This window comes from Urocitellus parryii, chromosome 10, assembly GCF_045843805.1.
Source record: "Urocitellus parryii isolate mUroPar1 chromosome 10, mUroPar1.hap1, whole genome shotgun sequence".
NCBI classification, from domain to species: domain Eukaryota; kingdom Metazoa; phylum Chordata; class Mammalia; order Rodentia; family Sciuridae; genus Urocitellus; species Urocitellus parryii.
The window spans coordinates 83,665,285-83,809,463 of NC_135540.1; the positions used below are offsets into that span (position 1 = coordinate 83,665,285).

Genomic DNA, 144,179 nt, shown 5'->3' on the forward strand with positions numbered 1-144,179 from the left:
AGGCAAAGGCCTGTAATATCATTATGGCCTTTGCTCCTTTCTCCTCTACCCTTAATTCCCTTGGCCATGCCCTCCTTCTTGTATCAGTTTTTCACTTAGGCTGACTTTGCTCGTGGTAGCAAGGTGGCAGAACTAAATTCTTTCTCATTTACATTGGGGGAAAAAGGGCTTCCCTTCCAACCATAAAGCCAAATTATTAAGCTTTGCCCTGACTGGACTTTCCCTCTCTGAAGAAAAATTACTGTGGTCTTAGAGGTCACATACCACAGTAATTTTAGGCCTCGGAAATAAGCCCATGGCTGACTCAATAACATACTGAGGGCTACACTAATGAGAAATCACCTGTAGAGATAGGGGAAAAAATTGATCCCATTCAGCCACATAGCTTCTATCTAAAGTAAGATAATAAAATGGATATTGTAGAACCAATCACAATATATTCTATTACCAAATACCAGACCCAAGCTGAACAACAAGGTAGGCTAGCTGGGCAGTTTGCACAGGGTGCCAAACTATAGGGAGATTTCCCTGGAAATTCACCTAGAAGAAGAATATTTAGAGAGCTATCCCTTGTGAGAATCATGTTCCTTAAGCCTTGCATAATTCCAGACTAATTTTCACACAAGAATAAATGGAAACTAGAGATAAATTCTCATAGCACATGCATCACCTGTCATTATTGCCTATTTTTACTTTAATGTTTGCTTTATAGTTTCTCAGGTTTATTTTTAGCATTTCATAGCATGAAGTACTATACATATACAGTTTCCTCCAAAATTCATAGCTCAATGTGTTCAGGTGTTAGCATGTCTGACTTCTATTCCAAAGATACTAATTTTCAGGTCCATTTTCTTGTCTGAATCATTGGACCAAATGAATGCTTAGATGGCATTACTATTGAATACTAAAAATATTTTAAATCACAATAACAATGAATGTTACATTAAAAACAAACATCTGGAAATTCTATAATCCCAGCAGCTTGGGAGGCTGAGGCAGAAGGATCGTGAGTTCAAAGCCTGCCTCAGCAAAAGCAAGGCACTAAGCAACTCAGTGAGACCCTATCTCTAAATAAAATACACAATGAGGCTAGGGATATGGCCCAGTGGTCTAGTGCCCCTGAGTTCAATCCCCAGGATCAAAAAAAAAAAATGTCTTCTCATAGCCAACATATTTGGTGTCTTGGATCACATCCCCTTAGCCCATTTCTGATCTGCAGTGATAGTCACAGTGTTACATTATACAGAATATATATATTTAATCTCTGCTGCTAGTTCCTGGCACAAAGATCCTAAAACCCTTGTAACTTTCCAAACAATAGGAGTGCTAGTTATATATTTTGTTCTATTCTACTGTTTGGTCTTTGACCATAATTACTGACACTAAACTCTAATCCCTTGGAATTTCCTGGGTGACAGGTATGTCTTTTATTCGAGCAAGATGATTCTTGGTGGGCTGATGGATAGGGGCAGTCACCAGAACATACTTAGAATCTTGGAACTTTGAGCCTCACCTCTCATCCCCTAAGAAGGGGAGAAAGGCTGGAGATTGTTAATAACTGATCATGCCTGTATGATAAAACCTCCACAAAAATCCTAAACTATAGGGCCCGGAGAGCTTCAGGGTTGGTGAACATGTGTGGCACTGGGAGGTGGTGCACCCAGACAGGGCATTGAAACTCTGTGCCCCTTCCTAGTACCTTGCTTTATACATCTCTTCAAACTATCTGGCTGTTTCTGAGGGAGATATAGAAAGGCTTAGGCAGCCAGGACGAGATGTTAAGTGAGGAGGTTGGGGTCAGGGCCAGAACAAAGGAGCCTGGAGAGGGTCTTCTGATGAGGTCAACTTCCTGGCTAACGAAAGCACTCATAGACTCAAGTGGGGGACCCAATCAGGCAGACACTTCATGCTCCTAAGCAGGAGATCAATAGAAAAACTAGAACATGGACAGATGGGGACACCAATCAATAATAGTGAAGAGGGCTTGGACAGGGGAGCAGATAGGAAAGGAGGAAATTCCAAAGACCATTTAAAAAAAAAAAGGCCAAAATCCCACCGGACTCTCAGTTCTGGGGCCCTGTCTCTTCAGAGAAGTCTGGCTTTGTCACTCTGTCGCAGTAAACCTGCCGCTTGCTTGCTACCTCTATATCCTGTTCTTCAATTCTTTGTTGAATGGATATAAAAAACCCAACATCCCGAGACAGTAAAATTTCTAATTTATTCTTAGGAAACCAGTAATCCAGTAAGTACTCTGTTTTTCTGAATTCTGTGGGCCAGTTGAACAAGTGATGGATCTAGGAGGAGATTGTGGAATTTCCGATTTACAACCAGTTGGTCGGATACATAGGTGACAATCTGGACTTGTGATTGACATCTAAAGTGGAGAAAGTCTTGTGGGACTGAGTCCTCAACCTGAGGGATCTAATGCTACCTTTGTTTAGAGTTAGAACTGACTTGAATTATAGAATACCCAAGTGGTGTCTGCAGAGCATGGGAGAATTGCTTGGAGTGGGAAAACCCCCTACGTGTGTCTGGTGTCAGAAGTGAGGTATTGAGAGGTGAGAGGAAAAGCAATGATATTTTTCACTTCAAACAGTGCAATCTGTCTTCCCATTTTCTGTCTCAGATTCCTCTTTGAAATATGAAGCTACAGGTACCTAATTGGCCTAAAGGCAAAGAAAGTCAGGAAATTTAGTAGACAATAAATATTTGTTGCATGAGTGAATGTTAGAGTATAATTGCCATTCGACAGCCTTGTCAGTACATGAACATCAGGGTTCTTGCTATGCACTAAGGGGCATATATATTTGGAACTTGAATTACTTGGGATATAACAGTGTTGCCCAGTAGAACTTTCCACACTGATGAAAAAGTTCTCTATCAGTTCTGTCCAATACAATAGCCACTGCTTAGATACTTGAAATATGACTGATATAAGTAAACAACTAGATTTTTAAATTTTAATTTAGTTAATTTGTACTTTAAAGAGCCAGATGTGTCTGATAATTACTATATTGGACAGCATAGGATAAGAAATGGCAAATGCTTCCACAAAAGTCCTCTTGCTCCTTGCCACATTAAGCTAAAAAAGTGTTTATTTAGTAATGGTATGCAGGTGCACAAAATTATCAGCCTACCTGGGAAACACATATTGGCCTAGAGCAGCCCAATGCTGGTGCCATACAAGGATTTTATTTTGACTCAGAGACAAGACCTAGACAAGACCTAAAACAGGCAGGTGGAACCAAGCATTTGTTCCTTATGTGATTATATTGGTGTCTGTTTATGATGAGCTCTGAGCAGGCTTCACTACTGAATTTCTCAGCCTTGGCTTAGACAGAGGATGTGATTAGAAATGCATGTGACAGTTTAAATCCAGCCCTTTCAGATTCATTTACATTTAAATAAGAAAAAAATGCTGCTTTAAAATAACCATTCATGTCCAGGAAAACATCTTTAAGTCCTTTATTATTTGAAAAGATCCTTTTTACTAAGAAGAAAAAGGAATATGCATCTTGTGTGGTTGTCAGCCTTCAGGTTGCAAAGACTGAAGCTCTGGTTTCAAAGGAGTTTCTAAACTTGGTGACCCCTGCTTCCCATCACTAATAATAAAAAATGCTTTGTGTGCACACACCTTGCTCTGTGTGGTTTAGCAAATAGGTCACAGGCAGGCATCAGGTGCTCAAAGGTTCTATCCTGAGCTATCTCACTGATTCAGACTCTGACCTCAGGAAAATTGGTGTAGATTTAGAACCAAGGGCTCCTGAGTGTACAATCAGACTGTGTGCATGCTACCGACTTTGCTTTCCTTCTCGAAATTCTCATATCAGCACTTCTGACTTGGCGTTCATGAAGCAGGTTGGAGTATAGCCATATATCATCTTGACCAGCTCCTGAGGCTTCCCAGGGACCACTTTCTGATATTACTTCCCAAGAGATACATCATTTCTCTTCTCTTCCCATCCTCCCTTGCTTTCCCCATACTTTTCCATAATGATTGCTTATCATGTACAGATTTAACCAGACAGATTTAATACCAGGGTAACTGTGGTATCATTTCAGATCTTGAGAGTGCAAATAATTGCAGTCATGGAAGTCTGAAATACACAGTCTCATTCATGAACCTGCTTGAAGCAGCTGAACACACTGGTGACACTCTTTGTTTGAAGGAGAGGATATGATCCCTGCACAACTGCAAATGCCCCAAGGGCACAATGATACTTTATGTGCCAGACCCAAATCCTCAGTTTCACCGCATTCCTTACAGTCCCTCCAGGTTGCATCTGCTTATGAAAGTTTCCTCTCCTGGGCCCCTTTCTGGATGAAATCTACTATAGGTTTCCAGGTTTGTTATTGGGACTCATTTGGGTCCTAGGGAACTTAAAAATGAAAAGGTCAGTGTGGCTGACAGCAACAAGGAAATTCTGTTATACTTGTGCAATCCAAAATTCACACAGGAGTCAAGAACAAAATGGTTCTTATAGCCAGTTTCCAAGGGCACATTTTTTAAATTTAGATTTTATAACTCTGGCTTTCACTCTGTGTGAATGAGTTGCTACTGGAGGGTTTTGGAAGAAGAATGACAAATTAGACTTAACTTCCAAAGTCATTCTAGCTGCTGGGTTTGGGTCTCTGAGTATTATTCACCCCTATATTTCTCATTGCTGTTTCTGGCAGTAAACTTTATTTTTGCTCTGCCTGCTGGGTCCACTTCCTCTCCTCACGTCCCACCACAAGCTCTGCTCCTCCATCTTTGTCTCCATATCCTACCTTAGGCAGGAAGGCAGCTATACCTGCTGACATAAGCATCTCTCCCTTCTTGGCCTGTCTGCTGCAGTGAACACACGTGGCTGACTCCTAATCAACATCAACAGTACATTATTATCTGAAATCAAAGTTGGACTCTGTATTTGTTTGACTTAGTAGGGAATTTTCAAAATTTTCTCAGAGATTCTCTGGCCAGGGTGACCCCAATCTGTGAGTATTTCTCTCACACTGGTATACCTTGACCTCTGCTGAGCTTGTCAAACTTGCTTCTCAAATTTATATTCTCTCTTGACAGATAAGGATGCACCCACAACTCTCTGTATGTAAAAACCACCTTTTGATTTTCACTTAGGGAAAAATAGCTGAAATAATGAATTATTAAAAATTACTCTTTTAATAAAATTATAGAAAACCTAGAAAATACAGGTAGGCTTAAATAGAAAAAATACTTGTAAACATGTATATCCACCAATGAAATGGAAACACATTTTCCAAAATACTATCTATCTATCTACACACGTATGTATTCTGTTTTTTTCACTTCCTATATAAAATGAAACATTTTCCCATCTTGTTAAATAAGTGATTTTTAGTGGCAACATAGGATTCCACTATGTGGTTATATCATTATTTAATCAATCTTCTACTTAAGTATTTTGACTGCTCACAGGTTTTTGATCTTGTAACCATGTTACAACAAATCCTGTAAAACAAAGCGTAAATACATAGATCTGAATAAATTTCTGATAATTTCATTCTATTAAATTCCCATAAGTGGACTTACTGGGTCAAAGGGTAAAAATATATTTAAGACATGTTGAGACTCTAAATAAAAGTTCAAATCCCAGGAGGAGCAAAAAGAGTCAGGAGAGGATTGATCAGTTCCCCTCATGATCCCCTGATCAGGGGCAGGAAGGGAAGTTGAGATAGGTTCTAGAAGCCCTTGGGTAAATAAGGCCTTTAATCATTTCAACTGATTTCTAAAGACATGCACCTGCCAGAACATATTAATCAGCGTTGATGAAGCAGCTTCAGCTATTAGGGGCAGCAGATGGATAAACACACCTGGACTCACACTGTTGCTGGCTTCAAGTTCTCCTTTAGAATGAGCAATGGGCTTCAGGCAAAAATGTAATTGTCTTTCATCCTTCTTGTTCTCTCAGTCCGTATTGTGAGACACCAATTGACCTTTGCTCTGACTCCTAATCACATTGTAAGATTATACTATACCAAAGAACAGCTATTCAATGGAAATGAGAAATCTGTAAAGCATTTATATTATATAGATCCAGGGATGGGTGGGAGTAGCAGATTGCTCAGGTATTTGCAACATCAGCAAAACAAGGGGAACAGGATTTTATGCAGGCATATCAGAGCAGAGAAGCAGAGGGTGATTTTTTTTCCTGGAAGTTTATATGACAATCACCTTATGAGCAATTATTCTCTTACTACCATATATTGATCTTCATAATACACCTGTGATGTAAATCAAAAATACTTGCTCTTTTCCAGATAGGGCAAAGCACACAAACAGATTCTTTTCATTTGTCTCAAATCAACTATGTGTGCAAGGTTCATTTCCTTCAACTTTTATTTGATTGCCTCCTATAAGCTAGACATTGTGTTTTGTTGATTTGCAAAGGTGATAAAAACATGATCTCTTGACCTTAAGGAAGGCAAAATCTTTTCACGGAAGCAAAGTTCTGCTAATGTGTCCAAATGTGTTTAGAGAGTAATAAAAGCAGCAATATGTTAAGAAGGAAGTAAACTAAACAAAGCCTTGAAATCAGCATTTGTGTAAACAAAAACACCAGATAGACTAGGAGGAATCTGATATCTGAAAAAATGATACGAATGAGGATTGAATGCACAAATCCACTCTTACTACTGAACTCTAGCGATCAGATGCATTTACACCCAAATCAAAGCTTGTAAAGTTGACTACTCTTTAGATCCTCTTCCAAAGCAATAATTACTCTTCATAAAAGCTCACAGTAAACACCAATTTCCATGTAATTAAAATCAGTGCCTTTGTTTGCATAATAGGAGAATGAATGCCACATCATACATGATACTGGTCCAAGAAGGATTCAAATGAACAGATCTGTTTACAATTATAAATGCCTTAGGGAAATAATCAACCCTAGGTAATGTAGTGATAGACTAAAGAGTTTGTGGATTATTTAGACAATTTTCTTCCTCTCCTTTTAATTCCCCATGCTGCTTGGGGCTTCCCCAACGGCTATTTACTACTTTCATCTGGGCCTATAAAGAGGCAGAAAGGCAGAAGTCCAACATCAGTTTTGCAACTCTATAATGGTTCTGATGAAAGAGTTTGTTAGGAGACAATATTAAAGAATATATAATTGTATAATTTTAGAAAAATATCAGAGAATTTTAATGGTCATGATAGCTCCAGGCCTTCTGACCTGGAGAATGGAAATTTAGCTGTTGCTATCATTAAATATGCATAAGTTATTTTCCAAATTTTTAGAATGTCTAATCACTACTTAAATGTAACCTACTTGTATTATATTTTTGTGAGGAATCCAGACAGTTCAGGGCCCATGCTTAAACTTAACTGAATGAGTGTCACTGTAACAAAATATTTTTATGTAATAACATTCTCTCTACTGGAAAACAGCTGAAGCAAATCCACTGATGAGAAATAAATGGAGAAACAAAGCGGTATGGTATTTCCAGAGCTAGAAACACTACCTCCTTTAAAGCCCTCGGTCATTCTGATTTTGTTTCTATTTATCAGGAATGAGTGTTGAAGAACGAATCATGTTAGTTCAATAGATGCCTGCAGGATCAATAGGCGCTTTTGCACCGTACTTTTACTTGATGTCTATTGTCAGAGAGGCTGGCTTACACAGCAGAACCATGGCCAGAGTAGCATTCCTGCCATTGAGAAGCAGTCTGCTCTGGCTGGATTATATATCTTACATTAGAGATCAGTTTTTATTCATCTTCATCTCTGATGCTATCTCTGGTGGAAGAAACAAGGCTCAGCAATTTGGGATTCCCTAGCCATCTGAATTGGCTGTCACTGTGGTGGTATGAGAGTTTCATATGTAAGCAGATGCTTGACTCCTTCGAGAGATTGGTTCTTACAGTGCTTGATCAAAGAGTGAGTTACTATGTCCACACACTGATTGCCAGAACTTAATGTACCATGACTCCATTCACATATCCCATGGAGCCATTCACTTCATGCTGGCTGACTGTCCATCCAAGAAAACAAAATCCCTGCCTCAGCATTGCCTTGTAAAGTAAAACCTGGAGTGTGGGCTCCCACTTCCCCCTTCACTCATTTTGCAATCTTAGTAAAAAGGAAGGGAATGTATTTCCCTTTCCCCTAAACTGTCGAACTCTGATTTTATAGTAAACCTACCATGTTGTCATATAATTCCAAATGTCTCAAACACACAAAGAAAAACCACTGCAAAAATCTTGGGGGTTGGGGAAGAAAAGAGACTTCCAGAGAAGTCCTTATAGCAAACCTTCATGTTCACCTCTTCCCATTTCTCTTCTCCCTTACCTTTTCCAGCCTCCCTTGCAGCATGGTGAGGCTCAGTACTGGCCAATGAGACCTAGAGGGGATTTGGGGAAAGCTTTCAATTTCCTCATAAAAGGAACAGACATGGCTGGCATATTTTTCTTTTCTTCTTGTCTTGCACTTGAGTGTGATGCCTAAAGCTACAGAAGTATCTTGTGAGTACACATAAGCTAACATTAAATAATGATTGCGTGGAAAATACCTGGATTTGTTGATGACATCCTGAGTCCCTGCACCAGCCATGGATTCTCTTTGGTTTATAAAGAGAAAAAACAAACCAGTTTGCTTAAGTCACTATGAGTTGTTTTTTTTTTAACCTGCATCCAAAAGCATACCTAATTGCTACAGTGCTGAAATTAATGGCTTGCTAATAAATCAGACAAGTCCATATTAAAGTCTTATAGCTAATCCTAATAGTAATAATTCTAGTAGGGGGCTACAGGATGTATCTCAGTGGCAGAGTGCTTGCCTAGCATCTGTGAGGCCCTGGGTTGAATCTCCAGCACTAAAAATTTACAGTGTCAATAATAATAATTTTAGTATGTTTATTTGGGTGCTTTAGTTTTCCTATCAGTGAGCATTCTAATACACCAGTCTCTTAGTCTTTCATTTGCACTGTGTTAATAGCATCTACCTTGATTCCATGAGTGCTGGCAACCATGGAGTATGAGTGTTCTCAACTCCATGACCCCCATCTCAACATAAGCAGCTTCCACCCTGTGACTCCTGTGAAACAAGCTCATCTCCCATCTTCAATCCTGCTCCATCTGGGCTATTGAGAAATTCTGATAAAAATAACCCAACTGTGTAGTGGAGCCACTGAATATGTAGAGCACCTGTGTGAGGTATCCGAGCTCACTCACTAGCTGCCCTTTCAATACTGCTCAGCAGTTCTTCTAGTTCTTCTTGATCCTTTTTTTCCTGATTTCTATATCTACTCTTTCAAATCCTCATTATTCTCAAGCTCCCATCATCTCTTTACATTTTACAGAGAAAACAAAGGTTTTCCAGAGGGAGGTCCCCTCTTGTTCAATTCATTATAGGAGGAGACCCTGCTAGACAGAGCTACCTATATGCGTGTGTTCTGGCTCCCAGCCTTTCCTTAGCACAGCTGCTCTCTATCTTCCATCTCTTCTTCTTTGTTGAATCTTCTAGACAGACTATAAATATGCTTAATTATCTTAATAAGAGAATATAAGATGAAAGAAAAGAACCTCGCTTCACCCCACCTCTCACCACATGCCTCTTCTTCCTCCCAACGTCAGTTTCCTGGGAAGTACATCCCATGGTAGACATTCTCCCTGACTAGACTTTCCCAGCATTCCTCTGCTCCAAAGTTTTCCAGTTTGGGGTTTCAGCCCATTTCAATGCTTGCAGGGAGCCAATCCTATGTATTCCCAAATGCAGGCTCATCCTCCTTGTGAAAGTAATGGGTTCAGATAACCCAGTTTAGTTGCAATTGAAATTTCCGTGGCCACAGTTCAGCAATTGGATCAAGATAACTTTTGGTTTTCATTCTTTTAAAAAAATGTCCAAAAGGCCATCCACACACCCTCTCCCTTTCTGGATCTTGTGGTATGGTGAGGTGAAGTCTGAAAAGGAAACCAGTGAAACAACACTATGGAAGGCAGAATTATGAGATGAAAACAAACATTTTAAATAACACTGTTCAGCATAACTCCTGTCCTCTGAATCTTCTAGTTATGTGAACCAATGAACTCCTTTTTATTGAATTCAGTTTTCTGTTAATGGAAATCAAACAAACTAATAAACAAAAATCTTCCATTATAATATCTTGTCTATGGTACCTCATATTTTTTTCTGCTTCCCTCTCTCCCTGTGTCAAGCTTTATTGGCCTTCTGCTTAATTTTACCATATGGCAATTAGCGCAAGTTTCTTGGACTTTAATTTCTTTTCTATTGAATATGTTGATTACAACGCCATTAGAATGCTAGCTGTGGACTGGAGATGTAGCTCAGTGGTAGAGCGTTTGCAAAGCATGTGTGAGGCCCTGAGTTCCATCCCAGACCTGCAAAGAAAAGAATGCTTGTTGTAATATGAAAATTGAATCACCTCAGTCCTCTGCTTAGAATGCTTCAAGCATCCCCATTGTACACGAAATAATATTTAATCCCCTAATTCATAGTCCCAGTCTGGCTCTTGTTTGCATGTCTAGACATTCTCACCACTCTTTCTGTCCCATCTCTCCCAAAATACAAATATAGGGACATACTACATTCTCACAATTTTGAATTACATGTATGTAGCTTCTGTTTTAGTGACTCCACATCTGCTGTTCCCTTTATCTGGAATCAAGTACTCATTTCCACTAAGTGAATCCATATTCATCCTACCCCAAATTTCTTCTATGCAGCTTACTACAATTTCTCCCCATTGTCCACACGTAACTATTTCCATACAAAACCAAGTTCTTCGAAGGCAAAGACTGTTTAATTTGCCTTAATAACCTTTTGCTTAGCAGTGTCTGACATGATAGGTCCTGATGTTGTTTGAATGAATAAATAAATGAGTGAGATGTGAAGACTGAAATTTTACTAGATTATTTTTGGATCTTCTATGTGATAGTTAATCCTTAATATGTTGATTAAAGCCCTTCAGAAGTCTTCTCCCTAGATCTTAGTCCTGTGAGAAATTTCATAACTACCACAGATAATTGGTTTTGACTGACTGGAATGCTTTTCAGCGACTCCACTTTTTTCCCAGGATTATTCCTTGACCAGAGAGGAAGATATGAAATCTACGTTTGTTTCCACACACACATTTTTTTTGGGGGGGGCAGGGGATGGGAGGGGTCGCTCCCAAGAATTAAACTCTTGAGCAGATACACTTTGAGAAGTGTTTTTTTTTTTTTTGTGGTATTAATCCAATAGTTTGGTAGGACAAAAGTCAAGTAGAATTGCATCAAATGTATATGATTACTTGGGCAGATTTAAAAGAGATTACTTAGTCATTTCTGTCAAGTAGTTGTATTTTTCATACCCAGCATGCCCTAATGCAAGCCTAAGCATATTTTCGGCCACTTCAATTCTTTCTAGAATTTGAGGTGATTAGATAAAAATAAAGGACTGATTTTCTGTAAATAATTTACTAGTGATGGTAAAGAGTTCCTGGAAGTTCATAACAAAGAAAAATTCTAAAGTTTAAATACAAGGTAACTGAGGGTCTAATAAAAAATCATCTCTTGGAAACAAAGTTTAAAAGACAAAGACAATTTTTCAAGGCATTTATTAAAATTGAGAAAAGGCACAAATTAGGTGGGTTTCCATTATAAATTGCTTATTCAGTTGAAAAAATATGCAAACTACTATAATTTACTTAGAGTTCCTTTGGTATGTTGACTCAAAAAATAAGTTGGGTAATAACACAACCTGTAAGAGGCAGCAGATGGCATAATAATTTCCCTTACTTAGCAACTAATATGTTATCCACCGTGGGCACTGTCAAGATTTCCATACTAATGTACAGTCTTAGAACATTTAGCAATAGGAAGCCCCAACTCCTACAGTCAAGGGCCTGGGTATAAGTGTCAGGTGTTACATAAATAGCAGCAGGCCATATTTAAACAAAAAGAGTTCAGACTTAGTTTTAAATTTTCTTTAGATTTAAGATACTTTGAAATGCCGTGGCTTTTAAAACCCAAGTTATGCCATCATTTTGTATTTATGCCATCTATTTTACAAAAGATGTTGAATCTTTTTTTGTTGAAACTGGATCTTATTTTTTTCTCAAAAACTTCTGGCATGATAGAGGGGAGGGAGGAAAACATAATGGGAAAAGCACTGGACATGAACTATTTGGTTCTTAGGCTCACTAGCTGGGTGACCTTCAGTAAATACTTAACTTCACATAGTCTCTATTAGCAAATTAATAAAAACATCAGTCTCACTCATGTCACAGTGTTGTCATGAAGACCAAAACAAACAAGTTTCACTAGAATACTAGTTATATGAAAGTCAAGATTTTTATCTTTTATGGTTCACTGATGTATCCTTAATACCTAAAGGACTGCCTAGAACATACTGATCTCTTGACAAATGCTATCAAAATGTTTTGAATATTATAAAGATGCAGTTTACTATATTTAAGGCATCATTATTATTCTCTAAGCCAAGGAAGGCAGCCAAGACTGAAAGAGTGAGATGATTTGCTCAAGTAATTTAGTAAATCGGAATGAGGTTAAAACTGAATTTGGAGGCAGGTCTCTTGATATTTTATTTGGTCATTCAACAAATTTTTGAGGTTAAATACTATATGCCAAGTGTAGTGCCAGGTGCTGGATACATGGGGGTAAAAATATATACATGGGAGTTGGACATGAGACTTAGACATTAAATAAATGAACACAGGAGTGAATACACACAAATAAACTGTAAAAGTGCTATAAAGTTAGAAGAATATCTGATGAGAAAACAACAGGTGAAGGTACCCTAGTTTACACCTGGACTAAAGGTTTAAGTTAAAATTAATCTTTAAAAAGCCAGTTCACTCTTTTGTTGTGATGTGTATTTTTAGAGAACATTCATTCCTTGTTTATATATATATATATATATATATATCATTATTTCCATCATCAAACTATGAAAACAACAAAGTTATCTAGAATTAATCATCAAAGACACATCTATTATAATTAAAATTTGGAAAAACAATAACAGCACTAGTCACTCATCCTTGCCATTACAGTTCTCACAACTAGAAGCTCAATGATTATTGACCTTTATATTAATATTAATATTTTATAAAAATAAATTAGATTATGAATAAATTAGATTATTTATGCATATAAATTATTTCTATTAATTATTATTGACCTTTATATTATGACCTGTGCCTTAAGTTTCAAAATATGCCTTTAAAAATATATATGATGGAAGGCAAGATGGCAGAGTAGAGGGTACTTTCCAAGTTGCTCTGTAGCACGAGACCAGGAAAGCAGACAAACAGCTTCTCTTTGAGGTCAATGAAAAAAAGAAATACTACTGAGATTTAACAGTGGACTCTCAGAACAGCCTGTGGACAAGTCGGAGAGGGGTCTAAGAAAGCCTGCATTCCACGTGGCACCGTGGCATGTCTTGAAGCAGACAATGGTGATCAGGAACATTGACAAGTGAATCCAGAAGGTGAGTTGCACTTTGTTTTCACGTTAGAGGGACACTGCACATCTCCTGGTGGCCTACAGAGAGCTGAGACAGCTGCCGTCTTTTCTGGTTGAGCAGCCCTTGAGTGTGTGTAGAAATCCAGGCACCAGACCTGTGTAATTCCAGCTGGGTTGGAAAACTTGACCTGGCAGAAGTCCTCCATGTGACCCAAAGTGTGACTAGAAAACCAGGTGAAATTCAGGCATGGAAAGTGTTACACCCAGGGAATTAAAGGCACTCAGACCTGAGAGATCCTGGGTACCTCTCCCAGGATCTCTTGCTGTTCACAGGACCAGTTGGGGACTGGGGGCAGGGATAGGTGTCACAAAGGACTGGCTCCTCCTTGCCTGAGCAGAACTTAGGGGAGATTCCAACCATACAGATGCCCAGTGTGAATCAGAAGCTGGATTCTGGAGGTGTACTGATTTAAAAGCCTCATCAAACATCATGCCACAAAAACACCAGGAGTTTAATTAGACCAAAACCCTGCCTCTAGGAGCTCCACATCTGGGAACTCCTTTCATAGAACTCTGTAGCCACCCCTCTATGAGAGGAGGAGGCAACACCCTCCAATCCACCCCACTTCATACTGCTGGGAAGGGGCAAAACTGACTAGTTCCACAAAAGGAGAAAGGAATTGACAGCCTCCAACTACTACTCTGGTGTGCAATACATACTTCAAGAATAAATGGAAAAAAAAGAATGGGACAGATTTCCCAATTTCTCTTCAGTTGATTCATCACTGATGTGGAAGAACACAATTGATTTATGGGTGTTAATTTTATATCCTGCTACTTTTCTGAATTCATTTATGAGTTCTAGAAGCTTTCAGGTCATTTTTTGGATCTTCTAGATATAGAATCATGTCACCAGCAAATAGGGATAGTTTGAGTTCTTCTTTTCCTATTCATATCGCATTATTTTCTTTCTTCTGCTAGTTGCTCTGGCTAGTCTCATGGACTATGTTTAAAAGAAGTGGTGAAAGAGGGCATCCTTGTCTTGTTTCAGGTTTTAAAGGGAATGCTTTCAATTTTTTCTCCATTTAGAAGGATGTTGTCCTTGATTTGGCGTATATAGCTTTTACAATATTGAAGAATGTTCCTACTATCCCTAGTTTTTCTAGTGTTTTGAGCATGAAGAGATGCTGTATTTTGTCAAACGCTTTTTCTGCATCTATTGACATATCTTGTGATTCTTTAAGTCTGTTCATGTGATGAATCATGTTTATCAGTTTCTGAATGTTGAACCAAACTGGCATCCCTGGGATGAACCCTACTTGATCATGGTGCACTATCTTTTAATATGTTTTTGTATGCCATTTGCCGGTATTTTATTGGGAATTATTGCATCAATGTTCCATCTGGTATATTGGTCTGAAATTTTCTTTCCTTGATGTATCTTTGTCTAGTTTTGGTATCTGAGTGATACTAGATTCATAGAGTTTGGGAGTGTTCTCTCCTTGTCTATTTCATGGAATAATTTGAGGAGGAATGTTGTTAGTTATTCTTGGAAGGTCTGATAGAACTTGACTAAAATTCTGTCTGATCCTGGGCTTTTCTTTGTTGGTTGGCTTTTGATAGAGTCTTCAATTTTATTACAAGAAATTTATCTGTCTAAATTTTCAATGTTTTCCTGATTCATTTTGGATAAGTCATATGTCTCTAGAAATTTGTTGATGTCCTCAAGATTTTCTATTTTATTAGAATAAAAAATTTCAAAATAGGTTCTGATTATCATCTGTATTTCAGTGGTGTCTGTTGTGATATTTCCTTTGCAATCATGAGAGAAGTGTGTTAATGCCACCTAGTATTATTGTGTTGTGGTCTATTTGATTCTCAAAACTGAGAAGGGTTTGTTGGATGTACATAGATGCTCCATTGTTCAGGGCATAAATTTTTAGGATTATTATATCTTATTGATGTATAATTCCCTTATGCAGTATGAAATGTCCTTCTTTCTCCCCTCAAATTAACTTGGCTTAAAGCCCACATTATCTGGTATGAGAATAGAAATCCCTGCTTGTTTACAAGCTCCATGTGAATGATATTTTTCCCCATTCTTATAAGTTTAGCCTGTGGATGTCTTTGCTATGAGGTGCATCTCTTGGAAACAGCATACAGTTGTGTCTTATTTTTTAATCTAATCTACCAGTCTGTCTTTCAAATAATGAATTTAGGCCAGGTATTTTTATGTTATAGTTGAGAAATCATTTTTATTACCAGTCATTTTGATTTATGTCTGGTTTTTATTTCTAATTAGTTTGAATTAATTTCTCCTTTGATTGACTATTCTTCTAGTGTAGTTCCTCCCTTTGCTGGTTTTCACTCTTATTTTTCATGAAATATTTATTGAGTATGTTTTAGACAGTGCAGGCTTTCTAATTGTGAATTCTATTAGCTTGATTTTCATGTAAAGTTTTTAGTTCATTATCAATTCTGAAGCTTAATTTTGATGGGTATAGTATTCTTGGCTGACATCCATTTTCTTTCAGAGCTTTTAGCTTTGAGGGTCTGGCTTGAGAAATCAACTGAGATCTGGATTGGTTTCCCTCTGAAAGTAACCTCATCATTTTTCTCTGGCAGCCTTTAAAACTCTACCCTTATTCTGTATGTTAGGCATTTTCATAATAATGTACCTTGGTGCATTCTGTTGTGATTTTGTATATTTGGGGTCCTGTAAGCCTCCTGTATTTGATTTTCCATTTTATTCTTTAGGTTTGGGGAATTTTCTGATATTATTTCATTGAAAAGATTGTGCATTCCTTTGGTTTGTATCTCTGAGCCTTCATCTATCCCAATAAATTTTAAATTTGTTCTCTTCATGTTATCCCATATTTCTTGCAAATTCTGTTTGTGGTCTCTTAACAGCTTTTCTCCATAATGAACTTTATTTTCAGGATTATATAGTCTGTCTTTATTGCCTGAAATGCTGTATTCCAAGTGGTCTAGTTTGTTGGTGATGCTTTCCATTGTACTTTTTTTTATATCTTTATTTTATTTATTTATATTTATGTGGTGTTGAGCATCAAACCAGTGTCTCATAAATGTTAGGCAAGTGCTCTACCACTGAGCTACAACTGCAGCCCTTCCTTTGGATTTTTAATTGGGTTTATTGATTCCTTTATTTCAAGAATTTCTGCTTGATTTCTCTTCATAATCTCTCTTTATTAAAGTGATCTTTCACTTCCTGTATTTTTGCTCTGATTACACTTCTTACATCATTCTTTACATTGCATATCAGTTTAACTATTTACATTCTGAAAGTTTCCAGTAACCCACCATTTGGGGGGAGACAAATAATAACAAAAAAACAGTTCAAACAATATAAGCATTAAATAAAAATTCTTGCCTACAATGTTAGTTGTCACAATAAATAGAAATTATATGATCAGCTATTACTTACAATAAAAATAGTCTTTTCAAAGAATGGTGCTGAACCAGAAGGATGAAGTTGGACCTGTATCTCACACATGCAAATAATTAACTAAAAATGGATCAAAGACCAAAATGTAGGAGCTTAAAACTAAAGCATGCTTAGAAAAAAACACAGGTGTTAGTTTTCACTGCTTTAGATTAAGCAAGGTTTTCTTAGATAAAACACCCCCCAAAAAAAGAAAAATCAGATATCACCAAATGTAAAAATGTAGGACTGGGAATATACTCAGTGGTAGAGTACTTGCCTAGCATATGCAAGGCCCTATGTTTAATTCTCAGCAGTGCAATTTAATTTTAAAAAAAGAAAAAGTAAAAAACTAAAAATTTTTGTGCTTCAAAAGACACCATCAAGAGTGAAAAAGCATAGGGTGGTATCTCAAAGGTAGAGTGCTTGCCTAGCATGTCTGATGCCATGGGCTTAATTCCCAGAAGCATTTTTTTAAAAAGTGAACATATTAATTCTTCCAACCCATAGACATGGGATATTTTCCCAGTTGTGTCTTCTTGGTTAAATTCATTCTTTAGTATTGTTTTTATGCTATTATAAATGGGATTGTTTTCTGATTTCTTTTACAGATAGTTCATTGTAAGCTCATTGTAATAAAAATGCTACTCATTTTTATATGTTGATTTTTCTACATGTCTTTAATAGAATTTTCTGTATATAAGATCATGTCATCTGTAAATAAAGACTATGTTACTTTGTGGGGGTACTGGGAATTAAACACAGAGATGCAATATTACTAAGTTACATACCCAGTCATTTTTGGCTTTTATTTTGAAACAAGGTCTCACCAAGTTGTTTAGGTTGCTACCTAAGTCTGGCCTTAGACTTGTAATCTTCCTGCCTCAGCCTTCATTCATTGAGATGATCAGACGATTTTTATCCTTCATTCTGTTAATGTTTGGTATCACATTAATTAATTTGTTTATCTTGAATCCTAGGGATAAGTCCTACTTGATCATTAAAAAAATTATATATGGAGTTTGGGGGGATAGCTCAGTGTTTGAGTGTTATCTAGCATGTGGCAGGCGCTAGATTCAGTTCTCAGCAACACATTCCACATATACACACACTCCACACAAATTGTATAGAATCATTTCAACATGCTATTGAATTTGATTTGCTGGTATTTCATTGAGGTATATGATACTTTTAATATGCTCTTCAATTCAGTTCACTAGTATTTTGTTGAGGATTTTTGCATCTTGTGTTTTGGGGGATATTATCTTGCAATTTTCTTACATTGTCTTTGCTGGCTTTGGTATTAGAGTAATGCTAATTTCATAAAGTGAATTTTGAATTGTTCCCTCATCTTTGATATTTTTGGAAGGACTTGAGAAAAATTGACATTCCTGAAATGTTTTGTAGAATTCAGTGATAAAGGTAGCAGGTACTAGGCTTTTCTATTTTGAGATTTTTTCCCCCCTGATTCAATCTATTTATTCCTTATTGGTTTATTCAGATTTCTATTTCTTCATTCAATCTTGGTAGGTTGTATGTCTCTAGGAATTTCACCATTTCTTATTATTCAATTTGTTGGCATATAATTGTTCATAGTAGTCTCTCATAATTCTTTGTATGCCTATGGCATCAATTGTAATGTTTCTTCTTTCACTTATAATTTTGTTCATTTGAGTCTTCTGTTTTTCCTCCTTAGGCTACTTAATGGCTTGTCAATTTTTGTCTATCAAAACCAATTCTAAGTTTCATTGATATTCTAGTTTTCTAGTTTCTACTTAAGTTTGCTCTCCTCTGAACTTTAATGTTTTCTTCTTTCTGCTAACTTTAGGTTCAGTCTTTTCCCCCCTAATTTCTAGAGCTATGTAGTTATGGTATTTATTTTACATCTTTTTTTTTCTTCAGGTAGGCATTTATTACTATAAACTTCCCTATTAGAAATATCTATATTACCCAATGTGATCTATATATTCAATGTGATCCCTGTGAAAATCTAAATAGCATTTTTCACAGAAAAAAATGTCCTCAAATTTTGTTTTGTTTTGTTTTAGTAACCATGTATGGCTGTTTATTTCATACACGGCTCTCTGTACAAAATATTTACACATATTCTTTACAGAATAAATAAGTCACCTGAAGGTAAATAGTTAATGCTTTTTCCTCAGTGGCTAGGGAGAATCCTGGTGTGAGCAAAGCTGCAGCGCACACTTTCTCCTTAGGCCACAGCACAGGCAAACATCACTTACTTCCTGGGATCCAGAGTTGTGGCCTTGGGTCGTCACAGCTCCTCCACCTCTTGCCATCGCTGTGTTTACAAATAGGCTTGCGTGCTGCAGCTAGAAGCCCAGAGCTGTTGCCATTTGTAAAGATGGCAAGAGGGAAAATGTCCTCAAATTAATATGCAATCACACACACACACACACACACACACCTCAAATAGCCAAGATAAAATGAGCCAAAAGAACAAAACTAAAGACATCATACTACCTAATTTAAAAATATATTAAAAAGCATAGTCATTAAAACAGCATGGTATGGTAAAAAACAAACAAACATGTAAGTCAATGAAATAGAGAGCCCAGAAATAAATCCTTGCACTTAAGGACACTTGATCTTTGACAAAAGTGCCAAGAACACATAATGCAAAAAGGACTGTATCTTCGATAAATGGTACTGGAAAAACTGAATATACACATGTAGTAGAGTGAAAGTGGATCTTTATTTCACACCATATGTAAGAATCAACTAAAAATAGATTAAAGACTTAAATGTAGGTCCTGAAACTGTAAAACTTCCAGAAGAAAAAACAAATGGGGAAAAGTATCCTGACACTGCTCTGGGCAATAATTTTTTTGAATAGGACCCAAAAGCATAGGCAATAAAAGTAAAAATAGCCAAAACAGGATTGCATTAAACTTAAAAAAAAAAAAAGCTGCCCAGCAAAAGAAGCAATCAATGTTTATAGCAGCATTATTCAACATAGTCAAATAAAAACAACCCAAATGTCCATCAGCTGATGAATGTACAAAAGGTGATATATCCATACAATGGAATATTATTCAACAAAGAAAATAAATGAAGTTCTGATACATGTTACAACATGAATGAACTTTGTAAGGATTATACTCCGTGAAATAGTCTACAAACTACCTGAATCTTTTGTGTAAAATGTCCAGAAGAGGCAAATTTACAGAAATAAGAAGTGGTTTAGTGGTTGTCTAGGGTTGGGGATGGGTCTATTGAGAAAAAAGAAAAGTGACTGGATAGGGTTTTTTTTTTTAAATGGGTTACAAGATTATTCTCAAATTCATTATGATGATAGTTGTACAATTCTGACTATACTAAAAACATTGACTATAAACTTCAAATGGGCAGATTTACAGTTATGATGTATAGCTGAATTTTTTTTTTGGTGTTTTACTTTGCATTTATTACTTATATCAATTCAATTCCAGAGATTAACACACATCCAGGAAAGAGTAAAAAGGTGTCATATCAGAGAGTGTGAAAAAGAAAATGACAGTGCTATTTTAAAATAACTATAGTTACAGGGAGAAATCTAAATACCCCCTCTAGCTTCACTTGCTCTTGGTTGATTTATCAGTTGTTGATTTTGAGGTCTCATGGCTGGACAATATATTGTTGGTCTCCTATTAGCTTTGCTGTAGATAACACCTCCAATGTGTGGGATATAATGATAATGGTCACCTAGGTTACTCTTCAGGAACCTGAAGTCCATTTTTGCTGAAAACACTGACTTTTTTCTATTCAGGCCTGCAGATGGATTTGGCATCTCTGTCTTGTATAGCTGAATTATATCTTTAACTACCATAAAGTTTTTGGCTAAACAGAAAATAAATAATAAATAAAAATCAGTAAATCAAAGCTGCTTTTAAAAAATTATTGATAAAGTAATAAATTTCTAGTGGGACTGGCCAAGAAAAGGAAGACATGAGTTACCAAAATAGAAATAAAATAGGAGCATCACCTTAGCTATTATAGATATTAAAAGGATAATAAAGGAATATTTTAGACATACTAATTCTAATCAGTTTGACAACATACAAAACAGATCAATTTCTTGATAGTCAAAAACTATAAAATAAAAACTGGTAAAAGAAGAAATATTTTTTTAAAATCTGAATGATTCTGTATCAATTAAATAAATTGAATTAGTACTTTAAAATATTCCCACAAATACATTCTACTTCCAGAGGTATCACTGGTGAGTTTTATCTAACATTTGAGTAAGATACAAAGGTTATCTTACAAAAGTTTAACAAAATAGAGGTAGTATTTCCCAACTTATTTTGAGGCTAATATTATACTGATACCAAGTAAAGCTATTACAAGAAAATTAAAGATCAATATATCTTTTGAACCTAACTTTAAAAGTTTCCAATAATATTATCAAATCAGAATTAGCAACATATAAAAATAATGCATCATGATCAAATGGAATTTATCCCAGAAACAAAATCTTGGTTTAACCTTTGAAAAATAAACAATATAGTTCTCCATGTTTAAAAACTACAGAAAAAAATCCCAAACCAACTGTTCCTATAAATAGATTTAGAAAAAACATTTTATAAAATTTAACACCTATTCAGGAAAAAAATTCTGATCATATTAAGATACAAAAGAATTTCCTCAACATTTGTCTCTCTGAGAGTCATTAAAGAAGACCCAAATAAATTGAGAGATATACTATCATGGATTAGAAAAATCAATATTGTTAAAGTATCAGTTCTCTTTAAATTCAAATATAGGTTCAAAGAAATCTCAACTAAAACTATTTTTTGTAAAAATTGACAAGCTGATTCTAAATGGTATTAAAGAGTACAAATAACCTAAAATAGCCAGAACAGATCATGAAAGGAAAGTTGAAGTGCGCTTATTATCTGATTTCAAGACTTACTATAAATTATGTAATCAGGATTGTTTGGTGTTAATATAAGCTTAGGAAAATAGGACAGTGGAACAAATTAATGAATTCAGAAATCAACCTACATATATATGTTCAAATGATTTTTTTAAACCAAGATCCAAAAATGGAGGAGTAGATGGTCTTTACAACAAATGATGCTGGGACCATTTGTATATAGTTTGATCATTAAACCACTGAAAAATTTTATATGAAATGCATCATAAACCTAAAGTAAACATTAAAAGTTATAAAAAATATAATAGATGAAAACATAGAAGAAAAATTTAGTAACTTTGGAGAGGGAAAACATATCCTAGATAACACAAAGCACTAAGTATGCAAGAAATATTTAAGCAGACTTTATGAAAATTATAAAATTCTGCTTATTGAAAGATTAAAAAATGAAAAGTAACAATTAGAAGAGAATATTTGTAACACACATCTTTGCCAACTGACTTCAAATCAGATTATATAAAAAGTACTCTTGCAATTAAAAAAAAAAACCCAAAATTTTTATGAGGGCAAAAGATTTAAATAGACATTTTACTAAAGGAAAGAAAAGAATAGCTAATTAGCAACCCTCCCCCCCAAAAGTTCAACATCATTAGCCACCAGAGAATTACCAATTAAAATCACAATGAGATGCCACTGTACACCACTGGAATTGCTAAAATTAAGCTAAAAATTCTAATTATTTCTGAGGATATGAAATCATTTCAACTTTCATGTTATTGGTGGGAGTGTAAAATGGTACAACCATTTTGTGGATCTATTTGGTTGTTTTCCTGTGAAATTAAACATATACTTACTACACAATTTAATGTCTAATTAAATAAAACAAAGGTACACCAAAAAAAAAAGCTTCTACATGAATATTCACAGAAGTCTTACTTACAATACCCCAAAATTGAATATAATGCAAGTTACCTGTGAACAGTTGAATGGGTAATACCTTTGGTATTCTATACAATGGAATCTTTCTGGTTTTTTAAAGATTTTTTTTTAGTTGTAGGTGGACATAATACCTTTATTTTATTTATCTTTTTATGTGATGCTGAGAATCAAACCCAGGGCCTAACACATGTTAGGTGAGCACTCTACTGCTGAACCACAATCCCAGCCCCACAATGGAATATTTCTTAATGACAAAGAAAAATATCCTGTTGATACACATAGCAACATGGATGAATTTCAAAAACATTAAACAAAAGAAGGAATGACACAGTATGATTTTGCTTTCTTCATTTACAGTGTTGAATTTTGCAGGCAGTTTCCTGCCAATAAATTTGATCCTTTTGAGGTAGCTTTTAAACTTTTTTGGTGGTGGTCTAGAGAAAATTTTGTTTAAAGCTCTTTTAGCCCTTTCTAAGGAATGACTGTGGGGTATCTACTGAATGCCCAGCATTTTTATTGAGGTCTTGCTACACTGATATGGAAACTCAAATGTCACTCAGCTGTATTTAAGCTTGGCAATTGTTCAATTTTACAGTTACCTGGTAAATGCTTTTTTTTTTCTTTTTGCATTTTTCATTGTGCATTATAGTTGTACATAATGATGGAATTCATTGTTGCATATTTGTACGTGCACATGATAAAATAACATAATTTGACAAATATCTTTCCCCCATATTACCACTGTGCCTTCCCCTCTTCTCTCCCCTTGATCTCTTTTCTCTACTCTTCTGATCTCACTTTGATTTTCATGAGATCCACTCCCACCACCTTTCTTTTCCTCTTTCCTCTCTAGCTTACACATGTGAGAGAGAGTATATGACTGTGAGTTTGGCTTACTTCATTTCACAAATGTTCTCAAGTTCCATTCATTTTCCTGCAAATGACATCATTTCATTTTTCTTTATGGCTAAATAAAACTGCTTTGTGTATACATACCACATTTTCTTTATTCATTCATCCATTGATGGACACATAGGCTGGTTCCATAGTTTGGCTATTGTGAATTGAATTGCTGTAAACATGGGTATGCATATATCACTATAGTTCACTGATTTTAGATCTTTTAAATAAATATAATAGAATAGGATAGATGGGTCATATGGTGGTTCCATTCTTAGTCTTTTGAGGAAACTTCATGCTGTTTTCCAAAGTGGTTGTAGTAATTTACAATCCCATGAACAGTGTCAAAGTATTCCTTTTTCTCCACATCCTCTCCAGCATTTTATTGTTTTGTTTTTTTTCTTGATGGCTGCCATTCTGACTGAAGTGAGATGAAATCTCAGTTACGTTGACTTATATTTCCCTAATTGCTAACAAAGTTGAACATATTTTCATATATTTGTTGGCCATTTGTATTTCTTTTGAGAAATGTCTGTTTAGTACATTTGCCCATTTATTCATTGAGATATTTGTTTTCCTAGAGTTAAATGCTTGAGTTATTTATATATTCTATATATTAATCCTGTCAGAAGAGTATCTAGCAAAGATTTTCTCCAATTCTGTAGATTTCTCTTCACATTGTTCCCTTTGTTGTGCAGAAACTTTTTAATTTGATGCCATCCCATTTATTAATTCTTGGCATTATTTCTGGAACTTTCAGTGTCCCATTGAAAAAGTCATTGGCTGTGCCTATATGTTGATGTGTTGATCCTGTTTTCTTCTAGTAGTTGCATAGTAGTTTCTGGTCAACTACTTAGATCTTTTATCCCTTTTGAGTTGACTTTTGTGCAGAGTAAGAAATAAAAGATCTAGTCTCATTTTTCTACATAGGATAACCAGTTTTCCCTGCACCATTTGTTAATGGTATGTTTTGGGCACCTTTATCAAGGATAAGATGACTGGTCCTTTTTCAATATTTCTATCTCCTTATTGACTTTTTCATTCATATCCTGTACTGACTTTGTTAATTTATTTGGTTGTTTTTTGTTTTCTTGGAATTTATTGATCACTTTTATATTCATCTTTTGAATTCTTTATCTGGTATTTCATTCACTTTAATATCCTTGGAGTCAGTTGCTGGCAAATTAGGGTCTTTAGGAGGCATTGTGTTATCTTATTTTTTTTCATATTTTTTGTATTCCTATGTTGGGATTTATGCATCTCTTGGGATAAATTCTCTTCCTTTCTTATGTGAGGGCCTTTTTAAGTAACAGCCTTCTCTTGCAAAGTGTCCTATAGTGATCTAAATTGAGAACCCTCATATGTGTGGTATCAATAACTTTTGTGTTAATTTTCTCTGTTTTTGCTGTAGCAGTGGATACTCATGAGTGGTAACTGAGAGCACCACCTTCCAGCCATTCCTTCTAGGGACTTAGACATTAGTTTGGGATTTTTTGTTTCTTCAGTTCTTTGTATTAAAGTATAGCTGAAGTTTGAGTGTGGTTGATTTGTATGTGGAGCAAAGTGAACTGTCTTTTGGTTGGATTTAGTTCAGCAGCAGAGCCTACCTACCCTGTGAACTTGTAGTGCCCCTGTCTATTCCCAGCTCTTCACAGAAAAGGGGGAAACAAACAATAGCAACAACTGAAGCAAATAATATACAACATTAAAATAAATACCCATGTCCAGTATGACAGCCACAATGCTAATTACTACAAAAACAGGAAAGGTGGAGATCAGCAGTTGCCCACAGTAAGATCAATAGCCATGAACTAGATAGGGCATTAAAGAAGACAGCAGGTGTCAACTAGGTCATTCACAGAACTAATAACTGCAACAACATGAATGACTGGGGCAGGAGTTATCTAAACCAAATAGTTCTAAAAGATGGTAAAAATACAATTCATTAAAAGAAAATAAGACAGGAAGTTAAAATAATTTAAGTTTCGAATGTTCAAAATGTGAACTGAGAGAATGTAAAAGAGAGGGTCTTTAGGGTGCATTGTGTTGGTTGTAAGAGAGAAAATGGTGGGGGAGTAGAAAGAACAAGAATTTGACTGTTAGTGAAGAAAAAAAGGAAAAAAAAAAGAAACAGAAAAACAAACCAAAGCCACTAACCCTCAAAAGACAAGGAAAAATGAGTATTATAAAATAGTCTCAAAAAAGAAACAAACACACACACACACACACCAATCAGCACAGAAAAAGAAAAAAAGATTCCTAATGAAAAATGAAAAAAAAAATCTCTCTATAGAGGTAGTCAAAACAGTTGAGGAGGTTGATGGTCACTGTGTCCAACTGTCCTTCCTTGGGTGATTGATGTGTGTGTGTGTGTGTGTGTGTGTGTGAGATTGTTAACCCCTGTTCTTTTTGTGTTGCTCACTAAGCTGCCAGCTGGAGTGGGCTAATATAGAAGGTGGATGAAATAGCTCTCAGCTTCCCTTCTGGGCAGTATAAGGTAGAACAGAATGGGATGTACTGTGGATCAGAGTTTTGTCAGACCAGATTGATGCACTACTCGAGTGGGGCTACTGCAGAGTTCTATGAGAGGAATTCCAGTTCTTTTCAGACCTTAGAGTTTTGTTCTGGAGAGATCGATTCTACCCGCCAGCCCTGAACCTGTTAAGATCATGCTTAATCTAGTATCTGTATCATCTTTCCTTCCCAGTCAAGTCACTTCCCCTAAATACTGTAACCTATAAAGCCATAGCAACCGTCTCAGAATTTTGCCTAGTCCAATATTTTTAAATGATAAGAAAATGAAAACAAAGGAAAAAATGTGAAACAAAACCAAAGCCAACTTCTCAATCTGAATAATTAAGTAATAAATAGACTTAAATTATAGCTTTCTAGTAATGAGTCACATTTTGGTCACTCTAATTTAGGGCCAACCAACAATGGTAATACTTGAGAAAATTATAAGACTCAGCAAATTACCTTCTACCTTAAAGTACAGAATGAAAAAGATTGATTGATTGATTGATTTAGAAAAAGATTTGTCAATACCAGGATTGAACCCAGGGTCACTCTACCACTGAGCTACATCCCCAACCCTTTTTGTTTTTAATTTTGAAAGAGGGTCTTGCTAAGCTGCTCAGGCTAGCCTCAAACTTGACATCCTCTAACCTCAGTCTCCTGAGTCCCTGGGATTACAGGTGTGTACCACAGGGCCCAGCTGAAAAAGTGTTTTTCACACTTCTAACCAACAGTGTGACTGTGGAGTATTGAAATGAGGGGGAAAAAATCTGACATTGTATGTTGCATTATATGTATTGAAATATAACCTTGAACTCCATAAATATGTATAATTATAGGTCAAATTTTTAAAGAACATTTTTTTTGAAAACCTTGAGACCATATAGAAACCTGTAGGAAGGTGTTTGTGACTCATACCATCTGTCAAGTGCCTGGTTGAAGATGGGGGATGATAGAGCATGAGCCATGAATTTGCAGTTTCCACTCTACATTAATAGCAGTAATACTTGAATTGCATAATGTACTAGAAATATAATTTTAAAAACTAATGGATCTCATTTCACCAAACATTGGGGTTTAGATATAAAGAAAGGGTAATTTTCAAAACCAGGTCCTATAGTCTGGGCATCCTGACCAACTTGACAAATAGCCCTTTATTCCCAGGATAATCCAAACAAAACAAAACTTGTCCTCCAAACAAGACATTAACTTGTTGGAATGAGAAAATAACTGTCTTCTTCTATCTCAAGTCTTTTTTTAAGAAAAAGTTATTCTGCGAGTCCCATAAAACTCTAGATCACTGTTACAGTTATGATATTGCCCCCCAAAAGTTCATGTGTGAGACAATGCAAAGAAGTTTGGAGGTAAAACAATTGATTTATGAGACTTTATGTTGGTTCAGAGATTAATCCCTGATAGGGATTAGCTGAGTGGTAACTGTAGACAGGTGGGGTGTGGTTGGAGTAGGTGATTCATTGAGGGTGTAGTTTTGGAGTTTGTATTTTGTACATAATGAGGAAAACTCTCTCTCATGGCTTCCTGGTGCCATGTCCTGAGCCATACTTTCCTCTGACACACCCTTCCACCATGATGTTCTACCTCACCTTGGACCCCAAAGAATGGAGTCAGCCATCTATGGACTGAGACCTCTGAAACTGTGAGACCCAAATAAACTTTTCCTCCTTTAATATTGTTTATGTCAGGTCTTTTGGTCACAGCGATAAGAAGACTAAAACAATAACCATATTACAACTTTAATCAATAGGGTGTGATATACTAAATGCTATCTCCCCCACTAAAGAGATTTAGAAATTCTCCAAACATTACTAGACAATGTCACATTCAGCAAAATCATGAAAATAAAAAAATTACAAGCCAATTATTGGTAAGGATATAGAATATAGAATTAGGATATAGAATATAAATTCATTAATCTGTATACTTACTATTAGTTCATATTTTAAAATTTGGGTTGTATGTTAATAAAATAATTCTTTACTGGGCAATATCAACATTAAATATAGCTGGTCTGGAGCTGTAGCTCAGTTGTAGAGCACTTGCCTTGCATGTATGAAGCACTGGGTTCAATCCTCAGCACAACATAAAAATAAAGAAATAAATAAAGATATTGTGTCCATCTACAACTAAAACAATATTAAAACAAACAAACAAACAAAAACAAAGTAGAGCTACACAATAGTTGGGCTCTCAAGTGTGTGCTCTGTGCTCTTAATCACATTATACTATTTCTAGTAATCTACCTTATAGAATTACCTGCTCATGCTCATAAACAAACACATAACAATTACATTAAGCAAAATGACATATTGGAAAAACCCTAAATGTCTGTCAACAGAGGACTGATAAAGCAGGGTGTGGCATTAATATTTTGAATTCAATACCCCATACTATTGACTTCACAGACTCATAGAAGTTATTTAATAAATATTCAAGGAATAGGTGGGTCAGAGTTTTGTTGACTCTCCTATCATTGTTTCTTATTTCTTTTTCTTTCTTTCTTTCTTTTTTTTTTTTTTTTGGCAGTGCTGGCGATTGAATCCAGGCCCTCACACATCTAAGACATGTGCTCTACCACTGAGCCACATCACCAGTTGTCTCCTATCTCCACTTCGTTTGGTAAAAATCATTTCAGTATTCCTCTGAGAAATATCTTCTACCCTACTACATGAATTTTTCTTGAGATTACATTTTCTGCCTTTTCCTGCCAACGACTGGGCATGTAAACTGAGCCGAGTGGACTCTCCTCTCTTAGAATTTAAATATCTTCAGGTTTGTTTGGATTTTGAGACAGGCTTTCTCATGTTATGTTGCCCAGGCTGGACCTGCATTTGCAATTCTCCTGCAAGGCTCCCAAGTAGCTAGGATTATAGGCATGTCACTATACCAGGCAGATTTCAATCTTGATAGGAGTGACATAAGGTCTGAAAAAATTCACCAAAACAGTTACTCTTTGAGGGGATATTCCACTGGTTTCTGCAAGTTAGATCTCTTGGGCTGCTGCGCTTCCTGCACTTTCTAAGGACCAGTTCATTGTTTGGCTTTCCTTGGAGTCTGTGATTCACTTCATATCCTTATAATACATTCCTTCTCTATTTAAATCAGTCAATTTCTGTTTATTGCAGCTAATGAACAATAACCCATTATGTTGTATATGATAACCGATTATATTGTATACGAATACTCAATAAAAAGTTCACTTATTACTTTGCAAGAGTTCACAGCATTTAAGTTTTGCTTTAGTTTGTGCCAGAATTTGCTTCCCTATAAGGTCTATATTAGTACTGTTTACCTCTGCTTCTGAGTCTTCATGGTATAAATGTACTTTATTCTCTAAATGGCACATACTTTAAACCTACTATCATTTTTCACACAGTAAAATAACTTGTTTTCTCAAGTAAATTACATATGACTATTAAATACCCCCACTAGAAAGGCTAAAAGACAATTTTAAGGGTTGACAGAGATGTGGAGAAACTGGAATACTCACACATTATGGGAGGGAATGTAAAATGATACAGCCACTTTGAACTGTGGCAGTTTATATAATTTACACATTTATTTAACAATTTTTTCATAAATTAAAAAATAAATATAATTACTTACTATAATGTCATCCTAGGCAATGATACTATTTTAGCTTTCATCATTGTGACCAAAAGACCTGACAAGAATATTTTTGGTTCATGGTTTCAGAGGTTCAGTCCAAGATCAGCTGACTCCAGAGCTCTTGGCCTCAGGTGAGGCAGAGCATTATAGTGGAAGGCCATGGCAGAGAAAAGCTGATCAGTTGATGACAGGAAACAGAGTGCCTTACTAACCAGGGACAAAATAAACTCAAAAGTCACATCCACAATGACCTACTTACTCTAACCACACTATACCTGCTTACAGTTACTGCCAGTACATCCATATCAGTGGATTAACTCACTAATTAGATTACAGCTCTCATAATCTAATCATTTCACCTCTGAACATTCTTGCATTGTCTCACATATGAGTTTTTGGCAAGACCTCATCTTACTCATATTAGATGCCAATTGAAATCATGGTCTTTATGTGCAGGTTATATTTTTTGTCTTAGTCAGTTGTTACCACTGTGAACAAAAGACCTGACAAGAACAATTTTAGAGGAGGAAAAGTTTACTTGAGGCTCACAGTTTCAGAGGCCTCAGTCCACAGAGAGCCAACTGCATTGCTCTGGGTCCAAGGTGAGGCAGAACATCATGGTGAAAGATGTGGAGGAAGAAAGCAACTAAGGGCATTGCACCAAGAGAAGCTCCCTTGACCAAAACCAAAATATATACCCAAAGGCATGCCCACAGGAACTCACCCTCTCCAGTTGTACCCTACCTGCCTACAATTAATCCAGTTAATCCTTTTCAGGCTTAATGTACTGATTAAGTTAAGACTTTGATAACTGAATCATTTCACCTCTGAACTTCCTTGCATTGTCTCACCCAAGTTTTGGTGGGGATATCTAATATCTAAACCATAACATTTTTCTACCAATACACTGAAGACGTACTTAACTATTTATTTATTATTTTGGTACTAGGGATTGAAATCCCACCCCAGTCCCTTTACTATTAATTTTAAATGTGAGTCACTTCTTATCTAAATTCATTTTTTATACCACCAATGGTATACATATTGCTCTTTGAGGAAACACTAGGTTGTTGTATTTAACCTATGATTTTATATAAATTAATTTTCATCAAAGCAACAACCAACTCAGGAAACAATTATACAAAGCTTTATGTAGCACAAAATGAGACACAAAGTGTTAAGACTTTTCACTGAGCAAATAGCTTTCTTTTCTTCTGTCAACCAAAAGTGACTGAGGAGCTAGAAATGTGGGAATCCTCCAGAGCCAAGATGTTTCCCTTTCTACTTTGCATCTAACCTGATCATAAACATGTAACTTTACCGGGAAAGGAGACCTCCACATAGGGAGAAGGAAAAAGAAAAATGCAACAAAAATGCTAAATTGTTGTTTTAGGGGATTATGGGTCATTGAATTCTTTCTTTAAATCTTTCATTATGTTCATGTCTCTATTCACCAATTTTTATGTAATGTGCTTCTATTTTTAAAAATAAACAATATAGTAAAATCTTTGTTCTTTTGAATACTATTAGATGAAGATACCCAAACATATCTTCTATTCCTTATAAAATGAATATCTAATTTTATATTGACTTAAAATTTTTACCAATTTCTCATTTTTTATTGATTACATACCTTTTGTTACTAATTATGTTAATATACACTCCAAGTTTAAAAGTGCTAGAAGTGGGTATATTGTCATTACATGAAAAAAATAATCCAAAGAAACTAAGGACTTAGCTTGGCATGATGGTATATACCTGTAGTCCCAGCTAGTTAGGAGGCTGGGGCAGGAGGTTCATTTGAGCCAAAGGTTGAGAACTGCCTGTGAAGTATAGCAAGACCCCATCTCAAAAATAAAAACAAAAATGAGGCTGGGGTTGTGGCTCAGTGGCAGAGTGCTTGCCTAGCATGTGTGAGGCACTGGGTTCGATTCTCAGCACTGCATATAAATAAATAAAATAAAGATCCATGAACAACTAAAAAATATATATATTTAAAAAAACATAACCCTCAATAGCCCAAGCAGAATAGAAAAAACAATGGATTTTTCAGGTAATTACAGCTTGACTACTTTTAGAACTTTATAGGTTAAGCAATATGTGACATTTGCTTTAATTACTATAGCAGGAATGAGGGGTGGTAGGTAACTGGAAGGAACTGATGAAAATAGAACAATAACAGAATGTTGTTAATTGCAGAATGTGGGTGATATGTAAATTGGCATTCATTATTTAATTATATTCTGTGTATTTGAAAAATTATTTAATAAAAACAAATTTTTAAAACTTCTAAATTTACATTATTAGAAACCTAAAACAACCTCTGTAACATGCCCAAAATAGTAAAACATGAAGAAAAAAGTTCACTCCGAAACAAAGCTCCCAAGTGGTCTATAAAAATTACTTTTGCTATTTTATTTGTAGAGTTAAGTGAAAAATCAAGAATTTATCAGTAAGTACACAAATATTTAAAAGTTGTATGAAAGGCAATTATCGCCATCTACTGGACACTACTTGCTATAAAAGTTAAGATTTGAAAAAAAAAAAACACTGAAATAAACCCATTCTACTCAAAGTATCTAGTTTTTAATAAGGTTTTAAATAATACCATCAAATTCATGTTCTGATATGTGCATATATTAGTAATGCTACCTAATAATGTCTTATTACATCACTTCAAACAGTGTAAAATGCCACCTGCTAAAAGATGTATTATAAAATTTTGGTTAGAAATCACATTGGTGCCACTATATGACATCTTTGTCTTACTTTAGGTCACAGAACTTGAGTTGTTTGTTCATAAGGTTAGAATTCAAGAATTTAAACTATTTTTTACAAATAAATAATATACCAGAAAGTTAGAAACTAATTCTAGTTCTTAAGCTCAGTGCATTATCCATTTTTTTTCAGCTCAGTTTTTAAAAACATTTATTATTATTTTATAATTTGGCTGTTAGCATATAATAGTAATTTTTAATCCTGTTAGTTCAGAATCACTTGCAGAACTTTTAAATAAACTGATGTTGGCTCCAAAGTAAGAGATGTTTTTATTTTATCCATGGTTAAAAGAAATATCAGTTTATACCAGCCTCAAAGTATAGTCCCTGAACCATCAGCAGCAGAAACAGCCAGTTAGAAAATAAAAATTTCAAGGTCCTCCCCATATTGCTGAAGCCTAGCAATTTATGTTTTGTAAACCCTTCAGGTGATTTGGATGCAAACTAAAAAGTACTTCCTATAAAAAACTTTTGTCTTTTTTTTAAAATATAGGCTTTAACTCATTGTGCCCTAAGAAGAAAATATTTAAAATGGATTTAGTTTATTGTTCTCTAAGAGTAATACTGTGCTTGCACGCCTGTAATCCCAGCTCTGGAGGCTAAGACAGGATTGGGGATTCAAAGCCAGACTCAACAACTGCGAGGCACTAAACAACTCAGTGAGACCCTGTCTCTAAGTAAAATACAAAAAATAGGGCTAAGGATGTAGCTCAGTGATTGAGTGCCCCTGAGTTCAATTCTTGGTCCCTCCCCCCGCCAAAAAAAACCAAGAGTAATATAGTGGAATTCTACTATTTTTCCAGAAGCATGCCACTATAAACTTTCAAAAGTTTCTAGTTAAGACAATTTCAACAAATGCTCTAATAGAAGAGTAGGGAATGTTCCTGTCTAAAGAAAGCTTTATTTTTATGGTTTATTTTGATTCACAAGGCACCTTTCTAAAGACATGAGACCTTTATCTACATCAGATCTTTTCACCCTAGAACGCCACTTCTAGAAATGAAGAGAAAAATAAATTATATTCTAATGCATGGCAAATAATGGATGGGGGACTCTGAAACCAGCTAAATGCTTACCAACTGGGGGAATGATTCCATAAATCAGAATATCAACAGGATGAAATGTTGCTCAATCACCAAAATGATACTTTTCATATGAGATTTTAAATAATATAGAGAAATGACTGTAATAGCCCAAGAGACTGGAAGCATATACTCCCTGCCCCCCCCCCGCCCCTATACGCATGCTCTCTCTCTCAATTGGAAACAAGGAAGTACTGAAATATTAATGCTGATTATCCCTGGGTAGTAGTATTATGAATTTTTTTTAAATTTACCAGTGTTTTAAGTTTTTCAATAATGAATATTCTCCATTAATCAGAAGAAAATCTTCAAAAAAAAATAGCAGAATTCTTGAGTTGGGGGTATAAACTCAGTGGTACAGTCCTTGACTATATGTATCATGCACAAAGCCCTAAATAAATAAAATAACACAGCTCCTACTTTATGATTTAGGATCTTTAATGATTAATCAAAGCTTTCAGAAGATGGTAATCAGAGCTAGGGATGTAGTTCAGGGGTAGAGTGCTTGCCTAGCATGCACAAGGCCCTGGGTTCGATGCCTAGTACTGACAAAAAATAGAGGGGGGGGGGTTAGAAGAAGAATTCCTTAGAATGAATACTTTCCACATTTTTTTCTTTAAAAAACAGTTAAGTTTGTTAGAGAATATCATGTGAAGTAAGCCAATCCCCCAAAATCAAATGTTTTCTCTGATAAGTGGATGCTAATCCATAATGGTGGGGCGGGGATAGGATGAGTGGAGAAACTCTGGATGGGGCAAAGGTGGGGAGAGGACATGGGGGTAGGAAAGATAGTGAAATGAGACAGACATCATTACCCTAGGTACATGTATGATTGCACAATGGTGTGATGCTACTTTAGGTACAACCAGAGAAGTCAATTTGTGTATAATGAATCGAAGAACATTCTGCTGTCATGTATAACTGATTAGAACAAATAAATGAATTAAAATTATAAAAAATGGTTATGTTTGTAATGTAGGTCATGACTTGGCCATTCTCTGCCTTGTGAGAACCAAGGATGTTACCATTCCCTCAGGTGGTTATGGCTCCAAAGGAAAGTTGTTGTAAGCTAGAAACTGCTGTTATATCTACCAATATGTAAATGTGATAAGAGTTTAAAAAGTAGGTTCAGAGAAAATATTTCCTTAATTTTGAAACTGTATAAATTTTCATTGTTAAAATTTACTTCTAAGTGCAATGTTCAAGAAATCATAAGACATCAAATGTAGAAATTATGCAGTTTTATAATTTTCTTTGTTGTTTCTTAATCCGTTGAAAAGAATTTCACAATTCAACACTTTTAGGCAGCTTCTTGGTTACTTTCCTTAGTTTCTACTTCTTTGGGCAGCAATGGATCAATCTTTAGTAGCAAACCTTCACTTGTTGAGCTACGAAGGAAGGCACGTACCACAAAGGGACCTAGAAACAAAGACAAGAATCAATTTTGATGTTTATTCTATGGATTCCTAAGGTGCGAATACAAATAAACAACAGGAAACCTTAAAGGACTCACATCATATTTTCACTTGAAAAGTACTAAGTTGGTGAGTAATATTTTAAATTCTAAGAAAGGAAAGACAGATTCATTTCTAGAGCAGAAGACAAAACTAGCTGTACTAGAGATTTATCCTTAAAACCACACACTCACTAATAATTTATTTCTTTCTTCCAGAAGATGATCACCTAGAATTTATTTTATTGCAAAGTCAACAGTGAAGGGAGCAGATGGTGATATTTACATTTGATGAAAATACTCTAAATATTTAAAACAGTCTGCATAGATGCTACCTTTTGTTACCAAACAGTTGGTAAAATTCTCTAAAAATTAAAAAGCTTTTCACAAGAACAATGTTAAGAGATTTCATTTTAAATGACACAAAATAAAAAATAAAATAACATCACTACTTCGATTTACTGTCTACCATTCCACTTCTGCTATAGTCTCAGAGGATGCTATACTGAAATCAAAGTTTCTGTGGAAGATAAAAATCCATAAATATACAATGACTAGGTACTATAGCCATAGAACAAATGAAGTGTTTAACTCCCAGAGAACATTAAAAAGAAAAAGAAAACAAAACAGCTTATGATTGTGCTTTAATTATTAATGTAGTTATAACACTAACCCTGACAAATTTCTGTCATGGTTAACCTATTAGTGAATAGTCAATTAACTAGCCAATTAACTATAATGGATCCTGGCTTAGCTTCAGCTATCCATGAATGAAGTCTGTCTGAGGAAGGAATCTGAATGAAGCAATGCAATGATAAAGGTGCCAGGCTAGCTGTGTTCTAGTTTCCACATCATGACCAAGTCAGTGATTCTCCATGAATCACCTATTTATAAGAAGTGACTTTCATAACATGACAAAAATTATCTTTCTTTTCTAAAATAAGTAAATAAGAAAGCCATGTACTAGTGTCAGAGACAAAGTCAATGATCTAGCTTCAAAATAACATTTCTTAAATGACTTTTGTTCCTATTTAATACCATTATAAGTTTAAGGCAATCTGTTTTCTTTCAAACTTTATTACATTTAATGATAGAAATAACATGGAAATGTGTAAATGTGTTTGTATAAGTGATAAAGAAGTCCCTCTCTAAAAACTATGACTCATTAATAAGGCAGTTAGGAATACTTTGAAGAAGTAAATTTTATTTATTTAATTCCTAGAACATGTATTTTCATATTAATCTACTTGTTTTCCTAATATTTTATATTTTTTAAAGTATCACAGTGCTACAGGGAAGTCCACCCTCAGCACACCACTTACCCAAATTCAGAGGTCTATGTTTACACACTTCATTAATAACTGCTTGCAGATTGGTAGCTATCTGGTCACTTGACATATCCAACTGAAAGAAAAATATGTGTATAATGTATTAATGATATGAATGTGAGAAGATGACACCATTTGAGTAACTGTATTAGTATTTATTCTGGATTAGTATTATTAGTATTTATTTCAAGTATTCACCTAATGCAATTATCCTTACCCCTGCCCCTCCTCCCCCGCAGTGATGCTGGGGATGCACCTCAGGAACATTCTATTACTGAGCTACATCCCCAGTCCTTTTTATTTTTTTATTTTGAGACAGGATCTCACTTAATTGCTGAGGCTGGCCTCATATTTGCAATCCTGTTGCCCCAGCCTCCCAAGTCACTGGAATTACAGGGTGCATGGTGCCCAGCTGCAATTAACTATTAAGAAACCCTATTTTGAAAGCAAAAACTTCCATACTTCTTTTGAAAAGCTACATTTTATATGTTATATATAAAGATTTAATTACCTTATAGAATGTATTATAGCAAAGTGTTTTAAAATTTTTCCATTTGAGGTTCCTTGATTTTCAAGTAATTTCTACAAAGCATATCTTGGATACATATACCATTCCCCATACACACCTCAAGGAATTAGTGTTATTTTCTTAAGGTCATTTGCTGATTTATTTACAAAAAAAAAATGTTTAGAAATTAATGCATTCATGAGTTCAAAATATAGCTACTTTATTACATGCATTAAGGAAATACATATAGAGATATTTTTAGGATGCTGAGCTAACATTCTAATTTTTAAAACACTCTAACCAGGCAATACCAATTATTTTGCCATTTAGCAAAACTACAATAATATATAATAAGTCCTATTCATAAAACTCCTAAACCCAACTTATATCCTTGAAAAGCCCATGCTTCAACAGAATTTTATTCAGCCATAAAGAAAAATGAAATTTATGCCCTTTGCAGGAAAATGGATGGAATTAGAGACCATTATGCTAAGTGAAATAAGTCAAACTCAGAAGGTCAGGTGATATGTTTTCTCTAGAAAGGAAAATCTCAAAAAGAAAAATCTCAAAAGGAGATTAGTAAAGGAAAGGGACCAAGGGGTAGGAGGCAAGAGGGAGGGGGAAGTGGAAGGAAGTATTACTGGGCAAATTATATTATTATATTGTGTGCATGTATGAATATGTAATAACAAATCCCATCAATATGTACAACTATAATGCACCAATAAAAATGTGGGAAAAAGTCCATGTTTATTAATCAAATTCAATGAATGTTATTTGTTTTAAATATACCAGTTAAACTCAATTATAGTACATTCAAATGTTAAGAGGATTTGGGTTGTGTGAAATGAATTATTTTCTAATATTTCATCAAAAACTTATAATAGCATAACGAACAAAAATCATACAGTGAAAGAGTTAAAGTTTAAGCAAGATTTCTATTTTCCCATGATTGTGAAACCATTATGAGAAACGTGCCATGTAAATATAAGGAGAACCCCTCCTGGAAAAAATTATTCTCTTATCGTCATTAAACAACATTTATTCAACACACACTTGGAATGACACAGTACCAAACCCTAAATCAAAGTTTAAACATTACTGAAGGAATTCTCACTTCATCCTAATCCATAAGTGAGAGTTCTGAGAGGAAAAAACTCAAATCACTAGTTAGTTTATCCTATAAGTCCACAGACCTTGCAGTCTTTAAATATAATGAAGCAATCATTCACTAGCAGAGAAGACATCTTCCACACTCTACATGAAAGAAAAGAAAAAGCTAAAGGAGTCCTCACCTCCTTTCAGTGTTCGTGATTCTCCACTATACCTCAAAGTGTCATTCTTCCTATTACCAACTAAAGAGACCATCATAGCTTAATAAGTTCCTTTATTTTTTGTTAAGACCTTAGCACCTACCTTAAATTTGGAAATAGACAGAAAAAGCAATTATGTTCAACATATCTTTTTTAACAGTTATGGTCTATACTGTTATACCATATATACTAAACTTCTCAAATTTTTTAAGTATACCTTTTACAGTCTTATATTGCCATTCCCATAGAAAGTCAAAATAACATATGCTATATAAATAAATACAAAACTATTAATTCTCCTGCAACTTTCATTATTAAGATTCCCTCAGTGACTTTAAGGGTTTTGGGAGGTTCTGGGGGACTGTACTGGGGACTGAACTCAGGCCTCCATAAGCTTTGATTCTGAACTATACCACTGGACCCTTATTTTAAGTTTTAAAAAATATAAAAATGTTTTAAAATATAGTTTACACTTTTCTCCAAATTTTATTAGCACCTCTGATCTTTAGTACTGTGCCCTCTACTGAATTTTAAAATATATTTATAAACATAATACTTCACTTCATTTTTGTTTTAAATATTGTGCAAAATTATGGAAAAGTTACATATTTTATGGGTATTACTATTGATTATTTAATTAGCTACTGATGGAAATCAGTAATGATAACTTACATACAAAAATAATATATATCCCTATACCAGTTTCATCAAAATTTACATGGGAGGGGCTGGGGCTAGGGTTCAGTGGCAGAGCACTTGCCTAGCATGTGCAAGACACTGAGTTCATTCCTTAGCACCATATACAAATACAATAAAGGCATTCTGTCCATCCACAACTACAAAAAAAATTTTTTTTAATTTACATGGGAAATTTATTTGAACTGACCATAACTCAGGAAAATCTGCAAAATTCTCAGCAATGATGAGCACTAAGCAACTCAGTGAGATCCTGTCTCTAAATACAAAATAGGGCTGGGGATGTGACTCAGTGGTCGAGTGCACCTGAGCTCAATCCCCAGTACCCACTCCCCACCCCCATAAATAGTCGTAATACTATTTATGTTTAGCTAAAGTGATCATCCACTGCAGGGCACAATCGTTATTTCTCATTCTGTAGCACAAATTTTTCAAAAGACTGTTTTTTTAGTGAATCCTACATTCTGCTTAGCATTCCTTAGAAAAGATTTTTTACCAAAAATGCAAGGGTTGAGATTCTGGATATAAGTGAACTCTGCCTCTATCTCATTGCTTTTAAACTCATTCTTCTCTTTCCATGCAACTCATAACCTTTACTTTCAAAAAATTTCTTATCATTCTAACTAAAAATTGGTCATTCTTTGTCCCTTTGAGATGCATATGTTATATTTCATCTCAGGGCAAAATTTAGTCATGAACATGTCCAAAGCAGTAATTTTTAAACTCTTTTAGGTCATCAAACCTTGCTCCAGAAGAATGCACATAAAAAATTTAGCCTATGCTTTTGATCTTTATGAATTCTCTGATTTAAAAGAAAAGTAGAGAGAAAAAGTCTTACCAGGAAAGTGTCTTAGTTAAAAGGGATCCCTGGGTCAGACTTTGAGAACCACCAATAAAGAGGTAAGTTTGTTCAACTATTTTGGAAGACTATAAACTACAGTGTAAAAAATAAAAATGATATTTAAATTCTACATAGGATAGAACTTTAAAAAAAGCAATATAAATGATTTTTTAACAATACATGTTCCTTCTAAAAAGAACAGTTTATGTCACTATAATATCCTGATAGTCTTTAGATGACTGATCATCTCTAACTGGAAAATGAAGAGACTACTGCTTTCGATAAGTACCTGTTTAACTACCTGACCTCCAAAATCCCTTCCAAATGCAATATTCTAAGTTACATTAAGTGTGGCCTAGCAGATGGTTTCTGCAGAAAGGCCAATACTCAACCTCTGTGACTTCCAACAATTTAAATCAAGAAAGAGAAGAAAATCCATGTTTCCTACAGAACATTAATTAAGTAGTAGTAATAATAATAATTGAGTATTGATAAATAATCATTATAATTACATATGAAATAATTATAATTGATTATAAAACTCTACTTATTGGGGTACTTACTCTGGGTCAAACTCTGTTCTACAGAAACTGCTTAGCTACAATTTCATATCTACATAGATATTTTTTCATCTCTTCCAAGAACTCTATGATATAGCTATTATCATATAGCACTTAAATGTTTCATCTATCTAAAAGCACATGTATGGTAAGAAGTTGGCCTATCAGCTATATTCGTGAACTCTTCAGGCAAGCAAACACTGATAAATTTCATTTCCATTACTTGCTAGCTTGTAACCCTGAACACAGCTACAATGTATTCTGATCCTTACAAAAAATGACTATTTGTCTGAAAAACACAAATGAGTTTGTTGGAAGCTAAGGGGAGGAAAAGAAACTATATTAGACACTGGAAGGAGAAGAACATTCAGATGAAAACTACGATTTTTCTTTCTGCCTAATGAATCCTTTACCACTTTCCTAATTTTTAGATGTTAACATCACATAATTCAGCACATTTATTTAGTTCCCACTCTTTGTCAAGCAACAATGCTGTAAAATAGAAACAAAAAGAAGGGAAGATTCAAACCCTACCCTCAGGAGCTTACTATCTAGTCACTAAAATATAACACAACAGGTGCTATTCCAAATGAATAAACACAGGGGCACAGAGGAAGAAGTGATTGGCTTTGACCAGGAGGGCTTTACAAAGAATATTTAAGCTGAATTCTAAAAGAGGAAGAATATTGAAGAACAAAGAAAAATTTCTAAGCAGAAAAACCAGTATAAGGTGACATGAGGTAACCATGATGTAACTCATTATATTTAGGGACAGCATTATTGAAGACTTCTGGACTTAAGTGCATGCACAAATGCCACTTACATAATACAGGTCATGCAGAACTGGAGAGCAACCACCCTATGTGAGAGAAGCAGTGGCTACTCAGGGCTAATAGACAATTGTGATGAAAGCTATGGGGCTGGTGTCATTATGGCTCCTGATTTTTCAAAAAACATGTCAAAATTTGGATTTCTATGTAATGTTCAGTTTTTAAATGTTCAGGTTTCAATAAAACAAAACAAAATCACTATGTGGGTCCAACAAAATAAGTCTGGGGGGCCAAATACAGCCTGCAAGCTATCAATATATATGTAACTCTGATCTTCAGGTTGCACCACTGAAAATAGCAGAAAATACTGAATTTGAACCTCAGAAAGTGACTTAAGACTAGATTGCAAAGGGTTCTAAATGAAAAGATCGTAGGATATAAGCTTCTCATCAGCAGTGAAAAGATATTAAATGTTTCCTAGCATGTAAATAGTACATTTAGTCCGTTAATGAAACAATTCTAGAGAAGGGGTGTAAAACAGGAGGGTTTTTTCCATAGGTCAGAGAGTAAATATTTTAGACTTTGCAGGCCCAATGAGCTCTGTTACAACTCTACTGTTATAGCACAAAAGAAGCTATAGACAATACATAAATAAATGAATACAGCTGTGTTCCAACAAAAGCTTTATTAAAACAAACAAACAAAAAAAAAAAACAGGTAGATAGCTGGATTTGGCCCACAGTCCATCCAGTTTGCTCATCTATAGGGTAGTGAATAAACTAAAGGTGTTGAAAGAAGTGAATGAGCAAAACCATAACTTTTTACTAGGGCAAAAAAGACTTTTGGTTTGTATTATTTCATTTAAAGAAAAGTTTTGTTTGATGCTGATAGACTTTTAGTTTATTACTATGCATCTACTATGCAGATGAGGAAAAATGTTTCATCAGTCTAAAAATTGCATTGCCATTTAAAAATAACAGTAGAAAAAATGCTTAGCTACAATTTCAACATCTGTTGTAAATTTAATGTGTGCATTTGAAACACGATTCTTTAGGATTGGTGACAGGCTATAAATCAAAAGCAAAAAAAGAAACAAAAGTACATTTAGTGTCCTATATTCTAAAAGAAGATATCAACATTAAGGCCATTAAAAAGGTCCTACTATAATTAACCCCCTTTCCAATTAGAAGCAGCAAACAACAGAGGTGGCAAGAATCCAAAGGGCTCATATGTAGAAGCTGGGGAAGGGGGAGAGCACCTGTAAGAAGGGGAGACTGGCTGGTGGAACACGTGCTAAATGAAGAACATTTAACCCATAAGAGATGGGCAGAAAAGTAAAAATAATCGTAACAGTGACCACAAATACAGACAGATAAGCAGATGCATTTGCATTGTTCCTCTTATTCTCTTTTCCTTTACTCCAGAGGAATTAGCCTCAAAAAAAGCACCTTAGTCAAGATGCCTTAGAACTGAGCATTCCAAGGTCTCAAGAGTAGAAGAAGGTTGAAAACCAAGTAAGTCCTCCCCACTCTGGGTAACATGAGCCATAAAAGCCTGGCTCCAAATAGGACAAGGGAAGACTTTGCTAATGAGATTAGTATTTTTGAACTGGATCAGCTGCACTTCAATTACCAACAATCACTGGAACTATATGAACTAAAAGGCCTGTGCCTAACAAATAAGGGAAATTGTACAAGACACAGTTGGAAGCAGAAAATGGAAAAATCTATTTCATGGTTTACTTCACTAAATTCAGACTTTTCAATAAACATTTATACCCAGAGACAAAATGCTTTTTCTGATAGGAGAGAGATGTGGATTTATAGTCATAGAAGTGATGTTTACAGTAATGAGATATTAGAATGCCCAAAAGGTATAAGGTTGACCAATTATGATTTATCCATACAGCCCAGTATAAAACAGCTATTAAAATGATACTTTTACAAGAATTCTAATAACATGAAAAAACATTTAAGATACAGTGTTAAAGGAAAAAGAATATATAAAACAATATGTAATAGCAATTACATAAACAAAAATTGCATGTACAGAAAAAGAGCAGCAATGAAAAGTACTGCAGCTTCACCATAATTTCAGAAATTCTCAATGACTTTTATATTCTTAATTATACTATTCAGAATTTTCCAAATATTTTATTATGTACACTTATTACTCAATTAAAACATTACTTTAAGTTTAGCATTCAAATTTATAAAACCAGGACTGAGGGTGTGGCTCAGTGGTAGACCATATTTGTCTAGCAGGCACAAAGCCTTAGATTCAATTCTCAGCACTGTCAAAAAAATTTTTTAAAGGAAAAGTATAAAACCAAGATACTATAAACTGCAAGGCATGCTTTATTTCTTCATAAAGAAACAAAGCAGGGTTGGGACTGCAGCTCAGTGACAGAGCGTTTGCTTCTCACATGTGGGGCACTGGGTTTTGATCCTCAGTAGCACATAAAAAATAAATAAAGACATTATATCCATCTACAACTAAAAAATTTTTAAAAAGAAAAAGAAACAAAGTAATAGGACTTACTCTCCCTGTTGGTACTGGGGAATAGACTCAAATCCCTACCTGACCACCACACTCATAACAAGCTTTATGTTATTACATGTTTTGATACTTTTTTTTTTTTTTTTTTTTGGTATGAAGGATTGAACCCAGGGCACTTAACCACTTAGCCACATCCCCAGCCCTTTTTATTTTTTTAAATTTTGAAACAGAGTCTTGCTAAGTTTGTTTAGAGCCTTGCTAAATTGCTAAGGCTGGCTTTGAACTTGCAATCCTCCTGCCTCATCTCCCAAGTCACTGTTATACTTTTTCCCTTTTGTTTATTGGAGCATTATAATTATATATAATAGGACTCATTTTGCCATATTCATACATATAAATAATCAACCTCATTCCCCAGTATATTCCTTACCCTCCCCTCTTCCCTCCCCAGTTCTGCTTGCTCTACTCCACTGATCTACCTTCTATTATTTTAGTTAGTGTAATAATTACACACACACACACACACACACACACACACACACAATTAATTGTGGTGTATTTATATATGGACATAGCATTATTTGGTAGATTTCATTCCTTAGTACTTCTCAATGCCATTCCTGCTACCTTCCCTATTGATCCCCTTCTTCTACTCTATTGGTCTTCCTTTAATTTTTGTGAGATACTTTTCATACTTTTATTTCCTCCCTACCTCCACTCTCTACACTCTCTACTTCCTTTGGCTCATGGTTTCAGAAGCTCATGGCCAACGCCAGAGCTCAGGGACCAAGGTGAGGCAGAATATCATGGTGGAAGAGCATGACAGAAGAAAGCAGCTAAAGACATGACAACCAGGAAGCAGAGAGAGAGCTCCACTTACCAGGGACAAAATATAAGCCTCAAAGTCATGGCCCCAATTACCTACTTCTTCCAGCCACACACTACCTGCCTACAGTTGCTGCTCAGTTAATCCATGTCAGTAGATTCATCTGCTAATTAGGTCACAACTCTCATAATCTATTCATTTCATCTTTGAACATCTTTTAAAAAAATTTTTTTTGGTTGTTGATAAACCATTTGTTTGTTTGTTTGTTTGTATGCAGTGCTGAGAATCAAACCCAATGCCTCACTTATGCTAGGCAAGCACTCTACCACTTAGCTACAACCCCAGCCCTGAACATCCTTGCACTATCTCACATGTGTGCTTTGAGGGACACCATGTATTCAAACCATAACAAATTAGGTTTACTAGTTTATGTATATTGAACTAGCCTTTGCATCCTTGGGATGAATACAACTTGACTGTGTGTATAATTTTAATATGTCTTTGAATGCAGATTGCTAATATTTTATTAAGCATTTTTGCATCTAATGTTTGTCACAGATATTGGTTGTAGTTTTCTTCTGATGTGTCTTTATCTGGTTTTGGTATCAGGGCAACACTGGCTTCATGGAATGAATTTGGGAGTGTTACCTTCCTTTCTATTTCATAGAATAATTTGAAGAGAACTGACATTTGTTCTTTAAAGATCTGATAGAATTTGGCTGATAATCTACTGGTCCTGGGCTTTTCTTTGTTCAAAGGCTTTTTATTATTATTTCAATCTCATTGCTTATTATTGGTTTCTTCAGGCATTTTCTCTTCTTGGTTCAATTTCAGTAGGTCATATGTGTTAAAAAATTTATCGAAACAACTGGTCAGCCCTTCTGATCCTACGGAGGTAAATGCCAACCGAGCCTTCATAGGTAGTGGCCACAGGTTTGAAACGGGGCTTGGGAGAGACAGTAAGGACCCACCCGTTGCATTGGTCACCCGGCAAACTAACTGTCGCCATTTGCAAGAGATACCACCATGGCAGAGAACTGACGTCACCAGACTGCGGCAGAGGAGATAACTTCATTGAAACCTGCGGCTACAGGTGTGTAATCCCCTAGCCTTCCATCTCCACACATCGGGGAAATCTTAAGGGCCCCTCCCAGCTCTCCCGTGAGCGCAATAGCCAGACGGAGGGAATCAGAAATGGCGCGGGACCCACGGCGCGGAACTCCCGGCTACCACTCCCACCAGTGCTGACAACTGAGGTCTCTTGCACCAGCTACCGGGGGCGTGGCTACCGGAGGGCAAGTAAAATTCGCTGAGGATTCTCAGCCCCAAGCTCTACAAACTTAGGGTCTGAGGGAATGGCAAACAGGGAGAGTGTGCCCAGTTGTTCATGAAAACAGGGCTCCCGGGAGCAGCAGACCTGGCGTGTAGCCAGTATTGTGGTGAGCGGCACCGGTGAGAGGGGCCTGGCTAGAGGAAAAGCGGGGAAGTGACTAGACACAAGAGGAGGCCCTAGGCACTCAGGATTGGAGACTCGCCCAGTCTGGGAGGAGGAGCTGCTGCACAGTGATTGATTCCCGTGTATTGACAGGAGAAGCTTGGCCTGGTGGGCACAGCTCCACCTATTGGAAGAGAAGTTAATCAAACTCTAAGACTGCATTTATTAGTTTTTTTTTTTCATTTTCATTTTTCTTTCTTGTTGCTTTTTAAATTTTTTTTTAAATTTTTAAAAATTTTTTTCTTCTAATTTTAATTTTTATTTTTTTATTATCATTTTTTTAAAAAATTTTTTCTTTTTTATTTCCTATTTTTTTCTCTTTTGTCTTTTCATTTCTTTTCAATTTTCTTATTCCCCCTTCCTTGAATTCTACCTGCCTACTCTCATTCTCTTTAGTGACTTCTTCCCTTCCCTTCTAATATCTTTCCTCCCAAGCATTAAATAAATTTATAAGAGTAAACAGTAACTCAGCAGTCAAACAGAACAAGAAGTAACATGAGCAGCATAAAAAAGCAAGGAAGAAAAGGAGTACAAACAATGAAGGACAGCCTAAATATTCAGGAGGACCTAGAGTCATCAGAAAAATGGTCATATAAAGAACTCATATAAAGATAGATGGAATGGAACCTCAAAGAGGATACGAGACAGCAAATCCAAACAGTAAAAGAACACCTTGAAAATGAATTACATAAACAGATAAAAGAAGAAGTTAAGCATCTTCATCAGGAGATAGAGATTATAAAAAAAATCAAACAATAATTCTAGAAATGAAGGAAACAATGAACCAAATTAAAAACTCATTTGAGAGTATCACTAACAGAGTGGAGCAAGTAGAAGCCAGAACGTCAGATAATGAAGACAAAATATATCATCTTGAAAAGAGTCTAGCCAACTCAGAAAGGCTGGTAAAAAAATCACGAGAAAAACATCCAAGAGATATAGGATAACATAAAAAAACCAAACTTATGAGTCATCGGGATAGAGGAAGGTACAGAGATTCAAACCAAGGGAATGAGTAACCTGCTGAATGAAATAATTACAGAAAACTTTCCAGAAATAAAAAAGGAAACGGATATACAAATTGTAGATGCATACAGGACACCGAGCACACAAAATCACAGTAGACCAACGCCAAGACACATTGTTATGAAAATATCCAATATAAGAACAAAGAGAAAATATTAAAAGCTACAAGAGAAAGGAGGCAGATTACATTCAGGGGAAAACCAATAAGGTTAACAACGGATTTTTCATCACAGACGCTAAAAGCAAGAAGGTCATGGAACAATGTATTTCAAACACTGAAAGACAATGGATGCCAACCAAGAATTCTGTATCCAGCAAAATTAAGCTTCAGGTATGACAACGAAATAAAAATCTTTCATGATAAACAAAAGTTAAAAGAATCTGCAGCCAGAAAACCAGCATTGCAAAGCATCTTGAGCAAAACACTACACGAGGAAGAAATGAAAAACAATAACCAAAACCATCAGTGGGAAGTGCCTCGGTAAAGACAGAGGGCGAGGGGAAAGATAATCATGGAGAAACAAACGAAATTAAAAAAAAAAAGGATAAATAATCAAACATGGCTGGAAGTACAAACCATATATCAATAGTAACTCTAAATGTTAAAAGCGACACAGGCTGGTATCATGGATTAAAAAAACAAATCCAACAATATGCTGCCTCCAGGAGACACATCTGATTGGAAAAGACATACACAGGCTGAAGGTGAAAGGATGGGAAAAAATATACCACGCACACGGTCCTCGTAAGCAAGCAGGGGTGGCCATCCTCATATAGAATAAAATCGACTTCAAGACTAAGTTAATCAAAAGGAATAAGGAAGGATATTATATACTGTTAAAAGGAACCATTCACCAACAAGACATAACAATTATCAATATTTATGCACCAAATAATGGTGCTGCGACATTCATAAAACAAATTCTCCTCAAGTTCAAGAATCAAAGAGAACACAACACAATAATTATGGGTGACTTCAACACACCTCTCTCACCATTGGACAGATCCTCCAAACAAAAGTTGAATAAAGAAACTACAGAACTCAATACCACAACCAATAACCTAGACTTAACTGACATATATAGAATATATCAACCATCATCAAATGGATATACTTTTTTCTCAGCAGCACATGGATCCTTCTCAAAAATAGACCATATATTATGCCATAGGGCAACCCTCAGTAAATATAAAGGGGTGGAGATAATACCATGCATTTTATCTGATCATAATGGAATGAAACTGGAAATCAATGATAAAAGAAGGAAGGAAAAATCCTACATCACATGGAAAATGAACAATATGTTACTGAATGATCAATGGGTTACAGAAGACATAAAGGAGGAAATAAAAAAATTCTTAGAGATAAATGAAAATACAACATATCGGAATCTATGGGACACAATGAAAGCAGTTTTAAGAGGGAAATTTATTGCCTGGAGGTCATTCCTCAAAAAAAGAAAAAACCAACAAATAAATGAGCTCACACGTCATCTCAAAGCCCTAGAAAAGGAAGCGCAAAACAACAGCAAATGTAGCAGAAGGCAAGAAATAATTAAAATCAGAGTGGAACTCAATGAAACTGAAACAAAAGAAACTATTGAAAAAATTAAGAAAACTAAAAATTGGTTCTTCGAAAAAATAAATAAGATCGACAGACCTTTAGCCATGCTAACGAAGAGAAGAAGAGAGAGAACTCAAATTACTAACATACGGGATGAAAAAGGCAATATCACAACAGATGCTACAGAAATACAGAAGACAATTAGAAATTATTTTGAAAACCTATATTCCAATAAAGTAGAAGATAGTGAAGACATTGATAAATTTCTTAGGTCATATGATTTGCCCAGACTGAGTCAGGAGGATACACACAATTTGAACAGACCAATATCAATGGATGAAATTGAAGAAGCAATCAAAAGACTACCAACCAAGAAAAGCCCAGGACCGGATGGGTATACAGTGGAGTTTTATAAAACCTTTAAAGAGGAATTAATACCAATACTTTTCAAGTTATTTCAGGAAATAGAAAAAGAGGGAGCTCTTCCAAATTCATTCTATGAGGCCAACATCACCCTGATTCTGAAACCAGACAAAGACACCTCAAAGAAAGAAAACTACAGACCAATATCTCTAATGAACCTAGATGCAAAAATCCTCAATAAAATTCTGGCAAATCGAATACAAAAACACATCAAAAAAATTGTGCACCATGATCAAGTAGGATTCATCCCTGGGATGCAAGGATGGTTCAATATACGGAAATCAATAAATGTTATTCACCACATCAATAGACTTAAATATAAGAACCATATGATCATCTCGATAGACGCAGAAAAAGCATTCAACAAAGTACATCATCCCTTTATGTTCAAAACATTAGAAAAACTAGGGATAACAGGAACTTACTTCGACATTGTAAAAGCTATCTATGCTAAGCCTCAGGCTAGCATCATTCTGAATGGAGAAAAATTGAAGGCATTCCCTCTAAAATCTGGAACAAGACAGGGATGCCCTCTATCACCACTTCTATTCAATATAGTTCTCGAAACACTGGCCAGAGCACTTAGACAGACAAAAGAAATTAAAGGCATAAAAATAGGAAAAGAAGAACTTAAATTATCACTATTTGCACACGACATGATTCTATAACTAGAAGACCCAAAAGGGTCTACAAAGAAACTACTAGAACTAATAAATGAATTCAGCAAAGTGGCAGGATATAAAATCAACATGCATAAATCAAAGGCATTTCTGTATATCAACGACAAAACTTCTGAAATGGAAATAAGGAAAACCACTCCATTCACAATATCCTCAAAAAAAAAAAAAAATACTTGGGAATCAACCTAACAAAAGAGGTGAAAGATTTATACAATGAGAGCAACTATGAACAGAGCAGGGAGGAAGAGCAGGAAGAAAAGATTAACATTAAACAGAGACATGAGATGGGAGGAAAGGGAGAGAAAAGGGAAACTGCATGGAAATGAAGGGAGACCCTCATTGCTATACTACATTACTTATAAGAGGTTGTGAGGGGAATGGGAAAATAAACAAGGAGAGAAATGAATTACAGTAGATGGGGTAGAGAGAGAAGATGTGAGGGAAGGGGAGGGGGGATAGTAGGGGATAGGAAAGGTAGCAGAATACAACAGTTACTAATAGGGCATTATGTAAAATTGTGGATGTGTAACCGATGTGATTCTGCAATCTGCATTTGGGGTAAAAATTGGGAGTTCATAACCCACTTCAATCTAATGTATGAAATACGATATGTCAAGAGCTTTGTAATGTTGTGAACAACCAATAAAAAAAATTATCAATATTTCCTATATTCTCCAATTTATTAGATTACAAGTTTTTAAAATGGACCTCTATTTTTCAGCAATGTCTGTGGTAATATCTTCTTTTTCTTCTCTAATTTTGATGATTTGTGTCTTTTCTCTCTTTTGGTTAGTTTGGCTAAGAGTTTATCAACCTTGTTGATCTTTTCAAAGAACCAACTCTTGTTGCATCAATCCTTTGTATTGCTTTTATTCTCTATTTTACTAATTTTGGCTCTTAATTATTTTCTATCTTCTACTGGTTTTATAATTTTTTCCCTTCTTTTCTAGGATCTTGAGATATAACATTTAATTGTTTATTTGGGATCTTCTTCCTTTTTAAAAATGTAGATATTTAATGCTATAAACTTTTCTCTTAGAGCCATCTTCATGGTGTGCCAGAAACCCTGGTACATTGTATCACTATTGTTTGATTCTAGGAATTAAATTTTTTTATCTCATTTACTCTATGATTCATTGTTCATTTAAAAGAATACTGCTAAATTTCCATGTGTTTATATGGTTTCTATTTTTTTTCTTGCTGTTGATTTCTAATTTAACTCCATTACGAAATGATAAAATGTACAGCATTCTATCAATTTTTTGTGTGTTTACTAAGACTTGTTTTATGACCTGAAATATGGATTATTTTGGAAAAGGTTCCATGAGTTACTGAGAAGAAAGTGACTTTAGTTGTTGTTGGATGAAATATTCTATAGATGTCTTGTTAAGTACATTTAATTTATAGCATTATTTAGGTCAGAAATGTCTGTTTGGATGACCTGTCTAATGATCAAAAGGGTGTGTTGAAAGTACCCAGTATTATTGCACTTCTGGAACTTGATATCAGTAAGAATTTGTTTTATATAAATACATGCAACAACATTTGGGACATAAAGTTTTTCTATCATATCTTTTTATTGGTTGTTCCCTTTTACCAGTATGTAGTGATTTTCTTATCTCTTGTGATTAATTGTTGCTTCAAATCTGCTTCATCAGACATCAGAGTAGCTACTCCTGCTTGTTTTTGGACAGCATTTGCACTGAATCTTTTTCCATATTTCTACTTTCAATTTGTGGATGTCATTTATAACATGAGTCTCTTGCAAACTGCATATAGTTGGGTCTTGTTTTTTAACCCACTCTGGCAGTTTGTCTTTTTTTTAATATCTATTTTTTAGTTGTAGTTGGACACAATACCTTTATTTCACTTATTTATTTTTATGTGGTGCTGAGGATCCAACCCAGGGTCTCACACATGCGAGGCGAGCGCTCTACCGCTGAGCCACAACCCCAGCCCCAGTTTGTCTTTTAATTGGAGAGCTGAACCCGTTTGCATTCAACATTATTATGGAGAAATGATTATTATTTCCTGCCATTTTGGATTGTTTCGTATGTTTATTCCAGTCTTAGTTTTCATTTACTTAACTGCTCATCATGAGAGATTCATCCAATTGAGAGCTTGGGGTTTGTTTTTGAGTTCCTCAATGCGTAAATACTTTTTGTAGTGCTGGCTTAGTGATCAAGAAATCCTTTAGTTTATCCTTATTGTGGAAAGTTTTTGTATCCTCTTTGATTCTGAATGATAACTTTGTTGGAACTAGCAATCTTGGTTGGCAATTGTTTCCTTTCAGAGCTTGGATTATCTCATTCCAAGCCTTCCTGGATTTTAAAAGGCTGGGCTAAGAAGTCAGAAGTAAATCTTATAGTTTACCTCTAAATGGGACCCGATATTTTTCTCTTGCAGCCTTTTAATATTCTATCCTTATTCTGTTAGGTATTTTTGATTATAATGTATCTTAGATACAGGTTTTTTTTTTTTTTTGTCTTTGTCTATTTGGGGAATCTATATGTGTCCTGTATGTGGATGTCCGTCTGATTCCTAAGGCTTGTGAATTTTTCTGCTATTATTTCACTGAAAAGGTTCTTAATGTGATCAGTCTGTATCTCCATGTCTTCTTCTACCTCACTGACTCTAAGTTTGGTTTTGAAATACTGTCACAGAGTTCTTGTATATTCTCATCATGGTCTTTTTTTTTTTTTTCTAACTGCATACTGAGTGTTCAAGTTCACATACCCTGTCTTCTAAGATTGAAGTTCTGTTTTCTATGTAATCTAATCCATTAGTGATGCTTTCAAGCAAATTTTTTACTTGATTTACTGTGTCTTTCATTTCCAAGAGTTCTGACACACATACATACGTAAAAGATAAAGAAAAAAGATTCTTAATGAAAAATAAAGGAATTGTTTCCACTGGGGTGGTCAAACCTGATGACAAGGATAGATGTTCACTGTCCATGCCATACTGCCCTCTGTTGCCTCTTGGATTATGTGACACTATAGAGATAGCAAGGGCTGGGGGGTTGTGAAACCTGTCCTCTTTGTGTTGCTCACCAAATTGGCTAGTTATAATATCTCTCAGTTTTCCTTCTCACCTGTATACAGTAGGACAGAATGGGAAGTACTAACAATTGGATTTTGTCCAGACAAAGTCAATGCTCTCCCAGGGCAGGGATGATACGGAGTTCTAAATGAGAAGCTCTAGTGGCTGGTATTTAGTTCCCATCATCTTTTGAAATTTTGTCAGGTGGTATCTGCTCCAGAGAGATTAAATTAACACAACTTCTAGCTAGGTAGATTAGCTGATCTCTGATGAGCATGCAGATCTTAAGAGCCTTCAAAAGAACTCTGCTTGTGGGATTGGGTAATTAACCCTGAATAGTTATTACACACTCCACTGTAGATGAATGTGGTCTTCCAGGATCAGACCCTGAGTGCAAATGTGCCCACCTGTCCAGCTTCTGGACCCTTCCCTGGATGATCTTGTAAACCACTAGACCAAAAGGGAAAGCAAGAAACATTTCTCACATATCCCTACACTGAATCCCTGGGAGCACAATCTTCTCAGTGCCTGCCCTTAACTGCACCACACTAGTAGCAATCTGGACCCCATGGCAGGCAATTGCTGGCACAGCCTGCTGATATTTTCTATGATCTCCTGTGTTCCCACAACAGAAAGCCCCAGCACTGCCACTTCAAGATGGCTACCTACCTCAGCTCTCCACTCAACAGCCAAGAAACACAGAGCCCTTTTCAAACATAAGCTCACTACACTCCACTGACTCAGTTAAGATCAGATTGCTAATGATCGGATTCAAACTAAAAAGCTTTTCTCAGCAAACAAAACAATCAATGAGTTGAAGAGAGAGTCTCCATTTGGGGAGCAAATTTTGCCACACGCATGTCAGATAGAGCACTAATCTCCAGGATATATAAAGAACTCAAAAAACTTAACACCAAAAAACCAAATAACCCAATCAGTAAATGGGCTAAGGAACTGAACAGACACTTCACAGAAGAAGATATACAAGCAATCAACAAATATATAAAAAAAAAAATGTTCAACATCTTTAGTAAATAGAGAAATGCAAATCAAAACTAAGATTTCATCTCACCCCAGTCAGAATGGCAGTTATCAAGAATTCAAGCAATAAGTGTTGGAGAAGATTCAGGGAAAAGGTACACTCATACATTACTGCTGGGACTGCAAATTGGTGCAACCACTTTGGAAAGCAGGGTGAAGATTCTTCAGAAAACTTGGAATGGAACCACCATTTGACCCAGCTATCCCACTCCTAGGTCTATACCCAAAGGTCTTAAAATCAGCTACATAGCTACACCAATATTTATAGCAGCTTAATTAATAATAGCTAAACTGTGGAACTAACCTAGATGCCCATCAACAGATGAATGGATAAAGAAACTGTGGTATATATACACAATGGAATATTACTCAGCATTAAAAGAGAATGAAATTATGTCATTTGCAGGTAAATGGATAGAGTTGGAGAATACCATGCTAAATAAGCAAAGTAAGCCAATCCCAAAAAACTAAAGCCTGAGTGTTTTCTCTGATTAATGGATGCTAATCTAACAGGGCAGGGGGAAGAGGTATGGGAAGAATGGAGGAACTTTGGATTGGGCAAAGGGGAGGGTGCGGACGGGTACTGAGGATAGGAAAGATGGTGGAATGAGACAGACATTACCCTAGGTACAAGTATGACTGCACGAATGGTGCGTCTCTATACCATATACAACCAGAGAATTGAAATGTTGCGCACTACATTTGTGTACGAAATGAAATGAATTGAAATGCATTCTGATATCATCTACAAATAAGTAGAACAAATTTTAAAAAAAGAATAAAAACAACAATAAGTGTTGGCAAGGATGTGGGGGGAAAGGTACACTCATACAGTACTGTGGGACTGCAAATTGATGCAACCAATCTCAAAAGAAGTATGGAGATTCCTTAGAAAAACTTGGAATGGAACCACCATTTGACCCAGCTATCCCACTCCTCCATCTATACCCAAAAGACTTAAAATCAGCATACTATAGTAACTCAGCCACATCAATGTTTACAGTAGCTCAATTCACAATAGCTAAACTGTGGAAGCAACCTAGATGCTCTTCAATAGATGAATGGATAAAGAAACTGTGGTGTATTTACATACAACGGAACATTACTTAGCATTAAAAGAGAATAAAATTATAGCATTTGCAGGTAAATGGATGGAGTTGGAGAATATCATGCTAAGCAAAGTAAGCCAATCCCAAAAAACCAAAGGCCAAATGTTCTCTCTGATAAGTGGATACTGATTCATAAGGGGAGTGTCATGGGAAAAATGGAAAATTTTTGATTGGGCAAGGAGGAGGGAGGGGAAAAGAGGAAGGATGGGGGTAGGAAAGATGGTGGAATGTGATAGACATTATTACATTAGATATATGTATGACTGCACATATGGTATAATGCTAATCGTGTACAGAGAAATGAAAAGTTGTACTGCAATTGTGTACAATGAATCAAAATACATTCTGCTGTCATATATACCTAATTAAAATAAATAGACAACGCAGAATTCTTAACACTTGGTGACAAACCTGAGAACATCTAGAGAGTTCTCAATGTTTCATGTTTCAAGATGTTGTGGTTGATTTTTCAAACTTTTCAAACCATTTCCATTCTGCTGATACTATAAACGGCTTTATTTATAATTCCTGTTTGTATACTATTTCATAATGTTTTTATATTATCTGTAAAAATATATATTTAAAATGCTAACAAATGTAAAGGAAAATAAAAATTATCCGAAAGCAAAAAAAAAAAAAAAAAAAATCCAGACTACTTCTCTGTTCCACAGACTCTCCTATACTAAATTTGTTTACTAATATTCTCTTTCTGTCTGTGTCACCCTTCCCTTCTGAGGTAAACTGTGTGATTTATATCTCCTCAAATCAGATAGGAAGGTTCTCCTCCCTCAAAGACATATACCTATATCCTCCTCCACAGTTGATGTGACTACAAGGAGATAAGTCTGTGACTAGAGGGCTTCTACTGGAACCATGCCCACTACCAGGTTTCAAGCTATGTTGAGACTAGGCTAGGTGACAATGGAAGGGGACAAAATGTTGTAGGGAACAGACGAGGCAGGGCACCAAAGATAGCAGGAAACAGTTTTATTTCGCTGCAGCCAGGTTCAGAGGGTACAGCTTTTGCAGTAATCAATTAATCCTCTGAACCCTGAGTTCAGGTTGTTTCAGAACTTTATACCCAGTGTGTAAGGGGACCGGCTCAGAAGTTCAGTCTGCAGAAGTTTACATAAAAGCAGCTTTTTCTTTCACTGTTCTGGGCAAGTTAACCCTTCAAGGACAACACCTGAGAAGTATTAGTAATAATTGAGTCTGTGCTAAATAGGTTTAAAAAGTTTTATGGCATAGTAAAAGAATAAATAAGATTACAGTTAAATGTTTAAACATCATTAGAAATCAACTTTTAAAAATCTATTTAAAATGTGTTTAATATAAACAATTGATTTTTAAGTTTCTTCTCCCATTTCTTTCCTCCCCCTGCCAGCTGTTACCATGGAGTCCAATTGGTATCTTCTCTTATCTTAGAAATGTAGATATATCTGTGAAGCTCCAGCTCAAGGTCAGAGGCCTTGTTAAAGGATTTTTTTTTTAATAATCACATTTTGCATTTGCAAACACACTTTTACAAACTACTATACTGTAGAAAAAGGGGCATCCAGCACCTGGATTGCTGATCTCTTCCAGGCCAAGTAGAAATAGAGCAACAGGAAAATAGGAAGTTTAACTACATTGAACTCTTTTGTAGAGACTCTGTTGCTGATAGTACTAAAATCAATTATGGTGAAGATTTCTGGAAAAGCTTAATTAAGGTTTTCAGTGGAGGAGGAGGGTGCCACTACAAAATGACAAACTCACTATCAGTTTGGTGATACTTCAGGTCTGGGTTTTGTCTCCAATTTAATATTATTTAATTTTCAGAGTCCTCAATGAATTGTTCTATACATTCTGTCCATGTTTTATAATTCCTTCATTTAGTTTAACAAAGGGGTATACTGTGATTATGCCATCTTACCTGATATAGGAACTTGCCAGACTTATGTGTTATGAATTTATATTTTAGGATTGGCAAACTCTTTCTGTAATGGGTTGGACAATAAATATATTAAGCTTTAAAGGTCCCCAATACGATTCTTTTCTTCTTCTTCTTCTTTTTTTAAATAAGGCCCTGTAATAGACCTCTCTAAGCTCACAGGCTATAAAAAACAAGCCATGGATCCATTATTTGCTTATATGTTTTTAAAATACAGTGTTTCCTTACAAGTATTTGGAAACTTATTGACACAGACAACTAGTGGTATGAGGGAGTTATCCCTTATTTAACTGAGAAATTAATACATTTAACAAAATCTATAATGGAGGAATAAGGATCCTTTTAGGTAGAATATTTTTTTCTTTTCGCTTTTGCTGATGGAGATTGAACCAAGGATCTCACTAATACTGGGAAAAGGCATACCACTGAGCTACTTCTCCAGACCTTAGAAGCAGTTTTGATAACTGCTTATGATAATGTCATTTGGAAAATGTTCAACTTTTTGTCTATATTTAATAATTTATAATAGGGCCTTACAAACATTATAGTGTGTCTACTATACATATTAATGAATGTTATAATTTGTTTAAATATAATACTAATGACACCCTGAGTTATCTTTCAGATCCATTAAACTTCACCTAGATTAAAAAAAAAAGAATTCAGTAAAAGCTATCACATTTATCACTAGTTTTATTTTTCTTTTTAAAATAAAGCTAATGAAAGAAAGCTATGTTTCCAGTATGTTAACAACTACTTATTAACAAATGTATTGCCAACAAAGGAGTTGGCAACCACTGGAAAACAAATTAGTGACACTTCTTTCACATGTTATGCTATATTTGTATTTTTCATCATTCTTTTAATCAATGATTACCACATTGTTGAGTTATTGCATGGATTAATAAGAAAAGCTGTTTCTCTCCAATGGTATGATTTTTCTTAGGCTATTTTTCATATATGAAAAGGGGGAGAGTCATACTATTAATCCCTCAAACTCTGGGGAAATTTCCATTTGATTTTGTGACACTATAGGTAAGAAAAGTGGAAAAGAAAATAACTATTTTTTATTCTAATATTCCTTCTGGTAAGAACACAGGCAAAAATCTATCCAAAGGATATAACCTAAAATACCATAAAGATGAGTCATTACAAGTAAGTCTCTCTCATGATAAAGCATCAAAGATGGTGCTGGAACATAGTGATTCAGGATAAATAATAATTTCTCCTCTTGGCCCCATATCCCTGGAGATCTAAGATCTATTACCAACCTACTGCCTTTATCTTACATTCTACAGTATATTTTCCTCTCTTTAATTCCCTTATTTATAACACAGCACACCAAATGTAAGGCAACAGAGTTAATGATTAACTGAAAGGAATAAAGGAAAAGAGGAGGAAGTCACATGAGTTAATGGGCTGCTGCCTATCTTTAGCTATTGTTTATATCTAATTGATTTAAATCATACTTCTTGCAAGCTACTATTTCAGATCATGGACTTAGTTGCTTCAAAATAAGCCTTCAAATTCTATGACCTCTACTATCCATGTCTTGTTGTTAGAACTCTAATACATTCACTTTTCCTGTTCTAACATGTTCACTAAAACTGAAGGCCCTGATTTCAACACAAGATTATACTATGTTTATATTCTCTTGCCCTGAACTTGTTTATTTTTGTTACAATATACTTCAGCTTTTATCAGCTGCCAAGCAGATAGTATTCTTGCTTCAAAACAACTATGAGGCAAGCAAAACACAGTGATACTCACCTATGAATAGACCATGTCTACAACTTTAAAAAGAAGACAGGGAAAAACAAAAACCAAAACCCATCAAAGACATTGCTTTAATTTTGAAGAGTTCAAAGCTCCAAATTCATTTGAAACACAGACAAGAAATGCTGGTTAAATCAGGTCTCGGCATGATTTGGTATAAATATACATTTGTGTTGTGCTACCCAATATTTTTTCCTTTTTAGAAAAACAAGTTTAGGTTTCACTTTCCAATAAATTATTGTTTACAAGTCCTCAATATCTGAATATCTGTATGACTGTAAAGAGCTTTTTTTCCCCAATGTTATGTATGATAACTTAAGGTCAAGGTTAGGCTATTACATAAATGCATTCACAATTTTAATCATATTAGATGATGTTTCTGTAATTCCTATTCCAATTGATTCGAGATTTTATGTTCTAATTACACATTAATAAATTAAAAATAGGGCTGGGGTTGTGGCTCAGTGGTAGAGCGCTCGCTTAGTATGTGTGAGGCCCTGGGTTTGATCCTCAGCACCATGTTAAAAAGAAATAAATAAAGGTATTGTGTCCAACTACAACTAAAAAAAAATACTTTAAAAAATAATTAAAAATAATATGGTAACATTTTAAAAAATAAAACAGTACAAGTAGAACAATTAGAGAAGATTAAGCTAAGTAAAGTTAGCCAATCCCAAAAAAACAAATGTTTTCTCCGATATAAGGGGGGTGACTCAAAGTGGGGTAGGGAGGGAGAGCATGGGTGGAAATTACCTCTAGATAGGAAATTGGGGTGGGAAGGAAAGGGAAGGGGAAGGGGAATAGCAAGGATAGTGGAAGGAGATGGTCATCATTATATAAAATACATGTATGAAGATGTGAATTTGGTGTCAACATACCTCATATACAGAGATATGATAAATTGTGGTATAAAGGTGTTTTAAGAATTGTTATACAAAAAAAAGGAGAGAGGCTCATGTATAATGGCATAATTTGGTGTGAACATACTCTATATACAGAGTTACGAAAAATTGTGCTGTGAATGGATAATTATGAATGTAATGCACTTCACTATTGTCATGTATATAAGAAATAAATAGATAATTAATTAACACCAAAAAATAAAAAATAATATTACACTCAGTTATAAGCATCCCTCTCCTCTTTACAGATTTATTGTTAAATATTTTCCTTAGTGAACCACTGTATTGAATTGAACTGATTGGGTTCCTTCTACAAATATTAGAATGCCTACTAAATGAAAAACAGTGTATGACTTTTCTAGGACAGCTGCAATAAATTACCCCAAACTTGGAAAAATTTAAAAAATTTTTAAAAATAAAAAAATAAAAATAATATGGTAGCATTTAAAAAAATAAAACAGAACAAGTAGAACAAGTGACATTCCTATTTTAAGTCTATTGTTTTTAAACCAAAACTACACTGAGATTTCATCCCACTCCAGTTAGAATGGCAGCCATCAGGAACGCAAGCAATAATAAGTGTTAGAGAGGATGTGGACAAAAAGAAACATTTGCACTGTTGGCAGGATAGTAAATTAGTATAACCACTATGAAAATCAGTATGGAGGTTCCTCAAAAGATGAGTAATGAAACCACCATATTACCCAGGTATACCACTTCTTAGAATATACCTTAAACAATTAAAGTCATCATACTATAGTGATACATGCATACTATGTTTACAGCAGCACAATCCACAATAGCCAAACTATGAAACCAGACTAGGTATCTGTCAATGTATTCATGGATAAAGAAAATGTGGTATATATACACAAGGGAGTTTTATTCACCCATAAAGAAAAATGAAATTATGTCATTTATAGGAAAATGAATGGAACTTGAGAACATTATGTTAAGTGAAGTAAGCCAAACTTAGAAAATCAAGGGTCCTATGTTTTCTTTTTATATGTGAAAGCTAGAGAGAGAAAAAGGGAAAGTGTGGGATGAGGAATATGGTGAAAATGAAAGGAAGGTCAGTAGAGTAGAGTAAAGGGACCAGAGGGAGGGAGGAGGAGAGGAAAAAGGGAAATACTGGGGAATGATATTTGCCAAATTGTATTCTCATATTGTGTGTACAAACAAGTGTGTAACAAGGAATCTCACCATTATGTACAACTAAAATGCACCAATAAAAATATGGAAAAAAATTTTAAAGTATGTTTTTTCTTCATAATACTTTATTCTCTGTTATTGACTTAACAATTTTATAGTATACTAGTAGGAACATGTTCTGTGATGTATGAAAATGAGAAAAGTAAGATTCTACTTGCTCACAAGAGAAATCAATGTTTCATAATAAACTTACTGATGTTGTTAACTGGAATTAGTAATAATTGAAAGTCTGTGCTAAATAGGTTTTAAAAGTTTTATGGCACAGAAAAAATAAAATAAATAAATTACAGTTAAATGTTTAAACATCATTAGAAATCAACTTTTAAAAATCTATTAAAAATTTGTTTAATGTAAACAATTGATTTTTAATTAAATGACATTATTAATGCAGGTAGCATCTACCAAGTTTTTTTTTTTTTTTCCCTCAGTACTAAGGATTGAACCCAGGGCACTTTACTACTGAGCTACATCCCTAGCACTTTGTATTTGTGAGCTAGGGTCTCATTAAAATATTTCTGAGGCTGGCCTTTAACTTGTAATCCTCCTGCCTCAGACTTCCAAGTCACTGGGATTATAGGTGAGCCACTACATTCAGCACCAAAGAAACATTTTTTATTAGATATCACTAATCAAGCCAGGCACAATGGCACATACCTGTAATCCCAGCAGCTAGGGAGGCTGAGGCAGGGATATTGTGAGTTCAAAGCCAGCCTCAGCAAAAGCGAGGCACTAAGCAACTCAGTGAGACCTATCTCTAAGTAAAATACTAACTGGGCTCAGTGGTTGAGTGCCCCTGAGTTCAATCCCTGGTACCAGAAAAAAAAAAAAAAAAAAAAAAGATATCTTTAATCAAAATTGATTAAATTACATTTAAAAACTACTCTGTGATATACAACTTCCACCAGTTCATACTAATTTTTCCATAAATTTAATACTATTTTTCATGTCCTTCTGAAATGGGGGTGATAAACAAAGGAGGAAAACAAGAGTATTAATGAGAAAAAAGAGAGAGGGAAGAAGAAAACAAAAAAGAAAAATTTGAAAAAGTTATTAAAAGAGAACTAAAAGGAGAAAGTCAGGGAAGGAAATAAAGGAAGCCTAAAAACAAGTATCAAAAAGAAACAAAATTTTTAATTATGTCACATAATTTCAGAGTCTAAGAAATGAACAACTATCACTTTAACCAGAGATAGAGTAAAGCTGGCACAAATGCCTTATATTATATCTCTACTAAATAAACCTCTTCTAATCTCCTGCTTAGAAGATGAAGCCTGGCTACCAGAGTCCTGGGAGCTAAGTCAAGGAACAGGGATACCGGAGGGAGATGAGAGGAGTTTCTCAGCATTTTAGAATACATATATTCATATAACCTCTCTATTCTCAATTCCTCAACTCCTTATGTCCCTCAGTCTAGAAATCCTGTTTTAATCTCCCAGTATCTGATGTCATGTACACACTATCCACATATTTATCCCATGAAGACAGGACTGCAGTATATCTTGGTAATGTTTATTTAACCACTACAAAGAATAGCGTCTGACTGTTCTTATTAGGCTCTCAATAAATAGTCACTGAATGCATGCGTAAGTCATGAATTCCTAATGAAAAATCTCACACCAAAGAAAAATGTATGAATGCATACACACAAATACTGCATACAATTTGAGGAAAATCACAAAATCTTGAAGTCCATTGTTAGCTCCATTGGAGTTTTCTGGGGTTAAGAACTTCTGCACAACTGACTTCTTATTAAAATAACAGCAAGTCAAAACTATTATTGATGAACCCAGCCTAATTCCATTTTAAGATAGGGAGCCATCTCATCACAAAGTTATGAAAAGTTAATTTCTGTTTTACTATAAATTACTGCAATTTATAAACTTGCTCGGAATTCCTGCCTGTGCCTTGAACTCACCTACACCTGGCTTTCCCTGACCAGATAACAACCCTCTTTAAAACCTTAGTAGTGCTGCATAAATCCTGGCTCCCCCTGACCAGACAACAACCCTCTCTGAAACCTCATTGGTGCCTCATAAATTCTGATGTTGGAATCTAAATTTACTCCCTACCTTTAAAAATCATGCCATGTAGATCATTAACCTACTATCTGCCTTTGTATTATGGCTGTCAAAATCCTGTTAATCTGTAAGTTCTCAAGAAAACCCCCTTTGCAACTTTTTGTGCTATAAAACCTCGTTCCTGGAGAGCTGGGGTGCTGATCTCTAGCCCATGTTAGGAGAGACAGCTGCTGATAGCTCTCTTTGTGTACACAAATACAAGCTTGCTTTAATTTGATTTAAAATTGAATTTGGTCTTTTCTTTGCGTCAGGGTTCAACATTATTAGGTAATGCTATCAAGGAATGTATTGCCAATAAAATACATGACTCACGTTCTATATCAAAGTATTTCTCCTCTGTGTGTTTAATACTGTTCTCAGAAAGTTTTCAGCATGTACTTCTTTGAGGATATTCTAACCTTACAAAACACAGAAAAATATTCTTCCTCATGGCTTTCATACCTGTTGCCATCTCTCCCAAGAATACTTTTCTCCCAAGCAGCTCCACAGTTTATTCTCTGACATCATTCAGCTTCTATTCAAAATGTCACCTCTCAGAGATGTTTTTCCTTACCAAACCTATCTGAAATAGCACCTCCCCATATACACATCTCCATCATTCTGTCCCTTTACCTAAATATATAAAATCATATTTGCATATTATCTATATTCCCAAACTAGAAAAGTAAGCCATTTGAGGACTAGGACTCTGGGTTTTCTCCAAGACAGTATATCATCACAGTTAAAAACAGTTTTGGCACTCAGTAAGCACTAGGATATGTTTTGAGTGTATTCTGTGGCAGAAAAGTAAGAAAGGAACAGAGTATTCAAGGAAGAATCAGTCCATGTAGGGCCACTAAAATTATTCTTTTGCCTTTACTAGCTTTAGTGTGATGCCAAGCTAAAATACTAAATAATAGGATGAATGAAAGGAAAAGAGTACTACAGAGGAAGTACAGGCAAAATAAATGGGGAAAAAGAAAGTTTGTTTTGGACATAACAAAAGCATATGCTATTTAGCAGAAGCCAGACTTTCTGTGTATGTATTTGAACTTTTAACTCAAAAATCTAAACCTCAGGGTGCTCCCACAGCCAGGAGCTTCATTCTCTGCTTAGCAATTTTACCATTTTAGAGATAAGAGCCTAACCAGGCTTTATGAAGCAACAGATTCCAAGAAAGTGTGTGATGTTTCATTTAACTTTCTGTCCTGAAATGTTATGAATACAGGTTAGCTTTTCTTTAGATTTTATTTTGAAACGTATTGTCAGCAGGCCCAGTAGATCATGCCTATAATCCCAGTGACTCAGGAGGCTGAATCAGGAGCATCACAAGTTCAAGGCCAGCCTCAGTAACACAGCAATACTCTGCCTCAAAAAATAAAAAGGACTGGGGATATGGTTCAGTGGTAAAGTACCTGCGTTCAATTTTCACACTAAAAAACAGAAAACTGATGTTGTCTATGGCCATACTACCCTGAATGTACCCAATCTCGTCTGAAAAGTGCTATGAAGACAAGAAGTCCTCAATGTTCTAAGATGAAATGAAGATAAAACATCAAGATTTCTGATTTTAACTTTTAGAAAACAGAAGTCATTTTACAAGCTTCACTTGTGTGTAAATGTATATTAGAAAAAGAATTTTCCTTGAAATGAAAGATTAAAACCAAAAAAGGGATTAGAAATAAAGCAGCCCCTTTATACACACGTTTTTTAAGGCCATATTTATCAAGTGTATAAAATTCCACCAAGTTCTTATGCTGATGGCCAAATACTTATAAAAAGGCCATATTGTTTTTAAAAATGATCTGAAACTAAGTAGATTTCATAGTACAGTGCACCTATCAAAAAAAGGCTTAGGAAAAAAAAAAAAGGCTTAGGGATGGGGTTGTGGCTCAGTTGTAGAGCACTTGCCTAGCATGTGTGAGGCACTGGGTTCAGTCCTTAGCACCACATAAAAATAAACAAAGGTCCATCAACAACAACAGCAAAAAAACATTTTTAAAATAGGTCTAGTGTACATTAATATGTACATGTTTTTATCTTTGACTTTCACCTTGACTTTCACTTTTTCAAACCCAAAGAATTTTCAGTTAGAATTGATTTAAAAATCAAAATCTAAAACCCATGAAAACTACATTAAGTATTTCTACGTGTGAGTTTCAACTCAATTGATTTCAGACATAAAAGTTACTTGTTACATGTGTCTGAATATATATAAATAGGCAGCAAGAGTCATATAATTTATTATGGTATTAAAAAAAGAAAATGTTAATTACCCTGATTTTATCATTATGCTATATATATACACACACATATTCAATTACAATACTGTGCCCCTTAATTATGTACAAATAGTATATATTTATTTATTTTTTTAAAACCTTTTTTTTAAGGGGGGGGAGAGAGAGAGAGAGAGAGAGAATTTTAATATTTATTTTTTTTAGTTTTTGGCTAACACAACATCTTTGTTTGTATGTGGTGCTGAGGATTGAACCCGGGCCGCACACATGCCAGGCGAGCGTGCTACCGCTTGAGCCACATCCCCAGCCCCAGTATATATTTAATAGTAATATTAAACAATAAATTTTTTAAAGAAAAACAAACCTATTATGGTATTAAATCCTATGAAAGGTTAAATATACCAAATAAACACATTCTAAATTTTCCCTTGATTGAAAAATCATAGTTCATGCCCTTTCCTACTAACAAATGTCTCCTACCACAAATCCTATATTTTATACTCTAGTAATTTTTTTTCTACTGGAAAGTGCTATTCCTGGAACTCTGCCCTCTCATCAAAAGAAATTGCAACTACAATGCTATCACATTTGTTTGCTTTTGAAATATGTGAGGTAATCAACATTAACAAAAAAAGAGAGGGAGAGAGTAAGGAAAAAAAAAACTTTAGTTTTTCACAAATATAAAAGTATTAAATGTGCCACTGTGAAATGAAAGCGTCAATATTAATAGAAAATCAGAACTATCTGAAACAAGTCAAGAAAACCAATCAACATTGCAAGTGGCCTTTAATTAAACTTTGGAGTGTACCGGAAGAGCAGACTGAAGGACAAATATCTTAAATCACACAAGGAATCTATCACTGAAAAAAAACAAAGAATATTCTAAGAGCCCTAATAGCAGATATAAAATGAATTTGCAGTATGTTATAAAATACTAACAGATACTTTTTGAAAATTACTCCAAAGTATCTATTTTGACAGGTTTACGCTTCAATATTTGCAGAGTTTAATTTTCTTACATAATGTCAAAATATAAATCTAGCTAAGCACTTCTATAATAAACAGTGAACAAGATTTTTAATTATTTCATTTTGTTAAACTACAGCAATTAATATTTCACTTGTATTATTTCACAAGGATTATTTGAAGAGTTCAGTGTAAATTGGTCAAATTTTGATTATTTAAATTGATACATCTTTTAGTAATTTCTAACTAATATCAGTTGGCATATTGTTTATTCATACATATGTACATCCATTCATTAACAGTTATTGATTGAGTACATATCTGCCAGGTATTCTTCTAGGATTTGGGTACACAGCAATAAACAAAATGAACAAATATTTTGGCCTTTTATTTTCTTATTCTTTTTGGTTTCCTGGTTCCTCCTCAGTTGTAATAAAACCTTAACTTTCCCTCTTTTAAGCAAAATTTTAGCTCAGTACATGGTCATTCAGCTGCATAGTATATAACATAGGTCATCAGCTAAGCCATGTGACTAAGGTCTGGATAAGGATGGGAACAAAGGTGGTGAAAGCAACATCTCACATGCTTGAAAAACAGCTGCATACTCTACTTACTCCTGCCCCCTGAATCATTCAGACATAATGGTCAGCATGCTTTAACCACAAAGAATAGAAAGGCTTGGAGATAACAAAAGAACAAAGGGAAGGAACCTTGATCCTTAAATAACTCTGCAGATCAAAAGCAGTCCTGAGCTGGCCATTTCAGACTCTGGAGAAAGTTAACTATCATGGTTAAGTCGCTGTTGTTTGGTTCCTTTAAAATAGCTGAATCAATATAGTTGTGTGGTAGCCCATTCTTCGTCTTGTATATTATTTTGAAATAAGAATAATGACCCGGGGCTGGGGTTGTGGCTCAGTGGTAGAGTGCTAGCCTAGCATGTGCAAGGCCCTGGGTTCGATCCTCAGCACCACATAAAAATAAATAAAGTAAAGGTATTGTGTCCAACTACAACTAAAAAATAAATATTAAAAAAAAAAAAAGAATAATGACCCTTAATTTACCTGGAGTATATTTTTAAAGTCCTCCAAGAAGCCATCCTTGGCCTACTCCATGCCATGATTACATTAATCATTGCTTTTCTGTAACTTCTATGTCTTACATATACATTTATATACTGCTAAACTTATCACACATGTAATTTACTTTTGTATCTATCTCCTCCACTAGGTGTGTCCTTCTTAAAAAGAAAAATGTCATGTCACCAGCAGTGTGCCTACTACAATCAGTACTCAATAATATTTGTTAAACTGAACTTATACATTAAGTTGTTCTTTGTTTCTTATTAGATTATAAATGAGCTAATAATAATTTTTCTTGTTCAGAAACAAAGTTCGTGAAAAGTCATTACATGAGAATAATTTTTTAAATACATAGGATACAATAAAAGTCTCTAATATTTCATGGGTCAGACAAAATCAGTCCCAAATATGAGTTAGGAAAGGTTTTATTTTCAGTAGTTAGCAAGGAATCTGCATTATTAATGTTTACAACACTTCAATGTAATCATCCTTCGGTGACCAAGATTCTTGTCAATTTCATTCAGCAGGTACTGGTAAACAGCACATATGATACAGGTAAGTTATACAAGGTACATAGTAAAGGGAACCAACAGGAGACCACCCCCCAAAAAAAGAGTGGTGGAGGATCAGAGTGAGCAGGGCTAAGAATGAGAATAGAAAAGGAATGAGAATAGCAGACAAGCCATTTGAGTAGCATATGCCTGTAATCCCAGCAGCTCTGGAGGCTGAGGCAGGAGGATTGCTGGTTCGAGACCAGCCTCAGAAACTTAGTGAGGCTCTAAGCAACTTAGCAAGATCCTGTCTCTAAAAAAAATAAAAAATAAAAAATAAAAAAATTAAAAATTAAAGGGCTGGGAACATGGCTCAGTGGTTAAGCATCCCTGGGTTCAATCCCTGGTACAAAAAAAAAAAAAAAAAAAAACACAACAGGTGGACAGATGAGACTCAGGATGTTCAGAAGAATAAAACAGATTACATAGCTATCTAAAATATGCAGGCATTAAAAAGAACATGGCATGGGCTGAGGCTACAGCTCAGTGGCAGAGAACTTGTCTTGTATGTGTGAGGCACTGGGTTCAATCCTCAGTACCACATAAAAATAAAATAAAGGCATGCTGTCCATCTGCAACTATGGGTTGGGGGAAGTGGGCATGGCAGCCCACATTAAAGCCCAGGAAGCCTGAGGAGAAAAAAGAAGAACATGGTATGGGTTGATTCCCTGAATTCCTCCCTCAGTAACCCTGCCAAAAAGGGAGAGAGAAAAAAAAAAAGGACATGGCAAGCAGATCTCTTCACATCTTCGAAGATATTCATGCTATATCTGTATTTTCGTCCACTGAAAAGAAGGTTACAGGGGCTGGGGCTGGAGCTCAGTGGCAGAGTGCTTGCCTGGCATGTGTGAGGTACTGGGTTCCATCCTTAGTACCACATACAAAAATAAGCAAATAAAATAAAGGCATGCTATCCACCTACAACCACAAAAAAAAAAAAAGAAAAGAAAAGAAAAGAAAGAAAAAGAATGTTAAGGAACTATATATGTGACATAAAAATTTGCACATAAATTAATTTTTAAGGGTATTTATGTTTTATGCCTTAATATTTCTATAAGGACTAACCAACTATTAATAGATGTTCCATAGGAAAACAACTGCAGGGAGAGACTTCAGTGTTTCCTTATATACTTTCATGAACTGTCTAAATTTAACCATGTACACATATTAATCTGAATTTTTTTAAATATCAAGAGAGTTATATGAGGGCTGGGGTTGTAGCTCAGTAGTAGAGCACTTGCCTGGCATATGTGAGGCACTGGGTTTGATCCTCAGTACACATATGTATAAAGAAAGAAAGAAAGGTCCATTGACAAGTAATAATTTTAAAAAGTTATATGAATAACTGAATTGATTATTATATTGTTTTCTATAGTATAAACATATTGATACTTTTAAAATTATTTACTATCTGAAATTATACTATTTAGATTATAAACATTGAGCAGATACCTGTGTCTCAACTTCACTTTCTGAGAACCCAGATTAGTTTAATTTCCATTTCATGCAAAGAGCCATTGGGGGAAAATGTAGGAGAAATACATTTTTATTCTTTGTAGCCCTTTTAGTTTTATACTTTAAGATCTTTTTTTTAAATATATCACTTAGCAACTTATTTTTATTTCCAGCCAATTATGATCCATGGCCAAGAGAGAAAGTAAATGTTGACATGATAGCAATATAACTGGTAAAAAACAAAATATTCCAATAATAACTTGTTCTTTCTTCGTCATGTTCAACATAGTGTTTAAATGATTTTCACTGATAAAGAGTATTTGATTTGAGAGCACACAGAAATAACCAATTTCATGAACTATGTACATTTCAGGTACAAATTGTAGGAAAAATTAAAAAAAACTAAATGAAACAAATTTATCTAACAAGTACTGCTGACAAATGTTACATACTAACCATCTAAAGGAGTACTTGCAGGTGGGGATGTACCTAAGTGGTACAGCACTTGCCTAGCATACACAAGGTTCTGGATTCAATCCCCAGACATTAGTAACTGAGTTCTAATCTCAGGTATTAGACACCCATTAGATACTAATCAAGAAAGATCATTCAACTGATTGTATTTATCACTTTGATACAGAAGAAAATGTAGCTTAAAGTACTCAAGATCAATTTCATAATACCCTGACACTAGAACTAGATCTTGAAGCAATGTGGCAGTAAGACCCCTTACACAATCATAACAAGAGACATCAAGATGACTTAGCTAGATACAGTACCTCCCACATAGGCAAACAGAAACACGAAACTAATCTTTTGTTCACTCAAAAAATCTTTCTATATTAGGGTTCATCAACCTTTTCTGTAATGAGACAGATGGTAAATATTTTAGGTTTTGCAGACCACATCTATTCTCTGTAGTATATTCTTGTTTTGTTTGCTTTGTTTTTGTGTGGTGCTGGAGATTGAACTCAGGGCCTTGTGCATGCAAGGCAAGCACTCTACCAACTAAGCTATATATATCCTAGCCCTCTTGTTTTGTTTTTTACAACCTTTTAAAATGATAAAGACCATTCTGACAGGTTGTACAAAAGCAGGCCATAGCCATGACTAAATCTGGCCCACAGGCTGTTGTTCATTGATATAGTTCTTTTATCCAAAATGAAGAGGACTTTTAATAAGCATGTGATATTGTCAGTGCCCTTATTGTACACTCACTCTTAATCAAATTCTCATAAACATAGGCTGCAAAACAAGACAAACAAAAACCTCACATCTTCAATATTCCCAATTGTACAATGAAAATAATATCACACATGAAAACCTCATTATTCTGCTTAAAAATCTTTTTTAAAAAATTTATTGCACCTCTGATAATTATAATAATAAAATTCATTGAACACTTGGTTTTGTATCAGATACCATAGTAAATAGTGTAATACTTTTTAAATAACTTATTGAGTTATTCTTGGCATACTGCACATTTTTAATAACTTTGCTAAGGCATAATTTGCATATTACTCATCAATTTCTAATGTACAATTCAATAATTTTTAGTAAGTTTATCAAGTTGTACAACCATCACCATTAATCAGTTTAATGTATCTTCATCACCCCAATATCATCCCTCATGCACATTTACTGTTAATGCCTATTTCCTCCCACTCCCTTCCCAAGGAACTACTAATCTTTCCTATGTTTTTCTTCCTCTAGATAGATCATATAAATGTTATCACATAAATGGTTTCTGTATCTGGCTTCTTTCCCTGAGTATAATATTATTAAGGTTCATTCATATTGTAGAATGGATCCATAGTTTGTTTTTCTATTATGAAGTAGTATTCCATTAGATGTGCTGCACTTTCTTAAAAGATGCAATTTACTAAGTTTTGACACATATACAATCATGATATCACCCACATAATAATCATTCATTTCCACAACTTACTGTGCCCCTTAATAATCCTGCTACCTGCCATTCTCTATCCACCTCTGTCCCCAAGGCAACCATGAGTCTGCTTTCTGTCACTATATAGAAGTTTGCATTTGCCATAATTTTATATAAATATAATCATACAGTATATATTTTTTTACCTCCTTTATTCAGCATAATTATTTTAAAATTCATCCATTTTATTGTATATATTGATCTTATTATTATTCCAAAAGAATATTTTTGTTTATGTATTCATCTATGATAGCTATTTAGAATGTTTCCAGTTTGGAATTTTTATAAACAAACCTGATATGGACTTTTGTTTCTAAGTCTTTGGACATGTTTTCAATTCTTGTAAATATCTAAAAGTGGGGGCTGGGGATGTGGCTCAAGTGATAGCATACTCGCCTGGCATGCGTGCGGCACGGGTTCGATCCTCAGCACCACATACAAACAAAGATGTTGTGTCCACCAAAAACTAAAAAAATAAATATTAAAATTCTCTCTCTCTCTTTCTCTCTCTCTCTTTCTCTCTCTCTCTCTCTTAAAAAAAATATCTAAAAGTGGAATGGCAAGATCATATAGTAGGATCAACTTTTAATTTAAGAGAAGGACAAATTATTCACCAAAGAGATTGCATCATTTAACATTCCCACAGTACATGAGTGATCTAGTCCCTCCACATCCTAAACAACATGGTCAGTTTTTTAAATTTTATTAATTCTAGTATATGTGTACTGACAGTTCTTTATGGTATTAATCTATGTTTTCCTAGTGACTAAAGATGTTGAGCATCAGTGCTGGGGTTGTGGCTCAATGGTAGAGCACCTGCCTAACATGTATAGGCATTGGGTTCAATCCTCAGCACTACATAAAAATAAATGAATAAAATAAAGGTACTGTGTCCATCTACAACTAAAAAATAATAATAATAAAAAAAGATGTTGAGCATCTTTTCATATGTTTGTGTTGTAGCTCCTTGGTGAAGTGTGTTCACATCTTTTGCCAAATTTTTTAAAAATTGGGTCTCTTTAATGGGTTTGATAAGTTTTTTAAATATATTCTGGATTCATCAGATATATTCTGCCAGTCTTTAATTTGTCCTCATTTTCATAATGCTATCTTTTAAAGATCAGATTTTTAATTTTTACAAAAGGGCAACTTACCAATTTCTTCTATGGATATTTTTGGTGTCACATCTAAGAAATAATTCCCAAACCAAATTTTTTCTTTTAGAAGTATGTTATTTGAGGCTTTATATTTAGATTTTTGATATATTTTGAGTTAATTATTATATAGGATTTGAAATGTGGTTCAAAGTTCATTCTATTTTATGTAGATATCTAACTGTTCTGGTACATTTTGTTGAAGACTGCTTTATGTGGTTTTCTCACTAAAAAATGCCTTTATACCTTGTTGATAATCAGTTATCCATATGTTTTTTGTCTTTTTGGGGGGAGGGGTCGTCTATTCAATTGACTGTTTTTTCTCTAAACATCAATACCACATTGTCTTAACTGTTGTACCTTTATAAATCATATATATCTCCAACTTCATTATTTTTCAAAGTTGCTTTGGCTATCTTAGATCCTTCACATTTCCATATAAGCTTTAGAATCAATTTCTATTTTTTTGAAAATAAGTTTTGAATGGGAATTTGAGAATTTAATGAGTCTATTGACTCCCTTGGGGATAACTAATATTTTACTAACATTCAGTCTACTAATTCATAAACAAAGAACATCTCACCTTTTATTGGTATCGTTAATTTCTTTCTACTATATTTGAAGTTTACAGTGCATTCATCTTTCACATCTCTTGTCATATTTATCCTCAAATTTTCATATTTTTATAGTATTACAAATGACATTCACTGTTTTTTGTTTCTAATTGTTACTACTGTACAGAAATGCAAATGATTTTTATACATGGAGCTTATATACTTCAACTATACTTAACTCATGTCTTTGTTCTTTTAGCTAAATCATATACTCTATAAATAATGGCAGTTTCACCTCTTCCTCTATTCTAGATGTCTCTCTGCCTGTTTTACTTACTCTGCCTAAAATCCTATATAAGGTTGAACAGAAGCATTAAGAACACATATCCTAATCTTGTTTCTAAACTTAGGAAGATAACAGCATTTAGTCTTTCACCAATAAATATAATGCCAGCTATTGGTTTTTCTTAGATATCTTTTATGAGGTTGAGGACACTTGACTTTTGGTGGTGGTGCAGGGGTGGGTGTTGTGCTAGGGACTAAACACAGGGTTTCATACAGGTTAAGCACATGTTCTACCACTGAGCAGTAGATCTAACCCAAAGGACACTAACTTCTATCCTCGGTTTGCTGAGATTACTTAATCAGCTTTGGATTCTGTCAAATGCTAGCTCTGTGTCTACTGAAATGATCTATGGCTTTTGTTTTATAATTTGTTAATAAAATGAATTATAATGATTATCGAATCATAAACCAACCTTGCATTCCTACAGTGAACGGTACTTGATTACCGCTATGATTTGAATATGATATGTCCTCTCCAAAACTCAAGTTGGAATTTGACTGTCATTGTGACAGTGCTGGGAGATGGGGCCTGTAAGAGGTAATGAAGTCATTAAGAGGGATTAATGCCTTTCTCATTGAAATGGATTCATTCTCCAGAGAGCAAGTCAATTCCTAGTGTTCTTGCCTCTTCAACACATGTCTCTTGTCCTTTCACTTTTCTGCCATGCTGTGGTGTAGCATGAGGTGCTCACCAGATACTGGCACCATGTTCTTGAACTCTCCAGCCTCCAGAATCATAAGCCAATGTAAACCTCTATTTTATATAAATCATCTAGTCTCAGGTATTTTTTTATGTGTGTGTTGGGGGTGCTGGGAATGGAACCCAGGGGCAATTTACCACTGGGTTACATCCCCAGCCCTTTTAATCTTTGACACAGAATCTCATTAAACTGTCCAGCTGGCCTTAAACTTGCTATCCTTCTGCCACAGCCCCCTGAGCCACTGGGATTACAGGTCTGTGACTGTAATCCTGGCTCAGTCTCAGGTATTCTACTACAGCAATAGAAAACATTCTAAGGTAGCCATGATAAATTATACTTTTTATATATCACTGGATTTTATTTATTAAACTCAGTTTTAAATCTTTACATCTATATTCATGAATGATGTTGCACTGTAGTTTTCCTTGGTTTTGGTATCAAGATAATGCTCATTGGTTTTGGCGCATAGGTAAATCAGGGCCTTCATCTTAGCCAGAAGAAGTAAGTGTGCTACATAGTTATTATGTTATTACCTCATCTAATCATTCCTAGCCTAGGTAGTATTTGTCATTACTATCACATTACATATGGCAGAAAAGAGGAAAATAATAAAGACTGACAGCAAGGAAGAATAGTTCTTTCTAAACTGGAACTAGGATTTTAATCATGACAGCATGAATCTAAAATCTATTCTCTTAATCTCCTACTATACTATAATACTAAACTTGTACTCAAGAAGATTCTCTTTAAACACGTAGATTAATTTCTTTTTTATTGAGAAAAAAACATTTAGTCTCCAAAAGATCCAAGTACTCTGATCTGGAGCTCATGTCTTACTCTCTATAGTATTTATTAAAAAAAAAAAAGTATAAAATGCCATGGTTTCTTACACTTTAAGTCAGGACCTATATAAACTATACTACTGAATATACTGAACTATTACTTAAGAAAGGATCTTATAAGGATATTCTATAGTCCCAAAAGACCAACCCAAACTATTATAATAGGTACTACCCTCTTACAGTTTTATCTGATGTTTAACCACATTGTGAAATATGAATTATCATAGATATTCTGCAGATGAGAAAATTTGAAAAGCAACATTAAGAAACTTGCTTAATATCCCTTAAATAGCATGGCAGATATTCAAACTCAGGTCTCTACAGCTCAAAAAAAGCTCCTTAAATACCATGTTTGTTTGTTTGTTTGTCAGATTCCAATATTTTCAACTCTAAGGAAAAAAAGAAGCACTGCCAAGGGCCTTTGGAAACAAAGAAATTTCATCATCAGATTCCAGCAGAGCTCAGGCCAAGTAAATTGGATCTGAGCTTTGATGATAATGTGGCAAGTAGACACTTTTCAACCTTTGACTGCTGTAAGCCTACTTTATTTCCTTTCTAAGGGAAGTTTTCCTACCATGAAACTAGCTGAGTGCTTTTTCTTTATTTCTGAATAGCTAAAGGTGGACATAGCTCAATTCACTTGGATCACTAGCTATTATATATGATGCAGAATTCCTCTTAAGAGTCAAATGGGAGGAAAAAGAGAAAGAATAGCAGCAATTCAAATTATTCTAGTCACAAAACAAGGTAGAATAGAGGAAAAAAAAAAAAACCTGAATGCTTAAGAATATTCAAGGTCCAGATCCTACCTATTCTGCCTCATTTTAGCAGTGAAACCTTGGAAAAGTTTCAGACTCTATGGGCTTCCAAGTTTTGATCTATAAAATAGGGATGATAATTTTACCTCTCACATACTTAAGAAGTAAAAGAGAGAATACACAAAATGTGTTTAGAATAGCACCTGACACTTGATAAGCACTTTTTAAAATTATTCTATCAGTATTATATTATTCCTATAATTATGGACAGAAAAAAATTACATGTTATTTAGAGATTGTTTGTATTTGCAAATAACTTGTTTCTAATGCCTGTATATTGAAAACATCATTCTGTAATTCTGACAGGTCAATATTAGTGTCCTAAAAATGACATTGGAAATTGATTTCTAGTATCTTCTATAAATAGGCAAACAACTTTGAAAACAAACAGAAATAACCATAAGAGCTGGGCGCAGTGGCACATGCCTGTAATCCCAAGCAGCTTGATAGGCTAAAGCAGGAGGATTCGCAAGTTCAAAGCCAGCCTCAGCAATAGTGAGGAGCTAAGCCAACTCAGTGAGACCCTGTCTCTAAATAAACTACAAAATATGACTGGGGGTGTGGCTCAGTGGTTGAGTATATCTGAGTTCAATCACTGGTACAAAAGAAAAGAAATAACCAGACATAAATTATTAAGATAAGGCAAATTATTCAGTTCCATTATGTAGTATTAATTACCCACTATGTGCTCAGCATTATATAATGTTCTATAGAATACACACAAGATCTAAACCCAACTCTCAATATGCTTAAATTATCAGGGAACAAAAATACATACTTAGAATAGATAAGGCAAAATATAAGCAAATTCTAGTGAATAACCAGTAACTCTGGATGGAAGAAGTCCTCAAATAAAAAATTCCATGTGTATATTTAATGCCATTCTTTTTTAAATTTTTTATTCTAATTTGTTATATATGACAGCAGAATGCATTCAATTCATATTACACATACAGAGTACAATTTTTCATATCTCTGGATATATACAACATATATGCTTAATATTAGTTTCAAAAGCAAATGCAAATGACTGGTATATTACAATAGTATAAATTATTAATAAATTAAACAAAAAAGGATTATTTAATGAATTTCCACCATAACTTACTGTGGCTATTTTGGTACTGAGAAAGTTCTCCCTTTCTTCATCTACGTGAATTTCATGTCCAGTTTTAAATAATTCAAGCATTTTAGGGATGTCACGGCCAATGGAATCTGGTTAGAAAAATAAAAAATCCCAAATTATCACTACATCTAAAACCATAGCAAAAATTACTGAATGTGATAACCATATATTCCATGTGAAGATACAGTAAATAAATTGTGGCAGACAGACTTTAGAGTGGCCCTTGTGGTCACAATTTCCTGTGCTCATGCTCTTGAGTGATTTCCTCCCACTGTGTGTGGATGAAGCCTGCAGCTTCCTTCTCAGGTTATAATGTCACTTACTAAAGAAAAGAACAAAATCAAGGTAAAAACTGATAATGTTCAAAGTATACAGAAGATTCAAAAAATAAACTATATAACCACTATGATTTAGTCATTATCATTTTAACTCAGAGTTAACACACAAAATGCATTTATATTTCAGTATACTGAAATACTAATATATGCATAAAAGTGTTTCTTTTTCTCTGCATCTTTTCCAGCCTTTATTATTATTTGTGTTCTTGATGAATGCTATTTTGACGGTTGTGAAATGAAAACTCAGTGTAGCTTTGATTTGAATTTCCCTAATTGCTAATGTTGCTGAACATTTTTTATGTATTTATTGGCCATTTATATTTTTTTCTTGAGAAGGATCTGTTTAATTCATTTACCCGTTTATGAATTGGGTTATTTGACTTCTTGGTTTAAAGTTTTTTGAGCTCTTTATACATTCTAGATATTAATCTTTTGTCACAAAAGTGCTAGCAAAGATTTTCTCCTGAAGCAGGAAATTTTATGGTAAGTTTTTAAACTAAGAAGGATTATCCAGGAAAGCAGGAAAAATGAACAGCGTAGAAGGAGAAACAGTGTCCTCTTATAGGTGAGTGAAAGTGGAATCCATTGCACAAATGACCAGAGGTGGCAGTTAGTAGAAGCATAGAGAATTCATTTGAAGTGACAGGAAGGAAGGCAGTGTTGTGGGTATATTCAAGTATCACTGAATGATTCTTGAGTTCTTGTACTAAGTACAAGCCTGGTTCCTATGAAAAAATAACTTTAAAAGCATAGGTGTATGTTAAATATGAAGACGTCTAAATAGACATAGTTTAACCATGTGTTTCTTTTTTGTATACCATTATTAACATCTTACTGTTTATTGTTAAACTATGTCATACTGTTTAGTACTCAGTTACATCAGAATGTAATGAATATCTTTTCAGTATTTGTTCCATCTCTGTGTCCCTTATCTCTCAATTAGATTGTAAGCTCCTTGTGGGTAGTTGCTTTTCTTCATGCTGAAGGGCTCTTGAACCATCCTGAACAACTTCTGAGATAATACTTGGGAGTAATGTATAGTGAAGGTATGTTTGCTCTTCATGTAATCAGATCCTCACATTTACTCATGAAGGGAACATTTGGCTTGAGGCACCATGGAAGTTTTGTCCCTCTCCTTCTCTCTTTTTAAAATTGCAGTGCTGGGGATTGAACCCAGTGGCACTCTACCACTGAGCTACATCCCCATCCCTTTTCAAATGTTATTTTAAGACAGTGTATTACTGAGTTGCTACCTTCAACTTGCTGTCCCTCTTGCCTCAGCCTCCCAAGTTACCATGTCCAGCATTGGGAAGTAGTGTGTCTTTAGTGGCACATTGCTCACTATATTTCTTACCCTTCAAATTTTTCACATTTTCTACACGTTTTAAATTATATTGTGTACATATACAAATATTTTTTTAAAAATTTTTTAATCTTTATTTATTTATTTATTTTTAGTTTTCGGCGGACACAACATCTTTGTATGTGGTGCTGAGGATCAAACCCGGGCCGCACGCATGCCAGGCAAGCATGCTACCGCTTGAGCCACATCCCCAATCCCCACATACAAATATTTTAACAACAAATCCCATCAATCTATATAACTATAAAGCACCAATTAAAAAATGTGAAAAAAAAGGAAAATTGCCCATTTCAATACAAAATAAACTAGCCTCCTATGACTTTATATTGCTTTCCAGTTACTATCTAATACTCTTCTTAAGTGCATTAAGGTCTCATAAAAGTTGTTCATGACCTTTTCTCCATTTCCTTTTATGCGTATTCTATCAGGTTATCCTTCCCAGCATTCCACCAAGAATAATATTGTGAAAGTCACCAATGACTTTCAAATGGGAAAATCCATTAGCCATTTCTCAGTGTTCATATGACTTGACCTATCAACAGCAGGTCACAGAATATCTTTCCTCTTTCTGTAACACCTTGATTTCTCTTCAAACACACATATTCACTAGCTGGCCCATTGCTTTTTATCAACTTAGCCACCTTCATTTAGCTGACTTCTTCCAACATTACTATCTCTGGGCTCAGTCACCTGACCTATTATTTTATACTTGCACACCCACCTACGTGATCTCATCCAGACATCTGGCTTTAAATACCAGTTAGTCATTCCTAATCACAAATTTACATCTCCAGCTACATCACTCATGATTTCCAACCACCTGTTTGATATCCCCATGTAGATGCAGACAGTTAATTAGTGAGGTATAAATATGACAAACATTTGCCAGAGAAATGAATAAATGACTTCATAATTTTGAGTTTAATATTATAGTGATAATGTATGGTAATTAAGTAGGAAAGAACAGGGTTTAAGAAATAAAGAATGTTTACTTTCATGGCACATATATTAAAACTGGAACAATACAGAAAAAGATTAGCATGGCCCTTGATCAAGGATAACAGGCAAATTTGTGAAGCATTCTGTATTTTGTGTTCTGTATTCTCCTAGAAAATGTTCTAGAATTTCTTGAACCTGGTTCAAAGTGAGTGCAACATCAACCCAAAGACAACCTTAAACTAGGCTTTAAGCCTTCAGTCTTTCTTCTAGTTAAGATCGTTGATAAACAAGACATGTCCAAAGTGAATAAGTTTGACAAATCAAAACTGAATAAAACTAATACTGAAGGGAAAACAAATATATGCTTCTCTCAAAGAAAACTATCCAGCAGGAGAAATAATGTTCCCAAACATTGGGGTTTCTTCCCAAGAGTAAATTTCAACACTGCCTGAGAGCCTTGGCTAATTTTTATAAACCTGTGTGTTTGTATAAATTTTAGGTACCTATGGCTTCTCATCTGTACTCCCTGGCTAAGAGGTCAAGAGTAGTCAATGTTCACTTAAATCTATATTTTAAACTTCCTATTTGTACATAAATTCCAGATGGTAGATGCTGTCATATAATCTCACCACTGATGACCTTTGTATGTGTGGTCCTTGCGCCCCCTACAGGGCAAGCCAATTATAACTTAGAAGAGGTGTTTTCCACTGCTTCTTCACCTTCCTGAAGGTGCATACCTTTACAGCTTCTCACAGTGTACCTTCATTTCTAATGTACCAATAAAATAATATTTTAAAAAGACAAAGTTCTAGAATTTCTTGGCTTTTCCCTTAAATTTGGTTTATTTTCCATTTTAGATTTTTTTGTCTGATATGAAGAAAGGGACATCTGGCATATAAGCACCATTCCTTGAAATTTTTATCATTTTTCCATATAATTTTGGCACTTTTGATGAAAAGAAGTTGACCAATGTTTGATCCACATTCATCTATCATTAATGCCATACAACGCTGTTCTGATTACAATAGTGCTATGCAGTGAAGTCTTTTGTTAAAGTTTTTTTTTAATTGTCAGTTGGCTTTCTGGCTGAGGTTACATTGAGTCTAGAAAAAGTTGGAAATAACTCCATTTTAACAATATTATGCCTTTAAATCTATAGCTATAGTGTATGTCTCCATTTACTCAGGTATTCTTCAAACTTTCAACAACTTTTAGCAGTTTTCTGTGACTAGCTCTTACACAACTTTTGCTCAACTTAGTCCTACATATTTTGTTTATCCTCATGTGAAACTGTTTTATAAATCTCATCTTGTCTGTTAGTAGTCTATAGAAATGAGGTCGATTGTTGTTGCTGGATCTTGGCATAATATACCTCTAAATGTACTTATTAGAAATCACAAGAATACCTTAAGATATCATCTGGAAATACAGATTTCTTCTTTTCCCAGTATATGCCCTTTACTTCACTAACCTCCAGTACAATGTTAAATGTAGGTGGTGAGAGCAAAGATCTTTGTCTTGATAGTTATTTCAGGTAGAAAGCCTTCCATCTTAAGAGTCTCACCATTAAGAATGTTGTTTTTGCATAGTTATGTTTTGTCAACTTGAGGAAATCCATTTCTATTTCTAGTATTTTCAGCATTCTTACCATAAACACATGTTGGAGCTGGGTATGGTGGCACACGCCTGTAATCCCAGCAACTCAGGAAGCTGAGACAGGAGGATCACAAATTCAAGTCAGCCTCAGCACCTTAGCAAGGCTCTAAGCAACTCAGCAAGACCCTGTCTCAAAAAATAAAAGGTCTGGGACATAGTTCAATCCCATAGTTCAATCCAACATACATACGTTTATTTATTTACTAGTACTTCTCTGCATCTAATCCTCTTTTATTCTATTAACACAGTATATTATACTGATGTTTGGATATAAAATCAATTTATTCCTAAAATAAATCTCCTTGGTTGAGATATATGAACCCTTATGTTTATATTGCTGGATTCAATTTGCTAATCCTTTGTTAAGGATTTTTGTTGTTGCTTCTATGCTCATGAGAAATAATGGTCAGCAGTTTTCTTATGAAGTCCTTGTCTGGCTTTGATATCAGGGTAGAGCTCAGCACATAAAATAAGTTGGTAAATGGTCTTTTTTCATTATTTTCTAAAAGGGGTTGTAAGCTGGTTACATTGGCACATGCCTGTCCCACTCCCATTCCCCCCACTGCCCACTTGGGGTCCTTCCCTGAGCTTGCTCCCTCCTTCCCTCCCTCCCTCTCTCCTCCTCTCCTCCCTTATTCCCTCCCTCTGTGCCCAACTGCTCAAAAATTTAAAAAAATAATGATAATAATAAAAAGAAAAATATTAAAATCTCCAACTGGACTTAATTACTATATTTCTCCTTTCAATATTGTCCAGTTGTGTTTCATATCTTCTAGGGCTCTTTTTAGATGAGTACGTCCTATTAATAATATAGAATATCCATCTTTTTCTCCAGTTAACATTCATCATCTAAAAGGTAAACCTTGTAATATAACCAATCCAATTCCCTAATACTAATTGTTTTCATGGTATATCTTTACCCATCATTTTACTTTCCCTTATTCGTGTGATTAAAAATAAAGTATATTTCCTATAAAAGCATGTAGTTGGATTGCTTTTACATCATCTTATAATCTCTGCCTTTTGAATGGAATGTAAAGTCCATTTCCAAATGACCTAATAATTATTGTTATGACTGGATTTTTTATTTTGGTATGTATTTTCTATTTGTCTCATCCTGTTTGTTCCTCTGTTCCTTCTTTATAGCAAGCAACCTTTTGTTTTAAATGAAAAAATTAATATATCATCTTTATTACTCTAACTTTCAGATGTTTTTCTTTGCTCTAGTGATCACAATGTGCACATGTATTTAGTATAAATTATTCTGTGTTAATAGCAGTAAATTTGTGCTTGCCAATTAATCCTCCCCTACCCACTTCACTTTGCAATATTATTGTCATACCCAAACCTGCTATACCTCCTGTATATCTCATTTTTTATTGATTTTTTAAAAAATAAACAACAGAATGCATTACAATTCTTATTACATATACACAGCACAATTCTTCATCTCTCTAGTTGTATATAAAGTATGTTGACACCAATTCGTGTCTTCATACATGTACTTTGAATAATGATGTCTATCACATTCCACCATCCTTGCTAATCCCCTGCCCCCTCCCTTTCTCTCTCACCCCTCTGCCCTATCTAGAATTCATCTATTCCTCCCATGCTCCCCCTCCCTACACCACTATGAGTCAGCCTCCTTATATCAGAGAAAACATTTGGCATTTGTTTTTTTGAAATTGGCTAACTTCACTTAGCATTATCTTCTCCAGCGCCATCCATTTACCAGCAAATGCCATGATTTTATTCTTTTTTTTGCTGAGTAAAATTCCATTGTGTATATATGCCACATTTTTTTATCTATTCATCTATTGAAGGGTATCTAGGTTGGCTCAACAGTTTAGCTATTGTGAATTGTGCTGCTATAAACATTGATGTGGCTGTGTCCCTGCAGTATGCTGTTCTTAAGTCTTTTGGGTATAGACCGAAGAGAGGGATAGCTGGGTCAAAAGGTGGTTCCATTCCCAGATTTCGAAGGAATCTCCATACTGCTTTCCATAATGACTGCACCAATTTGCAGTCCCACCAGCAATGTATGAGTGTGACTTTTCTCCCACATTCTCGTCAATGCTAATTGTTATTTGTCTTCATAATATCTACCATTCTGACTAGAGTGAGATATCTTAGAGTAGTTTTGATTTGCATTTTCAGTGAACATTTTTTTCATATATTTGTTGACTGACTGAGGTTCTGAGAAGTGTCTGTTTAGGTCCTTGGCCCATTTGTTGATTGGGTTATTTGGTGGGTTTTTTTGTTTGTTTGTTTGTGCTTAGCTTTTTGAGTTCTTTATATACCCTAGAGATTAGTGCTCTGATATGTGAGGGGTAAAAATTTGCTCCCAGGATGTAGGCTCTCTGTTCACCTCACAGATTGTTTCTTTTGCTGAGAAGAAACTTTTTAGTTTGAGTCCATCTCATTTATTGATTCTTGGTTTTAATTCTTGTGCCACAGGAGTCTTATTAAGGCAGTAGGGGCCTAATCCCACATGATAGAGATTAGGGCCTACTTTTTCTTCTATTAGACGCAGAATCTCTGGTTTAATTCCTAGGTCCTTGATCCACTTTGAGTTGAATTTTGTGCATGGTAAGAAATAGGGGTTTAAAATTTCATTTTGTTGCATATGGATTTCCAGTTTTCCCAGCACCATTTGTAGAAGTTGCCATCTTTTCTCCAATGCATGTTCTTGGCACCTTTGTCTAATATAAGATAACTGTAATTTTGTGGGTTAGTCTCTGTGTCCTCTATTCTGTACCATTGGTCTACCGTTCTGTTTTGGTGCCAATACCATGCTGTTTTTATTACATTGCTCTGTAATATAGTTTAAGGTCTGGTATAGTGATGCCACCAGGTTCACTCTTCCTGCTAAGGATTGCTTTAGCTATTCTAGGTCTTTCATTTTTCCAGATGAATTTCATGATTGCTTTTTCTATTTCTATGAGGAATGCCATTGGGATTTTGATCGGAATTGAATTAAAATATATATAGTGCTTTTGGTAGTACGGTCATTTTGATAATATTAATTCTCCCTATCCAAGAACAAGGTAGATCTTTCCATCTTATAAGGTCTTCTTTGATTTCTTTCTTTAGGGTTCTGTAATTTTCATTGTATAGATCTTTCACCTCTTTCGTTGATTCCCAAGTATCTTTTTTTCTTTTTTTGAGGTTATTGTAAATGGGGTAGTTTTCCTCATTTCCTTCTCAGAGGATTTGTCACTGATATACAGAAATGGCTTTGATTTATGGGTGTTGATTTTATATCCTGCTACTTTGCTGAATGCATTTACTAGTTCTAAAAGTTTTCTGGTGGAGCTTTTTGGGTACAGAATCTATAGGTATAGTCTTCTAGGTATAGAATCATATCATCAGCAAATAGTGCTAATTTAAGTTCTTCTTTTCCCTGTATATCTCTTTAAGATAATATTCACTGGGCTACTCAAGACAAAATTAGTAAATCATACTAGATTTCTTGCACTCCCTTATACCTTATATCTAGTCAATTACTCCTATTAAGTCTAGTTCCTCAATAAGCCACAAAAGCCTTTATTTTCCATCTTCATTGCCACTTCCAGATTCTTTTATAATCTTGTATCTAGGCTACTATAATACTCTCTTCACTGGTCTCTGTTCAAGTCTCACCATTCTCATTCAGCCATTTACACATTCCCTGAAATACTCATTCTAGTAAGAAAATTTTATCCTATTCTTTTGAGCAATGGTTTTCAATGGCTCCTACCTATACAGAAGATGAAATCTAATCTCCATGGAATGGCACACACAGCCCTCCATGACCTGGCTCGCTGCCTATCACTATCTAACCCCATTAAACACCACTATCTAATAATATTTTATGTACTAAATGATAGAAAGCTACTTATAATTTCCTGAACACAACTGGCTCTCTCATAATTTTGTGCATTAATAAAAGCCATTTCTTCTGCCTGGAATGTATTCCCTATGCATGTTAGGAAAGCAAATACCGACTCATACTTAACTTTTCAATTAAACTGTCATCTTGTTTATATGATTTGAATCTATAAAGTAGTTCCTCAGTCCTTTAAGTACTTTGTACATTTCTACTAACACATTTACTACCCTTTAGTGTAGTGGTTTGTTCTCATCTCTCCTCTTTCTCAATGTTTATGTTCTTAGGAAAGGTCTTTTTATTTTTCAATTCTGCATATTAAGTATAGTGCCTGGCACATAATAGGCACTCAATAATTATTCTCTTATTCAACAAATGACTTGTGAAGGCAGAACTGTTATATGAAGACATGAGAAAGATTAAATTCTCCTAAAGTAATTGCGGAGAATGAATAGGAACTTTAGAAATAGTAGGGAGTTAATAATAACAGTGGCTCACATATAGTATGTACTTTTTATATACCTAATTTGTGCTAAACTCTGCATACATTATCATAAAAATACTATGGAACAGATGTTATCATGAAACCCATTTTGTAGATGATTAACTGGAGGCACAAAAATATTTTAAGTTTGATCAAGGTCACAATAAGTGATACAGCCAAGACTAAGGGTGGTCTGTTAGCAATTATTTATTCTGTTTTTCAATACAACCAAATGTCAATCTGTCACTGCTCTAGGGCTTTGTTTTCCCTTGTTGCTATGTAATTGCTCTCCTCCTTTTCCACTTTCTTTTCATTTTTTAATTTTTTTTAGTTGCAGATGGAGACAATATCTTTATTTTATTTGTTTATTTTTATGTGGTGACAGGGATCGAACCCAGTGCCTCACGCATGATAGAGAAGCACTCTACCACTTAGCCACAATCGCAGCTCTCCTTCTCCACTTTATCTTGTATGTGCTTTTTAATTCTGTTTTTCTTCTTTTTCTTTCCTTTTCTCTTCCTCTAACTTTCTCTATTCAATTTTCACAATGAACATAATCTAAACTAGATCACCTGGTATTTTACTAGGGAAGACAAAGAAGGAATAGTTAGAAAGAAGATGAGTTAGGATTGTACATACAAAAGAGTTCCAAGAAACAAGAGAAAACAAAGGACTGACCTTTGAATGTAGAAGAAAAAAAAAGATGTGTGATTATAATTGAGAGAAATATTTTAAACTAACTGTTGAAGAGAAGGTTGTGAGATAGAATAACATTTGTTAAGGAAATGAAGACAAGCAATCACTGTAGACCATTTATTTTAAAAACTGGCATTAAATAACAAATGAAGACAAGCAATCACTGTAGACCATTTATTTTAAAAACTGGCATTAAACAACAGAAAGAACTAAGATCATAGCTAAAAAGGACAGCTAGATCAAATAAAGGTTGGAAGGGCAGTTATATTTTGGTTTTTGTTTGTTTAACTAGACAAATCTGGGCATGATTAAATACTAAAGTAAAACCAGTTGTCTACTGTCAAAAGTCAAATTGTTCTATGACATTAAGAACTTCATGTGTCATGTTTATAGATATCATGTCCAAGGTTTGGCACATAGTAGATGATTATTATAAATACACTTATTCAAAAAAAATTACAAATTTTTTTATAATAAACCCAGGTTTCGGTTGCAGTATTTAATCCTATATCTTCTACCAACTGAATGCTGCACTAAAATATTTGTATACGATCTCTATGTGCCAGGTACTATTCTAGGCTATGTGAACATAGTAACAAACAAACTTAAAATGCCCTTCCTCTAATGGGAAGAACTGAACACACACTATAAACTTAAAAGTAGGAGATGCAAAGAGTAATAGGCCCTATAAGCAATACAAAAGCATAATATTTACTGTTAATAGGAAGGAGCGAATAATATTGCATATAGAATGGTCATGGAAGACCTCTCTGTTTAGATGTTATCTGTATAAGAAAATAAGTCAGGCAAATAATCAAAGAACACTGTGGACAGATAAGATAATAAACCCAAAGATCTGAGAAAAAAAAAAAAGCACTTAGAGGGTAGTGAGGAAGAACAAGGTAAACCTTCAGATTGAAGTAAAAGGAAAGAGTAACAGAACCAAATGCAAGATATCCATACTTCACCTATAATTTTAACAGCACTTAATCATTTATGAATTCTTTCACACATAAATAATTTTTAAATTAATGCAAGGGAGAAAATTAGAAAAATTTCAAATTGATTACCCTGCAAAATTTTTTTTGTATTTTTTCCTTATATAAGCAAAAAATTCTATTTATTTCAATACTGTAAGCAATAATCTGAAATACAACATGTTATTCAATAAGTTAAAAGTACTTTGAATTTTTGATATTATTAACATTCATGAATCTCAATTATGATACAACTTCCTTATAGAAAGCAGTGTTCTACTCAATAGATGTAAATATTCTCTCTGAACAATTCTACTGGAATAGCCAGTGGACAAGACTCCAAGCAGGCACAGGTGACTAATTCTAAGAGCTGCATGTTAAGAAAAATACACATTAGTGTAATTCTAGTTTTCTAATTGTATCCCTTTCTTTCTTATCTGTCAATAACTTAGTATGGTTTAAAATAATTCACCTAAGTGGGATGTGTAACTCATTGACAGAGCACATGCTTAGCATGAGCAATGTCTTGGGTTCAATCCCAAGCACCAAATAAATTAATTAAATAATTCAGCTGTTTTCATATATGTCATAGTACCTACCACAGGTATACATAATGGACGACAGATTCCATTAAGTCAAGATATTTTTCATACTACTATTTTTTGTTTAGTAATGCTAAGTAAAAACAATAATAGAAATAAAATATTTTAGTATCAAAAAAATCTCTATACTACAGATAAAAGATTTTCAGAGGACATGGTTTGGGGAAAGCAAGGTAATTAGCAAAAGAAGCCAAATTTCTTTCAAGAAATTTTAAAAAATAAGTTTTAAATTTCGTTTTATGAAATAGAAATATTAAGAAAACATGGAGGGTGTAAACAAGGACAGGGTAGGGACGAAGAGCTTGAGAAGAATATTTACAGTAAACAGGGATGAGAGGTGGGAGGGAAAGGGAGTGAGAAGGGAAATTGCATGGAAATGGAAGGCGATCCTCAGGGTTATACAAAATGTCATATAAGAGGTAAGGAGGGGTAAGTCAAGAGAATACAAATGGAAGACATGATTTACAGTAGAAGGGGTAGAGAGAGAAAAGGGGAGGGGAGGGGAGGGGAGGGGAGGGGGGATAGTAGACAATAGGACAGACAGCAGAATACATCAGACACTAGAAAGGCAATATGTCAATCAATGGAAGGGTAACTGATGTGATACAGCAATTTGTATACGGGGTAAAAGCGGGAGTTCATAATCCACTTGAATCAAACCGTGTAATATGATGTATTAAGAACTATGTAATGTTATGAACGACCAATAAAAAAAAATAAATAAATAAATAAATAAAATTTAAACGTAAAAAATAAAAAAAAAAGAAAACATGGAAAATGTACATTTGAAAAATAGAGAATGTGCCTACAGTTATAAAAGCAATTAAAATAAAATGAATAAAATCTCAGCATTAAACATGCTATAAAATGTGCACTTTCAATGCAGACAAGATGGTTACACCCACTCCTATTAGAAAACTGAGACAAAATGGGAAACTAATGAGCTCAACTGCAAGGGATTTGTTTGTTTTTTAATTTCATTTACTTGCTCAAAACATAATTTCTATTTTACCCTAATGTCTTTTGTAGGATATAAGGGGAATCAAATGTTCCCAAATAAGAATCTGAATAAACTGTGAAAATATATAATACAAGCTTCATAGTTCTAATGCACATCTACTATATTCTGTCTTAATATTTTTGACAGGTTAATCATTTGTCTTCATGTTTAAAGAACACAAGTGTTTTGCTAGGCTGATAAATAGATCATGGGGGTAAAAAGAAGTGCTGGGGTAGAAGAAGATCTGTTTTTTGAAGATGCATTCTTAAGCAAATGTGGGGACACATACTTATGTACTTGACCATGATATGCGGAAGATGTGGTTCATTATGAAAGGAGAAATAAGTAAAACCCACTGATAAAAAATAAACATTTTAACAGGAAATTTGCTATTTGGAATAGGAAATAAGTTATCTTGGAAACCTTTCAGACAAAAAAAAATTTTAAAATAGCCCTAAACATTGTGCTACCATCAGCAATTTTTAAAATTCTCAAAACTAAATAGAATCCAAACAGGTTACAAAAGAATGGATAAAGTAGCAAAGGTGACAAAATTAATGTCTGTTTGAAAAACCAGTTCACCGAGCAAAGCAAGGAGCTAGATGAATAGATATATTCGGTATTCATTTTCAGTTTTAACTGGCTATATTTAGTACTATTTGTTTTGCTCTGTCTGGAGCTTGAATTTAATGAGAAACAAAAATATGAGTAAAATTTTCATCAAATTCAACTTCAGTTCTGTTTTAATTTTTAAATAATGTTCAATTTCAGGTCTTACTTAGGAAAAAATGTAAGTCTGATTCCATGACAACAAATAGTACTGTGATGAACATCAGTAATGAAAATGCCAAGCCCTAGTCCAATATCTAATATGGAAATGTGATTTAATGTAAGTTATGAAACATAAACATAACGACAGTACAACAAAAGAACTGGAGAGTCCACTGGAATTTGCTTAAGTTACAGATCATGATTAGTGACTAACATGTGTTAATGACTAACATGTATAAACAATTCTAGCTGGATTTTTTTTTAGCTTAACTAGAATTTAAATTTGAAGAGAAATTTATGAAAGCAATTTTAAAGGACTTCTATTTACACTACAAAATTTTATTAAAAATAATTCCGATCTACACAGATACCCAACACCACCTAAAACAAGTGAACTTGTTTTTTCTCTCTCTCCGTTTCAATTAATGATACCACTTATTAGAAGTTCCTAGACTTAAAATTTCAGCATCTTTTCCCCCAGCAATCTATTCATTGTTAACTATTCACAAAGTCCTAGTACTTCTGAGGTTTGTCCTCTTAGCTCCAGTCTCACTATGAAAACATTAGTTTAAATACCGCCTTTATTAGTTTCCTACAATCAGACCCAAACTGGTCTCCCTGTCTCTAGCTTCAATTCATCTTACCATCTTACCAATACATTTTACCAACTCTTGCCAGATTAAAGCTCTAAAGGACAGATCATGTCATTCTACACCTCAAAACTTCTAAGAGGTTCCTGCTTTAATAAAGAATAAAAGTCCAGGCTCATTAGTTTATCAATCAAAGTCCTGCTCAATATAGCATCAATCTATCTTTCCAACATCACTTCTCTTCTATTTTAATGTAGAGGTACTCTTCCCTATGGACAAAGAAAATTGTTATTTCTTGGACCTGGCCTATAATTTCTACTTCCCTGATTAATGAACTCCTTCTACTTAAAGTAATAATCCCAAACTTATCCAATTATTTAGGATACAGGGTACAGTTTAAATGTTACCTCCTTCACGATGCCTTCCCCATTCCCCATCTATATGTAAACTCCTTCAATGAACACCTACAGAACCTTGTAAATTCATCAAGTAATACCACTTTATAACATGGCTCTTTACAAAGAAACCTCTCTTACTAGATTTCTTACGGGAGAGAAAAACCATGAGGGGAAAATTCCGTAAGGTAAAATACCTGTAAAGTCATGCAGTCGTATATACACACAAATACATAAGCTAAATGCATAAATTAATGAGCATATATATTATATTAATAAAGAGGTATAAAAGTCAATAAAATAATATGATGACAACATACCTAGTGTAATATATTCCACTAATTTGGAGCTAAACTCTGATCTAAGTTTTAAGAACCAGTACTGCAAAGTAACTACATTCTCCTATTAGATTATCAATATTAATGTTGGGGGGATCAAATCTACAATTCTTATAACACAAAACTCAAACATCAGGACATGCTATTTGCTCTACATATATTATTAGCAACTTTGTTTTCTGACTGAACTAAATTGAGAAGAAACTTGTTGACAGCATTTTGAAATAACAAAAAATTATTCCTTACTTCTAGTAAGCTTAGGAAACTTTTTTTTCAGTTTCTTCCTTAATGGATTAAGCTCAGGCATTATTTCTGGAACAGCTACATAAAAGTCTACTTGAACTTCATCATCCAAAATCTGAAAATCAGGGGAAAAAATAATCTTAGATTATCTTTTGGAAAACAAGTAATTTTCATTTTGATACAGAAGAGACATTAAGCACAATTTTTTTCTTCAAATGCAAGGACCTTATGAATGCACTTACCAATTAAGAAAACAATCAGAAGCAAAACATTTTCTTTTAAATACAGACACATTCATTTTTAACAAAATATTTAATGGTTTTAATTTTTCCATGAAGTTGTGTTAGGTAAAAAGGCATTATAAGCTAGAATACAGCACTAACATGTATACAACTCATATAACTTGACAAAGTAGAATTCATGTCTGTTAGAATTGAAGAAATAAGCTTATATTTTTGCAATAGATCACATGTAAAATTAATAATCACTAGGTGCCAAACTAACTAGCAACCACTAGCTTTATAAATTTAGAGCATGGAGAGAGCTGAATCTATAATTATTTTCGCAAAGAACTGAACTAAAATTCTCCTTGTCACCAATACCTAAAAATAAAAGATGTGGGGGGGGGCAGTCAAAGACAAGTTCATGCACAGTTTATTATCCATACTCTATTTCCATTTTCAGAGCAGGGGATTAATATTCAATTTTTAAAAGATTTTTTTCATTGATTCAGGCAAGCACGTAAAGTAACTATTATACTACTACACTACTTAAAAATTTAATTGATTATAAAATGAAAGAACTCTTTAGAACAATACTGCCTGGGCAACAAGTATTTCAGCAATTTTTGTTTGTTTTCTGTTTTTGCATAAAATCCTACCAAAATATGCTACTCAAAGCCTTGGTTTAGGGTTATATGGAATCCAAAAAAATTGAACTTTATAATAAAAAAAAGCACTGATTCTTGAATTTTATCTTTCTGTTACCAATATTTCATTTTACAAATTCTTTACTCCTTAAATAATATACCATGTTCTCCTTTACAATAATAAATGAGTACTTCTCAAGTGTCATGAATTCTGCTAAATATATTACATGATTTAGTTCATCCGATCTTTACAACAACTCTACTAGGCAGGTACTACTATTGACCACGCATTCCAGATAAAGAAACTGACAGCTTAGGGAGGACAAGTTAGTCTCTGCACTCCTCAGAGTGAGAGCCAGAATTCAAACACAGATAATGTGATTTTAGAATCAGGGCTCTCAGCCTTGGAAATAGGAAAGCAGAGGCAATTTTGAAAATGTCAAAAGAATTGTATGTAAGTTTTCTACTTAAAGACTTTCCAAAATTAATTCTGTGTCACGTTCCTTTAAATTAAATTAAAGTTATGTTTGAAAGTTATGCCATAATTAACCTTAACCTTGAAATAATACAAATCTGTGGATGGAAATCATGCTCTTAGAGATAAGTAAAAACATGAAATTACTTTCAAAGTTCTCAGAACCAAGCATATTTGTGATATTACAAACAAAATTTAATAAAGTTCTTATCTAAGAAACAACTGAAAAATTAGTAATTTTATCATAGTTTACATTTTATAAGAGCTAAGTAATTATAGTACACTAATTCAGAAATATAGGAATGGGATTGGGGATGCAGCTCAATGGAAGAACACTTGCCTAGCATGCACAAGGCCCTAAGTTCAATCTCTAGAACCACAAAAAATAAATTAGTTAATTAAAATAAAAATACAGGAATGCATTTTTAAAATTGCAGCCATGATACTATTTACACAACTATGTAGAATTTACTTCATAATCTGAATACCTTCTAAAAATAACATGGACACTCTTTTTAAAAGAGACTATGGGGTAACTTGCAAGAATACAGTGATTAAGATTACTTATACAAATGGCACAGTCCCTTTCATAACAGATCCACCACTGAGGTTCCTAAAAAAAAAAAAATGCTTGTACCTGTAAGTCTTATGTATCAAATAACTTCAAAGTGTATTTGGTTTCCTTATTTGGGTTACTTTTTCAAATATGCTTCCTCTGCTGAACTTAACGTTATATAAAATACTTTCTGTTCCATTACCATTTCTTCTTTGATAAGTAACTTAACTTCTTACTTAAAGTTTGAGAATTGAAAGAGTGACTATGATAGCTCTACTAGATACCTTGTGTTTGCAGGAGAAAACAGATGAAAGGCAATATACAAATGTAATATGAATAGTTCTCTGACTTAAGAAACCAAGCTCCACTCTCAAACCCCAAGCCTTCACGATGTTTTTTTAAATAAACATACAAATTAAAATTGATAAGCTAAAAAGAATTGAGTACTAACCTTCAACTTGGTCTAGAATCTTTGTTAAAGTATATTCTCTTCCTAATTTCTTTTAGTTCTTCTCCTAAAACTCATTTTTAAGATTCCATAGAAAAATTTATAATCTCCCACAAATTTAGAATATTATTGGAGTGGGAAAAAAAATAAATTACCAGCACTGCCATACATTCCAAAGGATGAGCCCAGATAAAAGTTCCCCAGATGAAAATCTGGATACTGAACAAAAGATACATTTTTAAATCACTTTTTCCTATTCTGCCTCTCCCCCCTAAAAAAATCCATAATCTAAATGATTATCTTTAGAAGAGGAGCTTTTAGGGAACATTAAAGTATCATTAGTTTTTCAGAAATAGCTATGTGCCTATTTCCACCTTAAAAAAAAAAATGCTGTTCTTTTCAAAAAAAACACTCCACAGGCTCTGTTATTTTCTACAGGCAGCTACACAGTCATTTGTCAGCTATCATGGTGAGCCTCTGCCACTCAGAACTGAGTAGGGAGTAAAAGTTAAGAGGAACCAAAAGCACTATATTATAGAGGTCAGATACTATGCTTTTTGATCTATCAAGTGAATCACTCCCAGAAAGCACAACAGATATTTGATCTTCAGAAGATGAATAAAGCCAGGCACAGTGCATACCCATAATCCCAGCTACTCAGGAAGCTGATGCAGGAGGATCACAGATTCCAGGTCAGTCTGGTCAACTTAGCAAGACCCCATTTTGAAATAAAAAAGTGAGCCAAGAGTGGTGGCACACTCATGTAATCCCAGCAATTCGAGAGGCTGAGGCAGGAGGAATACAACTTCCAGGCCAGCCTCAGCAACTCAGTGAAATGAGGTTCTAAGCAACTTAGAGAGACCCTGTCTCAAAATAAAAAATAAAAAGGGTACTAGGGATGTAGCTCAGTGGTAAAGCACCCCTGGGTTAAATCCCTAATACCAAAAAAGAAACCCTGATGGACAAAAGGAAGAGAGGTGTATCCTGGACATGACAAGAAACCACAAAATAAATCAAATATAATCAACATCATTTTGTTTTTTCTTACCTTGATTTTGAGATTGAAAAAGGAAAGTTTTTCCCTGCTCTATAAAAATCCCTACTAACAATTTATCAAAAGATATGAGCCTGGTGATTATGTTCAACATGTAATAAATCAGTGGATGGCAAAGATAACAAAACAATCTTTATAACTACTGAACATGAAAACAACACTATACCTTCTGAATCAGACTAGTTCCTCCTGCAAACGCAGCTCCATTTTCTTCTGCTATTTCAATCTCTGATGCATTCTACCAAAACACAATAATGTGAACATCAATCTTTTTGAACAACTTTAATATATTTTTGAATATTCTGTCAGAAATAATCAGCATTCAAAATAAAAATCATGGTTTTATTTTGACATCAATTTTCAATTAAATGTAACAGTTTACGACATTCATTACATGTTTAATTTGTAGGTAAAGTGTTTCTTGACAGACATATGATGAAATACACCAAAATGACATATTAAAAACCAACTAAATGGTAGGTATCAGTTTTATCAATATATTACCTTTCAAAAATAAAAGGTTAAAATATATTTAGTTCTGCTAACTTATTAAACAGAAACATTTTATAAAACCAATATTAAGAGGGTAATTTTTTTCAACTTAAGGAAAAAAAAACTTACCAAGTGTCTGAAAATTTCAAAAGAAAAATAAATAGTATTAGTTATTTTTTTATAAAAAATGGTTTTATTGTTAAAATGTTTCAATCTCTTAGGTATCAAAAGTTCTGTGAAATTCCAAGAACTATATTCCCCACTTTTCTGGGAAGAAGTAAAGTATCTTCCTTGAGAGTAAGGCAGAGCAAATGAAAAATGCCTCAATTTTGAACTTTGTATAGAGAAGAATCAAAATATAAAACATACATAAACACAGTATAACAAATTAACAAATCCATTATTAGCAAAGAGATGTAGATGGATTACTACTTTTGTTATAAACATTTGCTATAAACTTGATTTCCTAACTTTCTAGATATTTTTAGAAGATGTGGTTTCTGAGGATATCTAGCACTAAGTGGTACTCTTGCTTTAAAATAATCCTCTTGTGTAAAGGAAGAAATTTAAGTAGTAAGAAGGAGTTACGCAGATAAATTGTACGGTACTCTTCAGTTTCTTGTGAAAAATATAATGTGATGGATTAGTAATGATGAGTGAAATTTTCTATTTGGCTCTATCTCAAATTAGTACCATAAATCCAAATAAGTCATCTGCTTTGAACTCTAAATGGGGAAAATAAGATGCTGATGAATACCAAAATTTTCTCTGTTTATTCAGTTATTCAAACCACTGATTAATTCGATTTCTAAAATAAACTAAATGATACAAATAGATTACAAGTTACTCACCCCAGTAAATACAGCAACTTTATTGATTTCTGATGCAAATGGGTATGGAAAACTAATAACACTGGCAAATGGCTCCACTTTTTTCTAAACATACAACAGGAAATACAATTATAAAAAGTTCATTTTTTTTCTATTATCTCTCACTTTCTATAAAAACCAGAACTGATATGTTTTTCATTCTTTGATTCTACCATATGTCATTAATACAGAACCATTCTTTTGATTACAAATTAAAGCTCAAGAAACTATATGTCCTTTTTATGAAAACATAATAAAAATCTAAATCTCTCTTCCCAGCTCCATACTCCCTTAGCATCTGCTTCTATCTCTTTATCGCTTACCACAGTCTCTCAAATATTAAGAGGTATATTTGTATATCTATAAGCCCCCAGCACCTAGTATGATGTTTACCATTTCATTGATATAAACAGATGTTTCCTAAATTGACTTAAAATTGTTTAAAAAAAACCTCTAATTTTCTGACACAGTCAAGAAAAATATGAACACAGTTATACAAAATGAACAACAGAAAATATCTAATTCATCTGCTTAGTAGGATACCCCTAATTGTCATACTTGCTCTAAACAATTAGGTAAAATAGATACTATTTTTTTAATATTTATTTTTTAGTTGTAGTTGGACATAATTTTTTATTTATGTTTATGTGGTGCTGAGGATTGAACCCAGGGCCTCACATGTGCTAGGCAAGCCCTCTACTGCTGAGCTACAACCCCAACCCCTAGATACTGTTTTGAAATAACCTGGACCACCATCATATTTTTTTTTTTTTTTGAAGGGAGCAGGGGGGATTAACCAGAAATCAAAAATAAACAATAGCATGCATCTGAGGCACTCTAATATGGGCAGAGATTCTACAGGGCCTCAGAATTAATCCACTCCATCATTTTGGCCAAGGGCATTTGTAGATCTAAGGCTCAGGTCTCTTAGGGAGACAAATGGAAATAAGTTCTAGGCCCTTCACAGTTCTGTTCAAGCCTTAAGGTTTGGAGGGGAAAAGGAGAAAGAAAAGACATTATTCTGCTAATAAAACTGAGTGAAAGATAACATTCTTTTGAGTAGAGACATCTTGAGGGGGGGGGATTTCTTTTCTGACAAAAATGATTTTTAAAATTTCCTTTTTTAAAAAATTTATTTATATGTATGGGTGGGTGTGTGTGTGTGTGTGTGTGTGTGCGCGCGCGTGTGTATGTGTATTGGGGATTAGACCCAGGGTTTCCACATGCTAAGCAAGTACTCTATCACCAAGCTACATCCCCAGCCCTATTTAATTATTTAGTTTTGCAACAGAGTGTCTCTAAGTTGCCCAGGCTGGTATTGAACTTGGGATCCTCCTGCTTCAACCTCCAGAATAGGAAGGATTACAGACATGTGCCACTGCACCTGGCTAAGAAGGCATAAATTCTTAAGCACATGTTATATCATTCATTTAACTTATTATTGATTTGCATTCCTTTGCCAAATCAATGTCATAACTGGTTTCAGTAGTAAAGCAATCATAACAGCATCCCCCGGGGAATACTGGCTTGTTGTGCACTCTATAAGAAAAAGAAAAGCTCTAGGATAATGATAGTACCTTTTTAATGTCATTCATTTCAAATGACTTCCATATACAAAATGAAGCTTGTGTCCTACAGGACATTGTTATGAACTTCTTTAATGGTTGACCAAGAAAAGTATCATCTGTACTACAAAACTTTTAAGATAAAGAACTAAGAGTAAGGCTGGGTGTGGTGGTGCATGCTCTAATCTTAGTGGCTGGGGAGGGGAGGCGGAGGCAGGAGGATCTCAGCTCAAAGCCAACCTCAGCAAAGGTGAGATGCTAAGCAACTTAGTGAGACCTTGTCTCTAATAAAATATAAAATAGAGCTAGGGATGTGGCTCAGTGGTCAAGTGCCCCTGAATTCAATCCCTGGTACCCCCCTCCAAAAAAGAACTAAGAGTAACATAACATACAAAATAAAAATTGTAACATGACTGGTATAAACTGTTTCTAATGAAAACTAAGAAATGAGATAAACCTTCATTCAAATCTTAACTCTACCCGTGCTCTATAACCTTGAACAAGATACTTCACTTTCTCTGTTTCCTCTTCTGACATCATTATAGGATTAAATGAGAAAATAAGTGCAAAACATTTAGTACTGTGAATGATACACAGAAAGTTTTCAGTAAATGTAATTAATAAGTACTAAGTCCTTTACATGTATTATCTCATTTAATCCTCAGTAGAACCAAACTAAATATTTTATCTCTCTTCATAAAGAGAGGGAAAAACTGAGACTTAAAGAGGTTAAACAATAAATCCAAAGCCAAAAAGAAAACAAGTCCAGGGTCAAAATATGGTGACGGAGGGCTGGGGCTGTAGCTCAATGACAGAGCACTTGCCTAGCATGTGTGAGGTACTGGGTTCAATCCTCAGCACCATATAAAAAAAAATTAAATAAAGGCACGATATCCATCTACAACTATAAAAATTTAAAAAATATATGGTGACAGCATAATATGGGTTGGTTTATACTGTAATTTGACCCCATTGCCTATACTCTTAAACATAATGCTGTGCTGCTTCCTCCTAGGTGCTTGCTTTCTTTTGCTGTGCAGGTTGTTAATTTGTATTACAAAATTTAAATCTTCTAATTTGGCCCAAAAAAGACATTTTAGAAAATAAAATAAAATATCATTTCTAAAATGTTAGATTTTTAAAGAGACGTTTATAAAATTTAGGGCTGTAACAGACCTCAATACTAACCTCAAGGTTTTCTCTCTTTTAGAGTTTTATAAACATAAGTTTTCTGAAGAAATCCAGAGTATGAACATAAAAAGCAGAGAGGCTCTGATTAAAGCATGAGTGAGGAGCTTGGTACCTAAGCCATGCAAACTTAGTCTCATCTAAGACTGTAAGGAACACATTTGAGCTAATCCAAAACCCTCATTTACAAAGAAGAAACATGATACCCAGATAGCTTAGGTTATTTTCCAAAGTTACAATGATATCTCAATTTTAACACTACTTTTGTTGAAATTTATACTAGTCATCCTTTAGGAGAACAGGAGATATATATATTTATCAACTCTCCACAGTGTCTTTAATTTTATGTTTTCAATATTTCATATTTCATCTTTCAGACCTGGAAAATTTTAAAATTAACATTTTTTATGACACACTATAGAAAGAGCATGAGATTTTCTAAAAATCATAGTGGGTACAAGAATTTTTAAAACTAAGAAACATCAATTCATATAGTCACTGTTCACAAATAAACATATTTTAATTGGGTCTACATACCTTTTTCCCCAATGCCATATCCAGTGTCAAATCAAGATAAACCCCTTGCTTTGGATGAGTAAAGTCCAAAATTTGAAATTTCTTAAGTAACTGAATAGCTTTCTCCACCTCATATATCTGCCTTGGGTATAAGCGTTTTAAATAGACATCATCTTCAGGTTCACCTTCCATGTAGGAATATGATTTTATTTTTTCTATCTCATCCTTTTTTTCATCTGTCGCTTTTTCTTTGGTATCTTTTTTTGTTTTCTTTGCAGGCCTTAAAAAAATTATCAAGATCAGTTATATTAATATTCTAGGAGGTTTTTTTGTTTGTTTGTATAGGGAATTGAACCCAGGGGTACTTTACCATTGAGTTATAGCCTTAGCCCTTTATATTTTTTATTTGAGACAGGGTCTTGCTAAGTTGCTGAGGACCTTGCTAAATTACTAAGCCTGGCCTTGAACACATGATCCTCCTTGCCTCTGCCTCCAGAACTACAAGGTTTACAGGTGAGCTTCACAATGCCTGGCCCTAGGAGATCTACAATCTACACAGGACAGAGAACACTAACAAAAGAAAGTTTATTTAATTCAAAAGCATAGATTGCTTTACAGTTTTTCAAACTGAACAAATATTAAGTGAACTTTTCTACTGTTTACAGTCAGTAAAACTTAAATAAAGCATTGATATTGTTTTCCAGAAATTTACAGAGGAATAGAGAAGACAGGCATGCAAATTGATAATTTCAATTTAATGTGAAAAGTACTATGAAAGTGTTATCAAGGTCTTAGGAAAACAAACAACCCATTGTAGGAGAGTATAAAAGAGTGCTAGAAGAGATGACCCCAGAGTCAATTATTGAGGAATAAGGAAGTTAGCCTGGATATACACCCCCAAAAAAGAAAACATGTTCACCCCAAAACTTGTACATAAATGTCCCTAGCAATGTTATTCATTAATAGCCAAAAGCAATAAACAACCCAAACATCCATCAACTGATGAACAGATACATAAAATGTTGTATAACCATATAATGCAATGTTAATCAGTAACAAAAAGGAATCAAAAAAAGGAATGAAGTATTAATACTCCCTACAATGTGACTTAACCTTAAAAACATTATGCATTTATCAAAAATGGGCATATCAATAGAGACTAAAAGTAGATTTAGTGATTATCCAGGCCTGAAAGAGGTTGAGGAAATGGAGAGTAACTCTTAATGGGGATGGAGTGTGTGTGAAGAATAATGAAAATGTTCCAAATAAAAGTGATCACAGCAGGGTGCATGGTGCATACTTGTAATCCCAGTAACTTGGGAGGCTAAGACAGGAGAATTACAAATTCAAGGCTAGCCTGGGCAACTTAGCAAGATAATTTTAAAAAGGCTGGAGATGTAGCTCAGAGGTCCAGTGCCACTAGATTCAACACCTAATACAGTTTAAAAAAAAAAAAAAAGTGATTAAGTGATTAAGTGATGGTTGTACAACTCCTTGAATATATTAAAACTACTGACATGTTACATTATATCTTAATATGACTGTTACTTTAAAAATAAGAGCCATGCAAAGAAACAACATAATAAAAAGCACTGGGCCATGAAATAAAATGATATACAAGAGGAGCTATTATAAGTTCTATATGACAAGAGCAATGGTTGTCAAACTTTTTCTACAAAGGAACAGGTAGTCAATGTTTCAGCTTTGTGAGTCATGTGGTATTCTGTCCCAATGACTCAACTCTGCTCTTGGGCAAAAGCAGCCATAGGCAATACACAAATGAAGAAAGCTATGGTCCAATAAAACTTTATTTCTAGACAATGAATTTGAATTTCATAGTTTTCATGTATCACAAATATCATTGTTTTGTATTTTAACCACTAAAAACTGTAAAAATCATTCTTAGCTTGTATGCTGAACAAAAATATGTGGTAGATCAGATCAGACCCACTAGTTTGCTCATGTTTGAATTAAAAGGGCAAAAGAGAAGGCAGAAAACACTATAAAATGACGTTGGAAAATCTACATCACAAGGGCCTCCTCTAAAAGCAAAGAGAAGCCAGTGAACAAGAGGCTGAATTTCAAGGTTGAAATAAGAGAAATGGATCCAAAAGAAGCAGAATTGGAGACAACTAGAAAGCTACTCTCTCCCTAACTTCTCAAGGAGACATGAGAGCCTGAACAAGAATTTCGGTGATGGTAAGGAAGCTGAAAAAGAGTGCAGAACAGAAAAATATTTACAAGGTAAATATTGAAGATAGAGGGCTGAGCCTGTGGCTCAGTGGTAGAGCACTTGCCAAGCATGTGTGAAGCCCTGGGTTCAATCCTCAGCACCACATAAAATAAAATAAAGATATTGTGTCTACCTACAACTAATAAATATATTTTTAAAAAAATATTGAAGATAGGAAAAGGAGAAAGACAAGATTAAAATACTTCTTAGGTTAAGTGATGAGACATAGAATACTATCATTAACTAAGACCAGAAACAAAGAAACAAAACAGGTTTCTAATAAAGCAAACAGTTACAGAGATAAGTGCAGTTGGGATATACAGAGTTTGAGAAAAGGCTAGATTTATCATTTGCCCTATTTTTTTAAAACCTCCCTCTCCATTCTAGCCTCTTTGCTAAGTGACTTTGCAGTACCTCCCACTAAAGGGGATAGAAACATATTTCCCACCACCTTGACTTAGCCCTGTGACTAGTTTTGACAGACAGAGTAAAGTAGAAGTGACAGTTTCTCTGTTCTCAGCTTTTCTCAGCCTAGGCCAGAAAAGGTTTCATGTTTTGACTAGGTTTGCTTTTCTGCCATTTTAATAAGAACATGCCTAGACTAGCCCACAGGTAGGAGGATGAGAGGCAGGTAGAACAGAGCTGCCCCACAGAGCCCCAGGCTAGGGTAGACAATTCTCAACTAACCTACAAACTCACAGATGCACAGCAAGCCCTGATTTCAGACACATTCATCTGACTCTAACCTGGGTCAGCTGACCCATACACAAGTGGGCACTGATAAATAATTGTGGGGAGGTTTGTTACATAGCAAAAGCTATCAAGGTACTTACCAAATACCTAAGAAAGAACATTCAACAAGTAATGGCAGGTAAGAGTTTAAAGGTAAGAACAAAACTGAGCATTAATTCAAACCATAAATTTTTAAATTAGTAAAACAGTATTCTAGAAAGATATGTGCATTCTATGGTAGGCAAATAATGCCCTCCCAAAGATATTGAAACATTTTTGACATTTTACCATCTTAAGACATTTTGTTTATTTTAAATAGGAGACATCATTCCTAAAACAAGCTTTCCAGTCTCCCTCCTCCTCTTGGCTTCACTTCTCCCTTTCTAAAATCAGGTAAAAATGTGGTTTCTCCAGTTTGAAGACATTAGGATTTTGTGGAGTACTTCCAAGATTCTAATTCTGAAAACTTGTAAATACATTATCTTACATGGCAAAAGGAACTTTGTAGATGTGACTATGGTTAAGAATCTCAAGATGGAGAGATTATCACTATCTATGTGGGCCCAATCTAATCGCATAGGTCCTTAGAAATGTGAACCTTTCCCCATATCCAGCTATGTAAGACAGAGGTGGGAAGACAATGACACTGGAGAAATCAAACATAAGTGGAATTCAACCTGAAACTGGTTTGAAGATGAAGAGGGTACAAACCAAGGAATGTGGGCAGCTTCCTGAAGCTGAGAATGGCAAAGAAATGGATTGGCCCCCACACCCTTAAGTAAAAAACCATCAACACCTTGATTTTTGCCCAGTGCAACCTATAGTATTTTAGGTCAGAATTCTGACCTAAAGAACCATAAAATGAAATTTTTAAAAAATTTATTTTAAGCCTCAAAGTTTATGGCAATAATAAAATGGGTATGGGTTCCTATAAAATTTATGTGAAAGATATGGATAGTAAATATTTTTTAAAAAGGTCTCAAAAACCAATCTAGCATAATTTTATTCTGACTTTTAGCACTTAATAAATCCTTATTACCACCTAATAAGAGTATCCTCCCAGCTAATGAGCAATTCAACAGAATAGCAGATAATGACAATCCTCATTTTAATGGGGTGCAGGTGTACTTTTGGACTGATGACAAGTCTAAGCAAGTGCCCAACTAGATGGATTTAACATGCCTCAATAGCCACCTTAGAAGTGCTCCATAAAATCCTGAAATCTTCCAAACTAGAGAAACCACATTTTTACCTTACATTCAGTAAGGAAGAAGTGAAGCAAATACAAGATAGGAGACTGGAAAGCCTGTTTTAGGAATAAAGTCTCCTATTTAAAAATAAATAAAATGTCCTACCTACAGTCTCCAAACTTACTTTATATAAACGCTGATTTCACTACTAAATTTTCAGTCGTAGTTGAAGCAGTGCATTTAATCTGCAATGAAATCTCCAGTGGCTGAATTATGACTTTCTAAATTAATAAATACTTACAGCCAAGCACAGTGGTGCACACCTGTAATTCCAGTGATGCAAGAGGATCACAAGTTCAAGACCAGACTAGGAAACATAGCAAAACCCTATCTCAAAATTAAAAATAAAAAGAGCTGGAGATGCAACTTAGTGGGAAGCATCCCTGAGTCAAATCCCCAGTACCACAAAAAATAAATACATAGATATTTACAAAAACCAAAAAAATCTGATATGCAATGAGACTAAACAGTTACAGAGCAATTTATTTTATAATTATAGCAATGTTTCAGAAAACATTTGAGGTGGTTCAGTAAAAAGTTTTAAGTTTCAAATGGAATATTGTTATTATATAAATAAAACAAAAATAGCATAACATCAATATAAAAGATCAAATAAATCAGAAAAACATATTTGCTCAGTGGTAGAGCATGTACTTTTATATATGAGGCCCTGGGTTCCATCCCTAACACAGGAAGAAAGCAGGGAGAGAAAAATGCATTATTCAAATATTTTAAAAACTTCAATTGAACAAACTCCTTCAATAATAGTTAATCTTACAGACCTACTGCCTATTTTCCACAGCCTCCCTCCCCCTGGCAAAAAATATTTATCCTAATTCATAAGAATTACATTCAGAAGAACTTTGTTGTTCAAGCAATTAGGTGAGGCACTATCAGAAACGTTTAAATACTGTGATTTTCATAATAAAATAAAACATACTGGAAAGGTTTGGGAGAAGGTAGAGAAAAACACCTGGCAGTCTAAATCTAAGAGAATAGAATTTAACTGCAGTTACCTGGGTAACTAAACCACACGGATTAAATGAGTAATAAGAGATTGTACTCAGCTAATAATTTTCTCCCTGCCTTATCTGTCCCCTAACTTCAAAAACATTAAAAGAAAAATAATTCCATGGTCAGACCCCATAAAAAAGGGGAAATTAAAAAAAAAAAAGACCCACTGCTATAATAAAGTTCACTTCAAGACTTTTGAACATCTATGACTCCAAGAGACTAATCCACGTCCTTCCAATGCTACAGAATACTTTGCACTGAGGAATTCTAGGGGCAGGTGGGTTGGTGTTGAATTATACAACCTCTATACAACGAAACTGAACCAAATGGAAAATGACTAGGGCATATTAATAAAATAAATTCACTAAACTCTCAGATGCTAGTTTATTCATTACCTTAAACCAAGCACATAAATTCTGTTTCTGCTTAAAATGTAAAAGCTGGAAAGAGCATTAATAATGAAGAAAAAAGTGCATAAAATCAAAACTTTCCTTGATCTCATCACAGAGCAGAACTGCAGACTTAAAATCCAACAGAGTCAAACCCACACTCATCCCCACCCTCACTCTGGTCTCTGCTGTGGCAGAGGAAAGGCAAGCAAGGAAGAAAAAAATTTAGGGCTAACATGACAATATAAACCCCCTAGGAGATACAGACACATAAGGGAGTTCACACTCAATTTGCAGGCCATTTTCCACACTTCCACCAGTGCTCCCAGGAAAGACTGAAGCAGGGCTGGAGACAGACAGACTCCCCAGAGCATAGAGGCAGGAAGAAAAGATTTAAGTAAATATCCATTGTCTAAAGAGAGAAAGAAAAAAACACAAGAATTTTCACCCTTGGAGGCAGGACAGGGAAGAATCCTGAGCCCAGTATCTATATCAATATAGCCAGGAATGACCAGGAAACAGCCCCTTAGGAGCTGCAACAGATAGAAGGCGTTGGGAAGAAGAACAATAATGCTGAAAAACCCTCTCTCCAAGATACAGCCTCAACAGGCATACTGAACACTAAGGCTAGGTTTGGACCACAGAGAATGCCTCCGGCCCACCATCAGCCTAGCAAGCACTGAGTAATAGGCAACAACAGTCTACTGCTAGGAGAGGAGCAAGAATATAGAGAGTAAGAGATGCACCTCCCCAGGGAAAGCATAAAACTGAGCATGGAACAGAACACTGAGAAAAACTCTCCAGCAACACAGCCCCCATCCAAAGCCCAAAGTAATAGTTGGTGGTAACCAGAGCAACTACAAGACCAAAATCTTGTCAATCCCTATCTAGATTGACTCAACACTCTTGGCAAATCAAAGGCATGACCATTTTTTGGCATAAAAACTATTTCTTCAGTCTCTATTATTCTATATAAGATATTTGAAATTCAATAAAATATTTTTGAGATACACAAAGCAATAAAAAAGAACCAGACTCAGATGACCCAGTGATCTTTTTTTTTTAAATCACAATCTGCAACTGGTAAGTAGGGAATAGATGCTGTACATACATGATAGATTGGGAAGATCAAAAATGACAGAAGAAGAAATAAACAAGCATGTACATTTCTACCCTGTCTCAGATCCTGACAAAAAAAAATAGCATTAAAAAACTATTTTTAGCATATTATTAAAGCCTGTACATTAAAACATAAAAGACTATAACTAAAATTTATGAACACTCTGATTCTCATCTAGCTACTGAGTAATAAGTAACTCATTAGCAAATAAGAAAAAATTAATCTGCTTATAAATTTTGAAGCTTTTTAAAATATGCATATTTCTTGTGTTATGTTTATTAGTTTGGTGAAAAGTGCTTTTACAATTATACTGGAGTAAAATTTGGGAAAGGCTGAAAGTGAAAAATTTCTATAAGACAAATACTTGAAGATAAAATATTCTCAAAATAATATCCCTAAAAACCAAATGCTCACAGAATGATAAACAGCCCAAAAGCAAAATGGGCAAAAAACATAAACTAGAAATACCCTCAAGAAATACAAATAAAAATTGATGATATCTAAGGTTGTTAGGAATGTTGAAAACTGGGCACTCTTCACTCACTGCTGTGTGGGAATGTAAACTGGTACAACAAGTACTCCTTCAACTCCTCAAAAACAATAGAATTTAGGCACTATTCACACTCAAAGAAAGTCTCCTATGTCTGCTAGCTCCCTATTCTTTCTATATTCAACCCATATTGGGCTGTATTTATATCCACTGTCTTGCCTCTGCACCACTGAAATACCTGTTTGCCAATTCCCCTGCAAAATTCTCTCTTTCAAAACCCACCTCAAACATTTCTTGCCTACTCTTCCCCAGGTAAAATTAATCAACCTTTTATGTGTAATCTCACAGCACTTGGGATTCCTCTAATATAAGAGTTAAAAACATTAAACTGAAGTTAGATCATAGATCTGTGCTAATTTATAATAACTCTGTGCTAAAGAGTTCCACTTATCAACAACAAAAATAATGGGACATGAATAGGAAATTCAAAGTAAAGAAAAATTAAATGCTCTTAAACATATGAAGAGATACACAACTTCATTAATAATAAAAGAAATATCAATTAAAACCATAACAACATTTATTATCTATCAAACTGACAATGAGCAAAAATATTTGACTATACTAAACATGGGAAAATAGGCATTCTAATAAAACTTACTGCTAAGGACATAAACTAGCAAAATATCTATGAAGACAATTACCTATCAAAATTATAAATGCGCATACCTTTGACCCATAATTCTATTTTGTATATTTTAAAGCTAATACTATAAATACTTTCATTATATTTGTTAAGATATATGATTGTACATGATTATTCACTTCAGGATCCTTTGCAGTGGCAAAAGATTAAAAAGATAAACATGTATCAGTATGGGAATAGTTATACAAATTATGGTACATTTGGATAATTAAAAATTTTACAGTTAAAATAACTGGATAGCTCCAAATGAAACTATTTCCAAGCTATATTTTTAAATGAAAGACGCAAAACTAAGATGTACTAAATATTTGTATAAATGTATAGTACACTACCACTTATACAAAAAGCAATATAATCACATTCAAAAAATAATATAGTCATATACTTATTAAAAAAGGGGATCATAACAACTGAATGGCTGAAGGACAGAGGTAGGATGACTGACCTACTTTTCACTACATAACCTTCATACTTTTTTAACTGCTTACCATGAATACATTACCTACTCAAAGAATTAACTATTTTGTTTTAAATAATTTAAACAACAAAAAGCAATTATTTATGTTGCTCTCAATTCATTATGAAATCTTTAAGGGCAAAGAACTGAACATGTGCCTCATCATCTTCATATCACAACATGATATCTTGCACATTGCCTAACATAGAAATGAGAAATGCTTATCAAAGTATGCTAAAGTGACTAGAGCCATAGCACATGCCTATAATCCCCACTACTTAGGAGGCTGAGGAAGAAGGATCACATGTTCAAAACCAGACCTGGCAACTTAGAGGTGCCCTGTCTCAGAAATAAAAAGTAAAAAGAACTAGGGAGGTAGCTTAGTAATAAAACACCCCTCAGTTCAATTCCTGGTACCACAAAAAGGATAAAGGGAGAGGAATAAAAGAGGGAGAGGGAAAGGGTTAGGGGAAAAGAGAGAGAGAAGGAGAGAAAAAAACAGAGAGACAGAGAAAGAAACTACTGTGGCAAAGATAACCAGATACTCAATTAATTTTAAAGAAACAAAAAACATATTAAACAACTGGGAATTTACAGAATGCTTACTATGTGTTAGAACACTATACAATGCACACTATACCTATTCATTTAATCTTCATTATAGCTCTATGAAGTGCAGATTTTATATAATGAAGGAATGGAAGCCCAACAAAGATCAAATAATGTGTCCAGGGCTATCTGGCTTGATTGTGCTAGGGGAAAGTCACTAAAACTTTCCAAATTTAGTTTTCATTTTGGGTATCCCATAATCTAAGGATTGTATTCTATCAAATTTTGTCAAAAAGTTTGTCAAAAAGCTTTTTTGTCAAAAATTTTGTAGATTGAACTCTATTTGCTTTTCAGAGGATACTCTCCAAAAATCACTGATTTCATTATTCCATACTAGCTATGAAGAGTAATAGCTCTGAAGTCAAACAATTTGGGCTGAACACCTTCCTCTAGCAAATTCAAGCCGGATAACCCTGGGCATATTATCTGATCTTTATTGGGCTTCCATTCCTTCATTTGTAAATGCTTATATAAAATCTGCACTTCATAGAGCTATTATGAAGATTAAATGAATAGGTATAGTGTGCATTGTATAGTGTTCTAACATAGTAAGCATTCTGTAAATTTTAATTATTGATAGTCTACATCTTCTTATAATTATCTCTGAGCCACTTCTTCTGCTTCAAAAATGGGTGACATTATACAGGGAGACATTCAGAAAAAAGCTAACTACAACTATCTGTTACTATCTGTTTCTACACTTCATTAATACCAGTGCTACTTGGAGAGAAAAACAATTAGTGCCATGCCCGTCAACCAGATGGTACAAGACTAAAGCCTGGAAGTTTAACCCAGACCTGCCTTTCAGTCCCTTACCTCAGCAGGGAACAAAGCAATAATGCCGTCAGGCTATCATACCATCATTCAATTTAACCAGTCAATGGCAGTATGAATGGAGCAAAGGACTAAATTCTAATTCCAATATAAAACCAGTTCTTGTTTTTGGAAATCACAAGTTGGGGGGAAAAAATTCATTCTTTGGGTTTCTACATGTTCAAATTCTACATTAAAAAAAAGGTATATTTATATTTTAATACATATATTACGGAAATCTGAAATCCCACTATAACATATAATACCAGTAATCCTATAACACCTGCTAATAAAAAGTTCCTAAGAAAAAATAATTTAAAGAACAGAAATAAAAACATATACACACAGAGTATACCTTAATTAAAATTCATTAACTGGAACAGTGGATTATGTTCTAAACAGCCATGAAAGCATATGGAAAAGGCTTTCTGGAACTAAATTTCTTGGGTTCAAGTCATTAGCACATATATTAACTCTGACCTTGAGCTAGTTACATAATCTATCAGTGCTTTGATTTTCTTCTCCATTAAAAAGCATAATAACACTAGCTTTCTCATAGGATTGCTGTGGGGATTAAATTAGTTACTGAATGTCAGTGTTCAATAAATGTTAAGTATTACTGTAATAAGTCTTATCTTTCATTCATTACTACAAGGTCAAAGAAGCAGAGATGATAAACTTTTACAACCGTATCCCCCTATGAATCTTTATGGAACTAAGCAAGTTTTTTTTTCTTTTTAATCAAACTTTTAAATAATAGTAAATGAAACAGTAATTACAAAAAATACTTACTTTGTAGCAGCAGCAGCAAAATGTCTGTTGGGCACTTGAATGTTTAAAGAACAAGGATAAAGAGACATCTGATAAACCATCTTGGAAAGATGACACCTCTGATGACATATCAAGACTTGAAAAGAAAAAACAAAAATATTAACATTAATCCAGTATATTAAAATTCTTTACATTATAAAGATTAGCTTTTCCAAATCATTCAATATTTTGTGATCTTTAACCATTCTACAAAAGTCTAACAATAGAAACCACATTTCTAGAAACTAGGTGAACACATTTTGAGGGGGTGGTACTGGGGATTGCCCACTGAGCTGCATCCCCGGCCCTATTTTGTATTTTATTTAGAGACAGGGTCTCACTGAGTTGCTTAGTCCCTTGCTTTTGCTGAGGGTGGCTTTGAACTCACGATCTTCCTGTCTCGGCCTCCCAGCTGCTGGGATTACAGGCATTCACCACCGTGCCTGGTTAACCACATTTTTTATTCAAACAATTTTGTTATTTATTTTTAACTTAATCTGCTTCAGGCTCAACAAAGTATGCAGGCTCTATTTTTAGGGAGCAAGTATTAAGTATCCCTGAATTTTTAAATAATTTACATTCATTCATTTCTTAATAGATAATGGATTCACAGAGTTGTCCTTCTGAAGATCAGAACAAAGTGGGTGACGTGCCCTAGCAGAGATCAATATTTGTAAAGTTATAGAAATTAAAACACTTTAGTATAGAAAGTGTATACATGAACTAGTATAGAAAGGCAAATTAATAAAGCAACAAATAGTTCAGCCATAGATACATGCATATATGGATACTTGAAATAAAATCGATGTTATTGCAAATCTCTGCACATTGAATTGAATCTAATAAGTTGTGCAGAGATAATGATTACCCATAAGGAAACAAGTATATTTAGATGCTACCACTAACACACACACACACACACACACACACACACACACACATCAAATCTAGATGGATAAAAGACTTACATAAATGCCAAAACTTAAAAAGACTTTAAAAATATAGAAAAATAACTTTATGAACTTTGGGGAAGAAATTATTTCACAAAAAAGCACTAAAATATGGCTGCATTAGTATGAAGAGCTTGTTTATTAAATATTCTTTTTAAAAAAGTGAAAAGATGGGCTGGGGTTGTGGCTCAATGGTAAAGCACTTGCTTAGCATGCATGAGGCACTGGGTTCTATCCCCAGCCCCACATAAAAAAAAAAAAAAAGAACTAAATAAACAAAATAAAGGTATTGTATCCATCTACAACTAAAACTATATTTTAAAAAAAAGTGAAAAGATAAGTCAGATATATTGGCAAATGCATAATTAACAAAAGATTAATATTTTAACAATAAAAGATAATTTAATAATATATGATCAACTGAATTGAGAAATGAACAAAACCAAGACTTCTAATTGAAAAGGAAACACAAATAATGCATAAATACATTAAAAATGCACAACCACATTAGTAACCAAGTAAATAAAAATTTAAAACCTAATAAATATCTTATATCAGTATTACTTAGTGGTGATCAGGAGGCCTGTTATAGTTTGCAACTAAATTAAAATTACACCAACATATAAAACATCACTAAGTAATTATTTAGTGTATTTGACAATATATTTTCCACAAAATTTTCTCAAAGGAGGAAGTGCTTTGATCTCATTGTGGACAGGTAAACAGTTTATGATCAGATAATAGATAATTTAAGTAGCACCATTTTACATACTCAGATTGACAAAGCTTTAACAAAAAGTCACTGACAATATCAAGCAGGGATAAATTTTAGACACTGAAGATGTGTAATTGGAATACCACTTTGGAAAACAATATAGCACGACCCAATGACACTGAGCATGCATATCCCAATGATGCAATAATTCTACTTCTAAGCATGTCCCTTGCACCTGTCTACCAAGAGACATGCACAAGGATGATCATATCATTATTTGTAATAACAAAACTACAAAAAAGAACTCAAGCAACTACAATAGGATGGATAAATACATTGTGGTATATTTCTATAATAGCCATAGAACTGTAAAAATAAATGAACCATGCTACATAGTTGAGTTTCACAAACATAATGTTGAGCCAAAAAAAGCAAGTGGCAGAACCACTATTCAGTAGGCACAATTTAATCCCCAGTCATGAAAAACAAAAATTAAAATTTCCAACAGAAACTGCTACAGATCTACCAAACTGCTACAGACTAAAACAAACCAAGTTACAAAAACAAAAACAAAAAAAAAAAAAACCACTATTTAAGTAGGACTACTATACCATGATGTCTGTATTTTCAATTCTTATTTTAAGAGTCTTTCTTTATTACCCACTTACCCTTAGCAGATAACCTCATAGACCTCAGAGCTTCCTCAACTACTTAAGAACTGAACCTGCATCTGTACTCATTCTCCAAAGTCTTGCCCACTCTTACCCATGTTGGTAACAAAATGGAAACTAATCGGCCTCCTTTGTTACCTTACTCTTTTAATTGATACTGAATGGTTACATTCCCCAGAAATGAGTGGTAAACTGCCTTCTCACTAAACTCTCATCTTTACTCTCTAGGAGATCTTATCCATCCTTCTAGTCTTTGCTTTCCTTTATAACCCCATTTCAACCAGGCCACCTGGATTACTACAAACTCCAAACTCTTCCATTATTCTACTTTTGGCCCTCTCTGTTTCTTTTCCACCTGTTGTTAGTAAAAAAGATCATTTTTTAAAGGACATCTGTCTCCATGTCCTTAAACCACTTGTATAGCTCAACCTGGCTCTTTGAACAGAGTAAATTCTTACCAACAGACTCTATGAGTTACTTCTAACCTATCAAACACTAAACTGCTACAGACTAAAAGAAACCAAGTTACAAAAACAAAAACAAAAAACCATTCCTTCATGCTTACCATGCTTTAAATCACTCACCTCCTTTCAGTTACCTGAACAGTTACTCTGTTCTTTACCTCCTTAGGATTTTCGTACAAAATCTTTCTTCCCTCTGTGACATTCTTTCCTACCACTTTCCCTTCACATGATGAATTTCACAGTAATCTAGTCATGTTTCAGATATTCCACTTAAACATTACTTCTTCAGAACAGTCTCCCTGAAGATTCAGAATAGATTAGGTCTCTCATATACACTTTTTTTTAAATGTTTTTTTAGTTGTCAATGGACCTTTATTTTATTTATGTATACGCAGAGCTGAGAATCAAACCTAGTGCCTCATACATGTTAGGCAAATGCTCTATCACTGAGCCACAACTCCTGCCCTACATTTCTATAGCATTTTGTACTTTTCTTTCTCAACACATAGGACATTTGTAATTAAAGAAATAATTGTTCCTTAATAGATGGTAAATACTATCAGTAGGAAGCAAACGTGTATAGCTTGTTCACCACTGTACCCCTAACCACCTAGCTTAGTGTTTGACAAATGGAGACTCAATAAACAGCTGCTAAATGAATGAACAAATTAAAGCAAAACCTGGATTCAAACTATTTTAAATATTACCTATTGCACCACACAAAGAGAACGCCTTGTGTGTGTGTACACACACATATGTGTTCAGAAAGTTTTGCCAGGAACAATAGCAAACACCTATAATCCCAGTTCCTCAGGAGACTGAGGCAGGAGAATCAAAAGTTCAATGCCAGCATGGGCAATTTAGGAAGACCCTGTGTGAAAATTAAAAAGTGAAAAAAAAAAAAAAAAAAGACTGGGGATGTAGCTAGGAGGTGGAACACCTGCCTAGCATGCACAAGGCCTAGGGTTCAATCTATAGTACCACAAAAAAATAAATAAATAAAAATTAAGTTTTATTGTAAAACAGCTAGTTCATTTATTAACATTATTGTCTGTGGCTTCTTTCGTGCTACAATGACAGAGATGACAGATGGCTTGTAAATCTAAAGTATTTACTATTCATCTCTTTACGGAAAATGTTTTCTGGTCCTGTTATTAAAAAAAAAAAAAAAATACCCTCTAGTACCAGAAGTAGGTAGAGACAATGGTTGGGTAGGGCATTAAGCAAGGCACCTCTCAGCAAGGTACGGAAATGCTCCTGCCAGAAATCCAGCCTAGAATATTTTATTTTGTCCAGGTGTTCTTCAATAGATGAATGTGGTGTGTATATATATATATATATATATATATATATATATATATATATATATACAAAATGGAGTTTTATTCAGCCATAAAGAAGAATGAAATTATGGCCAGTAAGTGGATAGAAATGGAAAGCATCATGCTAAGTGAAATGAGTCAGATTCAGAAAAAAATCAAGCATTCAATGTTTTCTCTCATATGCAAAAGCCAGAGCAAAGTATGGGGGAGTGGGAGGGATCATATATCATAAGCATAGAGAGAAAACAATGGATAAGAAGGAAACTGAAGGGGAGAGAAAAGGGATGGGAAAGAAGAGGAAATGTAAAATGAATTTAACAAAATTATGCTATGAGCAAGTATACATATACCACAGTGAATTCTACCTTTATGTATATCTACAAAGCACCAATTAAAAATAAACAAAAGAAAAACCTGTAAAGGAAAGGGAATAGGCAGGAGGAAGAGAAGGAAAGAGGAGGCACAAGGGACTGAAATGGAGCCAATTAAATCTCATACATGTATGATTAAGTAAAAATTAGCCCAACTATTATATATAACTATAATGTACTATTAAAAGCATAAAAAAAGAATACTGTGCTTTAGAATATTGTCCATAGACCAAAGAGCAACCAGAAATTACAGTATACCCTAATTCCCTCATAATTGTGCTTTTCAAAATGTCATATGATTGAATGTCAAACCTATCTGTGTGAAAATCCAGACTCTATTAACTGCAGCATTATTATGGTGGATAACTTGTATTAGGAATGAGTTTTCAGTCTTAAAGATGGGTATTTGTAAAAATTGCATAATTCTTTGGTCACGTCTTTGTACCACACTCCGTTGCATTTCTGTGCATTTGCTTAAGTACTGTCCAGTTCATCAGGCAGTTTGAGTGAGGGTGTTTTAAAATACAATTGTTTGAAGGCTATGCACAAACAGGAACTGCAGGCAGAGAAAGCAGATTTTTAGAAGAAAAAACAAGTTTTGCTACATGAACCTAGATGCAAGGTATATATCAAAGCTGTTCTCACTTGAAGGGGGGACATTTTTTCTTGATGATCCAGGATTCATTCATTCACTTGCTCAACAATAAATGTACCAACAAAATATGTGGTAACACTACCTTAAGCATTTAGGATACATTCATAAACAAAACACAAAAATCCTATTCTCAAAGTGCTTATGTTCTATTGGGAGGGAATACCAATAAATATAATATGGGGGAGGAGGGAATGAAGGATAAGACATCAAATGTACCAACAAAATATGTGCTAACACTGCCTTAAGCATTTAAGATACATTCATAAACAAAACACAAAAATCCTATTCTCAAAGTGCTTATGTTCTACTGGGAAAGAATACCAATAAATATAATATGGGGGATGGAGGGACTGCAGGATAAGATATCAAGTCAGAAGGAAAGTGGTTTGCAACTTTAAGTGGTTAAGATTGGCCTTATTTAAAAAGGTGATATTGAGCAAAGATTTGAAAGAAGAAAGTGAACAGCACTAATACCTAGAAACATGTTCCAGGTCAACCATCCCAAGGCAGAAATTCTCGGTGTGTTTATGGAACCAGGAGGAAACTGTAACCATAAGATTAAGTGTAGAGAGGTTAATTAGAGAAGAAGTCAGAGAAGTTAAGCTGGGGATTAGGGGAAGAGGCAGGCACTAGATGATGTGGAAAACTATAGGCTAGTGCTATTTAACAGAATTTGAGCCACATGTAATTTTAGTTTTTTCTAATAACCACAATAAAAAAAGAATAAAAACAGTGATATTAACAAATATATTTTGCTATAGCTAACCTCCCATAATATTATCATTTCATTATCAGTATTTAAAAATTAAGATATTTTACACTTTTTGTACTAAGCCTCCAAAACCTAATGAATATTTCTGCATGTTCTCACTTACATTCAGAAACTAGAAAAAGTTAATCTCACACAAGTAGAGAGAAGAATAGGGGTTAAAAGAGGCTGGGAAGAAGAGGGAAATGGAAAGAAGATGATAAATATGATCAAGGACATAGTTGGGCAGAAGGAATCATTTCAAATATTCTATAAAACAACATGGCAATTATAGTTGGCAACAATTAACTGTATACCTCAAAATAACAAGTATAGGTGCAACCACTCTGGAAAGTAGTATAGAGATTTCTTAGAAAACTTGGAATGGAACCACCATTTGAACCAGCTATCCCACTCCTGGGTCTATACCCAAAGGACTTAAAGTCAACATACTAAACATCAATGTTTACAGCAGCTCAATTTAAAATAGCTAAACTGAGAGCAACCTAGATGCCCTTCAATGGATGAATGAATAAAGAAACTGTGTTATATATACACAATGGAACATTACTCGGAGAATAAAATTATGGCATTTGCAGGTAAATGGATGAAGTCATGCTAAGCGAAGTAAGCCAATCCCAAAAAAACAAAGGCCAAATGTTCCTCTGATAAGCAGATGCTGATCCATGATGGGGGAGGGCATGGGAAAAATGGAGGAACTTTGATTGGGCAAAGGGGAGGGAGAGGCAAAGAAGGGGTAGGCGGACGGGAAAGATAGTAGAATGTGATGGACATTATTACCCTAGGTTCATGTATGGCTGCACATACAGTTCAACATTACATTGTGTACAATCAGAGAAATGAAAAGTTGTTCTGCAATTGTGTACAATGAATCAAAATGCATTCTGCTGTCATATATACCTAATTAAAATAAATTTTTAAAAAGATTAATAGCATCAGGCAGTGATATTTTTGTTTTAAGTAAACAAGAAATCAAGACACAGAGTTAAAAGGAAATTAAGATACACAGTTTATTTCATGTATTAAATTATTGATAGGTACTCGTCTAGAATTCAAACCTCTTGACTGAGAAAAAAACAATTTTATTGGTCCTTTTTTTTTTTTGTACTATACTTGAATTTATTCCAAGAAATGAGACTGGGGAGAGAAAGAGGAATCAGTCAACTAATATAAGAAGGAATGACAGGTGAAATAGAAAAAAAAAATTAAGAGAAAGGTATCCAGGAAGCTAAGAGAAGAAAATGTGGCAAGAAGAGAATAATAACCTTCGGTTCTCCTTTTGATTTCTTTGGTTTTGTCTAATGTAATGTGATTGCTGTCATACAGGGAAGATAACGCCACCAATCTCCTTTCAGTAATAATATACATTTTGGTTTGCTTACTTAGTAGTGGTCTGAGTCTACTGTGATCTCTTGCTACCCATGCTATCCCTAACTTTTGAACAACTATTCCAAGTAAAGGATGCTCATGATGACACAGCTTTCTTGTAAGAAGCTCAAAGAGAAAACTGTAATGCTGTGTTTCAAAAAGCAGAGAGCAGGGCTGGGAGGTGTGGCTCAGTGGTACTGCCCTTATCTAGCGCTGGTGAGGTCCTGGGTTCAGTCGCCAGGACTGCAGAAAATCACTGGTTTAGGAGTGCAAGCTTCAGTTCCTCCCCTACCACTTATTGATTATATAAATTTGGCCACATACCAACAACCCAACAAAATCATCTCCCCCTTTCTATAAAATTAAGGGATAGGGTATGCTCGCTGTTGCCTCCGCCTAAAATTGGACTTTATTCACTGCTGAAAAGAGTTGCTGAAATACCTTCCAAAAGGTACACGTTGGTCCAAATTAGATAATGTTTAAAAACTGTAATCACTTGAAACGATGTATCTAGAAAGCAACAACAAGCACTCTGAAAACTGTCAAGGCTTAAGGATGGAGGTCACTTAAGTGTACCACCAGTCTAAGGAGAACTCACTTCTTCACTTATCAAACTCCACCTACCCACTCCCCAGTCCACACACTGTAGATAGAACCCTGCCTTCCACGCTGGTGGTAGTAGGAACTTCAATGATACATTCCCCCGCCAATCCGCCCTCAAGGTGACTGGCTTCAGAAAGGAATGAAACCTCCAATAAGGTTGCTTTTAAGTAGTGATGACCCTTCAAAGAACCTAGAGCCCAGAAAGTGCAAGAGGCGTGTCGAGTTCCTATACCTGATCCGTGCTTCGGGGACTCTGGCTTGCATTCCGCTGTAACCCAAGACTCAATGAACTATTTTCTCCCTAAGACACCCCACGCCTTACCTCTCCCGAGGCACCTGACGGCCGCCGCCATGTTGACCACTCCGGATTGTGTTGATGAAATTGGTCCTACAATTCAACTGGGGAGAATGAAAAAAGAGTTCCGTTCCGGAATTGGCGAGGAGGGAAGCGGTTAGAAGGCACAAGAGGAACAGGGCGGAGACCAAAACAGGCTTTTCTTGCCGGCGTGGCGGTGTTGCTGTCACTCCACGGTGCTGCCTAGGACCCTCCGTTTAGAGGTTCCGGTACGATGGCTTAACCACCTTCAGGAAAATACGATCTTGTTAGAGATGCTTTAATTACTTTATTTTGTTCGGGTTTTTTAAAATTTTTTATCCTACCTATGTACAATAATTTTAATAGATCGTGAGGAAACCTAGGACCCAGCCTAAAATATTTTAAAGCTGAAGATCCCACCAGTTTCCTCAGCCACATTTCCATCCTTGTTAAGAATGTCTCTAACCTGCCCGGCTGGGCGGAGGAGGTAGCGCCGAGGGAGACGCTGGCCTAGCAGGCGCGAGGCCCTGGGTCTGGCCCCAGCAGCAGAAATAAAAAAACAAATTCCGCCCGGCTTTTCGCCAGCACCCAAGGGGAGGGAGATCCCACTCACTAACAAACTTCCTTTTTAGCTCAGCGCAAAATCAGCCGTAATAGTTTTATGTTGATCTAACTTTCGGTTTTACATCCCTCCCTTCCCTGCCCTGCGAGCTGTGCCATCAGGATCAATTGAATAATAATACAGCATTCGACATTTATGTAACGCGTGCAGTTTTAAAATGGCAGATCTGAGACCTACGCTCAGGTTAATTCTAACCCAAAAAAAAAAAAAAAAAAACCAAGAAAACTAAATGTCATTTCCATTACGTCACAGCTGTCCGTGTGGTTTATCAAAAACAAATCTAATCACTGATTTTATCACTTCCCAGTTTTAAATAAAACCCTCCAGTGACTGGCTATCTAAAGGCCTCTGCGTATCCCCTGTTCACCCCAACCTAGGTCACACACACACACACACACACACACACACACACACGGGGTTTCTCACCTCCATGACTTTTTTCATTCTGTCCTTTTCGCTTGAAATATATTGTTCCACATTATCAGGTAACAGTATCAGGTTTTTTTGTTTTTGTTTTTGTTTTTGTTTTTAAGATTTCAGGTCAGACTTTCCTCATTGACGAAGGCTCCCTCCTGACTTCTGAGGGGGAATTATGGCCACCTCTTCCTGGTTTTATGTAGTTACATCTAGTTTTGTTTGTTTCGAGCAATTTCAAAATATGATTTATATACATAAAATTCACCAATCTAAATTGTATCCTTCAATTTTTTTTTTTTTTTTTTTTTTTTTTAGTAAATTAGAGAATTGCACAACCATCCCAACTTATGCCACTGAGCACTTAGTGGCAGAATTCTTGTCATTCATTTTTGTAACCTTAGCACCTTTCATATAATACCAGACACAGGAGGCCCTCAATAAATGTTTGTTGAATAAGTAAATGTTTGTATGCATGAATTAGTGACTCCATTAGAAGGACAAGCCTGAAAAATTAACTTGCTTCCATGAAGTTGTTTCTGAAGATGGGCTATAATCAAAGTAGGAATTTCCAGGTGTTTTATTTTATGTTTATATAGATTACTCAGCAATATGAAGAATACGGTTTCTAATTTATTGCCTTTTCTTGTGAACAGCTAAGCAGTTACTTCAAAGATTTCACAACTATTTCTGATTGTTATTTTTCAAAGAATTTAACTGGGAATGATGGCCTGTGCCTGTAATCCCAGCAACTCAGGAGACTGAGACAGAAGGATCACAAGTTTGAAGCCAGCCTGGGCAACTTAAACCTTGTCTCAAAAAACAAAAAGGAGCATCACACTTCACAATACCTAAACTGTGGAACCAGCCTACATGTCCATCAGCAGATAAACTGATGAATAAAATGTAGTATATATACACAATGAAATTTTATTCAGCCATAAAGAAAAATGAAATTATGTCATTTGCAGGAAAATGGATGAAACTAGAGACCATTATGTTAATCGAAATAAGCCAAACTCAGAAGGTCAAGAGTTGTATGTTTTCTCTCATATGTTGTAGCTAGAGAGGGAAATGGAAAAGAAACATGGGGGCAAGGTGGGGATCTCATGAAAATCAAAGGGAGAATAATAGAGGAAAGGAACTAGAAGATGGGAGGCAAAGAGGGAGGAGATAAGTGCTATGGAGTGATATTTGCCAAATTATATTTTTATGTGCATGTATAAATATGTAACAACAAATCCTATCAGTATGTACAAACATAATGCACCAATAAAAAAATGTGAAAAGAGAAAAAACAAAAATTTGAATTTCAGATAAACAACAAATAATTTTGTAGTATATGTCCCAAATATTACATGAGACATACTAAAAAGTTGGTTGTTGTTTGGATGAAATTTAAATTAACTGAGTCCCACCTTTTTGTTTGTTTAATCTGGGCATCATACATTGGACATCTTCTTGGGCACTAACCCTGACAAATGCCAGCCACTTTGGGACTCCCCAGAGAAAGTGATGTGATGACAGTGAGATCCCTTTTCAGAAAAGTGATCTGATGACAATGGGAGATGGCATGTTGCTGGCAGTGAGAGAAATGAATAAAATATTTCATACTTGTTTTCAGGACCTGTCCCTTAAAGTCTTGGAATTCTCCAATTTCTTGATCTGGTCTTAAGATCAAAGACAGGCCTTACAGTTCTCTTTGGTAGGGCATATGTACTCTTTTAGATTAACATTCTGGAGCAATTTCTTCAGAGAGGGATATATCAGAAAGTATAGAAAAATGTTATTAGGCTGATATAGTTTTTTCTTCAGTTTTCATTGATTGTTAGATTTAAATAAGTCACTCCTTCTTTTAACTATTAATTAACTATTAATACTATATTCTACATATTGATGAATGTTTCCCAAGTTCTAGCTTCTGTTCTAAACATTTCACACAAGATACTTAAGGCCTATTGGTTATCTGTGTTTTATGAAGGAGGAAATTGAGAATCAGAGAAGATGACAAACTCTCCCAGGGTCACTTCACTAATAAATGAGAGAAACAAGTTGCAACCCAAGCCTTCTTACTACAGAGTTTTCAGAATAAAAATCTTAAAAAATAAAGAGTACTCATGATGTGGCTCAGTCATAAAGAGCCCCTGGGTTCAATCCCCAGTTACACACACAAAAAAAAAACACACACATACATTCAAAGAATATGAATCTACCCTTAAAACTTTCTTCCTTCTTGCTGTCCTTTCCTCCTGTTCTGTCTTTTTTTACACAAACGTGATCATCTGCCATGTTTCAAGCAGCATAAGTGGCTATGCATTGATGTGGTGAAAAAAGCCGACAGTCGTCTGTCTTGTGATTCTTTAAATTTAATTAAATTTGAGGATGTATGCAAGTTCACCTAGACCATTTCAGACAAAGTAAACACCCAGATTAGGGATGCTGATTCTTTGACTATACACGTCTTCTCTTTCTACAACTTAGGTCAGTTTGGCCCCCATCTATAGACCTCTTTATGTCTCCTAACAGGAGAATTTAAACCTTTGGTTCTGGAACTCACAGTAGTATGTAGTAGTCCAATCATTAAAGCAATGTCCTGGATGAGTACAGCTTAACTGCCTTCTTTGGACACTAGAACTTGGCAGCATTAGTCAAGTGAGGTATGGAGTCCAGCTGCTTATATAAAACAATTCACAAGGAAGTTCTTTAGCTTAAAACTTTATAAAAACCACAGAAGGACTTAATTTTTAAAAACTACAAAAATTCATACTCTGAAATGAGAACTCTAAGCATCTAAATATTTGATACATAATGAAATTTTCCTCACTGAAGAGAGTCAGTGGAGCTTTTGGTTTAAGTGGTTGTGCTCTGAAGCAAAACAACCTAGGCTTGAATCTCAGTATCATCACTTACTAGTTGTATGAGGACCTCAGTTTCTTTATTTGTGATATGGACCTAATAATGAGATAACTACCAAGTTACTTACTTCAGTATCTGGCACAGAGTAAAGAACTGGTGAGCTTTCTTAAAAACAAAATAAACTATCTGCTTATTTATGAATATGATCCCATACATGAAGGATGTCATTTTTTTCATATTAGAACTTTTATTAGTGATTGCAGAAAGTCTCCAGGCTGTGTTTATTCACTTCCTCAAAGTTTACTTTAAAATGCAACTTTTCCCAGTTGATCTCTAAGAAGGTTTAGACTTTTCCAGAGTCTTGGGAAAATGCCAGCTGCCAGCCTACTTGGCTAACTTCCCTGGGGAAAGCTTCTAAATATGTGCTTAGCCCTGTAATCATGTTGATCTGTTCTTTGCCTTCTTCAAACATCTTCCAGTTAATTCTTTGTAAGAAGAATCACTTCCTATTTGGGGCTCAGGTTGAAAATAGATTCTCTTATTGGACAAAAATAAGAAACTCTTAAGACATTTTTATTTTGGTAGCATCCATTAGATTCACTCAAGAACTTTTTAAACTCAGTTGATGAGTTCCACCCCAAGGTTTCTGATCTAGTTGCTCTGGAGTGATAACTTGTGGATTTGCATTCATAATAGGTTCTCAGGTGATGCTGACATACTGGCCAAATGACTATTCTTGGAAAACTGCTCATTATTCAATATTATAAAACATTTGCATCCATATCTAACATTAACTTGAGGATGAATTGTTTCATTTAATAATTTCATGCTCAATATAATATAGGGAAAAGTTCCCATGTATTACACATCTAGGACCAGAATCTACTCATTCTTATCTTCTCCAACTTTATACAGAAATTGCTATTCCTGTCAAGGTTTCAGCTTCAAAAAATGTCTACTGTCAATGAGGAGTTCCAATGCCTGTCTGCCTACCTATCAGGATTTAAACTATTACCAACTCTTAGAATCCCTCTCCTACCCCATGTACTTATTTTGGATTCTTTTTTCATAAATAAATGTCTAAAGTAATAGTTTCTTAGTCTTAAGTTTGAACATTCTATAATAGATTGAAACTCATTTTCAACTTGTCCCACACATCTAGGAGCTTCTCAACTCCCCAAGAGACTAGTTTAATTTCAGATTGAAATAAGTGATGAGAACTCTCCACTGGTATGCTGATAAAAGCTTAACTATGGGTATTCCAGTATAAAATAAATGAAATTGTAGCATTCTATGCTGTAAACACTCACAATAATTGACTTCAAGCCACCAAACATAAAATCATCCAGTTCACACAATTCCTGACAATTTATTCCTTTGTTCTCACATGGCTATAACATATTGCTGGAACTTTCCTACTAAAAACCTTCCATAAACCAAACTAGATTTGTACTTTTTAAGATTTAATGTGAATACAAATGACCTGGAAATCTTATTTAAATGCAGATTCTGATTTAATAGATCTTGAATGGGGCCTAAGATTCTCATTTCCGACAGGCTTCTAGGTGACTGACATTAATGTTACTGGTCAATGAACTATAAGGAGCAAGTTCCTAGAATACATCAAAGAGCAAAATCTACAGTTCTATCATTAGTCCCCACCAAAATCATAATGAGGCTTAATTCCTCAATGCTACAGGATTGGGAGGTAGGGCCTAGTGGGAGGTATTTAGATCATGGGGGCAGAGCCCTCATGAATGGATTAATGCTTTTCCTTTCCAGAGTGGGTTAGTTATTGCAGGAATTCAGCCCCCTTTTTTCTCTCATACATGCCTTCTCTTCCTTTTTCTCTCTTTTTTAGGCTCAAACTTGCCCTTCTGCCAGAAACCAAGCAGATGACAAGGGCATGTTCTTGGACTTCCCAGTGTCTAGAAATGTGAGCCAAATAAATTTCTCTTTCTAAATCACCCTGTCTCGGGTATTATGTTATAGCAACAGAAAATAAACTAAGACACCATTTGTCCAAGGAAGAATTTGTCCATCCATATTATGGCCAGTAATGGTGGCTTAGAACAAAAAGCTGAACCAGTTATTCCTCTCATGAAACTGGAATTGGAAAAATGACAGTCTGAAAAAATGTAGGTGAGATGATTCAAGCTTTTAAAGTCACAGAGTAGATTTCAAGCTAAAGAAGCCTTGAAAGACAAGCCAAAAGTACCAGGGAACAAAAAGAATGAGTAGAGTTGCATGAATAAGTCAATTACAAGAATGGAATGAAGTGCTGAGAAAAGCAGAAATAACATGAGAAAAGAAGAGAGTGGCCTTTGAGAGGAAGATAGCAAATGCTGCCTCAGTTCCTGTTACAGTTTGAGCCTGCTGTATCACAGTCCCTCCCCTTGCCTTCTTCTGAGATCCCTATCTACCATATGTATCTATCGCTACAGTAACTTCTGTTTTCTTGAGGTAGCACCAGTATATTTCTATATCTTCTTTTAAAAAATAATTAAAGGGGTGGGGATACTGAATTGGTAAGTGCTTTCCCTGCAAGCACAAGGCCCTGGGTTCGATCCCCAGCATGAAAAAAAAAAAAAAAAAAACTGTAGGACTCTAGTTATTCTGGTTATAATGCATGAATTGGCAGTTCTATTCCAGAATTAGTTGCAAAGTCTTAATCCACAAATCCAAGATTTGGAAAAGTTTTTTGATATCTTCCATCTACCTACCTCTCTATGGTTCTCTGATTAATTTCTGGCAACACAGTCTCAAATATTTTTATAAGGTAGTTCATTTCACTTTTGGTGCACTGTAATTTTTAAAAGGTTGTTGTATATATTAAAGCTGAAATCTCTGTAACGTGGACCTCATTTTACCCTTTGGGTCATTCCATTTCCACATGGCAAATTTTCTGGAATTTGAGAATAGCTATTATGCCTTCCTTCAAATCTTCCCCTCACTTGGATAAATATGTTCCTATCCTTAACCACCCACACTTCTTCCCTTCTATGGCATGGAGATGAGAAATTCTCATCTTCCTCAGAGCCTTAACAATATACTCTAGTTTGTCTGTCTTATAAAATGTAGTCATAAACTGAACAAAACATTCTATAGGAAAAATGAATGTAACCTAAAATGGCATTACCTTATTTGACTGTTATAATGGCTTCTCTTAGTACTCTGTAATTTCCTTACTTTTCCTCAATACTTTGTTACTTATGACAAAAAAAATACCATGAATATCCCAAGTTTTGAAGTAAACTAAAAGATAAGTTTTCTTTGATCGACTTTTTGCTTTAATACTTCTGTATTCTAGAATAGACCATCAACACACATATAAAACAAGTCTCATATGTACTTTTTAATTTCTAGTGCCTACATTTTAAAAAGTAAAAAGAAACAAGTAAAATTAATTTAAATAACTTATTGAGTTCAGTATATCCATGCTATCAGTTCAAAGTGTAATTAATACAAACATTATTGAGATATTTTACATTCTTTTCTATATTAAGTATTTGAAACTTGACATGGAGCACAACACAATTAAAACTAACTACATTTCAAATGTTCAGTATCCAAGTGTGACTATCTTAATGGACAGCACACTTTTCTGATAATAATATCAGTTAGTGCTTATTGAACTCTAACTGCATACCAGGCACTTTTCTAAGGCATTTATATTGTTAACTCTTTAAATCTTAACAACAACCCTATGAAATAAACATTATAATTATTCTCATTTTACAGATTAAGGAATAGAGTCACGGAGAAGTTAAGTAACTTGGCCAGCTAGTTAAGTTAGGATTTGAACCCGGGATGCTTATCTCCAGAGTCTATGTCCTAAATCACTTTTTATATATGTCACATACATATGTCATGCTGGATACTGTGCTAAGCACTTCATATATTGTATTGTACTTAGTCCCCATTTTATAGATAAAGCAACTGAGGTCCCAAGAAATATATTTCTTGCCCAAGACCAGAAGCTAGTATTACATCTCACATCAGAGCCAGCATATCTGAACTTTGCACCTCCTCCTGCTTTGCTGCTACCCCTAAACTCTGGTGTTTAGACATTTTTCCACCCATGACTCAATATTTTTGATGCTGATGTTTTAAAGAATGACCAGATAACATCAGAGTGTGTGGGAGAAAATAAGCAACATGTAAGCACATGTACACTACTTTTTGATCTTCAAAGCTAAGCATATAAATCACAAGCACCAACAAAACACTAATTAGAGTTAGTTTTTTAATCTCATGTATGAGAAGGTAAAACTAGTTTGAAATATTTATCTAGAATATGGAAATCCATCTTTTAAAAATTCACACACCTGAGAAAAGTAATAGTATCAACAAAGCAATTCTCGGAAGGACATCTTATTTTTATAGCAGAGTGTACACAACTCTCAAGAGGAGGCTGTAAGTAATTGGAAGGATATGACACTCTTCCTCCCTTTTATACAGTGGGGCTTTGTTGTTTTGTAGACTTAGACGTGAACTTGAACTTTTGTTGTTACACTCCTTTCAGGTCTCTCTTTCTTTTAGATTAGGTCGATCTTAGGCTGAGTTCTTTGCCAAATTCCAGCCTTAGGGGTTAATAAGTTCTTTCTCTATCTTTAGGCATCTCCTTTTTACTGCTTCAGGAAATGAGCTCTGGGTTTAGGGAAACTTAGGGATTATTTCTTTATTATTTTTATCTGAAAAATATTGAGCTCAAGTATTCTATTATTCATCTATGAACAGTAGCATTATATCTTTGTCAAAATTATTTTATTCCACGGAGGAACTTTAGACAGGGCAACGGGGAAGGAGGGGAAGGAGGAGGGTTTGGGAGTAGGAAAGATGGGAAAATGAGACATCATTAGCCTAAGTACATGTATGAAGACACGAATGGTGTGACTACTTTGTAAACAACCAGAGACGTGAAAAATTGTGCTCTATATGTGCACTATGAATTGAAATACATCCTGCTATCATGTATAACAAATTAGAATAAATAAATACATTTAAAATAAAAAGTAAAAATTATTTTATTCCATTTACCCATTTTTTTTTCTGTTGTTGCTGTTTGGTTAGCATTTTTCTTCTTCCTGTAGTTAGTTATTAAGTAGTAGAGGTAGAGTTGTAATAGAGGAAATTGAGGAACAGGGAGAAAAGAGATTTTGAGTGGTTGGGCCTTTAATAATCAGCAAGCTATAGGTTCAAATCAAGCTTTTCTGGCATGATCAACCCCAGCAGGGTATGCCCTTACTCAGCGCTTCAATTTTTCCACCTGAAAATAGGGATGATGATATTTTTATAGCATATGGTTCTCCACAGTGGTTCCTCAGCTTCAGTGACACCTTGAGAATTTATTTTAAATAACTGTAGATATTTTTAAGGATTAATATTTAACAAATAAAAATGCTTTTCTAGATCCTCTGGGAAAGATGATAGAGCTCTATACCCTAGCAGAAAAACAGACCAAAGGGGTACAACAGGGTCCAAAGAGGGAAAATAATTAGCATCCTGAATCATCAGGGAAAATAGATGGTATTTAGAAAGGAAAAAAGAAAAGATTTCTCCAATATTCTGAATCATCAGGGTAAATAGATTGTATTTAGAGAGAAAAAAAGATTTCTCCAAAGGTCAAAGGAAAATAAGGATCAGGATAGGAATATAAGTAGAAGAGTCATTAAATAAAATGATAAAATGCTTTTAAACTGTAATAATCTTATATGAATGGCTAACTTCTTATCTTTTCTCAGATTGTAACATCATAAAAGGTATATAAAATATAATTTATACTGAAAACATAAGAATTCATTGAGCTCCTGAACCCATCCTAGAAGGAGGGTGAAAGAAGGCTAGCGAGAGTAAGACAAATGCTCTGGCTCTGCTATAGGAAGAGGCCAGATGCCCGTGACTGACAGGGAGGTGGGGATTTCTGCAGGGTTACCACAGCTCATCATATATACAGCACCCAGAATGGATTCAGGAATTAATGGCTATGTAATAGGAGGGCTCCAAAATGCAAGCCATGGGCACCCTGAGATTCAGATATATGTTAGACAGAGTATATCCTGACATCCTCAAGGGGCCTTAGCAGGGCTCTGAGGAGCAGTTCATCCTAAAGAAAGTAAGAGATTTTGAAGGGCACAGGTCCAGTAAGAGAGGGAAAGCAATACTGAATATGATACTTCTGCCTCATGCCTTCCAAGGATGAGTGTTAGAACCTGAGCAGGGGAGGCAATAGAAGAATATGTAAAAGAGCCATTTCTCTGAAAACTCTGAAGGATTTGTGAACACAGAACTTCTTGTTTGTGGGAACCGAGGTAACAAGGAAAACTTGAGAGAATTTCTTGAGTGCAAGTGGGAGAGCCTGGGATATACTTGGCACAGTGACAGCTTCCGTGATTTTGGCACCTTTCCTATAGAAAGAAAGTAACAAAAGCAGCAGAGGACAAAAATGCTGATGTTGTGCAGAAGCAAATGCGTTTGGGAACACTTAATGACACACTCCCTTGGTACATTCATCCAGAGCTAGGGAGACTTTGAAGGTGAAGCCAATAATTATTGGTGGGATCCCAAAGACAGAGAAATATAGAGCCTTAGATCACACTTGATTTGGGAATCACCAACGGCATGGGGAAAACTATCTGAAAATAATACAAGCAAAATATGATGATTGTTATAAGAATTGTGAAGTGTGATAGGACTTATTCAATGTTTAATTTTCTTATATTTTTTTGACCAGGATTAGTGGGGTTTTATTTCTTTGCACCTTTTAAAAAATATTTATTTCCTAGTTATGAATTAAAGTATGACACACTATATACTCCCATATCTTAATGTATTAATTGAATTAATATGATACACTTTGCTAAATCATATCTAGTTATCCATAACTGTTTATCTCATTCTTTATTATGTGAAAATTATGTATCTTTTAAAAATTATCTTATTTTATTTATTATAATTAGTTATATGTGACAGGAAATGCAATTCAATTCATATTACACAAATAGAGCACAATTTTTCATATCTCTGGTTGAACACAAAGTAGAGTCACACCATTCATGTTTTTATACATATACTTAGGGTAATGATGTGCATCTCATTCTACCATCTTTCCTTCCTCCATCTCCCCTCTCTTCCTCTCCTTCCCCTTTGCCTAATCTAAAGTTCATCTATTTCTCCCATGCTCCCCACCTCCATTTGGTTTTTTGGGATTGCCTTACTTTACTTAGCATTATATTCTGCAACTCCATCCATTTACATACAAATGCCATGATTTTATTCTCAAAATTAAGTACTTGAAGTATCTTACTTTTTGGGTTCTTTTCTTTTTTTTTTTTTTTTTTTTGGTACTGGGAATTGAACTCAGGAGCACTTTGCACTTTAACTCTGAGCTACATTACAGGCCTTTTTTTTTTTTTTTTTTTTTTTAACACAGGATCTCCCTAAGCTACCTAGGCTGGCCTCCAACTTGCAACCTTCCTGCTTCTGCCTCTTGAGTAGCTGGAGTTACAGGTATGTAGCATTGAACCTGGCTAAAAATCTAGTTTCTTTCAGAGCCAACAAGAAAGCATTATCAGGATTCATTGTAAAATCCAAATGAATTATATCCACTGAATAACACTCCTTTGTCAATCATGCTGCCTTTTTTACATAATTCAATGTATTAGAAGGCAAATATTTATTTTTACAAGACTATTCTGTCCTTACCATTTTGACATAAATTCATTGGCTTCATTATCTTTATTCCCTAGTTCCTAACAGATTTTTTTCCTCCTTTCTATATGCTAATAAATTACTGATAATTTCCCATTTTAAAAAGCACTATAGGGTTGGGGATGTGGCTCAAGTGGTAGCGCGCTCGCCTGGCATGCGTGCGGCCCGGGTTCGATCCTCAGCACCACATACAAACAAAGATGTTGTGTCCGCCAAATACTGAAAAATAAATATTAAAGTTTAAAAAAAAAAGCACTATAAGTCAGGCATGATGGTGCTTGCCTATAATCCCAGGTACTCAGGAGATAGGGAGAAGGATCATAAGCTCAAGGCCAGCTTGGGCAACTTAGTGAAATCGTGTCTCAAAATTTGAAAAAATAAAAAGGAATGGGATGTAACTTAGCAGTACAGCACCCCTGGGTTCAGTCCCCAGTATTGAAAGAAGAGAAGGAGAAGGAAAAGAAGAAAAGAAGAAGGAAAAGGAGGAAGAGGAGGAGGAGAAGGAGAAGACAAGACACTCTACTGATTATGCTCCAATCACATCTATTCTTTACCCCTGTCCACCCTGCTTTGTACCTACTGACACTGAGCCTTTTAAACTGTACCACCCAGGTTCCAGTGCCCTCTTGCCTCTCACTGGGTTTGCCCGTATGAAGCACCAGCAAGAGATATAAAGCTGGAAGAAAGAGAAACCAACGTAGTTGCCCAGTACCCTCCTATCTGGCTGCCGTCCTGGAAATGGGTGCATTCCTCAATGATCGCTGCTTTTGCCAGGCGACGTCTCTCCTATAGCTTGAGCTCTCACCTTGTTCCAATAACACAGTGTTTCCCTTTGGCCTTACCCTATGATTTATATCCCTTGCAACACAGTACATATCCAATATTTGGAGTTGGTTGATCAAGAATAATGCTTTAAGAGCTTTCAACAAGACAGTGTCTTACCTAATCATTTATTTACATTTATTATTTATTATTTGGAGACAGAGTTTCACTAAGTTGCCCAGACTGGCCTCAAGTTTACAATCCTCCCGCCTCAACATCCTGAGTAGATGGGATTACAGTCGTGTGCCACCACTCCTGACAAGACAGTTCTTTATGTCTATTAGCTTTCTTCAAATGTAACAGTGACAATGACTGCCCTTTTGGGAGTTGTCCTTGGCAAAGTTACTTTTGCTTCCCCTCCCTTTGGCCTGAATTCTAAATTCTAAGAAAAAGACACATGCCCTGAATGATGAAGACTCCACCCAGATCATTGCCCCGTGCCTCCTCTGCCTCCCTATAAAAGTTCCTTTCATATAACTAAGTTCCCTAAAATGGCCTTTTTTTCAGGGGAGCGGTGGGATGATAGTCTTTCCATCTTCTCAGGATGCCAGTCCTTCAAAATACCTGATTTCTGGGCTGGGTTATGGCTCAGCAGTAAAGCACTCGCCTCACATGTGTGAGACCCTGGGTTCAATCCTCAGCACCACATAAAAATAGATAAACAAAATAAAGATATGGTGTCCATGTATAACAAAAAAAATTTTTTTAAAAATACCTGATTTCCCTCCTAAAGAGAAATATGCATTCTCAGAGGAAGTATACTTTGTTAATACGGTATTGTCCCACAAATGTTTTTTTTAATGGAACTGACAGCTAATTAACCTGAAAAATCTAGATTTATGAGTTCTTTTGAAAATAATCAGAAGACCAAGCCATACTGGACCCATATTTCTACATGGTCATGATCCACTGGAGCTTTGCACTTTTTAGAAAGGGCATCAATTCCTCACTTACTACATTCTTCATTACACTGAATTGCCTCTCTATGCACTTCACTCACTCACAATATCTGCCTAGACCCTGCAGACACTGGAGTTTATAGCCTCTAATTCCACTCTTTTTGAAATTATGTGAGTCTATCAGAATAAGTAATAGGTGATTGCTGAAGAATGATAGCTGTTTCATTGGCAAAAAAAAATGCCAGGCCAAAGCCTTGAAATTACCACCTGTAAGGGTCTAACTGAAATCTTAGATAAGGTCCATTTGCCCTTCGTATTTTAAGCAATTCATCTAAGGGTTCTCTTTTAGTCAGCTTTGTGTGGTCCTGATGAAAATATCTGACCAGAATAACTTAGAGGTGGAAAAGTTTATTTTGGACTCATAGTTTCAGAGATTTAGTCCATGGTAGGCCATTACTCTCAGCCCAAAGTGAGGTAAAACATCATCGTCAGAGGCCAGGGCTGCTCAGCTCATGGCAGTCAGGAAGCAGATGGAGAGGGAGAAGAAGGGGCCACAGAGAAGATGCTCCCTTCCAGGGCACACTCCCAGTGATCTAACCTCCTCCAGCCATACCCCACCTACCTATAGTTACCATCCAGTTAATCCATTGAAACTAGGATGAACTGATTATGTTATAGCTCTCACACTCTTATCATTTTACCTCTAAATATTCCTGTATTAACACAAAAGGCTTGGGGAGACATCCCATATCCTAACTGTAACCAGGTTTTCTATCAGAATCTTGTATATTTAATAATTATTTATATAATCTTCTTTTTGTAAGGGGAGGAATGTTTGGAATCCCGATAGTGACTTTTCTGTTTTATATACTTTGAACACATGAGAAACTCTTAGTCAAACTGCTTTAGGTAAACTAGCTTTCAGTAAGTTAGTCTGAGCTCCCTCAATTCACACTTTTCAATTGAATGAATTGTTAATATTTCTTCATTTGAAATATTCCTGAAGTGTTCAATCCAGTTATAGTTAGTTTTATATGCTACAGAATGTAATGTAGCTCTAGCTGAGACTTTTGTCTATTTTCCAGAATTCTTGTTTAAAGCCTACCCTACTACCATCCCTATGAATTATTTAAACTTGACCTCTTAAATAACATACAGAAATGTAATGCAACACTTCACTTAATTTATTAAATTGGTATTGTACTGAGGTTCTAATTTCTTAAATGGAAACTCCATTGCTGGAAAAAAAAATCCTTTATTTTGAAAACTTTTAAAACAGTGCCCATTTAAACAGCCATGTTCTAGTCACTGCTGATTTAAAAATAATGATAAAGAGAGCCAGGTGTGCTGGTGCACTCCAGTAATCCAGCTACTCAGGAGGATCACAAATTCGAGACCAACCTCAGCAAGTTAGAGAGGCTCTAAACTACTTAGACCCTGTCTCAAAATAAAAAATAAAAAGGGCTGGGGGTGTGGTTCAGTGGCTAGGTGTCCCTGGGTTCAATCCTGGTACCAAAAATAAAAATAAAATACAGAAAATATTGTCTTGTAGTGTAGCACACACCCTGCTAACCAATTTCCGTCTAATCAATTAACCTTATTCATTGACCCTTTCTGGTGTCTCTATAAATATATTGACTGATTTCTTCAGCACTTTAAAAAAACTTGACTGGTAATCTTTCTGTAGCCTAACCAACATTTCCCCCAATAGTAGAGTTTTATACTTATGAATTCATTGTTTTCTCAAATCTGTTTATGATTGCTCAAGAAATATGTGTACAAGAAAAAAAGTTTGTATTTTTTAAATATGAAAACTAAGTTAAGAGCTTTGGAAAGACATGATGAAGACAAGCTGCTAGAAGAGCTGCTAAAAGCTATTACTACCAAATTTGGGAAGTGGGCCATATTCAAACAAGGCAATTATAAAAATATGGAACAGGGTTGTGGATGTAACTCAGTGGTAGAGCACTTGCCTAATATGTACAAAGTCTGGGGTTTCATCCTTCCCACAAAAAGGAAAAAGAATAACGTTTCTAGGATTCATCCTTTAAATTGCTTCACAAGAACTTATTCCAGTATAATACAAATACTTATTGCACTTACTATGTGTCAGACAAATGTTCTAAGTGCTTAACATAAGTTAGTTCATTTTATTATCCTAAGAGGTAGATATTATTTTTACTCTCATTTTTCAAATGAGGAAATTAAAGATTAGAGAGATTAGATAAGATTCTCTAAAGAATTACTTGGTTGGGCCCGTTTTAAACCTGAAGTCTGAGTTCTAGATGAAAACACTGAATATCATAGGCAATGTGTTATGGGTGTGTTGTGTATATATATATATATATATATATATATATATATATATATATATATATAAAGTGACAATTCAGAACACCAGCCAGCGGGCCCATATTCAATCAAGGACTTAGCAAATAAATGAGGTCTTATACATTTAAGTGAAAATAAAATGTTGAAGATATGTAGTTTTCATTTTTTTTTGTGATTAGCTAACTAACCACACCGATTCTAGTTGAGTTATATAAGGAGTTTTATTCCCTGAAAAGATGTACAACATTGAGTCATCTTGCAAAAAGTGAGTGTTTTATAATAGTAGAAAGGATAGAATTTAACATTAAAACAACACAATAGTCTTTTCAACAAATTATGCTGAGATAATTAATTGAACATCTATATGCAGAAAATGTATCTTATCACACACCTCATACTTTACACAAAATAATTCAAGATGGATTATAGAAAGAGTGGGGAATATAGCTCAGTGGTAGAGTACTTGCACCCCAGGAGAAAACAAGTATCACAGACCTAAATGTGTAATACAAAACTATAGAATTTCTAGGAAAAATCTAGGTACCCTTAGGGGTAGCATTGAGATATTAGATGTAACATCAAAGGCATAATCTGTGAAAGAAAAAATTGACCAATTGAACTTTATTAAAATTTTTAAATTTTAAAAATTTGGTTTTTGAAAAATGGAAAAACATTCTGTTAAAAGAATGAAAGACATGTTACCTCCTGAGAGAAATATTTGTAAGTCACTTATATGATAAAATGCTTATATCCAGAATATGTAAAAAACTCCATTACTGTCAACAATGCTAAAATTGACATTTTTATACATAATTTTTTTGCTAAGTTTTGGCCATTATAAAAATAAATTGTACTTCCAGAAGGACATTTACTAAGCCAGAGAATGTAAACTGTTTAAAGGATATTAACTTTTATAAAGCAGCAATATTTTAATTTTATGATAAAATTAATTATCATAAAATAATTATCATCTGTTAAATCCAAATGAAGGCTGGTGCAGCAGCACATGCCTGCCTGTAGTCACAATGACTCAGGAGGCTGAGGCAAGAGGATCTCAAGTTCCAGGCCATCTTGGGCAATTTAGCAAGATCCTGTCTCAAAGAGTATAAAAAGGACTGGCAATATAGCTCAGTGGTAAAGTACCCTGGATTAAAATCCCTAGTACCAAAATAAATAAATAAATATAATAATAATAAATAATAATATGTTAATTAATTAAATTAAATAAGCAAAATTAAATCCAAATTAGGCAGAGAGAGTAAAGTAAGAAAGAACATTGAAAAAGAAATGAAGGGCTGGGGTTCTGGCTCAGTAATACATTGCTTGCCTCACATGTGTAAGACACTGGTTTTGATTCTCAGCACTGTATATGAATAAGTGAATAAAATAAAAGTCTATCAACAACATATATATATATATATATATATATATATATTTTAAGAAATAAAGATACATAAACAGTTGATGGCAGAAATGTCATTAGGAAAATAAAAATAGTAATAACTAACAATTATATGTATAGTATTTAGTACATGCCTGGAATGGTTCATGTATGCATTTTATTTTATGGTAATATTGTAAGAAGAGTACTATAATATACTATAATAATGGTTCATGTATGCATTTTATTTTATGGTAATATTGTAAGAAGAGTACTATAATATACTATAATAATGGTTCATGTATGCATTTTATTTTATGGTAATATTGTAAGAAGAGTACTATAATATTATGCTTATCTTTACAGATAAGATTGACAGCTTAAAAACAATTCCTCAAAGTCACACAGCTAGTTAAGTAGAGACAGTGGCATTTAAACACAAGGATTGACTTCAGGCTGTGCTCTCAATTATTATAGTATTATGTTGCCACTGACATCAACAAGCATTTGTAAAGTACATGCTACTCAGAGGGCATCATGTAAGAAAAATTAGGAGAGTTGTGCTCACAGAAAGTTCATAATATGGGGCTGGGATATAGCTCATTTGTTAGAATGATTGCCTTGCATGCACAAGGCCCTGGGTTCAATCCCCAGCACCACAAAAAAGAAAAAAAATTAAAAACCCTTCATAATATTAGGAGTGCCCCAGTCTGGCTGGGCACAATTCAGGAGCCACTTGTCAAAAGAAACTAACTTTATTTTTAGAACTACACACTCCAAACAAAACAGCTCCTCAGGAAAAAACCCTCAGAGCCCAACTGCCACCACTGGCTTCCCACAAGCCTCTCCCCCAACCGCAGCCTCTCCACCTCCCACAATCCTCCTGCTCTTGAGGCCGATTGGCTGGGTCACATGGGCAGAGCCAAAGAAGTCCCCCAATGAGCAGCCCCGTGGTCTGAAAGGGCAGGGAAACAGCCCAATGAGCATCACCGCAGAGGAGCCAATCAGCTAGATGTTGCTGGGGCTGTTGTGAGCCAATCATCAGCCGGCAGCTGGAAGTTTGCTGGGGTCCCTTCGGCTTTGGCTCTCAACAAGGAGAAAAACCTATAGCTAATTCATTATAAAAAAAATAAGAGGTAATGATAGAGAGTATTTTGAGTGTTCAGTAAGAGCTGAGATTTCAGAAGTGGCTTGAGGAATGTGTAGGTGTGAAAATGATTTTTAAAAATGTAAGAAACACTCAAAGGAATTTTAGAAAAATTGGACAATCAGAGCAATGATCATTAAGTAAAGCTTTGGGCAAACTGACCTCAGACTAATTTATTTTAGGCAAATATATTTGGTTTTGTTTGTATAAAAACTTTAGTTTCCGATAAAAACAGTATTGAATAACTACTATGGAAATAAGTGAGTCAAGGCTATTGATATGGATATGTTTCTCTGTCCTAGAGTACAAAAAGTGGGTAAGAGGGTTGCCAGTGAAAGGTAGAATAGCCCAAAGGCCTTGTTAAACACATGCAAATAGGCTCCACCCCAAACTTTCTTATTCATTAGGGCTAAGGTGTCACCAGAGAATTTCTAGTTCTCTTAAGTTTGCAAATGCTGATGTTACCTGCAGGGGACCACACTTAGAGAAACAATGCCCTGGAGGAATCACTAGCTAACTGGGAAGGAGGTTAGTATTTGGGAGGCCTTCACAACAGAGTTTGTTATGAAAGCCAAGTGGGGAAGGGATTCTGGGTGGAGTTCAGCATTTATAAAAGCGGGACTGTCAGAACAGTCCTAGGAAAGCACGTGGTTTAGGATGTTTGGAAACAAAAGACTCATGGGAGTCCCCACAGGAAAAATAGCCCTTTCCTGTGAGGGTAAGGACCTTGACATATCACTGCAGTCTTTGGGAATTGAAGGATTTTAATCAAAACAGGTAGAAACAGTAATAATTTAACCAGAATGCTCCTCGGCACCCATAAAAGTTAGTTATATCTGCTACATTCTTTAAACAATGAGAAAACTACAACTTAATAGTGCAACAGTCTTTTAGTACTTTTAGATCTTTCTAAATGATCTTTTCCCAGACAAAAGCTCAGAAATGGGCTCCATCTTTGATGCAAAGGGACTTTTATTAGGAAATTTTATATTAGAAATACAACACAAAGTTATTTAATGCTGTCACAATTCCTCTCCCCATACTGAGGAGGGAACCCAGTGGTGCTGTACCACTGAGCTACATCCCCAGCCCCTTTTGTCTGGGCCCGGAAATTTGGATCTTTCTTGTATCAGCCCCCTAAGGAGCTGGGATTACAGGTGTGCATCCCTGCACTCAGCTTAATGTTGTCACAATAAAAACATTTCAACTTTTTCCTCCATTTCTGGTTGTAACTATCTGAAGAGGAAATATGGTTGGTTTTTCTAGGCAGATTCTGACATTTAAAATAATGTATAAGCCAGGCGTAATAGAGCTCCTCTGGGTCAATCCCCAGTACCAAAATAATTCATTAATAATTAATAATAATTAATTTTTTAAATAAAATAGCATTATTTTATTATTTTATTTAAACACAAGGATTGACTTCAGACTATGCTCGAAGATTGTGTTTCGTATTAAGAATCAAAGGAACACTATTTTTTAAAAAAGAACACTATTAATAACACCTCATGTGTAATTAAGTTGAGTAGAGAATTAAAGCCAGAATATTAATGTGCATTTATCAGTAATGGCATAGTGACATAATGCTAGCAAATACTTCAGTACAAAGAAGCAGATAAAACTAAGAAAATAAGTTTAGAATACAAATTCAAAAAACAAAAACCAGAAAGAGTTTAGAGAATATACATGTTCTAAATACAACTATAAAGCAAGAGGGACTTTGTGTTTTGGAGACAAAAGCTTTAATTCATCACTGATATCAGCCAACCGCCTGTACTAGGTGCTTAGACTGGGAGAGGTAGCAGTTATAACTGACACTCACTAAGTGTAGATTGTGTTCTAAGAATCTTGAGCCACAAAGGAAACTTGTAGCTTCCAGAACAGTTTGTAGATTCAGCTGTGAACTGGTTCACTTGAACAATTGGTAAAAGGAAAAATGCTGTTCAGAACACAAGAGAGGTAAATATTCAAAGCCAAAGAAATTTGATAAAAATTCAAGTAAATTTCAAATGAAATATGTGGGGTAGAGGGTGGGAGGAAGACTCATTTCTGCATATAAACAAGTTCCCCCTAAATCAAATAGCTAATTCTAAAAATAAAAACAAAACAAAACAAGTAAATAAGCAAAAACTAGGGGGTGAGGGCTGGGGTTGTGGCTCAGTGATAGAGCCCTTGCTTAGCATGTGTGAGGCACTGGGTTTGATTCTCATTGCCACATAAAAATAAATAAATAAAATAATGGTCCATCAACAACTAAAAAAATATTTAAAAAAAAATCTAGGGGGTGAAACTCAACAAAAATGTAATGAGAATAGGAAGACATATTTAGTATTAGTTTTCCCTTTCTTTATTCAAAGTATAGCTAACATTTTTTTAGTAAGAAAAAATGTCAGTTCTATCAATTTTTAAATGTGAAATTCAGTAAAATAAAGTCAAGAAATCTAAGTATTTCAGATTCATTTAAACTTTGTTTGTTTTCTCTCTCTCTCTCTCTTCCTCCCTCCCTCCCTGTCTTTAGATGTCTCCTTTTTCTCTGTCTCTTTCCAAGCACATAAAGGAGGGGGGGTGCGGGGGGGGGGAATCATCTTTTGGAAATGGAGGATAAATGTTAATCTGTACACTTACAAACTGAAATGACTTATGTAGAGTCCTCAGGGCATATTATAGACAGGTTATAAACTAAGATACTAACCCATACCCGCAGTAAACAGACATTTCTTATCTAATTTAGTCTTTCATCTTCTCCTGACAAGCATTTACTAGAATAAATGACCCACATATTTACTGCCATGGGAAGGAAAACAAAACAAAATCATTGTAGTGCTACCTCTTTGTTCTGGGTAGAAAACAGGGTTAGTAGTAGGGTGGCATAAACAGCAGTCCAGAGAGATGAAGTCAGTGAATACTAAACTTGTCTTTGCCTTTCCTTGCCTTTGGGATTACCAGCAAAGCATTTATTCCTTCATCGACTCATTTGTTTAATCATTCCCTTTGAATGCAGATAATAGCACCAGAGAAGCAGATGTGAGGAATAGCTAAACAATATGATAGAGCTTTGTCAACATAAAATGCTTTATTTAATAATTTCTTTAGAGACTGAAATATTATATACACAATTATTTGTTTACTCAGATTTTTATTATATAAACTAATCTCTGCAAATAAGTAGGGAATTTTGTTAAGATAACTCTTAGAGATATTATAAAATCTTTTAGGTTACTAGGAGGAAAGACTGTCTCAGAGCCCAAATTGGTATTCTTCTCTCTTAAAAGTTATTGTGGTTTCCAGAGAGAAGACTTCTGTTTATTCAGTGCTTTCACTCAACAAATATTTACAGATCATCTGCCAGTATCACGAATACATGTTATTCCTTGACAAAAGTGAGAACACAAAAATCTCTTGATCAGCCAGGCATGGTGGTACATGCCTGTAATCCCAGAGACTTAGAAGTCTGAAGGGTCAAAAGTTTGAGGCCAATCTCAGCAATTTAGAGAAACCCTCAGCAACTTAGTGAGAACCTGTCTCAAAAAAAAAAAAAAAAAAAAAATTAAAAAATGGTCTGTGAAGCCAGTTGCAGTGGTGCATGCCTGTAATCCCCACGGCCAGCTCTGGAGGCTGAGGCAGGAGGATCACAGGTTCGAGATCAGCCCCAGCAACTTAGTGAGGCCCTAAGCAACTTTGCTTGACCCTGTCTCTAAATAAAAAATAAAGGGCTGGGGGGATATGAAAGCACTGAATAAACAGTGGTTAAATACCTCTGGATTCAATCCCCTGTATTCCACTCCCCCCCCCCGCCCCAAAAAAAAATGGTCTTGGGATATAGCTCAGTGATAAAGCACTCCTAGGTTCAAATCCAATTACCAAAACAAAACAAAACAAACAAAAAACCCCTCTGGATACAATAACTAAATACTCATGAAAGCAGAGAAATAAATAAAAATAATTTTCTCCCAGATGCCTATAAACTTAACCCATGTTGATAAAAATCTACTTTAGAAAATAGAGAATAATTCTGTGTGTGTGTGTGTGTGTGTGTGTGTGTGTGTGTGTGTGTACGGTGTGGTATGCTGGGAATACCCAGAGCCTCATGCATGTTAACATGCACTGTGCTACTGAGTTATGTTCCTCATTCTCCCAAGAATCTTCTTTTTGTTTAGTCTGAAAATCACAGCCATTACTTTAATTGTCTGGATGCATTTAATATAGTACACTTAAATTATTCTTTTTATAACAAATATAATACAAATGATTCCGAAGAGTGTCAATTAAATTGGATGTCTGTCCCCAGTAACCCCACTGCAGGAATAACTACTGTTACCATGTTTATTTGTCCAGATTTTTTTTCCCTCTATGCATTAAATTATAATAGATGATCCAAGAAAGTAGAAATTTCCAAAGCACTGACAAATTTGACTAAAACCTCTTTTATAATTAATGAAAGCCTGAGAGAATCTTAAGTTACCCAAAGATTGCCAACCATGTCTGACTTTCCCAGACAGGGAAAAGTGGTCTGTTGTGCTTCCTTGCCACACAAGTGTGTAACAGGGACAGAAAACACATCTCTTCAATCCTTTCCTAGTCTTGTTGCTGTCCATAAGAGTTGAAAACTTCAAAACAGTCTCAGAATCAAAGTTTGGTCACCACCCTTCATAGGGCTTTATATCCTGTTAATGATTCCCAGACTAAGACTTCATGACACCACATGTTAGATATTTCCAACAGGAAGACCTTTAACATGTCCCCATTCCCAGCTAGTTCTTTCATTTGGCTGTCAAAGAGAAACATAATTCTGTCCTAATATGCACTTAATCAACAGGCTAATATTTATTCCTTCAATGAGTATTTTTGAACAATTGTTTTATGTCAATTAATATTAAGAACAAATGGAGAGATCATCAAAGCTAGAATTTTAAATTTTACCAAACTTTTGAATTTTAAATTTTCCCCCAAAATAAAATTGAGCTTTGAGAGGAAAAGAGACTTTTCCTGATTGTTTAAGCAGAGTTAGTTTACAATCTGGGTCTGTGTCCAGGTTAGGGCAGTACGGCAGGTAGAAAAAATTCCTGGAAAAAAAATGTAATTGCCCCAAGAAAATAAAACAAAATTGGAAAACAGAAGACATTTTGAGGTAAACATAAAATATAGAATGATTAGATGTTTAGCAATTCTTTATGACTTCCAAGAAATTACTACCGAGAGCAGAAAAATAGAGCAATATACAAGAAACTTCAAAGGCAAGATTCACAATTTCATCTCCTGAGAAAACCACTCTGCATTCCTTATGTATACCTCTCATAAGAGGTTTTAGATCAAAAGACTTTCCAACAGCCAGAACAAACCCAGTCCAGCATTCTAGGAGTATAAGAGTCTGTTCCATTTATTAAGTATCTTGGATTAGGCCTTGTTTTGTGAAAGGGTGCTAGTGTCTCTGTTTGGATGCTCCTTGCTTTTAGTCTGTAAATGTAAAGTCTTAGAAATAAATTATGATAGAAATAGGATTCCATGGAGACTGTGATCCATATCTCAAGTGACCTTTCTGATTTTTTAAACCTAATTTTGACACTGTCATACTTTCTGAATGACAAATACCCAATTTGAAAACACCCAGAATAAAAATGGGCTGTTAGACAACTATCATAAAAATAAATTTTTGGAAACAATTTTTTTTTGTTAGTTGGAGTCTGGCACAAACTTTCTACCTTACTTATGAAGTATTTACTAAATACATTTGGGGTGAGGCTGTGGGTGTAGCTCAGTGATAGAGCTGATGCTTATCATATATAAGATCCTTAATTCAATCCGCAGTAAAAAAAAAAAAAAAAAAAGAAAGAAAGAAAGAAAAAGAAAAAAGAAAGAAAAGAAAAAAATGTGCAGGATAAATATCTTCTGAGAAAAAATTGAGAGACGGTTATTTTATTAAGAGTTAAGAACAGCAACTTGAACTTGAAGTACAGAGAAACTTGAAAGAAAATGAAAAAAAAAAAAACTTGAAAGGTAATCAAAGGAAAGCCTCCAGGGAAGTCTTTTCTCCAGTCAAGAAGGGATGTACTCAAAGCTTATTTAAAAGAGAGCAAAAAGAGCTATTAGAGTAATAAGAATAGTTGATATGAAAGAATGTAAGAATGGTGTCAAGGGAGTGAATCAGGCAAGGAAGATGAGACACAAAAGCACAAGTGTTCTTAAGGGAGAGAGAAATTGAAAACTGCTTACAAAGAGAGAAAGGTAATAAGCTAAGAAACTTCAGACATCCCTGAGGTGACATTTTAAAGAGAGGGTTATTTATGTCCATGTCTCTCTGCCACTAGATTTTTAGCTCCTTAAAGCAAGATACTGTACCGTATTCATTTTTGCATCCAGAGCAGTTAGCTCAGTTCTATCTGATAGAAGGTGCTCCATAGGTGTTGAGTTGAACATGAATAAAAGTTATCTGTACTGAAATTTATATGCTGGCTATGAAACACAGTGAAAGGGACAAAGAAAGACAAAAGTTAATAAATATCCTGGCTCATCTATCCATTCTACATATTCTTAGTGAGCTAGGAAGGATCTGAGGATAGAACAATGAATCATACATGGTTAGGATTCTATTTTTCTTTACGAAAATACAACCCAGATCTTCTAAGTTAAGTACTAGAAGGAGAATTTCCAGATGATCAGAAGACAGTTGGACCCCAGGGTCTTGTATATTTCCCCTGTCTTTCCCTTGCCATTGGGATCCTTAAACTGATTGCTATTGAGATAAACATACTGGGGCATGCAGATCTCTCATTAATCATTTCAGACCAAATAGTCTTTGAAAGATTGATGGAGCTGGGGATACATTTCTGTGGTAGAGCACTTGGCTAGCATACACAAGGCCCTGGGTTCAATCCTCACTACTGCCAAAAAAAAAAAAAAAAGAAAGAAAAAAATTAAGGAAAATAGCCAGGTGCAGAGGTCTGCTGCTATAGTCTCAGCTACTTGGAATTCTCAGGAGGCTGAGGCAGGAGGATTGCTTGAGTCTAGGAGTTCAAGACCAGCCTGGACAACAGTGAGACCCTGACTAAAACAAAAAAAGTAATAAACTTAAATAAAACCATGAATTTCCATAATCTGGGTTGAAGTCCTGTAACTCTCCACAGCTCATGTACTACCCTGGAATGGGGGAGAAAGACAAATAAAAAACAGATATTACCTTATTTTTTCTTCTTGGCTCCCTTTTTGCTATCATGTGGTAGATCAGGGGAGTCATCTTTAGTAGCAGTTTCTTTCTTTTTGTGTATTTTTTATTTGTTGTTTTAAGATACACATGATAGTGGGGTGCATTTTGACATATTATACATACACGGAGTAGAACTTATTTTAATTAGGATCACAGCAGTTTCTTAAGAATACCCTTCCAGCTAGGTGTGATTGCTTATGCCTGTAATCCCAGTAACTCAGGAAGCAAAGGTAGGAGGACCATAAGTTTGAGGCCAGCCTCAGCAACTTAGCAAGACCTATTTCAAAATAAAAAAGGACTAGGGATGTAGCTCAGTGGTAAAGAACCCTTGGACTCAATTCCTAGTGATAATGAGGAGGAGGAGGGAGGGGAGGAGGAGGAAAGAATACATTTCCAAACATTCTATTTCTTGACTTTTGGAGAGCAAATCTTATGTCATATCAATTTTGGCTTTTGGCTTCACTCACTGAGTAAAACTTTTCTGAGTACTAGCCTCTTTGGCAATTGTCAACAAGAAAGACATAGTCTTTCAGACAAAACTGTACTTGCAGATCTGAGGATATTACGTCATGACACATCATGACACATACAGTAAAAATAGTATAAATGGGAAAGTTAGTTCCTCACCATGGAGGCACTATTCTCCAGTTTCTGCTTTCATTTCTAGTTAGAGAAATGGACACTATTTATTTTAAAAATATAGTTATATAAAGACTTAAAAATTGTTGAGATTTTATGTCCAATTATCCCACCAAATAATCCAGAAAGACCAAAAAAAAAAAAAAAAAGGATATGTACAAATGTTCAAAACTAAGTTCCCACACTTCTTGTCAAAGCACTTGTATTGGCCAGGTTTTCATTGCTATTAAAAAATACCTGAGGTAGGCCAACTTTATAAAGAAAATTTAACACATAGCTTTGGAGACTAGATGTTCAAACAGCATTGTTTGGGCTGTGGCAAGTTGTGTCCTTTGGCTGTGTCACATCATGGCAGGAACTGTCTCTGTGTGGTCTCTTTCCCTCTCCTTATAAAGCCATCCATATTCAAACATGGGGGCTCCCCACCCTAACTTGATCTCATCACTTCCCAAAGGCCTGACCTCCAAACATCATAGTTGGATCAAGTTTCTACTCTCTTAATATCATGAACATAAAATTTGGGGCATTAAATTTCTCCGTGAGTTCACGGGTGGGGGAGGGAAACCATATTCAAACCACAGCAACACTCATGAAGGGAAGAGG

General features: G+C 34.9%; 1 protein-coding gene and 1 non-coding gene across 3 annotated transcripts; one reads left to right on the forward strand and one right to left on the reverse strand.

Annotated features, from left to right (window-relative positions):
* Positions 1–34,832: 34,832 nt before the first annotated feature.
* Positions 34,833–117,692, reverse strand: Mrpl1 (mitochondrial ribosomal protein L1). Of its 2 annotated transcripts, XM_026403139.2 has the most exons (9): positions 117,561–117,683; positions 109,333–109,447; positions 98,749–99,007; positions 95,441–95,524; positions 94,264–94,335; positions 90,700–90,811; positions 76,419–76,525; positions 36,382–36,463; positions 34,833–35,025 (listed from the first exon to the last, which is right to left on the reverse strand). In XM_026403139.2, exons 1-9 carry the CDS (start codon positions 117,589–117,591, stop codon positions 34,907–34,909), a joined length of 981 nt encoding a protein of 326 aa, XP_026258924.2. In that variant the 5' UTR covers positions 117,592–117,683; the 3' UTR covers positions 34,833–34,906. The 2 variants fall into 2 exon arrangements, with proteins under 2 accessions (XP_026258924.2, XP_077659360.1); XM_077803234.1 differs by lacking the exons at positions 34,833–35,025; positions 36,382–36,463 and adding an exon at positions 67,861–68,411 and having other exon boundaries at positions 117,561–117,692.
* LOC113192906 (U6 spliceosomal RNA) lies at positions 79,124–79,229 on the forward strand. Its single transcript, XR_003302078.1, has one exon. It is a non-coding gene; the product is annotated as a U6 spliceosomal RNA (small nuclear RNA).
* Positions 117,693–144,179: the final 26,487 nt, after the last annotated feature.

Coding starts and splice junctions, on each gene's coding strand:
- Mrpl1 (XM_026403139.2), bottom strand. CDS start 117,591: ATGGCGGCGGCCGTCAGGTGCCTCGGGAGAG. Junction 94,336..95,440: donor AAGTTGCTGTATTTACTGGG/GTGAGTAACTTG, acceptor GTGTTTTGGTAG/AATGCATCAGAGATTGAAAT. Junction 36,464..76,418: donor TCAGTACCAAAATAGCCACA/GTAAGTTATGGT, acceptor TTTTTCTTTCAG/TTGGATATGTCAAGTGACCA.